Source organism: Melospiza georgiana, chromosome 2, assembly GCF_028018845.1.
Source record: "Melospiza georgiana isolate bMelGeo1 chromosome 2, bMelGeo1.pri, whole genome shotgun sequence".
Classification (NCBI taxonomy): Eukaryota; Metazoa; Chordata; class Aves; order Passeriformes; family Passerellidae; genus Melospiza; species Melospiza georgiana.
The window spans coordinates 38,789,227-38,933,405 of NC_080431.1; positions in this window are offsets into that span (position 1 = coordinate 38,789,227).

The following is a 144,179-nucleotide window of genomic DNA, read 5'->3' on the forward strand; positions in this document are numbered from 1 at the left end:
TTAGTCTTCTGAGATGCCCTAAAAAACAGAACCCCTTAAATTTTCTTTTCTTTTTTTTTCCTGTCCCATTAGCAAATATGTGGATTCTGGATTGCTCAAAGTCCAAATTCGAACAAAATGCCGAAAGAAACCCTCAGACATCTTCCTAGCCTTCCCTTCAGACAGCTTCTTAGCCTTCTGCACACTTTAATTTAAAAGCCAATGAGTTACTCTAAGGTATAACCATAAGTCAGCCTGAAGGAAACCTTATAGCTGTGTAGATGATGGAATGGAACTGTAACGCACAGATGGCTTCACTGTTACAAAAGTAATCAGCCCCTCAAGTCAACTATGGAAAAACCGCACATTTTCCAGACATATATTAATATGCTCAAGTTTTTCTATGTGCATTAAAAATGTGCAGTGAATTTAAATGAGCCCAGTGAAATATGTGCCACAATCACTAATACATACACTTCTAGGGTCAGAAAGCTGACTTTTCTTGAAAAGAACTGATTAAATTCCACATATGATAGCCTATTTCTTATTCAAGGAAGAGAATAAAGATAGAATATTTGAAAAACTGAACTGCATGGTGATAGTTGATAATATCTGATAACTGGAAAGAAAGAGTAAGCTATGTCATCATGTATATTATTAAGGCAGCAATTAGTTTGCATCTTGTTGAACACCTTCTTTTTAATTGTAAAAGCTAGTCTAGTATTTAGTCTCAATATTCACAAGTCTACTAATCTTCGTAATAGGAGATGAGAAAGAAATATTAGTGAAGTGCAGTTACTTAATATAACCTTAAATACAGATTGATTTTAAGAATTAATTTTCTTACTCCAACAAACAGGAAGTGCTACTAAAAAAATTTAGTCAGATTTTATGACTTAAGACAAACATTTCTCTTCAAAAATAAAAAGTTTGTAGGCCTGAGTAATTAATTAGTCTTGTTTTCTTAAAAGTTACTGAAGCTATATGACATTTTTTACTTGAGGAAAAACACACATGGAATGGGCAATGGATTGAATCTATGGATTGAATGAATACTTTAATGTCAGGTATGTTTGTCTTCCACAGGCACGGAATCATAGAATCACAGAATGATTTAGATTGAAATGGACCCTTAAATATCCTCCAGTACAACCCTCTTTCTATGCAAAGCGATGCCATCCACTAGATCAAGTTGTTCAAAGCCTTAGGCAGCCTGACTTGAGCACTTCTGAGGACAGGGCATCCCTGGTATCCCTGGGCTGCCTCTTCCAGTGTCTTGCCATGCTCACAGTAATTTCTTCCTTATGTTCAATCTAAACCTACTCTATTTGAGTTTAAAACCTTTCCCCCTTGTCCTGTCACTACAGCTCCTGGTAAAAAGTCTCTCTCCATCTTTCTTACATGCCCTCCTCAAAGGCTGCAATAATGTCTCCAAGGAGATGTCCAACACTGCAGACCCTTGAGAGACACCACTCACTACTGGTTTCTACTGGGACATTTACTGTAACTATTTGGGAAGGGCCATTCAGGCAACTCTTAATCCTTCAATAGTGCATCCATCAAAACCGCGTATCTCCAATTTAGGGAGAAGAATGTTGGTAATACTGGTAACAGAAAACTAGTTTTGTATCTTGGAAACCTCAGGAAGGACTAAATTTCTTATTATGCGTTAATATGCATTAGACCAGTCCAGTAAAATTAGAACACAGTTTATGCTTTATTACCCCAATCATGTTTATTTGGGTCATGCCTTAGAACATGCTAAGAGTGCAAAATTTCTTCTCTGAAGTACTTTTCAAACAAAAATTAACAGAAAAAGCTTTTCCCCAAATGCAGTGTAAACAGCTAATTGTAAGGACAAAAGACTGGCAAAGGAACAAAACAATAAGGTGTAATAGAGAAGAGTGGACAGTGCAGAAGAATAGGGTGTTTCTAGAATGTAAGAGGGATTTCACTAGCAACATCTGAGTGAGAAGGGTTTTTTGATTTTTTTCCCATTGGCATATAATGAAAGAACCAGTTAGCAAATGAATGTTTATAAATAATATATGCATGCAAATAGTTTTTGATGTTCATAACTGCTTGTCATTGTGGCAAATTTGAGGATTCACAATCTTTTATTTGTTCTACTATGTTTCTCTTTTAAAAGTTTTGTTAAAAATCATGGTGAATAATAGGTCTTTTACCCTGTAGTCATTTTTAAATAGTCCTAGGTAAAGCTCCTTGTAACATCTGAATATATCCAATTATTTATGTCTCAGTCAGGTGCACATAATACACAAAGGGGTAGCCAGACTTCTACCAGTGAAAACCCAGAACTAAGACATTTATGGCTATGACTTATTTGACTCAAAAGGGTTTACTAGCAAATATGTAATTTAGAACTCAAAGTTTTGGTAGCTTTAGAACCATAAAATGTAACAATATGCAACAGAAATCCCAGACAGGATTCTTCCATTGAGAATTACATTATCTGTTTACTTGTGATTCTGCCCAGTGGTACATTTGTATGCATTATATCTGATAATTAAGCCTTTAATTAACATTGGTAATACTAATTGTAAGTAAATAAATATGGTATCAGTCTTTAAATACTGCTTTTTACTAACTTTGTTAGTATCTAATTTACTTGACTGAATTATCTTGCTAAACACTAATATAATGCTTTAGTACACTTTCCATTACAGTCTATTAATAGCAGTTCAATTACTTTTATATTGCTTGTGTAATTTAGAAGAACTAAATAGCAACAACATTTACATTTTATCTTTTTACAGTCTATTAACGTTCTTAAAATATTTAAATGCAAAATACTAATGAATTGTCTTATTTGTGGCGTAATCTGTAAAATACTCATTAATAGACCTTAATAGAAAAAGGAAGAATCTTACAAAGAAACCAACAAAAAATAACAAGAACAACAAAACATATAAGAACAAAAAGCAATAACCAACAACAAAAAGATATAAAAGGATAGTTCAGTGTTCAGTTAAGTTCTGCAAGTTATTTGATAAATTGTTTTTAATCTCTATCAAAACATTAATCAGAAAAATAAGTAATGAAATCTATAATACATAATCAAATGAAATAATGGCTGCGCCAGAATTTTCATGCATACAATACTCTCTTATGCTAGATTAAATCTCATGGCCAGAAACTTTGCTGTGAGAAGTATTTTTCACTTCCTCCATTCACTAAGAGAGAAATGAACTGCAAGAGAAATCCCTTTTGGCTCAGCTACTCGTAAATACAGCTTCTCTAGTGATTCAGAGTTGAATGAGGTCCCCCATAACATGAGACCTATTACAGTCCAACCACTAAAACACTGAAAGCTATTCATGAGGGATAAAGCAAGCAGCCTCTAGTACACAGCACAAAATAGCAAAGTGTGAATATTTGTTGCAGAGCCATTCAGACACCTGAGCTTGTCTAGAGCATGTATTCCCTCTGCAGCTGCTTTTAGTAGTTTTAATTTTCTGGATATCAGTCAGCAGCCTCAAGCAGATGTAGACAAAGATAAAATAACTTCCTGGCTTTTTTTTTCTTACTATGAACTATTTCTCAACTGATTTGTGGATGGAAATTCCATTACTATCCAAGCAAAATGTGCCTCATGATTACAAACAAAATTACTCTGTATTGTTTTTCATTACCATGTTATCAATCATAGACATAAAGCTTGTAATAGTAAGGTATCTGTAGCTATAAGGCACTACCCAAAGTGCAGTAACACTTAGAAAAGAACATTATATTCACCTCTAATACCATGACAAGGTAGCATTCACAGTTCCCACATTCACCCCCTGCCACACCATTTCTGTTTCTGTAACAGAACAGAGATGTAATTCTAGTAGTTCTGATGGGCAAATCTGATTTTTTAAAAATGAATTCTTATTTTCTTAGTTTGTTTAAAAGGAAAAAGAACGTCTGATGAGGGAAATTGGGTTTTAATTATCAGCTAAAAGCTATCATAAGTACCTTTGACCCTGACTTTTTTCTCTTGTAGTACATTTGTTTTGCTGATTTAGATTTTTCCCATGTTTGAGAGAAATTATATCAAAAATCTTAGGAGCGAAAAAGCTATCCTGATATACTATGCCATCATAAAGGCTAGCCTGTGGAATTGCTGGCAGCCCCTTAAAATATGTTGGAGTATACTCATTTGCAGTGTCGAGTAGTACTGCTGAGAAGAGAAAGGATGGTACAGTAACTAAAAGATACCTCTAAGCAAGTACTCAAGGCTTGCTGTGGTAGATATAACAAAAGAGAAAATGTACACATTGATATTTTGGTTTGGTTGGTTTTTGATTTGGGTTCTTCGTTTTTGTTTTTGTTGGTGTTTTGTTGTTGTTGTTGTTGTTGTTGTTGCTGTTTTTGGTTTTCCTCTATTGATCATTTACCTGAACAAAATCTTTACTAGGATGTAGAGAGGATTGTTTGAACACTGATGAGGTATCCTATTGTACAACAGATTCACCAATCCACCCTTAAGGGAACTTCAAAAAGTAGGGGCAAGCATTAAGGTAGTGAAATTATATATATATATATATATTTATTTTAAGTTATTTTAACTACCATTCCCAGGTTATTTCCTTTTATTTGTGTCCAGTGCAAGTCTCTTTATCCTCATGCTAAAGTTCTTTCACAGAGAAAACTGGCTTAAAAATATCCAAAAATGCCCTGTATCACCTGAGTTGGCAATAATCAGATTAGGAATGGAGAGTTTCAGTTTATTATCCCTGAAAAAATTGTATGCACATATAAACACACCCATGGACGCTAACCATGAGTTTTTGCATGAATAACACAATATACTTCTATTGATCACACGAGGGACTGTGTACTACATGAAATTTAAGAGTTCTGTTTGTTTCCTAGAATGGACCCAAATAGATTGAATGAAAAATGGAATATAGAATAATTTATTCAGCTAAAACATATGGCAACTGATTGCCAAACAGAACTTTGATCCACCTAGTCAAGCACTGTGGAGCTTCTGTCAAGCATGAAGCAGAGACTGAGCTTTGTGACTCGTGTGTATACTGATTTATAGGGAAAGAAAAATCAATGCTGTATATATGGAATATTTGCCATATTCACAGTTTTCAGGTGAGCCGTTTGCACTAAAAAATCAGAGCTATATTGTTTTACTTTTTGTCCACTTGCAAACAGTGGAATCAGTGTACTTCATACAAAAATGACATACATTAAGAAAGCAAAAACATAGGATGGGCAGCCACCTATAATGGAAAGGAGGTAACTAGATGTCAGTGTCTCATACTCTCTGACCATGGTCTTCAAGAAATGGCTGATATGGAGGATGTAAAGTTTAATACCAAATTTGCTTACTCAGAGGTAGTTGATGTTACATCAAAATTCTTATTTGACAGAGTAATAAAGATTCCACTGAAACCGTGATGCATGTGTAACAAATTGCACTGCAGTACGTGAAAGGAGGCTGTAGGGAGATGGGGGTCAGTCTCATTTCCCAGATAACAAGCAATAGGACATGAGTTTTCTGTTTTAGGTTTTTGGATTAGACATTAGGAAAAAGATCTCTGAAAGTGTTGTCAAGCCTTGGAAGAGGCTGCTCATGGAATGATCATCACCAACCCTAGGGAGGAGTAGAAGACAGTAGACATGGCACTAAGGGACATCATTTAATGGTGGACTTGGCAGCGCTGGGTTTACAGTTGGGCTTGATGATCTTAAGGTCTTTTCCAACCTAAATATTTCTGTGACTCTATGGCAATGGGCGTCCCAAGGAACTATGAAGGAGGATGTGGGTTGAAGACAACTCAAGCCCCTTGCCCCGTCTGAAAATATTTTCTTGATTGTGTAATATTTTTTCTGTAATTGTGTATTATATGTTGGGTTTAATCACATATTCACACCCCTCTTGGGGTGTGCTGACTTTGGAAGACATGATTGTACCACCAGATAATCCATTCTGCTGTGATATAGTCAATTAATCCATTCAACTATCAAAAGTCTCTGAAGGGATATTCCAAACAGAAAATAGCTTAATATTTTTACATTATCCCATATAGATCAATTTGCACTTAAAAAATCTATTATTTAATTGGCTTTCCTTTCTCATCCTTTAAGATCTTTTGAAATGGTACAGTAATGGTTACAAGTAACCATTTTAATGCTTGTCTCTAAACCTAATTTCCACTTTATTTGTATGGAATATTTACATTTATAAATATGCCATATTTAGCCTTTTTGATTAAAAATATATTTAAGAGTAAGAGCATAACATATTTTAAACATTTTGAGCAAGTTGCAATTTCTCATTAGAGTGATTTTGACACTTAATAAGCTTCAGTGTGCAGCAAGAATTATTTTTCAAGGAAAAAAAAAAGAAATGCTTTAAAGAAAAATATATTAAAGCAATAGATTTAGCGTTTAGCATTAGTAGTTTGTAGGGATATTAAAACAAAAAAAGTTAAATCATAAATGAATAATTTTTGAAGAACAAATAGCTCAGTCTAATAATTTACATAAAATTAATGAAGCGTTATCATTTCTTCTCTAGCATTTGTTTTAATACCTAGTATAAACATTCTAAGCTGTTATCCTTCTTTGGGAAATTACAGTCATTATCTGGGACTAAAGAAAATCTGATAATAGGGTAATTCATAGTTTTGGGATATCACTGGAATTAGATTCAGCACAGAAATTAGTGTTATTATGGGACAACAAAATGCAAGTAAATTCAAAAAAAGGTAAAATACAAATGTTGAGTTTAAGCTTAAGTACTAATATTTTTTAAAAAACAGTAACAATAAAACATTTTAAGGGGGAAAGACTATTCAGTGTCAACCACTGAGAACTGTTGTCTTTGTGTTGTTTTTTTTCTCTATAGGAAGTAATGCATTGTAAAGTGAATGTTCATTCTTGAGCATAATCTCTGATTAGAAATTAAAAATAAAATATGTAGTCTGCAATAATGAATTCTTTTATTTTTATTTTTCAAAATACCTTTTACAGAGCTCATTGACAGGAGAAGAAAGAACAACTGAGCTAAATTTTAAAAAGTCGATTAATATAAGAAATAATATATTTGATAATTGCAGCGGAATAATAATACTGAAGGTGTGATCAAGAATGTAAATTAAAACATAAGAATCTGAAAGTGAAAAATTTGGTCTGCCAGTTCCCAAATACCTTAATGCTGCAGTTTCAAATATACTAAAGGTATATGCATCTTTTCCTGAACAGCCTGAAAGACCTCCAACTGGAAATCCCAAAAGGTAAAAAACTTTGCTATTGTTACTATTCAATTCTAAAGAAAAAAACTTTTATGTTACTTAGTCTAAAATCCTGAAAGACAGTTTTTTCCTGAAATGTTCAAGCAAAAAAATTATATTATGTGGAAAATCTAAAAGAAAATAAATTCACTTTTAAAGAAATTACTTTTCTTGGCTTTATATAGGTTACTCATATCACATACTCATAGCATAAGGGCTAAAATAACAACACTACTCTGTAGAATGATGAAAATAATAATAACTTGAATATTTGCCAGCTGGAGTTAGATTTCATATTGATAGGTACATGATGATAAAAGAGCTGATGACCATGATAATGATGAGGAAACAGATATTAATTTTTCAACTCATCACAAAGCACAAACAATGTATTAAATAAGTGGGAGGTTCTTTTGTGCTGTTGATATAGAAGGTCCCAACACATAGATGTACAGGTATGGTAGCAAGCAAGAAACTGAGAAAAAACTGATTCTGTAACAAAGAGTACACTGCAGACTCAGATTGCATTTAACCCAGCTCAGTAATGATGCAGGTACTGAAGAAGGAAGTTTGAAGACCACAGGACAGCAGGACACAAATGCTTCTGTTTCAGCAACAGCCCTACCACTGGCCAAAGTCAACTCAAACAGCCTCTGTGAAAAATATAGTTAAGGGTAAAAATGCTGAGGAGCTGAGGTAAAAAAAGTCTGAGAAACTCCCACAGCCACTGGGGGCAGGGAAGAAGGAGGAGGAAATGGAAGTGCTCCAGACACCCGAGCAAACCATGTAGAGACTGTAGTGAAGCATGTTGTGTGGAGAGCACCATGACAGAGAAGATATGTGTGCTACAGGATATAATAGAACAAGTGGATATTCCCTGAAGGCAGCTGCAGCCCATGGAGAACTCCTGCTGGAGGAAGAGTACCCTGAATTACTACAGCAATGGGAACAGCTCATATCAAGGGGGAAAAGTGTGAAAAGTAAGGAATAACAGAGAGCAGCTGCTATGAACTGACCTCAGACCTTCATTTCCCCACCCCTGTGCACAGCTTGAGAAGAGTGGAAGGCAGTAGAGGCATTTGAATATGAAGGAGTGAAGTGGAGCCTGTGAAAACAGGGAAGCAGCATAACCTCAATAATCAGGGAGGTAAGATTGAATTAAATATCCAAAAAACAAGTATAACAAACTTGTTTATTTTCTGTAGACATGGTTAATCTTTCCTGTACTTCTTGACAGATAAGTGATTCATGTTTTGAAAGGGACATGGTAAGAGAGAGTAGCTGCTTGCCATCATTGTAGAGATTTTCTTTCTCTACCAGCAGTAAGTGTACCAGAGGAGTTCCCTCCATTGACTTGCCCAGCTGCTAAGAGGCAGTAACATTCCATTGGTGCTCGGCAAAATGTAAGGCAGCATTAATTTATCTAATTTTAGGCATTATGTCCAATTGAGAGCATTATATACCACTAGGAGGCAGGGCACTTTCAACTAGAGGTGGCAGAAGACACTCTTTTCCCCAGGCTTTGTCACCCTGGAAGAAAGAGCACATGATTGTTCACATAAGTTATGCATGAAGCCATCCTTTGAAAAAGACACTGTTTTTCTCTGTTTCTACAGCAAAATCAGAACATACTTGAAACTTCCATTGAAAAATGTTGATCCATTCAACTTAAGCATTTTTGCAGGAAAGAAACAAGTATGCTATTTTTTTTTCCCACTTTGGAGGTTTTGAAAATCATAAAACTAAAAATATTTTGAAGCATGTAAAGCAGAGAAGCATTTGTTTTTCTTTTCTTAGAATGAGCTACTTTCAAGTGACCAGTATTTAACCAGAGGTCTTCCATTAGGCTCTTCCAGGCTGAACACACCAAGCAAGGTAAAGTTGCACAGTTGAACCAAGCCAGAGCACACCCTAAACACAGGTGGCTAAAGCCCAAGGTGGAGCTGGGAATGTAGGAGTACAAAGGAAATGTAGTACATTGTACATTTGTAGTAAAAATGTAGGAGTACAGAGGAGAATGCTCCTAGAAAATTGGAGTCTCTCGGTCTACTTGGGGCCTACAATTAGAAAATTTCAGTCTAGAAGGCTTTAAAGAGCCTGATTAGGCTTCAACTGCAGTTTCATCTGTTTTGCACTCAAATAATCTTTGCAGTTAGTTTTTCTGTTAGTGTCTAACTAAAGCTCTTTTTCTGTTTCCTAATTTGTAAGCTCCTGATAAAGAATTTGAATACCAAATGGCTAAAAAAGTAAATATTTCATCATTTATGAGTTGTCATGTTGCATGAGCAATCAGACTACATTCTTGTATTTAATGAATCATAAATTCGCTGCCAGGAAAAAGTAATCACACATGAAATGAAGGTATTTTCAATTGCACCTGAAATGCATATACAGAGGATAAATAAGACATAATTTTAATATTAAACATAAATACAGCAGCATGTATCATGTCATTGGTTAGTTCTGCCCAGAGGGCATTGATGGTCTATGCATCTAAGGAAAAAGTTGGAACTACCCATTTTCATGTGGTCTGGGTTGGATGGGCAGAGGAGAAAATTTCAAGAGATTTTTAAAATGGAAGATTTCATGTTATAAAAATGTCAGTGTTGCACAGATGATTTTCTTTAAAAGCATAAGTTTGTCTTCAAAGTTATCTCAGCTTTTTTTAAGCAACTTCCTAATTAGAATGATGACTATCAGAGTCTTTTCTAACTATGTTTATAGGCTTAATTTAGCTGCTGCCAATAAATGATAATACAAATTTTGAACTAACTGCAAACAGCCAAGACTTCAGTAGTTTCATGCATAAGGGTTACCATATGGAATCAGAGCAGACCTTTATCATGCTCAGTATTATATTTTATGAATTGTAGTTCCAGTCTATGTAATTTCTTGTCATAAGGAAGACATTAATTTCCTTTATGGTACCAACTTAAGTGGGTTTTATCTGTCATGAAATCACATAGAAAAAATAGTCAGTACTGCTCCTATTTGCTCTGAAACCCTAAACACCTAAGCACTGTGGTTTAGATTTTTTGCTTAAGTCCATCTTCTGCAACAATATTTGGAAAATGGTTTGTTTCTATCCTTTATGCTGCAACATATTTTTCAGTGTCCTGAAGGGTTTATACGAAAGCTATCTTCTACCGAATCTCATATAATAGATTCTGTGTTAATTCCTCTGCTCCCCATCACAGTCTTCAATTTTTTATTTTTTTTTCCCCCCAGCACTAAATGGGACTTTCCAGCATCATAAGAATAACCACTTTTGTGTCTCTAGTACTTGAAAGACAGGTAGTATTTGGCATTTTTGACATATAAAATTGATTGCTTCATAGGTTTCCTGTATCATCTTCCCACATTGCTTCCTGAGGGTGGGAAAAAAAAGAATGCCACCACCTATTTTTCTTTTCACAGTCAGATATAGTTTGTGCTCTTTCAATAATTTGTCACCAGACTAGCAGATTTGTTTCCCGTGCTGCAAAAATATATCCTTCTGTCAGCAAAACATCTTACTGGTTTTTTACTTCCTGTAATTATTTACTCAAAATTAAGTTTATCAACAACTTACAAAAACCAGGTTCTTTTAGTTGTATATAAGGAGTTAAAAATGGTGTACATTCATGTCAAACTTACCATTTGCCATAAAAATATGTTAGAAAAGATATTGATTTAGAGAAGCACAAAGCTAAATACAAAATATACAAAGTAAAATTAATACAAATTTAATATTCAAGTATGAATGTAAAGCTACCTATATTTTGCATACACTGTGTAATATACTGTGATGCTAAATATGGGAGCATTAGTATGGTAGCATATTCCAACCTGTGTATGAAATGCAAATTTTAAAAATCTTATCACAGATGGATTTTTGTATATAAAGGTAAAAGAAAAATAAATCCACATTCTGCATTTTTTCACAAAATAGCCAACCTCTTTGAGCTCTGTTTCACATCTATTTTCTATTCCTGACATCTGGGCTGCTCACGCTGTGCAAATGTGTGAAGAGAAGGCATTTTCTGTTCTCATGCCTCACCACCTGGGACAAATAGTCCATCCTGAACTGAGGGAGAAAGAAGAAGTGTAGGTAATCATCTCCTCATTATGAGATAGCAACATGGAACCAGGAAAACAGGCACAGTAAGTTTCACCCCAAAAGGTATAGTTCATAAATATTTTCTTTTTTCTCCTTTTTTTTTTTTTTTTTTTTTTTTTTTTTTTACATTAGGCTATTTTCTAAGCCTTACAGTGAAACACAGTACAGGAATAAATCTACCAGAAGCATAATATTGGTAAAAACTGAAGTTGAGGAGAGAATCAGGATACTAGTCTGATTTCAAACAAAATAAAAACCCAACCAACCTACCAGAAAAAAAAAAAGGCCAAAAAATACTCAATTTTGGCCAAAGGAGCACTCATATATTGAACAAATTCCACTCCCTCCTTTGTCTACTCTGACCAGCTTCATGACAAAGCCATTTAAAGCACAGAAAGCTTTGTTGCATGAGCAAGTAAACATATGTTTTGAACAAAGGAACATCACCAGCCTTCCATACGTGGCAAATAGCTATTACCACATGCTGAAAGTAATGGCAGCTTGCACATTGCTAAAAGCAGTCCTATAAAACAGTTCAATCACTGTTTCAGACATCATCTCAAATGCTTTTATGTTTGTTTGCAGCTGGTGTATGGTAGCAGTACATCCCATCTTTTCCAGAGAGAACTAATAATTCCCAAGTGAACTTTCAGAAATATGTGAGTGATTTTGAGGATTAATATTTATTTTCAACACTAATACCTTTAAGAAAAATCCAGAAACAGATCCATAACTTAGCTAGAAGACCTTGCCTAAGGACATTCAGCTTGCAGATTGTGATCAGCAGTGATGGTTTTCAACTTTTATCTGGATTTGTAATGCACGTTTACTTGGATGTTACTGATTAAAAATAGTAACTATTCCTAGTTATATCATCCACATAAAGGCTCAAGTTCCCTCTTTGTTTTCATACCTTTTGCAGTTTCTTTTGTCAACAGCTTTCTATAATTTTTTTAAAATATTTTTACTAGATACTGATAGTTTTTGATAGTTTTCTATCAAAACTGATCTCTTTTTATCTCTCTACCTTCAGTCTAGTGCATTAGTTTCTCAAAAGACTTTTGGATGTGTTTTCCTTGTTTGTTTGCTCCCCTTACTATGTGTCCCAGTTTAACCTGGGATAGAGATAATTTATCCTCAGTAGCTGTTACAGGGCTGTGTTTTGGGTTTGGAATGGGAATGGTGCTGATAACACACTGATGTCCTGGGTTTTGCTAAGTCATGTTTCTCCGAAGCCAAGGACTCTTTGTCCTTCATCATCTCTGCTCTGCTAGTGAGGAGCTACACAAAGGAAACTGGGAGGGAGCACAGTAGGGAGAGGTCATCCAAATTGTCCAGAGGGATATTTCACACCACAGGGCATCATCCCTGGTATATAAACTGGGGGGAGTTACCTGGAAGAGGAACTGATCTGGGTTCAGGAAGGGGTGTCTGGAGTCAGTCAGTGTGTGGTGAGCAATTGCATTGTGCATTGCTTGCTTGTTTCTGGTTATTATCAATTTTATTATTATCATTTACTACTATTACTATATTGTACTTCATTTTCAGTTTTCAATTATTAAACAATTTTTATTTTGACATAGAAGTTTTATTCTGATTCTCCTCTGAATTCCACTATAGATGGGGAGGAGAGATTGCTGAGCAAGTGGCTTTGTGGTTTTTCATTTTCAGGTGGACTTAAAACCATGACATGAGTCCTGTTAATTCTAAGGACATTTGTTTCAAGAATACAAGCAGATAGGAAATATGACTAAGCATAGCTCAAACACACTATATGTATATATATATATATATAAAGGAAGATATAACATCAAGGACTTCAAATAATGGTAATGTCACTTGCAAACTAGAAGTGAGCCTTCATCCCTGTCAAGTACATATTTTCTATTTTTTTTATGTAGTTGGTGCATGGCAGATGTTGGGATATTTGTATATCAACAAATGAGATAAGCCTGAAGAGAATTAGAAAAACTTTGGGGCCATTGTTTTAGTCTATGGACTCAACTTCATTTAATAACTCCCACCAATTATTTTTATGAGTTCACAAAAGAATGACAGACCAGTTCCTTAACAACTGCAAATGGCCTAGTTACCTCATAATAGTTTCAAAATAATGTTTCATTCTCTTCAAATGCTCTGTATTCCTATATCAACATTTGATGTAATCTCTAATTTGTTCCTTATGATGTGTGTAGATAACTGACTTTTTCTTTACAGAAATGATATTATAAATATAATAAAGAAGTGAAAAAACTGCTTTTTAATATACCTAAGAGATTAAATATTTGATTCCTCTCCCTGTATCTTTCATATTTCCTCTCACACACTGTTGTTAATAGCTTATGGTGCTGATTTACTTTTTTTTTGTTTGTTTTTCTTTGTTTTCAGATGAATGCTTTATTTTTCCAACAAACTCCAAAATCTTGTTATCCCCTAAAAATAAATACTTATTAATATATTTTTAAAATTTTAAATATGGTATGATTCTACCAATATAGTAACCTGACATAACCTGCCTCTTTCATAATTTTACTGGCTCATTTTAACAAAAATCTGAAGTGTGGTCAGCTAAAAGTACTTTGCTGCACAAATCTCTATTGTTTTTCTGGAAGACATTACATGGAGTTATTTACACATTTCATCTGCTCTAAATGTGAGTGACATCAGTGGAAATATCTTGTGTATCCCTATGAGTTCATGATTTGTTGCCAAACTAAATGATACTAATTGATTTGACTAGGTCAGTCACAGAACATCGAAGCCTGTTTACACTTTAAAACCCTTCAAACACAGCAGGCAGTTCACCTGTTCTGTCTCCTGTTCAGCATGGCAGATTACAGTGTGACTATCAGCAGATTTGACCATGAAGGAGATCCTTAAAGGTAACACAAGACAAGTTTACACACAGGCAAAGGTATATTTAAATGGGTTTTGACTTCTATTGCAGTCACACACACCTATTAATTCAGACAGTACATTTTTTTTGTTTGTTTGCCTATGTTTTACCTTCTGAAAATAATCTGAATATGGAGTCAAGTTATTTTCTATTTCTTGAGTGTATAAGGAAGAAAACCACTATGGAGCATCCAGATGCCATCCCATGTGCCAAGCTTTCTTTAATTCCCTTTTAATTCCATTTATGCATTATACATTCTTCCCTTTAATTTAGGGTTAAACAAGCAAAAGCAGGAAAACAGGTTTGGTTTTTTTTTAATTATACTAAATGAGTTTTAGCTTTTCTTCCAAGAAAAAAATTCAGCAGCACTGTGCCGCTATTTCAGACTTTTCAGTTTTCATCTGGCCACGAGCAGATACTCTCTCTGGAGACATTTACACTACATCAACTCAGTCCACACCCCTAAATTATGAGCTTTAAAAGAGCATGATAACTTTCTCCCTGTAATATAGACATTTGTAACAGATGAGAAGAATTTCTCCCCAGATATGCCTATTTCCTCTCCCTTGAGAATAATGGGAGTCTATGATAATTATTTTAAATATAGGTGTGTGTTTGTGTGACCAACTCCAGAAAAAATTAAGAATTTTAAATCCCATTTTTGTGCATGGCTATGAAATAAAGAAACAAAACTCTTACAAAAAAACAAAACAGTTAGCCAAGAGGATACTGCTTTCTACTTATTCAGTCATTGTGTTTGTACTGTAATTCACTAAACAAAGAAAATAATTACATGATCTATTATTTCAAAACTAAGACATATACAAGTAAAGATAACAACTGTGAAATAGGAGTCTATTTAAGAAGAATGGCTGACATGGAGTTATATGTAAAACATTCCTGACGTTAATTGTACCCAGTAACAACCTTCAAGATCAAGCAGACATTGATATTCACAGAGCACATTCACTGCAGCCACAGAGCCTTCACAGAAGCTCATCTAGTAACAGAAATAGAAATGGAAAATAATGACCTGCCTGAATTAACAAGGGAATGCCTGTGGAATAATTTTCTTTTATACATCAACATATTGACACTGATATTTTAACAGAATGATCCATCTCACTCTCTAAAATGACCTACAGATTTTAGAAAAGTTATAAAGAAACAATCACTATTTTTTGTCTTTGGAGGAGTTCAGATAGGAAGACAGCAGTATCCCCTGTACTAAGGTAGCCAGTGCACATTTCTTTCTTTCAGAAGAGAAAGAAAATATACACGTGCTGTGGGTTGACCTTGTCTGGGCACCAAGAGTCCACCAAGATGCTCTATCACTTCCCAGTGAGACACAGTGAGAGAAATTTTTTTAAGTAGTTGGTGCATGGCAGATGTTGGGAGATTTGTATATATGAGATGGAAAACAACTTGTAGGTTGTGATAAGGCAGTTTATTAAAGAAAAAAATATTGTAAGTTGGCATAAGCAAAGGGAAAAAATCAATCTTTACTTCCCACCAGTGAATGATGTTCAGCCACTTCCCAGGAAGCAGGGCTTCAGCAAACATAGCAGATGTCAGGAAGGAAAATGCTGTAGAATAAAAGAATGCATGTGATTTTTCCTCCCTCCCTCCCTCAGATTTCATATCTGAGTTGATATCACATGGTGTGGAATATCCCTTTGGTTAATTTGGGTCAGCTGCTCTGGTTGTGTCCCCTCCCAGGGTTTTGCCCATACCCAGCCCCTCTATGGGGGCCCTGATGCAGGGCCAGCACTGCTCAGTCTGCTGAAAACACTGTGGTGTTATCAGCACCTTTCCTGCTACCAGTGCAAAATGCAGCACTGGGATGACTGCTAAGGGAAAATGAGCTCCATCCCAGCCAGACCCAATACAATACAATATATTGGTTCACTTGAATACCTTAAATGACTGAGACTGTCTGTGTTTAATGTGTGTTTAAGTTGTAAGTCATTCCAAAAGCTGTAAGTCCATCCAGTGAAAAAAGCTATAATTGCTGATGTAAAATCATCATAGAATCACAGAGAGGCTTGGGTTGAAAGGGACCTTAAAGATGTTGCAAACCCCCTGATGCCCAGGGTCCCAACATATTCCTTTAATTTCAGTTATATATGTTAATAATACAATTTAACATGTTGTCTACAAGACACAATGAAAGCTTGCAGACCTTTTCAGTGTATTTTTAACATTACTACTGAAATTAACCAGGAAGAAGTAATACTTACCCATTAAGGGCTTTAATTGTTGAATATTTTTTAATTTCATATATAGGTAAGAAGATTGAGAATAGAAAGAAAAAATCAACAAGGTAATATACTAGTTCTTGGTCCTGTTAAAATCATATGGTTTTGACCATATTTGATGTCAAGTACCCTTGATATTAAAACAATTTTAAACTCATGGCATACATACTTTATCTTTTGTTCTGAAGTTAAAAAGATAAAGTAATTATTAAAAAAAAAAAATCATTTTCTATGTTAAAACCGAAATTTTTTTCCCAACTAGTCAGGATTGATGTCAAGGCCAGGCTTGATGGGGCCCTGATTTAGTGGGTGGCACTCCTGCCCATGGCAGGGGCCTTTGAAACTAGATCTTTGATCTCCTCTAACCCAAACTATTATTCTATATATATGAAGCTGGAGAAAAAAATATGAAACATTGGCTTTATAAATGAAAGATGTTTAATACGATTTCATTAACAGTTTCAGAAAACTGTTTTTATCTTCAAAGTTATTTATACACTTATATTAGATTAAAATATTCTGAGTTTGAGTCAGAAGCTCAAAGTCTTATTGAGAATAACTGGGAATTCCAAAAGAATTGAATCTACAGTTTTAATCACAGCTTGAGCCAATATAAAATATTCTTAAAATGTATCTGTAAATTTTGTATTTCCTAACATTAAAGGTGAGCCAGGCCACACTGTTCACACTGATTCATAATGTGAAGATGAGAGGCAATGAGCAGAGAATGAAAACACTATTTCACCTTGAAAACAGTCACTCAGTGCAGCAGGCTTTCCCAAGAATGGTGGTAATTTTCAAGATCCAACTGGACAAAACACTGAGCAACTCGGTCTTAATCTCAGACCTGTCCCTGCTTTGAACAGGAAGGTGGACGAGAAACCTCCTGAGATACCTTTGAAATTGAATTAGCCTATGGATTCACAGTGTTCAAGAAATGAGCCTAGTTTAATTTTTTAACCGAAAAGTTGTTTGTCACAGTAATCTTTTGTGGAAAATCCTTTCTTTAGGATTTTTCCCTCTTCCGGGAAGCTGAGGCCCCAGAAAGAGAATGTAAACAATGGTTATCTGCTGCTGTGGAATGCAACAGGTGCACCTGTGATTGGTTCATGTTCCATGTTTACAATTAAGGGCCAATCAAAGGCAAGCTCTCTCTGGGACAGAATCAATCCTTTGTTGATCCATTCCTATTCTATTCTTAGCTTAGCAGCTTCTGAACTTTTCTCTCTATTCTTTTTAGTATAGTCTTAATGTAACTTATATCATAAAATAATAAATCCAGCCTTCTGATCATGGAGTGCAACATTCTCGTCTATTTCTTCAGCCCTGAGGAACCCTTGCAAGCCCGGCAACAGTTGTTAGAGAAGGAAACATTACTGAGGAATTTGCAGCTTGCTTTTTATTGAATAGTAACAACCACTGTATCTGTACAACTAAACAACATATGTAAAAGCAATCAATTTTCAGGGATTTTGTTAATTATAAAAATTCCCAAAAATGTCTTTTGAAGGCTTGATGTGGTAATGGCACTCATGAATTTTCTGTTATTTAAGTATTCATAGAGAATTTTATTCTCTGAATATGTAAGAGTTCCAGAATTCAAAGCATGGATCTGCTCCTCAAAAATAATTCTGGAAAATCCAGTTAGACTTTATTACAGAGAATTCTTCTGAGTCTAAATATGTTTTAGTCTTTTATGTTCATTTGCTTATTTGCTGAACATTTGCTTGTTTTCAGACGTAGTGTGAAAAAATGGTTAGAAATATTGCTTATCTCTTCAAAGCTTGTTTCAGCTGCCTCTTATTTTCTTGTTGCATGTATTTTGTAAGAGTCTGCTATAATTAGATATGGACTAGTGGATGATTCTAAAAAGCTTAACACTCCAGGCAAGGAAAGTGTCTTAAAACAATAAGAAAACATTACTTCATAAAAATCTGCTTTTACCTGTACAAGAGAAAACTGCCATATTCTGAAAAGGTTTTTTTAACTTAAAAATTTCTGTCAACTAAGTGTTCTTTAAAGTTTTAAATAACCTTTTTTATTAGAAGAAAAAAGGTCAATATTCTCAATCATTACAGCAACATTTTAGCTATGTGCAGAAGTTTGATTTTTAAAACAACCTCAGAGGATATCTAAGTTATTTTTCTTCAAATATGGCAATTACCTTGAAGCAAATGAGACTGTTCTTGAAGAAATGCTAGATTTATACTACAGGAAGAGCTGGGATGCTTGCCTCTCATTCTATGGGATTGGAGGGAAAAAGACAAGATAACAGTCATAGTTATTTAGGCAAAATTGCAGTATTGGTTTTTTTTCCTTTTCCTAAGTGTATACACAACATTTCTTTGTTTCCAATATAGGTCTGAATCTCTGTAGGAAGGCTGCAACAAAACTGGTCTACAAGACAGGCTCAGATACCGGCCTAGGTCATGCTCCCTGACATGATTTTGCATGGGCTAACCATAATTTGTCCTGGCAATAGAAAGGCTTGGTCTAGTGGGAGAGCTCACCATCCATCAGCACAGAGAAAGCAGAGCTGTTATTTGTACCTGGACTCTGTATGTGGCTTCGGCTTAATGTTTCTAAGAAAAATACCAAGGAAAGCTTACGCAAGGAGTGCCTTCCAGAAAAGGAATGATGGAGCAGGCGCCCTGTGGGGTCTCATCATCCTGCCAGGCTCCCCAGCACTAAACCAGACAGCTAGACTGCTTCCAGGTGTGTAGATGCAGCTTGAATGTAGAGGGGAAAAAGGTTTTTTCTCTGGAACAGAAGAGTACTAATGTTACTTAAAGCAACAATAATTAATACTATTCAGTAGTGTTACCAGTAGTAATCAACTAAAAAAATCTTTGAAAATAATGAATACAAAAAATATTTCTAAAAATGTCTATTCAAATGGATAAAAAGAATGAGGAAGTCAAAAGTTACATTATTAAAGACTAACTTCCGAGATGTTTAGAGGTGTAAAGATGGCTAATAAGGGAAAGTATTCGAACTATTTATTTTAATAATGCATTCCAAGAATTTTCCTCTTTACATCATAATTCATGTGAATCTATAAGTTATTTTTTATAGAAAAAGATAATTAGCTTCACTGAATTGTTTGAGGGTCTATGACTTTTCCTTAATTGCCTCTTTAACCATAGATCTCCATATAGCAAGTGCAAATCTACTCATGAACTGCAAACTATTCTTCTTTTATCCTAAATGGAATTTTACTGAATTGCATAATATTCTTTAATCTCACTTTTAATGCCTATAATTTCTTGGATGAATTCACTTAGTTATAAGAACCATTAATTTTTTTTTAAAGTTTCTGCAGATAAATAAGAAAGTAGCTGAGGACAACTCCCAGACAATAGGGATAAATGACTTAATATTTTCAATTAGAAGAGCTCTAATATTTTTAAATTTTTTAACTGATTATACAAAGATGATACCTATAATTCCATAAAGACAACAGTATTTTCAAACATCCTTCTTGTTTTTAATGCGAAAAAATAGAAAATAAATGTTTCACTTTTAGTATACAAGTAATTTGCAATTGAGAATAACAAGCTAAAATCAGGTCAGATACTCCATTGACCAACATGTCCACTGTCTTATAATCTTCATTACATCAAAATACAGCTTTACTGCATGTCACTGCTTACAGAACAAATTCTTTCAAGTAATTTTTTAAAAATCTGAAGACAAAGCAACCATATGCAAATTTCAGAATGCAGTAATTCTACTTGACACATTGTGTGACTAAGCTTATATAACACATAGATTATGGGATTGTAAGGATTTTCTGTTGCTCCTTTTAAAATAATATTAATTATAAGGGGTTGTTTTCTAGTTCTTGAGTGTATTATCTTATTTCAAAATATTACATAACAAAGAATCAGAACAAATTTTACCTTTTCTATCAAATACGTGTGCTAGTGTTTCTATCAAAGTTTACAAGTGTTTCTATCAACTATAAGTGTGTGCCAGAGCTTTTTTATTTATAAATACATATAAATTAATGTACATAAATATCTGCTTTTGTATTTAGCAGATACAGCTGATAGATATCTGTATTTTCATTTGATAGTCATTGAGATTACACTTTTTCTGATTATCTGCATGATTACTATTGGATGAAAAGTGCAAAGAAAGTAGAGTGAATCTGTGAAGTTGGGCAGAAGTTTGTAGAACTTATTTCTCCAGTAAAAGTCTGATTGCACTATTATTCTCAAAGTTATACATGTACTCTTGTATTTTTTGTACTTTTTCTGAAGAAAAGGTCTCTGTTGCTTCTCTTAATTTTGGTATGTACTAGAAAAACAAAAGCTCAATTCTATTCAGCCTTTTCTTATGATTATTAAGAGATGCCTCTGCCCAAAATAACGTGAGACCATATGCTGAAGTCAATAACGAAGATTTAATTTAACAGTAAATGAGAGAAGACAGAGAAATAGCAAAGAGGCTGTGGCGGGGGGTGGGGGAAGAGAGAGAGAGAGACAGAGAGAGAGAAAAAGAGAGACAGGAAGATTAAGCAGAAGATAGTCACCACCACTGCATGGATCCGGCAGCGTCCTGCAGATCCTTCCTCACCCTGCTGCTCTTCTCAGCGGTGGGTGTCTCAGAGTCGTTCTTCTGGAGATACTGCCTTTATATAGTCCAAGTTTCGGGTATGCACGGAGCGTAGATGCCACCGCCATAACTTGTGATGGCATGTGTACAAGCAGTTGTTTCCTTTCCCACAGATTTCCACAGTGGGAATATTTGTTTGGATGCATCAACTAGGAGGATATTCAGATCTGTCTCGCCAGGCCTGGAATTAGAGCTTTTCTCTCGCAAATTTCTCCCTTTTGTGCTTATCTCAAGTTACCACTTGGAAAAATAAAATATTTTATTTAAGGATTGCAATTGTAAGATGAAATAGACTAGATAGAGCACATGGATTGTAATAAATTTAGCAAGGTTACAGCTTGGTACAACCACTGGCAGGAGGTCATCAATGCTAACTAACTACTAAAAACGTCTCAGGAATTACTGTGTAATATTATCTAACCTAGGCTACTACTTGAACTGCACCAACTCATCTTAAGGGCAGTAAATATTTCTTTATATAAATATAGTCATAAAATATACTACTAAACCACTTGGCTGAAAATAAAAAATGAAATATCCTTCTCTTATCAAATAAGGAACATATTTTAAAAACTCACAGTTGGGCTGAACAAATCTCCCTACAGTGCAAACAGCATCTCTGTTGTCTTTCAATGTTGCCTTTCATTGTTTCCAAAGTGCATACACTTCTGTTTTCCACCTTAGTTCTAGATGAATATTCCTGTTTAGACAGGACAACCTTCTACATTGCTTACTTTAGTTCTGAAACTTTGAAGTTACACTCTCTCCTTTGTAACTTAGCTTGAATTTAAGGCTGAAGATTGTTGTTCTAGGGTATTATATAGCCTAATATTTGAAGAACTGTTGCAAAATAAAGAGGAATGAATTCATACACCCTCTGATAGAAGGGAACTTTTAGTCCAAATTTTATACATCTGGGAACTGATTTGACAAGCGGGGGAAAAAAATGTATTAGACCTTATTTGCAAATGTTCTGAAATCTAAAACCCTAGCTGACTGTATAATCAGATGTGACTCATAGAACATACTTGCAGTCAGATATTCCCCCAGGCCATTTTTATTTGGTTTCTCACTAAATGTGTACAAGCATTTACACTTTCCACTGAAATGTCTCATTTTCCTATTCAATGACTAGAAAAATCCTCACATTCTAAATTGTCCTCAGGGGGCCATCAGAAGTCCCTAACACTGTGTGCTGCCTATACAATCAATGCACATATTTTGTAGGCACAGGAACATTTAAATTAGGTGACTCCTTTTGTAACCTAGGTGTAAGTTGCACAGTGTGCAAAGCTTTTATTTCAGCATAATGCACAAGATGATATATAAAAGATTAAAATAAGAGAGATTTTTCACTCTAATATTTTAATTAAGAAACACTGAAAGGAATTGTCTGAATGATGTTACTCCCTACCCTGGTGTCCTGGTTTAGGAATGTTATTCTCCAATTAGATACTCCTGCTAAAATCACATCACCACTCACTTCTCCCACTCTAATTGGAAGCACAAAAGGCAAAGATCACAAGTTGAGATAAGAACAATTTTCTGGAAATAGCAATGAGACAAGAAAACAATGAGTAACAACAGTATTAATACAAAAGTGTGTAAGACAAATAAACACTTTACTCAGAAATTAACCCAAAAATAAACAATAAGGGACCAATCCACCCACCAAGTTTCTCCACCACAAGGAACACCCTTATCCTTAGCAGGTGGTATCTTCCCCCAGCCCCAGGAATTGTGTGATGTACTGAACAACATCTGGGGCCTAGGCACAACCCCTCTGTCACTGCCTCTCTCAGCAAAAAATTAACCCTGTCCTGGCCAAAACCAGGACACTTGCATTTTTTGAACGAAAAATTCTTCCATTAGTATATATTTTAGCTTCTGCTGAAAGGCGTAAAATGGTTGGCATCTAGAAGCCTTTTTTATATTATTAGCTGATATTAATAAATCATGAAACTGCCCACTCATTTCTCCTAGAAAATAGGACACATATTCTTGTGTTTCATGACACCATCTAACCTTAAACTAACAGATAAAATTAGATTAATGAGAAATGAAGGTACAAACCATTTCCTAACAGATGTTTGTAATTTCATAGAATAATTTATGTTGTTATTACGTACATAAATGTGAATGAAAATTTACAAGCAATCTGCTCTCAGAATGTTGCCCTCTAAATTAAAAAGAATATGACTTGCTGTGCTCTGCAGGTCAGCCAAGAGGTTCATATGAAGTTAAACTAAGGAAATGTCCAGGATCAAAAAATCACTCCAATTCATAAAATATTGATAATTTGTTAAGCAGGTAGGTTAACACAGATTAACAGGAGAGCCTTTAAAAATTTTGAAAATGAAGTGATGCAAAATACATAGGAAGTAGTTGTAGTAGTAGAAGGATTAAATCTGATACTTCAGGATAATCTTCGGATTTTTTTTTAGATGCATTATATTATCCTTTTTCCCCTGTAATCTAAAAATTCTTAGAGTTTCAAGATAATAGATATTCCTATCAGATTTAGAGACTAAAAGGCTAGTCATCATTTGTGATGTTTTTTAGGACAACTTTAAACACTCAAAATGTCTTGGATACAAACACTCTACCCTTTAAACAAAACTGTCAATCAAACAGGCAGTCAAACTAAAGTTACAGAAGATATATAGAAAGAAGGCAAAATATGTCTAATAGGAATAAACAAGTAACTACATGGAAAAAAGCAGAAGTAATTGGTATAAAATGGGTAGAGATTATTTTAAAGAGCCTCAAACCCCCATATTTCTGTAATATTACCTCTGAAACATAAATATTTTTACTATATTGTAACAATACTGTGATTGTACTGGTAATAATCATCATGCTATAGAATCATAGAAACAATCAGGCTGGAGAAGACCTTTAAGATCATCTAATTCAACCCCTTATCTAACACTGATATGTCCAACAAAGTATCTCTCTAAGTGCAATATCTACATATATTTTAAATACTTCCAGGGAGTGGAGTGTTCTCAACTTCTTCCCTGGGCAGCCTGTTTCAATGCTTGGCAATCCTTTCCATGCAGAAATTTTTCCTAATTTCCTAAATCCCTCTTGCACAACCTGAGACTGTTTCCTCTTGTTCTGTTACTTGTAACCTGGGAGAAGAGATCAATCTTTTTTTTCTCTACAACCCCCTTTCAGGTAATTATAAAGAGAAAAATGTTCTATTTTGAGTCTCTTTTCTGCAGGTGAGGGACCAGCTCCTTTGGCTTCTCCTCATAAGACTTGTACTCCAGACCCTTCACCAGTTCCATCGCTCTTCTCTGGACACCCTCTGGCACCTCAATATCTGTCTGACACTGTGAGGCCCACAGCTGGACACAGGATTCAAGGTGTGGCCTCACCAGTGCCAAGCACAGGGTGGAACTCTCTATCTTAATCCTGCTGGCCAAACTATTTCTGATACAGGCCAGGTTGCCATTGACTTTATTGTCCTCTTCTGGCTCACGATGACTCTGCTGATTCATGTTCAGCCACTGCTGACCAGCACTCTCAGGTCTTTTTCTCCTCAGCACTTTTCCCCCAACCTGTAGTGATGCAGGGAGCTGTTGCAACACAAAGCCAAGGCCTGGCTCTTCACCTTATCTAAACTCATACAGTCGGCCTTGGCTCATACAATTGTCCAGATCCCTCTACTCTCCAACAGATCCATGCTCCTGCCCAGCTTATTTTCATCTACAAAATTACTGAGGGTATACTCTATCCCCTCATCCAGATCATTGATAAAATTATTGAACAGAACTGGCCTCAGTACTGGACCTATGCAATATCACTTGAGGCCATGTGGGGCCAGTCTGTGCCTGCACCTGTAGAATTTCCTTCTTGACTAATATTTAGGCTTTCAATTTCCCTTCCCCTTTAGAACTGTTTCCCGAGGAACCCTTCCAACAAGCCCCCTAAGCCCACCAAAGCCTGCCCACCAGAAGTCAAAGGAAGTTCTGCTGGCAGTTCTTCAAGATTTGAAAACTCTGTAATTTCATGATTGTTGTGCCCAAGGAAGGCCCCAGCCATCACAACACTCACAAGCTCTTCTGTGCTCACAAACAGGCTCAGTAGAGCATCTACCCTAGCTGGTTCAGTCACAGCTGTGTTAGGAAATTATCTCCCATATGCTCCAGGAATCACCCTGACTGTTTTCTCTCCTCTGTATTCTATTTCCAGCAGACATCTTGGAAATTAAAGTCTCCCACGAGAAGGGCAAGTGACAATGAGACTCCTCCCAGCAACTTATTGACAAGGTTACGGCTCAAAACAAGGAATATTAACATAATTTACTGCATTGTAAAACACAATAATAAACTGCTGGTTCTAAGCAGATGACTGGCTGAAGACATTCAGTCATCACATCATTTATCTATAAGGCTAAAAACATTTTAGGAAGTGGGACATGAATCTAGGGCTCCTTATTGTACATGTCTCTTCATTCTGAAGTCATTCTGGTTTGAACTGGCCCTGGTTGAACTCCTCCATCTAGCTCTATCACAGATGTGCAAATTGACTGTCTAAATCCCTGGCTTCCATCTGTTTAGAAGTACAAACTAATCAACATTTGGTTTATCTGTAAAGGTGTCAAATCTAGATTTAAATATCTTCATATAAAATTGAGTCACAGACCTTGCTGGGATACATTTGACAATCTTTGAGATATTTTCCTGTGTTTTACAACTCCTTTGGGCTGTAATCCATTGTATAAGATGCTTAATGAACAAATAAATTAAATGACAATCAGGGTTTAAAATGTGTTTTATAATATGCCTTTTTGATGACCTTTTAATAATGCAACAATGCTGATTTAGGTTCAAAATAATTTAGTATTTATTATTTATGCATTATAAATATTAATAATTTATGAATTACACATTCTTTATAACATGCTGTAAGCTATCTGAAATGAAAATGAAAAGTTTTTGGAAAATGCTTATTTCATTTCATGTAAAGACTTATAGAGATCTCAAAGAATGAAAATCTTAATGTTTAAAAAGATCAAAATTCTCTTCTACATGATGATAGAGTTCTGGCCAAAAAACTACCAAAATATTCATAGGATTCAAATGTTCTGTCCAATTGGAGCATGATTTGAATGTTTAAGCCTGTTCCTAATGTCATTTTAGACAAAATTATAACTTGCCTGCACACCAAGCAGATTGTGAGCCTTCTTAAGCTGCTATGTCTGGCCTGCCAGGATATTGGAGCTATCTCAGATACTTGATGGTTCAAATAGAAGTAGATGTCTAAATTTAGGCACCTAAATTTCTCCCTTGAAACCCTAACTTGGGAGTAGTTCAGCCTGAACTGAAATCCCTTTAAATAACTTTCTTTTGTCACTAGGTCTGTCCATCAGGCGGCCCTAACTCGTGCTGATTGGTCGTACATTCTGCAGGGAAAATGTAGTTTCCATTGCTTAATCTTGAGTAGGTGCATTAAATATAATTTTTTATCTCTTGGGGTAAGTAGTTTTAGTAACAATGCTGTATAGACAGTAACACTTATCAATTTTTAAATAAGAAAACAACTGTTATTCCATTTTGTGAAGATGTAGTATTTGTATGTGCCCTGCATGCTTTGATAGCAGCTTAGGCTCTTGGGAGTATTCAAATGACTTTCAGATTAAATAGAGCATGTCTAGGCAGCTACTGGGGTGTGATGTTTGAATAGTTATATTTTAATTGTCTAGCTTGGAACTAGCCCATTTCAGTTTTAGCTACCAAAGAGTTTTTCTAAATCTGGCTGAAGTTCTCCAGCAAGAAAATATTAAGTAGATGGAAATAATATTTTATTTTGGTTTTCTTTATCAACTGGAAAAATGCTAAAAAAGTTGAAATAATTTCACTTAAATGGTATCAGTTTATTAAAAAAACCCTAAATTTTTAAAGACAGTCCCAAGAAGCAAAACGTTTTAATCTCCACAGAATCTGCATTTAATCCTGCACAATTATGCATTTCAGCAAGTTGGGTATTATAGCAGGCTTATATTAGAATGTCTGTAAAAAATCACCATAATACCCTTTGAGTGATGCATTAAATCAGATTTTTTTACAGAAGATTTAAAATAAGGACACAAATAGCACTATTTCTTTTGTAAATTTTATAGTGACTCACATGAGGCCAGGAAAAAAAAAACCTCTTCTTTTTTCATTTCTTCTTTGTTCCTTATCCCTCCTTCCTTCTAGTTTTCCACCTTATATTACCTTAATACCTTTTCCACTTTATATTGAAGCCTATGGTCTTTGTATTTGTAAATCATGGGCAAACATGTTTTAAATGTCTTTTTTTTAAACTTGTTTTCTCTATGAAATGGACTTAAAACTGTTCTGATAAGAAATACAAGACCTCCATATTGTAAGCATACTGAGCTCTACTGGTAGAAAGATACTATAAAATTGGCAAAAATAAGGCTATTTGTCCTATTTTTTTATGTACTTTCTGGTGGGCATGATCTTTGACTCATCCTGAGAGCATGAAGCTATTGTGAAGAGTGGGGTTATTCAAAAGTACTCTCAGACTCTTCTCACAGACGCATTATTATTTCAGTTGCAGACGTAGAATTCTACTCTATTAAATTGCATATTGTACTGGTTTTGGCTGGGTGAGAGTTAATTTTCTTCACAACAGCTCATATGATGTTTGGTTTATGAGCACAAGTGTTGATACCAGAGGGATGTGTTCCCCATTACTCAGCAGTCACAGAGCCACGGCCTTTTCTGCTTGTCTCACTCATCTGCTCCTCCCCACCAGCAGTGAGGAGGCTGGAGGTGCACAGCAGCAGGGAGAAGACACAGCCAGGACAGGTGCACCCAACTAACCACGGGATATTCCACAAGACACGGTGTCACACTCAGCACATAAAGCTGGAGGAAGAAGAAGGGGAGTTGTTCATGGTGTTTGTCTTCCCAAGTCACTGCTCTGTGTGATGGGGCCCTGCCTTCCTGGAAACGCCTGAGCATTCTGCCACCCATGGGAAGTGGTGAATGAATTGCTTGTTTGCCTTCGCTTGTGTGCACAGCTTTTGCTTTACCTTTTGAGCTGCCCTTAGTCCAACCTAAGAGATTTCTCACTTTTACCTTTCCAGTTGTCTCCCCCATCCCACTGAGGGGAAGCAAGCAGAGCAGCTCTGTGGGTCTTAGATGCCTACCCGGGCTAAACTGCAACAGTGGTTAAACCTAACAAGGTATAAATGACAGCCCTCACTGCATACATGCAAATCCGCAACTGCTGTACCTAAATGCAAAATTTCCCTTAGTAATTCCACAAACTATGCATATGTATGTGTACATAAAATTGTCTTTTACAGCCTTTATAATTTATTCCAAAATTTTAAATTGCGCTGTAGCCTTTTCTCCAAAAAAAAAAAAAAAAAAAAAAACAAACCTATAATAAATGCTTTAATTAAAAAAAAAAAAAAAAAAAAAAAAAAACACTACTTGAGAATGACCAGCCCAATATTTGCCAAGTCAATTTTCACTAAGAGTATCATGTACTTTGGATATACAATTGTTCCAATTTAAATGCAAAATGAATGTAAATCAAGATACTTGAGACTGGTGTTAATTGATTAGAGAAACCATCTACAATATCTGTGAGCCTGCAGTGTCCTGGTGCCTTAGTAGAAAAACAAATCTGAAGACTTTCCCTGAATTAATTAGCAGCCACTCAATCAGGTCACCTAGTGTATAGTCAGCAACTATTTTTTCCCACTTTATTTAACTGAAAATCACATCATCATCCGTCCCTTTGATGGCTGATAAGACTAAGGGTATTAACAATACAGAAAACAAAGGGCTAAACTTAATGAAAGGGCTAAATTAGAGCAATTTTGGAAAAGGTTGGTGCTTAATATCACCTGAACTGATAATATTGGCAGTCAGTAATTAGCCAACAGCAGGTATAAAAGTCAAGTTAAAACATACAGTTTTAACAATTCTACAGGTAACTTTATGCAAGAATTTAAATTGAGAATCTCGCCTACAGGCAACTTTATGCAAGAATTTAAATTGAGAATCTCGCCTTTAGCTAATTGGTTTCCAAGAAATATACACTGACTTTAGCATGAAGTGAGTATTTTGATATCCTATGATACTAATGGATTTGGGTGCAGCTTGATTTAGTTAGGGCTTAGTATGTACCTTAAGAATAATTAAATACCGTGTATTTTGAAATTAATAGCCACAAGATTCCTACACAACTTTTCTAAAGTGCAAAAGATTTTTTGTCCTGTTTTGGCAAAGTTATTCAAAACAGAAGAAAAGTTCTAAAATTTACCCAATATCTTATGCGTTAAAAAAGCAAAATATATTCAGCCATAATGTCCCCAGTGATTAGAACTGTACTATCCAGGGCATTCAGAGGAAAACAGAAGAACATAAAAAAACCAAAGTAAATAATCAGGCTATTTATTCTAAGTTTCTGGGCTTCTCTCAACTACCCCATATAGTTCTTTGTGGTAACACAGCTCCCTGCACTAACTAGCTTAAAAAAATTATTTTAGATTATGACAAGTATGTAAGGGGTCAGTTTCAAGTTTCAATTGCTAAATTAAATGTTATTGTGTTCAAAACCTCCTAAAGATCTCAGTTTTTATTAATGCTTCATCTCCCTTAATAAAATTGTCAAAATCTTCATAGCAAGGAAGAATGGATTTAATAAAATATTTTACAGTAAAAACCCCCCAACAAACAAAACACAACAAAGCAAAACAAAATGGAAAGTGAGAAGGAAATATATTAATAGTAAAAAACAGTAGGGGCCATGATGCATAAAAAACCTCAGCCCTCTAACAATATAAGTCAGTAAAATTATCTAGCTCTGAAAATATATTATCATTAACTTTTTATTTTATTTTTTGAATACAGAACTTCCTTCTGATAAGACCAAATTTAGGCTAGATTGCTCTACCCATATTTTTTCCCATACCATCATTTCATAATTTAAAAATAAGAAAGAAAAACCTTTCACAGAATTTTATATCTGTCAGAGCTCAAATAGTTTCAAAATGCACAAGCTTTCCTAGATGCTTTTGTAAAATATCTTTGTTGTAAAATATCTTTTTTATTTTGTTTTTTTCTTTTTTTAATTATAGTCAAGCATCTACTGTAAGAAGTCAGCTAAATTCCCAAATGTAAATACTCTTGACTTCTGGTCTGCCAGTGAAAAAGTTGGCATTAAAAATTGCAGTTTATTGTAAATTAATATTCACCCATGTGGGGGGGGTCCACTTTTTTACATCATTTTCTGTGCTTCAAACAATTTGCTTTATTCAAAAGCAAAATTTCTTCTATTTTAATATCACATTTGTTGACATTTCAGCTATATCAATACAAATAGGTTTTTTTTTAAGAATAAGTAAGGATTTGTGAGACTTTCTTTTTCATTTATTCTTTCTCTACAATTTAAAAGCATGCCTGGAAAACTCAAGAATATTGTCAACATCTCCATTGACTTCTGGTTTTCTTTAGTCTATAAATAATACTTAAATAATTGGTGCAAACTTTATTTTCTAGCCTTCCCTTCCTGCATAGTTTGGTCATAGGTGAAGACATGAAGTCATAGTGAAAGAGAAATCTTTCCTATAAAGGGCTGTGTCTGCTTTCTCAGCTTGGGAGCAAGCCAGTCTTTAATTGCATCCATCTGTCTGAGTTCTGATTTAATGTAGGTGCCTAACAATTTATTGCACAGATAAACTGTTTCTGCAATCTTCACTTTACACTTCAGCACCTTTACACACAGGGGGATCAAATTAAATATCCACAGGCAGTATTCACTGTGGTATTCCTACTTCTGAGCACTTGAGATTGCAACCTTGGTAATGTTTTTAAATTATTTAGTTTTTGGGATCAATTTAATACTTAAGGAGAAGAGTGTGCAAAATGCAAATAATGGTTCATGTAGGCTCATGCTGATATCCAAATGACTAATGCACATTAAAACGCTTTCCAATCACTGTAACTATCTGTGTTAATAGAATGAGGGGAAAAAAAAAAAAAGCCCAATAATTAAGAGAAAAAGAGTCTAGTAAATGATGAAAGGTTGAGAATGGATTCCTAGATTTCCCAGGCTTCCAGAGGTTATGTGGTAGTTAGTACCCCCCAGGAAACTGCCCTCAGGGACAAGAGAGAACAAAAGAGCCGACAGATCTTTGAAAATATTTTTCATGGAGTGAAAGATCTCTCAATCCACAGGTGTAAGAAACAAATAAACCAAGGCAAAAGATCAGCATAGATGAGTAAAAGCCTGTGGGTCAATTGAAAGGACAAGAAAGAAATACACAGACAGTGAAAGATACAGGGACAGTTATGGTGAAACACAGGTTGCTCAGGGAAGTTGTGAATGTCCTATTATTGGAAGGGTTTAGGGTCAGGTTGGATGAGGCATTGACAAACATGATCAAGTTAAAGATATCCCTGTTTATTGCGGGGGGGTTTGGGCTAGATGGCATTTAACATTTCCTTCCAACCCAAAATCTATTATTCTGTGTATTCTAGTCACCACAAACAGCTGCATTTTGTGTCCCAAGATTCACCAATGTGTCAGGCACAGCTCAAAATTCTGTAACAGATATCTCAGGGAATGAAAAACAATGTTATTACTTTAAAGAAACTGTCTACTTTAGTTTCATAACTGTTTTACTTTAAGCTTCAAATCTTCCAAGATGTCTTTATGTATAACTCCCTGTTGCAGATTGATAGTCTATGTATACATTATTTTTAATGATATACAGATCCACTCCTCACTTTCAGAAAATGCCTGTCCTAAAATCCTCACTTTCTTATGGCTTTCTTTGTCTCCTTCCTATTTTTCAAGGAACACGGCTCTTAAAGCAACTTTGTCAATCATCCATGTTTAATCCTCTGCTATTGTGAGCAACTGCACCTGAAAGACCCCATTTAAGGTCAAACATAAATTTACACATGAACAGTTTATATTGATTTATGACTATTAGTATTTGAAATTGTTGCTTTTATCTTAATATTTTCTCCTTGCATTTGCAAAGAATAATCATGTGCGCTATTAACATCCATTAGGTTAAGCCAAAATCCCCACATACTTTCTTAGAGTTTGGTGCCATGCCAGCTTAAAGCATTCTAATTTGAGATCATCCTTTTTGCCTGTCCCTCTGACTTCAGTCATGTGTGCTGAGAGTAGCAACTGCCTTTCAAGCTGTCAAACACTAAGCCAGCTTAGATAACTAATTCAAAAGCAAACTAAATGTAAATAAGGCAATATTATATGTTATCCAATTCTTGAGGATTTTTTCTGTGTCCTGTGAAGTGTTGTTTTCTTAGTTCTAGTCCTTGGACTGCATCATCAGTGGATGCATGTGTATTTATTTCAGTTCAAGTAAGTCAAAATTTAAGAAATATAGAAGTATGATAAGATACAGAAATATGAGAGAAACAGAAGGTACAGCTTTATAGCATGTGATGTGATCAAAACTGCAAATTCCATAATTGGCACTTTGAGACAATTATTCCTGGAATATAATCCAGTTTAAGTAAGTAAATGTGCTCCAGCCAGACATATGCATAGGTGTATAAGTATAATCACATGCACTGTCAGAATTCTCATGTACTTAAGTAACATTTAAGCATGCAAGAGATCAGTGAATTCAGTAAAAAGATGTTATAGTTTAACCCCAGGCAGTGACTATGAACAACACTGCCATGTGCTCACTCGCCTTCCCAGGAACGGGAAAGAAAAACAGAAAAAGGTAAAACCCATGGGTTAAGACAAGAACAGTTTAATAAGTGAAATAAAGTAAAATATGATGCCTATAATAATTATTCTAGTGAAAAGAGAGAGAAGCAATATCCAAGAGAAAAAAGAATGGTGAAGTACACTACAACTGCTCACCTCTGGCTGACTGATGCCCAACCCAACTCTGAGCAGCAATCAGTCTGTCCTGGCCAGGGCCCTTCAGTTTTTACACTGCATATGAAGTTCTGTGATATGGAATATCCCTTTGGTCAGTTGGGGTCAGCCATCCTGGTTGTGCTTCCTCACAGCTTCTTGTGCATCTGGTCACTGCAGAACAAAGGAACCTAAGAAGTCCTTGATTTAGGGTAAGCACTGCTTAACAACAACTCAAATATCAGTGTGTTATTGGCATTTTTCTCATCCTAAATCCATATTAGCTAGTCAAGAGAAATTTAACTCTATCACAACTAAGCTAGAACAGAAGGATAGATCCAGGGAATTTAAAAACAACAGGAGGTTTAAAATAATTTTGGAAGACTGAATTGAAGCAGCAGAAGGCAATAAGTGTAGCTGGTAAGCAGAGCAGAAAACAGTACTGAACAATGAAGTTTAAATAAAACATATAAAAACTGCAATAAAACATCTCTTAACAGATGTTCAGAAAACCCATGGAGAATGGGAAAGGAAAAAAAAAACAAAATGAAATCCCCAAGTCTCTCTCAATATATTTCAAACACAAATAAACATAGTACTTTTGTATTTTTATTTGCTTGTAACAAGTACCCAATATAGAACTCAACAGTTAATATCTTCATGAAAATTATATCAGCTACAACCATAACGAAGGAAATCTGCAAGAAACTTAAAAATACTACAGAATATATTATGAAGATGATCTTAAACTTTTACCAATTATTCATTTTTTTCCAGTTCTTCCAGATCAAGAAATTTTTTGGGTGTTTTTAGGGCATTTCACTAATGATCAGTGTTTACTGTAATAGTCTAAGGTTACAGAAACATAATCAGATTCCTATTGCTCACACCAAAAAGGCAATTGAGGAGTTTGGATCTTAGACTTATTTGGAAGGTGTTTCACATTATATTTAATTCTGATGTTCATTAAAATAAATCACTGGAGGACTACTAGTAAATTTTCTTCTGTGATGTGGAATTATGTGGTCTATTTACACTGGAATTTTTACATTTTAAAGTGGTATAAAAAGTGCCAGAGACCACCTCCTGAAACAGTGATGAATTTAGAAGCCTTGAATAGGCAAAAGAAGCAGAAAAAAACCCCTAAAAAACTCTGAGAAGTTATTGCCCATTTCTGTTCCACTACTTTTGTGATGGGATGGAAGGAATTTTTTACTCTTCATATCCTATGATGTGGTCTGTTTTCTTTCTACTCAAAGCATGTGATACAAAGGCATGGATACATGCTGATACAACTGCTATAAGTATCTGTATTGGTTTTCATTGGAATAAAGTTAGTTTTCTGCATAGTGATTATTAAGAGGCTGTGTTTTGGATTTGTTCTGGAAACAGTGTCGATAACACAGGGGATGTTCATGTTATTGCTGAACAGGGTTTCCACAGCATCAAGGCCTTTTCTGTCTCTCATTTCACCCCATCAACAAAGAGGCTGGGGGGTGCACAAAAGGGAACACAATCATGGTCATGCAAATGGGAAGTAGTGAATAAATTCCTTGTATTGCTTTGCTTGCATGCATGGTTTTTGCTTTGTGTTTTTCACAACCCATGAGTTTTCCCACTCTGACTCCTCTGTTTCTCTCCCCCATCCTGCTGTGGGGCGAGTGAGCAAGCAGCTGTATTGACCTTAGCTGCAAGCTGGGACTAAACCACTACGATATTATTTTTGACAGTGGATCTGATAAGCTCAATTTACTTAATAATATCACCTTTAAAACACTATTACAAATAATTATGGCCATAAAATACAGTATGAAATAATTTTCCCCAAAAAACTAGTCTTTTAATGTTATTCTCTTGGGTACCAGTACACTACCCATTCTACTGCAAAATCTGAATGGATTGTCTACTTGCAATGGGCTTTAAAAGAGGTAAAGATAAAAAGGAGTTGTGAGAGAGTTGTTATTCTTCCAAAATTTACATTCAAATAAACCCAAAGTTATGAGCATAGCTAACTAATATTTAGCTTCAGGAGTGAAAAAACCCTGAGCATTCTGTTGCCTACAATGTCTCACCCAAGATGCCTGAGTACAAAGAGAGTAACCTTTCACATTGCAATCTTTACAAGCAGTTTGAATTCAAGACATTAAAAAGTTCAAGTCAGCCAGCCTTGTTTTTCAATGTAAACGTGTAATTTTATCTGGAGATAACATAACAGTTTGAACATTATGAATATTTAAATTTTAGTTTCCTATGTCTTTTCTTTCATTTACTCTTTATACTAATTATAACAATTTATGCAACTTTCTAAAGAGTCAGAGATATTCAATAATGTTCTTCATAAATGAATATAAATATTTAAAGTAAAGCCCCACTTGATCTTGACTGTATTTATTCCAGTGAAACAAAATCCAAGTCAAATTATGAGTAATTTCTGATATGTTGGATACAGTTGTTCAGTTATAATATCAAATTTAATGAAGAAAATGAAAGCATAATTGTTTCCTCCAGTGATACAAATTTAATTTAGTCTTCTTAAAACTTTTATCTGAAAAATAATTTTCCTACTAATTTTACTTTTCTGATTAAGTCTTTCATATTAAAATGGGTAAGATTTGATTATCTTAGAATTTAACAGTAAAAGCGAGTGTATGACTTTGTAGCAGGTTGACCCCAACCAACAGTCAAGCACCACAGAGCTGTTCACTCACTTCCCTCTCCCATGGGTCATGGAGAAACTTGGAGGAAACTTCAGGCATTTAGAAGTTAAATAGGTGGGGGGAAAAGCTTTGCATTCAAGCAAAGCTAAATAAGGAAGTAATTCACTACTCCCTATCAGCATGCAAATGGTCAGCCACTTCCAGGAAAACATGAATAATAATTACTTAGGAAGTCAAACATCATAATCTTGGTTATTGCCCTCCCTCCTCCTTTTCATGAGCTTGTATTGCTGAGCACATTTTATGTTATGGAATAATGCTTAGGTCAGTGCTGGTCGGCTATTTCAGCGGTGTCCATCAGCAGCTTCTTGTGTACTTTCAGCAAACCACTGAGGGGAAAGAGTGGGAGCAGAGTGAGTAAGGAAGAACCTTGATGCTGTGCTGTTGCCATTCTTTAGTAACAGCTAAAACCCTGTGTATTATCAATATTGAATCAGTCACCAATCCACACTACTATGAAAAAATTGGCAGCATCCCTGCCAGACTCATCACAAAGTAGGATTTCTCATTTTTTTAAGCATGGTACACTTTAAAAGTAACTAGTAGTTTATCATACCTATTAGTATTAACATGCAAGGGTCTTGAAACTGAGATTCCTGTTAAAGCAAGTATTGTATAAATACTTTCCTATGGGAAAAGGACACACAACACTATGTCCATAGAAATAACTGAGCTACCTTTCCTACAGGCTGGCATTTAACCAGTTAATAACTCATTTGCATGTCTCCTTAGCATTTTATTAAGTAATCCTCACCACAATCATGCAATTAAAAAAAAAAAAAAAATCAGATCTAAGTTGTGTGAAGAATGAGCTTTTGTGAGCAGTTAATCATGTGATAATCTTTTCAACTCCTAAGAATAAAAGCTACAGCAGAATTCCTGGGGGAAAGAAACAAACAAACCCCATAACAGTGCTCTTACTGAGCATTTATATTATCTTTTCCATGACAATTTAAATATTACTTTCCTAATGACAGTTTTAAAGCAGATCTCAGAATAGCAGTCCAGGAACTTTTCTGAGAGCCTGAGAGACAATTTAGATAAATGTAAAAAACAGCCAGTGAAAAAGAGCTTGGGAGAGGATAACATGTAGTGAGTGTGCATGTATCATCATCCACAAATAGAAGGCTGTTGGACAAGTAGAGAGAGTTCTTAATCATCAATAACTTTTAGAGATTTTTGCAAATGACATTTACTACTTTACATGAATGTCCTTTAATTTTCTTTTATTGCCAGAAGCCAAATAACCCAAGGTTATCTCAGTTGAAATGAAGGAATTGCAATTGAAACCACTAAGAAAATGGGAGTTTTACTTTAGGGAAGAAACATGTGAAAGAGCACTGAGTGATATCACGCTTGTAGAGTTAGAGAAGGTCAATATTGCAGTAAACCTACAAAATGATATAACATTTGATTTACAATTTTGGAAAAGATAGGAGATGCAGGGAGATGTTGACTTTTCAACCTCACCAAAGCAAGTGTCAAAATAACGATGAGGACATAGATTATCTAATTTACAGCATTCTGCTCTAGCCATTAAGCTGTTAAACAGCATTATTTCAACTAATGGAAAACCATTAAATTTTTAGGGTGTCATTTTATGTTAGAAGAGCTGATCGCCAAAGAACAATTGCGTTCTACAGCATATTTTTTATGGCACTTAATTAGGGATATGTCCTCAAGTAAACTCATAAAACCTATGTCTCTCCTGCTTAAAATTCCTTAGGTCATAAGCTATTAGAGTGCTAATAAATCTCTGCTAGTTGACATCACCTCCTGACTCTTCAAGTGAAATTTTCTTCACAGGTTATTATATTGCCTTCTTTCTTTCTACATTAGGGGCCATCTTGCTAAATTATACATTATCACTTGTAAATCCATTGACCTTTACAATGTTAAAGTTTATAGGGTTTCCAGTGATCAGCTATACTACAAAATGCACTTTCAAATAATCATTCGAGTGTCACTATCTGGCTAATATAAATAAAAATAACAATAACAAACAAATAGTATAATAATAAATAATACTTCTACAGCTTAATTGAAATTAAATTACTGTGCAGATTTTCAATTTCAATAACTTCACATTAGAAGTACTACTTTAGGGAAATCTTAGGAAGGATTTGGGTTTTCTCCAAAAGAGGAAAAGTATGTAAATTCAGATTTCTCTAGGAAGAATAAACTAATGAATAATATAGCTGAATTGGTGCATAACACAAATTTGTGGAGGGATAGAATGTAAGAAGGCAGTCTCACACCTGAGGAGTTGCAGCTGTGCTAATCACCAAAGATTAGGAACAGGCCTGCCCTTAACAGGCCACAGCTGTGTCCAATAACAAGACGAGTGCTACAAAAAAGGGATTAGCTGGTTGAGGGGACAGTAGAAGTGTGTTGGCTGTACTGTGAAGAGAGCTGGAGTTTGTTGTCTGTAGTGAGATGAAACAGTCAGTGCTGTGAGGAGAGCCCATGAGAAATCACTGAGAAGGCATGGAAACCTTTGAAATAAGATGATAACGCAAATTTGTAGTTGTAATCTTTCAAAGGAAGAGTTTCATACCTCTACTTCATTTGAGTTCATTTATCTCAAGAGTTAGAAACATAATGATAACATTTAAGTAGAACAGAATGAAGAACAGCTTTTTAGGAAAAATAGAGAAGAATTTTTGCATAGATGCGCTCAGTAGATACTCTAAATAGCTTTACATATGTTTAATACATAATCAGAGTTTTAAAAGATAAATTGTATAGACAAAATAAATACACTTAAAAAGAAGAGACATTATCCCTATAAGCATCTTTGACTGAAGTAACTTTCAGGCTATAATCAAATATGTCAGTTTTGTGTTATATAAGTGTCAACAGTAGACATGAATAGGATTGCTTTTCTTGTAAGAAAATCCTCTCAGAGCTCAGAGGAGCAAAATAGCATAGACCTTCTGAAGTGATCTGCATGTTGTGCTGCTTATTGGAGATTTGTTTGCTGATGCAGAAATTAAGGTCCCCAGCATCCAAAGGAAAGTAGCATTGTCTGTGCTATCCCTGCTTTGTTCATATGGTCGGCTCTAGTAAATTAAATTTTCAGAGATATTTTGGTCTAAGTGCCTTTCTTACTGGAATCATAATGAACCAGCACCTCTGGTAGATACTGCATGCCAGAAGATTGGTGTAAGACTAGCATCACAGAGAAGTGCATCATCAGCAATCCACTAATATGATCACATCTCAAGGAAAGTGTCAGGAAGGAATGGGAATTCTGCATGTCCTTTCTACACACTGTGACTTGTGGATGTTCTTAAAAGGAAAAGGAGCGTTTACAACAGAGTTGGATGGAAGGCACATTAGTGGTCTAGTACTAAAGCTAAGGCATTGCAAGCAGAGGGGAGACTGAGCTGCTCAGTTTAACCATTGCCTTCTCACCTTACACTATACTGACCACTGTTCTCGTGGATGATTGAAATAGTCAGCATGGCATGGAGAAGGCAGAGGAGAGGACCATGCTGCATTGAGAGCCGATGAGGATAACCAATTGTTTGGACTATCTGGGTAAAGTGGCCATGCAAGCCTTTGGCACAACAGCAACAACAACACGTTCTAGTGAATAAAGGTGCTTGGTGCACTTTATTTACCCTGTTGAAAGAAAGCCACTAGGTAGTAACCTATTGAAGACAAAATAAAGCTTTTTCTTTGAGCACTTACTTTAATATTCAAAAGTGTGGAAATAGTCTCTTTGGCTTCCTTCTCTCCCTTCTTTGCATCCTTTTATATTCAAAGTTTCTAATCATAGCACATAACAGGAAATTTAACAAGATTTGATTCTCTTAAACAAAAAGGAAAATATTTCAGTTTACACAATCTGAGAAAAAATTTACTGTAGTTATACTCATTTTTCCCAGAATGAGAAAATTGATCCTCTTACAGAAAATATAACAGCAATTCAGAAAGACGAAATCATTAAGTCTATAAAGGTGAATGGCAATGTATCTGTGATATTTAGTCTAATCTGTCAAAAATATTAACTTTTTTCTAGGAAATTTACAGAAATATTTGTTTTCAAGTTATGAAACAAATTAAAATTACAGTTATTTTGTACCCACAATGGCAAATTGTTCTCATTATTCTTTTTAAATGGAATCTGCTTTGAGAGCAAGTTTCCCTGAGGGCTTGCTCAAGTACGTAAAATCTTAAATGGTACCAGAGCCAGATATAAAAAACCCCATTTATAACTTGCACTCTTACTCTTTTGGCCCATTCAAGTACACTGAAACTCTCTTAATCCTTTTCTGAAAAACAAATATGTAATGAAATTTGACATATGACTGGCTTTTACTTGGGAAACTTTTTTTCCCATGGTGTCAACTACAAAGACACTCAATTACCCTTTTCCACTATTTCTCCCCATCCTCAAAATCTTAAAATGAACAGCAAAATATACATTATTTGCAAAACTAATAATTTATTTTTAATGTAATATAAATTTAAACAGTCTAACCAAAGAATTCTTTTTATTGTAAATCTAATTGTTACAGACAAAAAAAAAATACTGAAAAAAACACTTGTAGTAGTTAAAATGGTTACATTAAAATGGTTAAGTTAAAATATTTTCTGTTATGTACAAGCTGTTAGGATCATCTCCTCACTTCATTTTTTCAGTTCATCCTGATTCTGAACCTTTACTTTTCCTGTTGAAGATAGAGGAGCAGTTGCAACAATTCATCAGTGTCTAGAGACTTCATCAGAAGGACTTACAATGATCTTTTCTGAAATATAGATATCTAAGTATGATATATTCTCCTTATATTAAATAGAGATAAACCGATACTTTCAAAACATATTTCTTCGGAGAAAATTCCTGCTTCATCATCCTTCCATCAGGTTATCTTTCCTCTAATATATAGCCATCTGAAGTTGAAAATTTCTCTCAAATTAATGGTGAACCAGAAATGGTTGTATCAGACAAGGATGTCTAAGTTTAAAAACTCCTGTGCCCCCACCTCTTCTCACAGACCAAGTGTTCTGGCCCTAACCAAACTGTTGGCTCTTCCCTAATCTAGCCAATGCCATTTCCAGGTCCAGGGAGAAGGTTTGTGTCTTCATTTCTAAAGTGAGAACTCTGAGTCTGTTATTTCTGCATTTCATGAAGTTCCATCTGGTACATTTCTCCTGACAATCAGGATGGCATTACTCTGAGTGGCATTACTGCCTTCTGGCATATCAACTTGATCCCACCAGTTTGGTGTCATCTGAGAACCTGATGACAGCGAACTGTGTCATCTCCAAGTCATTCATAAAGATCTTAAACAGCAGCAAAAAGAAATCTAGTGAGCATATTCATTCCACATATGCATTTTCAGGAAGTATATATTGAGAAGTCCCTTGTGACTGAGAAAAAAGGGAAAATCACTGTTATTTTTAAAAAGGGGAGAAAGGAAAATCCTGGTGAGCCTCACCTATCTGCCTGTGAACACATGGACGAGACCTCACAGAGGCAATGTTAAGAGATCAACAAGCGAGGTTTCTCGACTAATGGTCAGTCACAGGAACTCAAAACTGTCGCCAGACATTTCCTCAAAGTAGAAAGGTTTGATGCCCAAAATATAACGAAAATGTATCTACACTATTGTGAAATCAAGACTTTCATTATTTCTTGTGAAGCATCCAGCCTCAGTTCTCAGTAAAACAACAGAGCCTAGGATATAATGTGACTACTAGTATCCAGCTCAGAAACCTGAAATTGTAACTGCATAACTGCATTACTGAAAAAAACAAATGCTTCAAATAACCATGGATTCTCTTGCCTTCTCTGTATTTTCATCTATATGTATAAAATGTTAAAATTAACAGTCCCCACACTCAAGTAATTTCAGATTGTTAATGCCAATAAATCATCTTAGAACAAGTGCAATGCTAATTTCAGAAATATGTTCCCATGAGCCAATTTTTAATTGATATGAGATGCCAGGGAAACCTAGGTAACAGCATTTCCTTTAAAAGAAGTTTGGACAAAAAGGAAAATACATCAAACTTCAAAGTTTGAGATTGGAAGGGACCTGTCGAGATCATCCAGACATGTTAGAGAAGTTTGCTACAAAAGAAAAGTGTCGAGTCTGATTTTTGACTATCTCTCCACATGGAGAATCCACAACCCCTGGGCAGCTTCTTCCCATGTATGAGAACACTAATAGCAAAAAAATTCTCTTCAAATTAAATGAATTATTATATTATTTCATTTCTACCATTTTCTTTTATCCTATTGGTGGGCAGCAGTGGGAAAAAATCTGGTTCCCTCATCTCCATTATCTCCCATTTGGTCATATATATTGACAAAATCTGCTGTGTCCCATCCCTGTCATCCCTCAAGTGAAGGACGTTGCAGTCCCTTCATCACCTTTGCTGCAGTCACTCTATATTCTGTGATGTACTAGGGAGCCCAGAACTCAACACATCATTCCAGATTTAGTCAAGTAAATTACCACCTCCTTCAGTCTGATGGAAACAGCTTCTTCCTGATACAGCCCAAATGGAAGATGAGCAGAGAGTAAGATTCAAGAGCTAAGGATAATCCTTAATAAACTTCCCATAATGTTTCAAATGGAGACATTGGCATGCAGGAGACCTCTCTACAGGTCAACAGATGGGGGCTATCATTTTTCACATCGGGGTCTCCAACCATTGTAACTGTAGCCTGTAAAGGTTTTGGCTCTTGAAGCCTCAGAGACAATCTGCACAATCTCTGAGCTCTCTGATGCTGCAGTCTACTGCCTTCCCTCAGGAGTTCCTTTGCTTGCCAGCACGGCTCCTTAAGAACCACACACCTTTTGCAGGCTAGAAGAGGATGGGATCTGCCCCAGCTCAGCAAAAGGCCTGCAGCTTGAGCCTGGCAGAGATGCATCCTCCTTCTGAAGCTCCATAAAGGCCAAAGAATCCAACCACCTAGGGACAATTGTTCCATCAGTACCTGTGGACCATGTCTTTTAGCAGACTCTGCCTGAAAGAGAAAGTTTATCAATCCTTCCTTCACATCCCACTGCCCAAACCACCAGCTCCAGGGGGGGTGAAATTGAGAGGAGACTACCTTTATCTTCCAACAGCAGGAATATTTAGTGGCTAAATTTTAATACTTTAATGCATAACACATACATTTAGAAAAGAAAACCTAGAGAGAGCAGGTAATTTGACAATGAATTAGGTAACATTTTTGCTGAGTAAGATCTATTTTCAGTTCAGTTTTGGATAAGAAATTCAAAATAAAGAAATTATTTCCCTTTCTTAGGGCTTTTTATTGGACATTATTCTAATTATGGCATTGAATAAATAAAAAAACCACAGACACTGTACTTAGTAAAGAAACACAATACTCAGCTACATTTATTTTATTACTTCTGGGACTTTAAAAATACACAACTTACTCTATATCTAGTGCAATTGATGAGCTTTAGCAATATTTCAACTATAAAAACAGAATATGGGACTTATTTAATGTTGTTTTTTACTTATTTATCCATTACCTAACTCCACTTCTCCATTCACAGGACTCTGATGAAGGAACCACTAACCTCATGAAGAATTTTTTACATTGACTTCAATTGGCTAAGCTCTAAACCAAGATTAAATCCAAGAATTATTTCAGTGACAGATCATTATTGGTAAAATTAATGTTTAATCATCATAAACTTTATATAATCCTACCTATATTTTTCTTTTTTTTTTTTTAACATATTTTTCATACCTTCATGCTTGCATAGATACTTATAGGTCATGGTTCATTTAATCTAGATACACGTGAGATGAACCACGGAAGGGAGCCTGGGCCATTCCAAATTTACACATTTCTGCATGAAGAGCTATATTTGTTTAAATAAATCTCATCCGTATGGCATGCCTGGTTTTATTTCATTTTCCATTGGGATCATTTTAGATTACAGTAGCTGTTTAAACAGTTGAAATGTATTGGTTTAATGGGCACTTTGGGGAAAATACTGGAAGCAGATTAATGTGCTAGACAGCAGGAGTTTAAGCATAGATAAGGAAAGGCCTAAACTAGAGAGCAGAGAGCGCTAGAAAATAGAGAGAGAGAGATGGGGATAAGAAATGTAAAACACTGTCATATTGAAGAGCATGCTGTGTTTTCAGATCTCTGGTACTGAATAATAAAGCCAGGACTGCAAAATGATACTTTGTACTTTAAAGTAGGAGACCTCTTCTGGGACAAGAAACCCCTGTAATGTGAATATTATGGATGTCATCATATATAGTCATTCAGTTATGAAGCCCATCTATGTCTAGGCCGCTGTCTTCCTTCAAAAACCCAGTGAGACACTGAAGTTCTATTAATGTAATTGATAGAATTCTGGATTAAATCACACATTTCCAGAGACAAAGTGGTGATAAACTAGTAACTTCACTACTAACATAAAAAGGTAAGACAGAGTCATGTCAGCATCCTGCACATCTCCATTCTTATGGCGCTGAGACCATTTTAGGGGAATAGAAAACTTTAAGCAATCCTGAATAATACCAAATAAGTGAATGATGTAAAATTCCTTCACTTTTTTGCCCCAATTTGCTGTTTGCTTCCAGTTTCTTCTAGTCAGTACTGAATGTGCCTGCTTTATTAAGAAGTGTATCTAATCCATTTTGCTGCCTTTATAAATGGTCTTTGCCACAAGGCCTCAGGGAAAAAATAAAGGAAAAAGGTTTTATATCTGTAGCCATAACCAAATCAAATTTTGATAGGTGGCAACATCTATACCCATGAAAGAGCATTTCCATACACTAGAGGTTAATAAAAGCAAATGCAGTTTGAATGGTATATTGAGGATAACTCTGGTTTCAATATGTGTTTCTGTTTTACCTTATATTCTTGCTACATATCTCCACCTATTTCTTCTGTCACGTAACAGATACAGATTAACCCTGAGAAACATACAGATATTGAGAAAAAAATACCTTTCAATACCTTTCAGTGGTACTTTCTATGGTAGATTAGTTATTTTGAATATCAGGTGTGCAAGAGTTTAAAATCCAAAACTGAGTGAATCCTTTCGGGCTTTCTTCATACCCTTTGTCGCAAAAGAAGCAGTTTTGGAAGCTGGTTCTGATAGCAAATTATCAGAGCAGGGCTAGGTCCTGCAGCTGTTCTGGCCTGAGACCTGTCCTGTGTGGCCAGTGGGCCCAGCTCGCTGCCCAAGTACCTGGTCTGTGCCCAGGCTGAAGGAGGGGCTGCTGCTTTCCTCTTTGAAGGTTAAGAGAGCAGCAAAGCTGAGCACATACCCCAGAGAGACACACAATCACACACAGGACACAGGCACAGCCTGTCACACAGGCAGCCACAGGCTGGGGGTTGCCTTTAACAGCACCACATTTTCATGACTCGCACCAGGCATGCGCTCAGACAGACGTGTCCCTTCCTCTTGGGCTGACAGAAGCAAGAGGTTACCAATGCAGTGCATATGTGAATGCTCCAGTTTCAGAAGCCCTCTGAGCACTGTGATGGCCATTCTTCCTGCCCAGCACCCCTGCCTGGATCCCATTTCCTCTTCCTGACTCACCAGCAGACCAGCAGGTCCAGCTGGCTGCTCACTGCAAATGCACAGCACCAACACACTCGTAGGTCTCCACCAAATACCAGCACAAGTGCTGCCCACCTCCCTATCCCTTCCCAAACCTGGGCACCCTACTTGCTGGCTGGTCCAGCATGGAGTTTTCTAGTGAATGCCACAGCACACCCCACACGCATCTGGCTTGAGGAAGGCACAAACAGTCTCACCATCCAAAACAAGGCATGCAGGCTATGACCTGTAGTCCCACTATAGCCACAGCTGCTGAGCCCATCACTTGCCTCACTCTCCCTGGATCCTCCAGTGTCTTTTCCTGGTTGTGGCTGGGATAAAGTTAATTTTCTCTATTTCACCAGTGTACCAGATGCTAAGAAGAAAATTAATTCTATCCCAGCCAAAACCAGGACAATGGTTTTGGGAACAGACATTGTTCTTCCCACCCCAGTCAACTCCAAGAACCCAACTGGATCCAGTAGCTGACGCCACAGGGGAGGAGCCCAGTCTGACTGCAGGAGCTGGTACCCTGTCCACCCATGCCAGTCCCCTCAGCAGCTGGCACCAAGTCCCTGCAGCATTCACATACACATGGTGTGGATAGTGATAGCATGCAGGCATGGTGTTAAGATTTAATAAGAAAATATGAGAAGACACAACAAACCAGTGATCAAGTGCAGAGAATGGTCAGATAAGTGCACTAGCCAGCTCTGATTAATATTTTTCTTTCTAGTCATCCTTTGTTTTTCCCTTCTCCCCCTTCCTCTTCACATTGCATTTTCATGTGAAGAAGACATCTTTCAACATCCTCAACCCTCAGGTTTGCATCCATCTGAGTCATGAAATGTCAGTTTGCCACAGTTTCTTGGTACTTCATCAACCAGTGTGACTGACTCACCATTTCTGCTTACTGTCTTTATAAACATTAACTGGGCAGGTTTTAAGACCATCTGGTTTCTATGTCCCATTATTTAATCACTCAACTGAAAAAAAAAAAAAAACCAAAAACATTTTCACATCCTTCATACTCTTCAGGCCAGTGTCAAAGTTTGTTCTTTTAAAAAACTTTCTCATAATTTTTTAGTCAGGTCTGTCTTCATATGTTCTGATTTATGACTCCTTTGACCAGGTGCCCTTAGAAAAGAAGACACTCTCCTTCAACACACCTTTACAGATTTATTTGATTTAAGATATTTCACACAGCCAATGAAAAATTGCTCTTTATTCACATCTATTTTTGAGAGGGCTGTGTGAAGTAATAGTTGAGTGCTCTGAGGACAGTAATGGATGTGGAGGGTGCTGCAGCTCTTGCTCAGATCAGTAGGAGCAATGATATAAGAAGTACCTGTGTCCTGTTACAGAGCAGTACATCAATAAAAGAGAATGAAGAACCAGTTCTAACAGTGGAGCCCCATGCTGTTCTACTCTGCTCCAAATCTCCCTAGAGCAAATTTATTACAGAAGGGGGTAGCTGTAAATAGTGTGATTATGAGACAGGCTGTTCTACTTCATGGAGACAGACATCAGTTTTTGTCTCTCATTTAGTACAAGAGATGTAATTACTACGTCCAGGTAAATAATGTTTTTTGCTGGGCTAAAACTGTTTGTGGGAGGAGAAATGTTGAGTGTACAGAGGTCACTGCAGCTGCTTACTGAAAAAGATTCTAAAGAAGGAGGCAGTGGAGAGCTATAAGACGTTAGAGGCTTTGCCTTCCAATATGGCAAGGGTAGGATGACAGGAATTCTCCAGGTTCAGGAGTATCCCAGGACATCAAAATAGTTCTTGAAATAGTTCTGGTAACACTCAGAGATCTGCACCTGAAGCATTTTGTAAAGAAAAAAAAAGTCATAAGACTGTAAGTTGTACAATTTTCAAGAAAATCTGAGCATGATCTTACTGACAGATGTCAGACACCTTCCTCCAATTTCTATGTCTTACTCTCACAGTGACAATAATTACTCTGAATTTAATTAATTTAAAACAAAAGCATTCACAGTATCTGGTGTTAGTGATGGGAAATATTGATGGTTGGAGTAGTGATCCTTGAAAAAAATTATTCTAGGATGTTAATTGAAATACAGATCATCTACTGAGCAGCATAATATTTCCTAGCGTTACTAAACTTTTCCATGTTTTTAGTTCTACACCATAGATGGCACTCCTTTTCATCCATACTGTGATCCATTACTTCACAGGCTTTGTATCACGTCTGAGCAATGAGATGCAGGGAACAAATAAATGTCTTAGGACTTGAAGTCAAATATTGGTGCAGCAGGTATGATCATTGAGTTATTCATGGATTATTGGGTGTAAATTGTTACAAATTATAGAAATTCCACAGCTTAAAAATGTATTACCAGCCAAGAAAGTTTTGCAATCTTTGATTTAGATTGCTTTTCAGAAAATTTTTGTCATGATAATGATCCTGATTAATAGAGAAAAAGAAATCAAGAAAATATCTACTCTATTGGGCTGTTGTGACACTGAAAATCAGTATAACTAAAATTTCCCAACTGCACTGTATGATTTTAAATCAGCAATATATTCAGCCTGGCAAAATTAAAAAACAGTCTTTACAGTGGATATTCAGTTCCACTGCTCATTAAAAGTAAACCAAACCTGGTAAATTATTAATAGAAGGGAAATAGAGAAGAAAACCAGAACCTTTCCACAGCAAACAAATTTCTGAAAAGTTGAGCTTTGCAAGTTGTAAAAATATTCTTTTTTGTTAACATGGTAAAAAAAAACAGTGAACAATTCTTCACCAGTAGGCCCACTGAAAAAGCAGTTCATACACAGGAAGTACAATATGTAATCAATTTTAAGAACTGTCTAAGGAAAAGTTATTTTGTTTTATGAATAATGGTATTGTGCTGTAAACTATTCTCTCATTTCCTCGTGTAGCAGTCTAGAGGTGCAAAAAAGCTTAGCAAGGAGTTCAGACAGGCTGAAAATTAAAGCTGGGCCTTGAAATTCTTTGCAAGCATTTCAAATCTGTAAAACATGCACCTGAGAAGTTTCCAACATTGAGTATATTAGTTCTATTTTTTTTTTCCTTTTTTTAACTAGAATTCACTGTTCCTAAAAAGAGATGGACTGATTTCCACAGAAAGAGAATACTTAAACCTAGTACAGGCAGCAAACCAATTGGTTTTCTTTTTCCTGCAAGATGCAATATAGTCTTCTATTTAATATTTCTTAAAAATATATTCCCAAAATTTGATTTAATTCTACAACACAAAATACTATTAACATTTTATTTATTAACATTATTTCTTGCAAAATGTTGGGCAAGTTAGTGAAATTTTGCTTTATCTAAAAACCAAACCACCATTTTCTTTACAACAAAGAGCTGAAAAAATCTGTTCCTTTACTTGTGGTTATTTTCAAGAGTGTGCATGAATTATCACAATTTGCGCATGAAATTGCTTCATAATATGTAGGTATCTGTCAAGATAAGTGCACATTGAAATAAGGATGATTGAACAAAGTTTATTCTAATAAGAATTCACAAGAATTATACACCAACGAGCACTTTTTTCCCCAGAAATTGTCTGTAAAATAGCTACAAATAAAATAATGAAAAATTACATTGTAATCTCTTTGTTCATACACACATGCTTTAAAATGCATATTATATAGGCTATAGATAGATAAATGGATTTTATCCCTAAAAAATTAATTATGATTCATATATACTTGCATATAGACTGTGACTAGCTTACCTGAAAAAAACAACAGTCTCCCATATAGTTACAGGTCAAATAATACAGACATAGATTAAAATGTTATCTGATTGTTCTGCTGGAAGATATTAAAAGAATTGCAAAATTATTATGCAGTTATAATGACAACAACTTTTTTTTTTTCTTTGTATGTCATGCCAGTCAAAGTCAGTAAAGTTTATGGATAGAAAAAAAAAATTTTATGCCTCACTTGAGGAAAGCAATCAGGTATACTGAAGAATCAGAAATCTGTGGAATACTTTGTAGAAATGTATTAGGCTGAGAATATGTGAAGAAGGGAAATGCATAAGAGGTAAAAATAATTCTCTGTGACCTTTCTCTTTTCCTCCCTTTATTAGAATGACCTCAGCTCTGTAAAGAAGCATATGTCATTTTCTCACATTTGAGAAGTACATATTTTTCTTACCCTCTGCATAATTTTTATTACCCTCAACAGAATCTAAACAAGAAATTCTTGCCCATGTGGTGTACAAGATATGGGTTTAAAAACTAGCATCATTCTATATTTGGTTGAAACCTAAAGTAATGTTTTTAGCTGTGGAATATAAGTATTAATTTTTAGAATATATTTGAAGTAGGCAGGTTTTGGTTTGTTTCTTTGGTGTTTTTTTGTTGGTTTTTTGTTTGTTTGTTTTTTTGGGTTTGTTTTTTTGGGTTTTTTAAGACATGAATTTAGAAGATTTTTTTTTGGCCCATGATGCATTCATGCATCTCTTTGAAAACAGCTTAGAATATACACAGAGCTAGTACTATAATATGCCATATCTCACAGATTCTTCTATTCCTCTTTTTACTTCCACAAAAGGAACAGTAAAGAAAACAAAACTGTTTATTGCTTCTGTCTCTTACAAAGTATCATTTTCTGAGTGCATAGTTTTGTTGTATATTTTTGTTGAGAATGGAATTTAAATTGAATAGAACTGGTCTATCAAATAGCTGGAAATAATTGGCAGGCATGGTTAAACTCAGAATTGAATTCAGTCTTGGATAGCGCTGCAAATGTATTTATCTGAAGAGTTACTTGTGCAGTATATTGCCTTTTTTATGGAAACTGCACGAAGCAAGAAGAAAGAAAATGAAACAACAAAAATCCCTGTAATAGCTTTCAACTTCTTAACGTTCTAAAAATATTTGCTTTTGGAATTCTGTTTGATAGTAAACATTTTAAAAAATTGATTCAAAATTACCTTCTTTTCTGAAACAAAGCGGGAAGCAAAATGAAATAATTTAGAAAGAATTTATATTAAATAATTTTCCCTGTATCTCCCACTTACATTTTTGATCTCCATAATAAATTTAGAAAATAATTTGCATGTGAATTTAATTGAATTTGTATTATAAAAATACATTTTTACGTTTTGCATGCTTACTGTTCTGACCAAAACCCAACCAAAAAACCACAAACCAAATACCCACCAAAATATGACTAAAGGTGGAAAATTCGAGTAAATAGTTATTAAATTTGAAATATGTTGCCATAGAAATAAACCCACAAAACTTTTAGAACATGACATACAAAAGTGCTTTTCATATTTTAGATCTATATGAAATACACATGTATAAATTATATTACCAAAAAATTAATATTGTAAGTGAAAAACTCAAATTTTCTTAGTCCTATCCTCTCTAGAAATAGAATAGGAAAAATCTTCTAGTTAATTCCTGAGTTCCATTAATTGTCTTGCCTACATATTCTTCATTTGGTACAATTAGACTGTGTAACGATAATATAATTAATACTTTTCTCAGGATTTTAGTAATGCCTGTAAGTATGTTTCTATTGGATTTCATTCTTTTGACAAAAGCTTCAAATTTTTAAGAGCCATGTGCTGCAGTGTGGGTGGAATATGGGGACTAAAACATCCTCAGTTCCTGAAATATTTTTTTCTGTATTCTCTAGGGACAAACTGTAACTGATGCAAATGTACAGGGATGTAGAAGAGAGGGAAATGTTGAGGATTTCTAGTTTGTGAGTCTAAAAACTATTGGTGCAGCACATGTATTATAAATTATTAATTCTTAGGCCACATAATAAGAGTATGTGAAAATTAATTACAAAACTTCATCTAAATATTTCCCTTTAAGTTAATATTTTGGTAAAAAATCCACATCAGAGATTTAAAATGTTGCGGTTGCTTAAAAAAAACTTTACACATATTTCTTCAAAATCTATCCCTCCATTTCTAGCCCTGATGTGACCACTGAGAGTCAAAACTGCAAGGAAGCTCCTGACAGCCTGCCTCAGACAAATTTAAGGGAAAATGGTAGTCATGAGGACACACGGACAGAGAAAAGGAAGTAGCAGAGGAAAGAAAGGAAAGGTCATTTTTGTGGACACAGCTAGAGAGACAGTCTTGGCAGAAGGCCCAATATTCAAGAAGATGTGCTTCTGCAGGAAACCCATGCTGGGGCAGGGCAGTCCCAGGAAATACCCTCAGTGGACAACTCAAGGCAGGACAGGGACATTCCTGAGGGACTACAGCCCACAGGTGACCCATGCTGTAACAGAAGAAAATGAGGAAAACAACAGGAGAGAGAAAAGACTTTGCACTGACCTCACAGTTCTGCACTGCCTGTCACCTTGCTGAGGCAACTGGGAGAGACTGCTCGTATCACGCAGCAAAAAACAACAGTACAGTCAACTAGGAGTGTTTGCATGAACTGTCAATAAATTGAATTAAAATGCTTCAAGTTAAGACTATTTTACCAGACAGATAAAAGAACTAAAAGAACAGGTCAAGCAATAGTCACTTGACCACCAGAAATGTTACCACGTTTAAAACATGCTTAGAAACAGCTCGAGACAAAGTTGATACTTGAGGGGGAAAGTAAGGATAGATAAAAAGTATAGATTAAGCACTCTGTCCGCTGATCCAACCTAGACCACAGGGACTGTATTAAAAATTAGTACAACACAGTGAACATCTGACAGAAAATCTGCCAGTCCAGAGGGCAACACATCATTTATTTTGGCTTGGTGAAGGAGAATGATTCCTCTGGCCTAAGTCTAACTTTGTGCTGTGCATTGAATAAGGATTAACCCTTACACCACATTAGATGTACTCTCAGTCATCATCCTTCAATGCAGCTTCATAAAAAATGAATCCAGATTGCAAGCTTCAAGCTTTAACAAGGAAAAATGAATTAAATGTAGAAAACTGTGACTTTCTCTTCTTTCTAAAGGCACCTTCTGATTGAAATAAAACATGCATGTAGATAACCTCTAACAGCCACTGATGAAACTATTGTGCTACAATATGTCTTTGAATCCTTGCATTATCCCGTATAGCTAAAAGCATTTGTTTACTACTATGACGAGAGATTTAATGGTTTAATTATTGCATGAAAAAGCATTTTCATTCTATTCATTTTATAAGCCTGATGTGTCTGAAAACATCATGTTCTGTTAGAAATGTTGAATAACTTTTCTTATTTCCCTTGTTTGACCCTCATGTGATAACACAGATCATTGGTGCTCTCTCTGCATCCCATAATTTTGTTCCAATGTACATTTTACAACTGCAAGGTTTATCATCTACTTCCATTCTATCATTTCAAGCTGTCATATATTTAGCTTATGACTAACTAATCTAATTATAATGTGCATTTGTGGATTGTCCAAATAGAAGTCCTGGAAGGATTAGGGCTGTGGATTTCTCCACTACCACTAGTAGCAAATAAGTGCTGTTTATCAAAGGTTTTTAAACTCTTTTCAAACTCCTCTTCAATATCCAACTTACACTAGTAACATACTTTTTATATTTTCAAGTATATAATCATCCCTTAAATTTGATTTCCCCTCAAGTATTAGTTAAGTATATTTTGTGTCTTTGCTTATATTTTTGTTCTCTTGCTCAGATTCACAGAATGGTTGAGGTTAGGAGGAACGTCTGGAGGACATCTGGTCCAACTACTGTCTGCTCATGAAGGAGCACCTACAGTAAATTGATCAGGAACATGTCCAGAATAATTTTTACCATCTCTGAGGAGGAAGACTACACAACCTGCCTGGGCAACCTGTACCACTGCTTAGTCAACCTCACAGTGGGAAAAAAAAAAAAAAAAGTTTCCTGATATTTAGAGGGAACCCCCTATGTTTCAGATTAGGCCCATTTCTTTTGGCCCTATTCCTGAGCTTTCTCTTATTCACATTTTCTTCCCAATTGGTGAGAAAAAAATATTTGTTGCCAGATAAAAGACAACAACAAATAAAAGCAAGACCAAAACCTGAAACTCCCTCTGTCTCTTCTCCTAGAAGGGAACCCTCCTCTAATAAAACCTTGCCACAAAAAGCCAATACATGTATATGAGAATTCACAATGGCCCAGTGGGAATGCAAGGGTGCGTGTGCCCAACACTGTTTTCATTAGTCTTATGCTAACATTGATAGGAAACCAGAGAGTTTCTTTTCTCCAACTCTTCAATACACCAATTTACATAAGAATAATGCTGCAATTATAAAGACAAGCAGCACAATTAAAAGTCATCATCAAATCTACTTCACAATACTTAATAAATATTCATTGTGAAAATTCTATTTAACATTTTTAGAATGAAACAACATTACTTTTTTCTTTTCAATATGGAAATTTGACTACTAATACTAATGTAGTAATTTAATTATACAGTAAGTATAATGAAACTACTTGGGTTAAAGGAACATAATTTATGGAAAACACTGTGAAGAACTAGTGTTATCTGAGTGAACCACACAGCTGAGATATTTCTGTTCAACAATTTGAATTGCCAATATTATCCTCCAACATGATTCCTCCACAATTAAATCCTTCCTGGCTTATTAAATGGTTCCTAGCCAACATGGATTCTTATGCTGCTCATACAAGAGAGATACTTTTAGTTTTTTGTCTACGTTATAATTCCCTCTCTTCATGCCTGTGATGGACCTATATTATAAAAACAAAATTCAGATGAAAATCTGAATGTTTAGTTAGGAATTTTTCCTTTTACTCCATGGCAATCTCTGCATATTTACATATATCTACATATCGTCTATGTCCAGATATGTGTCTGCATCTAATATATGGATATAAGAGAATTCAGGTCCACTCACACAAAGAAACTTAATGCAACAGTTTACTATTTACTTTTTTTCAATAGTTTTCACAATGGAAATTGTAAATCAAAGATATCAAAAATTTAGAAACTCAACTACAATCCTGAAGACTTTGAGTCTTTTAACTCTGTTTTCACGGGACACACCATCATGCATTTGAATGATACTATATTTTTATATAAACCAATAGATTTTACATTACAGAGTTTGATAAAATCTCATTACTTTTGAAATTGAGGAGTAAGTAAAACATTTTTTATTGTAGAGGACATAATAAAATCTGTAATCTAGAGGCAATTTATGCCATAGAAATATTTTTGTGGATATGGTTTAAGGGTGGTTATGGTGGCGCTAAGTTGATGCTTGCACTAGATGGTCTTAAAGGTATCTTCTAGCCTTGGTTATTCAGTGATTTAGTGATTTTTGTAGTCAAACAAAGTAAATTTGTTAATTTTTTCCTAAAATCTAAATTAATCTTGCATATTAAAAATTACACATCTCAAATTTGAATTATTGTATGTTATGCTAAGTGACCAAAAATTCCTTTAAAAATTGTTTTTTTTAAATTCTGTTCTCTAGCAAATTTTGTTCAGAGGAACCTGAACCTATAGAGTGTAGCTCCATGCTTAATACTGGAAAGAGTTTGCTCTATAGAGATTTGATGCTAAGTGCTGACTTTTATAAATACATGCCTTTTCATCAGATGGAGAGCACAGATTCTGCTCTAAAAATTGGAAAAAGTCTTTGGAAACATCAGGAAAAACAGTAGGAAGCAATCTAGAAGCTCACTTGCTGGCATGTGGAAGTCAGGTGAGTATGCCAGAGACAGCTGTAGGTGTGCTGACATTCATGAGTAGACTTGCTAGCAAAACAAAACTTTCATGAATGCTCAAAGAATCAGAAGATACTACTCAGATGCTTTAGTAACTTAAGAAGTAAGTAGGTAAAGGTAATCCCCAATATCAGCACAAACTGGGTGGTAAATTGATAGAGACAAGAGTTGCAAAACAAGAGTAGGAGATACTGAGAGACAAAAAAAAAATTAAGGGTCAGCAATGAATGGCTGAGAAAACCAATCTGGGCCTAATTTTACAGTTCATCCAGGTTTTACAACCCAGAATTTACAGCTCAGAAAGACAGTCTTAACCTGGGCTACAAAAAAAAAAGATGGTCAGAATTTTGAGCAGGGTGTTCCTCTTTATTCCACTCTCATGAGAAGTGACCTGAAATATAAATCTAGTTCTGGTGTATCCAGTACAAGGAACACGTGGAACTCTTAGAACTGGATTCAAAGGAGAGACATTGAAGTGGTCAGAGGGCTGGACACCCTTTCTGTGACAAAGAAAAAGGCTAAGACACTTGAGGTTTTCTAGTCTAAAAAAAAAAACATCCTTGGGAAAAATTGTAGCAGCCTTCCATCACTAGAGGGGGGCCTACAAGAAAGCTGGAGAGGCGCTTTTTCACAAGAGCAGGACACAGGATAATGGCTTTAAATTGAGAGTATTGGTTTATGTTCAAACTCATCTCCATATGGGCCACCAATTGTTGGTGTCGGTGCTTGGCACCAACTTGACTGCCACCATCAGTTCATCATCTTCCTATAAAACTTTCATACCTTCTCTCTGCGAGTCCCCACAGGCAACTTCTGACTCCTTTTCTCTTCCTTCCACGTGGCCAGCTGACTCAACCATCCCTTGCACAACCACCTTACCCTTACTGCTCCTTCCAGCAGAGCCAACAAACTCCAACTCTCCTCTTCATTTGCTACCCCACTCTTTTATAACAACCATCCTTATTGGACACAGATGTGGCCTATTAAGGGCAGACCTGTTCCTACTCTTTGGTAATTACTACAGCTGCAACTCCTCAAGGGCAAGATTGCCTTCTGCACTATCTCTATTCTCCTACAATCTATTCCCCCACAGGTTTAGACTGGACATAAGGAAGATTTATCTAGGTATCTTTTTTTACTTTGAAGGTAGTGAGACATTAAAACATTTTACCCAGAAAGTTAGCAGATGCCCCATCATTAAAAGTGTGCAAGGCCAGCTTGGACAAGGCATTCAAAACTTGATCTAGTGGAAAGTGTCCCTGCCCATGTCAGGGAGGCTGGAATGAGATGTACTTTAAAAATTCACTCCAGTGCCAACTATTCTGAAATTCTATGAAGTCAATATTTTTCTTCTGTATGTACTTATTTTTGCCTCAAAGTTTGCCCCTAAGTTAGGATATTTGGGAAACATCAATTTCAATGAAGACTGAGGCCAAAAACACCTTTAGTGCCCCATGTTTTCTGTTGCTTTTATGACATAAAAAAAGGTGTAGCAAATTTCATAGAACAGAATTCTATGAAGACATGGTATAATTGTTTGGCTGGCTTTTCCTTCTGCTGTAGAATTCCCTCTTGTTTCCCTTCTCACCCTCAGCCAACATGAACTCTGGATACACTCTACTCTTCCCAGATATTCTTCTGCAGACGCAGGTCATGTACTTACAGCACTTCTTTGTAGCTCGTCCTATTTCCATCTCCTGCATGCCTACTTCTAGTGTTCAAGTTCAATCAAACAGCAAAGCTGAAATTCTCTTGGTGATCATTATGGACTGTTCTGGTGCTTTGAGAAATCTGTCTTTAAAAATTGACCATGTATCCTGGAATCCTTCACACTTTAAGGTAGAGATTTTCTTCAGAAATCTTGCTTCCCACATCCCAGAAATAGCAACAACCTGTTATTCTGAAATCTTTCGTTTATCGCAAGTTATTGTGATAACTAATATCACAATAACGCAAGTTATTGTGATTGTCCTGAGCAAATACATGAGAAAATTTTTTGTAAAGTTTTGGAAAGTGTTAGCAAATAATTTTTTTCTATAGTAGTTTGAATATGACTATTAATATTATTATATATAACTGTTTGATGTATTTTACATAGCTCCTTCAGATTTTGATTAACAAAACTGAGTTTTAGGGGCTCCCATACTCAGTATTCCTTCTTTAAATAGAACAAAAATTTGAATGAAATAAATGTTTTGGAAAGTGATTGTTTCTAAAGGATTGCTGACCTGGTAATAATTTGTAAAAAAATCTGTATTCTGTCCTTCATAATTATGTTGTGAACTCTGTTATTTCACATTTATTTTTGTTTCTGTGGCTGTGCAATCATTGTCAGAATCAAGGAAGTGTAAAATGAAATGACAATACCTTTTGAATTTAGACATAGCTTTAGATAGTTCTGCTGAGATTCAAAATCTGGTAAACTCTTCTCTACCTAGTAAACACCAGCCATTGCATGTCAACATGCATATATTTTATATATATCTGTATGTGTGTATATATATATATAAATATATGGATGTATAGACATTGCAGAGATTTGAGATGGACTTTTTTACTGACTTCAAAAAATGTGTCATTTATCTGAGTGTCTTTCTGATCACAGGATAATGCACATTATAGCATTCAGAGAATTTTTGTCAGCTCCTATTTTAAGATTGGAAAACAATACATGATGTCAGCAGAGAAATCTTAATAGAAGTGTAGCTATTCAAAAAATCTGAACACAATTTCCAAATTCTGTTGAAAAAAGGTATTTAAATACTGCTCATAATGCTGACAACTTGTTAATCAGATGTTCATCTATGAATCTTTCTCACTAAATCTGAAGATGACTAGATTCAGAAGAAGAGATGTTTCAAATAATTACTGATGAAGAAAACAAGCTAAAACAAGAGATGTATCAGTCCTGAATTTTATGAGGTCACAGCTTAAAGCCATGTTGTTACTTGCCCTAGAAATTAAAAAAAACAAATGGATTGTTTAATTTTCAGTGGTTTGGAGAATGTTTTGTCCACCTCAAAAAAATATTTGAACTTTTTTCATCTTATTTGAGGCTCAAGAATGATGATAAATCTTTTCTGACCCATTCCTATTCTGTAAAACAGGTAAAAGGAGATATGGTGGTCTTTAGCCAGAAAATGATTCTCAAGTGTACTAACTTAACCTGCATGAAAAAATCAAACCAAATGTCTACACAGTCCATCAGCATCATATAAAACTATTTGGATAAATGTTAGTACAAAGTCTATAGTAACTTTTGTTACTTGAATCAAAGAAAAAATTTTTTAAGGGTTTTGTGACTATTGATATTAAAGAAAAAAACCATAATTGTAACTGTTATTTCAGAAAGAACTAGTGATTTTAAATATTAAAATATTAATGGGTCAAAATTGAGGAGTTGTCTTACACATCTTTCCTCACATATCAATACTAGAGTTCAGGTATCCTTATAAAAAACTCTACAAAATATTTTATGAAGATAATTTCTATTCTTGCAATATTGAGAGTTCCACAGCTACTCTGATAATCTATAAATTGATAATGAAACTTTAAGTAATTCTTTTAAAATTTACTACTCCACGTGTTCTTTGGGTCAGTCTATTTACAAATATGGAAATTATTTTTTTAATAAGAATGAATATTCCCATATCCCTTGACACTTATTTTCTGACCATAAAAATTAATTGGAGGTATTCAGGTGCAGATTGTTCAGCAAGTAAGGAATTTTTATTTATGCTCTGTGTTCTTAACTGTGAAATAAATTATTTTTTATTTTTTATGGCAGTTAATGTGCACAGAAGAGGTTAGCTGCAAGGGGTAAGCCTTTTTACAAATGGTACTTTAAGAAATGCTGTCATTTATGAGTTTCAGTGCCTTTTCAGACAGGATTTCTGAATTATGAGGTATTTTCTGAGAGCTACAGCAAATAGTTTTCAGTCTAAATGTTCACAAATTGTACACTTGAGCATTTCCACCATTATTTTCTCTCTTTAGAGAGGTATAAATCACAACCACTAATAAAACATAGGAATGACAAAAAGTACTATGAATAACCTACATTTCATTTCATGGTGCATTTTTGGTTAGTTTTTGAGGCTTTTTTGTTGTTATTTTTTAGTTAATTTTACTGCCATCAGCTCTGAAGTTAAAGCAATAGAAGACATACGTTAAATTCTTAAGCTCCAGGGATGAAGAACATTCTCATGATAACTACAAGTCATTTCAGTTTTTTTCAAAATTTTAACATACCTCCTCCAACTTATTAGAATAAAGCTAAATAGCATAGGAATAGAAAAAAAACCAAAAAGTAAGCAGTTTTGAGTGTGACATAGAGGTATTCTCCTAGGATAGGTGCAGGTAACAGGAAAAGCAGTTGGAGCAGAAGGAAAATAAGTGGAATACTCATAGATATATTTACTTCATGGATATGAAAATGATTAAATGCTCACTAGACTATAAGTCAATCTCATTGTTTCAATGGTTTTAAAGCATAATGATTCACAAAGCCTGTTTTTTATTTCTTTTATAATGGTTATTCATTTTAATCATCAGTCTCTAGTAGCAATGAAACAGATGCTTGAATACTTTTTTTCAATAAAGAATAAAGCCTGTATGATTCATTCTTATTCTTGAGCATAATGAAATTTCTAACATCCAGGCTTTATGTTGCTGAATCTATCAATTAATTAGTCAAATTGTCATTAAATAGGAAATTCTGGCTGGAGTTCTTTGTTGTTGCTATGCATGGCAGTGGAAGCGCTAAGTATTCTACTGGAGTGCCTGGTACATTGCTAAGGTTGCACCACAACTATCAAAAACAGCAAGCACCTGAATTAGAAAACCTATTTTTGTGACTTCTAAGTGTTGAAAAGAGGTAATGCTGATAGCAGAATACATCTAATTTAATAGCATAGATTGGATTATACTTCTTGTACTCAATGTAACAAAATTTTAATTTTTTTTTATGATCTTTTAAATTAATCTGTCTTTCTGGGAATTATATCTCTTCTCTTAAGCTCACAGTATTACAAGAGTATGAAAGAAAAGTACTTAATTAAAGGCATATTTGGAAAAAGTAATTAATCTGTAATAAAAATATTATTTTAAAATGCAATTTATTGCATTAGTAATAAATTTACACCTGTATCCTGCACAATGGTAACATTCCTACTCCTTTATTGCATGTATGAATTAAATTCAACCTTTGTTTAGTTGGTTTTAGTAGAAGTACTTCTTTAAAAAAAAATAAAAAGGAAACTGAAGATACTTTCCCCTTTGGACTACTTAAAAGAACAAAGACCAAAAATAAAATCAAAACTTGAGAAATATTTAGCCTAATATCTACAATATTGCATCTATTGAAGATTAAAGGAATAAGAAAATGGAATACCCATCATTATGTTTTCTGATATATCCCAGGAAAAAATATTTTTCCAAATTGAATGAAAAAATCTTTTAGTTGCCTTCTTAAACTGTAACTATGTAGGGAAGAATGCAAGTTTTCTCCTAAGGGAACTAAGGAACTATTTCCAAAAAGGGAAAATTTATGTTCGTGTCTTTTTTCTGATGTTAGTTCATGCATTTTATGTCAAACACCCCTACATCTTTTAATGTGGCCCTCTGTCTGTATTATTACAAGTTTCTATCTTAACAAAAGTTTTTTGGTACATTTTGTCTTTCCCTTAACCCAGTGGGTATTTGATTCTTCATCTAAAGGGGAAAAATTTTAGCATTTAGCATAGAAAAGATTTCTATTTTTTCATACTCATGTCAAAAAATAGTATTTTTTGACATGAGTATGAAAAACTAGAAATCTTTTCTATGCTAATAGTATTTGCTAATAGTATTTCCTCAAGTTTTTTCTTAAAGTTAATTCAGTTTCACAGTCCACTCAGTAAAACATCTCCTAACTCTATCACTGTCATCCTAGAAGCAGGTCTTGGCATGTCTGGTAGCTCATATTTAGGTGTTTATAGAGATTGACTGTGGAGTTGTCCTGTAACCAGAGCAGCTGCATTTTAAAACTTTTCATATTATCTGCAAAATAGGAAGAATGGTTTATTGCTTCAGGACAAAGGGTCAACAGAGCCAAGTTTTTTTTTTTTCTCTAGAAGTTACTACAACAGGAAGAAAACACATTGTTCATAGGTGCTTCTTGGGTGTTTTCATGTCTTTAGCACTGGGAATTTCTGATATGTGAGGTCTACTCAATTGCTCTTAATTGGTCTTTCTTATAAACACTTTATATTGTCCCCTCTTAAAATTGAGCAAAATTTGTCATCCAATTTTGAAACTGGATGGCAACCAAGACATTCCTTGAGCTGTTTCTGTGTAGGTATAGGCTCCTGTTTACTCCAAGTTTTTCTCCTTCTTTTTAAATTTTAGGTTCTTATTCCTGATTTTGTAACAGTGAAGGGTTGATCACTGTGCGTTCTGTTCACGCCACTCACCATTTGAAAGGTGTCTATGATATTCATTTCAACATATCTCTTTTTAAAACTGAAGACCATCAGCCTGCTCAGTTATTCATCATATGGAATGCGTCTTATCACTTTGCAACAGGACAACCTCACAAAAAGAAAACCCAAAAACCAAACCAAAATTAAACTCAAAGTTCAATCAAAAAAGACCAGTACACTCTAAGGTGGAAAAAGCATGGATTTTTCAGGAAAATACTGTTGTGGTTTCTTTTTTTTTAGAATTTAATTTTATTCTTTTGCTTATAATTTTTGGGTTTTTATTTGTTTTTACACTTCTTCCAAAAGGAGACAGTTTCATAAACTATCTGTAATTTACCATTTTGCTGGTTCTATGTGGCAGCCACCAGGTCAATATCCATCATTCTATTTGTGAAATTTTTATTGTTTTTTAGCAGTTATATACTTTTTATCTGCACTGAATTTCTTGGTCATTTTTTTCTTCCTGGTCACTCAGTCTTATAATGTACTTCTACAGTTCTTCCAAAAACATGTTTTTAATTTATTTTTTCACATCTCTTGTCAATGCCTTTAGCATCAAAAGTCATTGCATAGAGCACTCAGAATTCTGTCACTAGTAATGCTCCATGTCAAAAGCTAATAATTTACTCCTGTCATGTTACCTGCCTTTTAATTAATTATTTATCAATTCAAGTACTTGTTCTTTTATCCCATGCTTTCATCCCATGCTGTCTTAACTTCCTTAAATGATCTATGTGATAACCTTGTTAAGAGCCTTTGTAAACCCACATATCTCTTGTCCACATATTATCTTTACATGGATTTTTTTCCCTTTCAAAATAATAACAGTTATGTGTTCAATTCCTTTAATAGGGGAATGCCATTGTGACTCTGGACCCAAAAACTTCCCCATTGCTTTTAAAGTCACTGGTCTTTTAGAATGCACTCTACTAACAAAGAAACTCACTATGTTGGAGATACGTAAAACTGTCAAAAATTTGCGAATATTTAATCAAGGAACTGAATTAAACAGGATTTTTCTCAACAGAATCTCATCTTCATAACTGACAGTTAATACAGATAACCTGTTCCTTGTAAATGCCTCCCTTAGAAGAATCTATCTAACGTCAGACTAGGAACTTAAGGAATTCAAACTGAAGGATTTTGAGTAGGAGTTAATGAAATATTTTTCCTTTTATGTTAAATTACATGTCAGTTAAACACCAGTTTTGTAAGGCAGAGAAACATAGTTTAAACCCATTTGAAAGATGCAGTACCATTTCTGAAAGGATTTCAGGCAACACTCAAGTCTTTGATTGATGCCAAATGAGAGTACATGCCAATCATAAAACAGCAGGAATACTCATCTAGGCTGTCAGGTTTCCAAGACTAACAGGGCTCCCATGCTGCTTGATGAGACTGAGGAAGTTATGTTAAACACATTTGTGATCCTCTTCTCTACAAGAGCAACAAAAAAATTGCTACTACCCTGTGAAATGACAACGTATAGGGTTTTTGTATAACTACACAGCAGAGAAATTCCTCGTATCAAATGCTGGACCTGTGAGTTACTCAAGTCTAGATAGTGGCTCTTTCTATGTGTCTGTGAGGAGAGATAAGTTTCCAAAAGCATATAAAAATAATTGTTAGATATTATCTTTTTTTAACTTTAAATTTGTAGGAAAGTGTTTTTCACTCCCGCATAAAATCAGACAACTGATCTCAACCATAGGGAAAAGAAAAAAAAAACATAATAAAAGTTGCAATGCCAAGAACACAGTCAGCAAAGTGTCTTACCACAAAGATATGATGAAAGAACATTATGACTTCCACTATGAGCAATTCTATGAATCTTTAATTTCCTGCTCTATCTCAGGGCCAGTCTGCAAATGCTTTATCAAGACAAAAGTCCCAGAGTTCAATGAGATTACTCACAAGGGTAAGGCAAAAGACAAATCTGGTACAATTTATAAGATCAAACTACAAATGCTGAAAAGATTCAGCTTTCAAGTTCTTTTGATCATGTATATACTTTTTGCCCTTTCCTTTTCTTTCTGAAAAAAGTTGCAACTAGAAAAAATGCTACTTCTTTGTTAAAAAAAAAAAAAAGAAAAAAGCTACTCAACAAGGAATATTAAAAAAAAAAAATGATTTCTCCAGAAGCTGCAGTGATGAATACAAACTATTTAGTTTCAATCAAGAAATGTTAAGAAAGAAAATAAGCCAGTTATTGTGTTTTAGACATTTAAGAGGTCACTGAGGAAACAATATGGTTTTTTTAATCAATTAGCTAATCAAAGTAACTGCTAAAAAAAGAGAACTCTCAACATGAACTTATTTTTCTATGCAACTTTAAGAAAGACACTAGTAGCTCATCAGATCTTATTTTTTTTTCCAGTAATGGAGGAACCTTAAGTCATATTTCTGCCCTCTATGATATATCAGCCATGAATATATAAGTGTCTGAAAATCATGTTATAATTTAAGAATTTAATTTTACAAATATGACTAAACAATTTTTGCAATTTTTGTTGGATCATAAAATATTTAATGTGGCATTTCTGAAAACTTTAAACTCAATGAAATCATTTTCCTGGTATAAGAAAGTAGTAGTGAACATACACTATTTTGTTAATCTAGCTGTATATGTAACACTCCTTGAGTCATGAATGGCACTGAAAAACACAGTCATTTGAAATGTTATTTAAAATAAATCTTTATTGAAATGCTAATCTGTATGCAACTATAATGCCTCATAATAGAAACATTTTTTTTGTTTCTCTTAGTGACTAGGTTTATTAGCCCATTACATAAACAGACTCATCACTTGCCCAGTCAGTTATAGAAAACAAATTATATTTTTATTCTTCCATCAAGTGTTTGCTATCTCATATAGACTCTAATTTACTTAAATTTATATTACATTCATTGTAGAATAGGGGAAAGAGGGGTTGATGAAATCTACACTGAAGTCAGGAAAAATCTAGTGATTTTGATGCAAGAATTGCAAATGAATCATCATTATAAGTTAATTTGAACATTTCTGACAAGCATGTAAGAAAGTGCAATGGAAACACATGATAATGTAGTACTAAACATATTTATTTATTTATTTTAATTCAGGAAAATAATTTTTTTTTCATAAAGAATTTTAATTGCTGTTATGGACCAAGATATTTTCATTTTTCACTCTATTGTAAAACTTGATGTTAGGAGTGGAAATGGATTGACTCTTTTCTGAAAAAGATACTATTATCCACAAAGCACTTTAGCCCACTCCTTCATGACAAACACCATTTAATACACTGTAACTATTCATTATATTATGTAGCTAAGGAATTTGCCTGAGAATAATTAAAGTCTTAGGTTGATGAGACCCTGTAGGATGTGCAATTAACATACCTGAATCAAGGCTGCTCACATTCAGCATCAGCCTCTTATCTGAAATTTGCTACCCAGTATGGAAACTGATTTCACATCAAAGCAATTTCCAATGAATTAGGATTATGTCACAGGCAGTCAGCTGCTTTTTCCTTCCTGTCTGGACAGTCTATCAACCATTTCTGTTTAGTGCAATTGGAGAGCTGACTGTTGAATACAGACTCGTGTGCAGAGCTTGTTCGCATAAAGATTTCAAACATTCTTCTTTCAGCTATAGTGAGTCAAATCTTATTAAAAAAAAAAAACAACCAAAAAAAACCCAAACAAACTTATAACTAAGAAGGTAGAGACTGTGATCCCAATTTTAGCTAAAGAATTGTCCGCCCTGTCATGATAGGGCTATGTCCTTATTTCACATATTATATATATTCCAGCAGTCTAAGTCACTATTTTTTTGAGGAATCCATCAATACTTCAAGAAAGGAACTCATTCTCATTAGAGAAACAAGATATCTGTTTCAGAATGTTTTAAAACTTGAGGTGTGGTAATTAGGTATCAAATTCCTGTCGATGCAGAATTATTGCAAAATAGCCACCATTCCTCTGCACAAACTGAAAAAGGCAGAAGTGGGTAATTTCTACTATCTAGGCAAGGTTCTAAAGTAGAGACTTGTCTTTTATAAAGACAAACTGAATAAAATATTAGTGTAGAAAACATGGATTTTTATGAAATGTATTGCCTGAAGGAAAAGGAGAAGAGAGGTAACTGCTTTATGGGGAGATGAGCTATTTCAGCTTTAAAAGAATATTGCCTTGGAAGGAAATGAGCATGAATAGACCATAAATGAAATTTAGGTGAGAATAAAGGACTGATATGGAACTGAATTTATTGAACAACCTTGAAAAATTCGTGGAGGCAAAAAGACCTCTTTTAAATACAGCTAAAAAGTAATCATGTGATATCATCATGACAGAAGGAGTCTGGCCATAATGCAAGGCTTGCCTCCAAATCCTGCATTCTGTGTTTCTCTACACAACTATAGAAATTAGATGTGAAAAAAAGATAGTGGATGCATTTTATATATCTCACGGTATATGATGTGTCCCATCTATATTACAGAGACCGTACTTTATGTCACTTGTCAGAGGCAACAGTATCACTCATACATATTTCTAACTCACACACCAAGTCTACCCACTTTGATTATGTTTTATATTTTAATTCATTGAATACTGTTGTTGCATTTCTCCAGATATAAGAGGCTTGCTGAGTTTTTCTTTATTTACTTTATTTTTTCTCTTGTAACAGCTGAAAAATAAAACAACTAAAGGTCAAGAAACTCCCTTGCTACCTCCAGCTTTTTGTTCTTCCACATTTTTCAGGGCATCTCAATGTCAGCGCTTACTTAATTTGTAAATCCATCTTTTGAAGTTCTCATAAATGTACTAGGATGACACTAATTTGCTGGAAGCAAAGTTCTCTTTTTGCTTGTAGGAACCTCTCCGGGAGTATTCCCCAAGAAGTTTATTATGCTGAAAGGCTTCAAGAAAGGCATTTTCATGTCAGGTTTTGGAACACATGGTGACAAATTGCTGTTGTGATGATTTGCTTTGTTCACTGCTATCATCAGTTCTGAAAGAATCTCCTATTGCGGGTTGTTTTTCAGATTGCTTAAATGTCTGCTGACAGTGGTTTTGTTATGCTGTTTTGGTTTATTTAAAGGAAGATGGGTTATCTTTTTCTACTCTAATACTTCTGATCATTATCAGTTAAACACTTGGTTTTCAAGTGTGTTGATTTCTATTCCTTTAAGATGGGCAGTAATGGATAGGCAGTATTTTCCCTAATTTGAATATTGAAGGCAAAGAAAATTACTTTCCAGACAGTTACTATTGATGACTGCTCATGCACTATTTTCCCTTCTTTCCTGCATGGCTCAATGTTTGAATTACTAAATCCCAAGTTTCTGATGGATTTCTTTTTTAGGGGAAATTATGGTCCAAGGACAAAGACAGAGGAGAGAAGGAGCAAAGAGCAGACCACCCAATCACAGCTAACTAAAATTTAAAATTTTACCCAAAAATCTATGTACAATCATAAAAGAAACATGAACCATAAAATAGGAAGTATTAGTGTATATTTATAAAGCACTAAGTACAGCATATCTAGGATAATGTAAGTGCAAAAAGGTTTCTGGACACCGAGTTGAACTCTGGGCCAGGTTCTGTTATTCATGATTGCACTGATCTTCAGCATATTGTAGTTCAAATATTTCCACCTGAATTTAGATTTCTTTAAATATGGATGATATCACCCAAAGACCATTTCTTCCAGCCTAAACGTGTGATTTAAGTGGATTGTGGTGTTTAAAATATTAAAGAGTGACCCTTCTTAACATTTTCCACAAATTACCTAGTTTCTCAAATTCCTCTACAAGAAAGAAGCATTTCAGATTTGATCTCCTGATTATTGGCTGGGTCAGTAATCTTTGACTGCTGCCTACTAGACCTATGACTCCCAAACTGCACATTAGTGAAACTTCAGAAGATAAAGAGGGCTCATTCTCAAGCTGTTGCATAAAAACATCCAGTCCAATGCAGCAATCATTTACAGTGAGATCAGACAGAACCATGCAAAAGTGGCGCTTATCAATCACTTTTTAGCTGAAAGAGGGAAGTAGCTTCTTAAATGGTTTGTGAGATGTGTGGTGCTTAGCTCCTGGCTGGGGTTAAACCATGACAGTACTTTCTGGTGCCTTTTGTGGGACAGTATCTGTGAGCCACAGTCTCCTGAGAGGAACACCACCTGGAATATAAAATTATCCACAGCCACAGAAGCTCTGAGGCGCACCTGTTCCAGCGTGGCCTCCTCCATCAGCCATAACGCCTTGCCTACAGCCACATTCCTTCAGTCTGAGTTTGCAGTGGAGCTCCAGCCTGGTCAGTACAGCAGCCCAGGAGCAGCGCTGATGCCCTGGAAATGTTGTGCTTTAATCCCAGCCAGCAACTATACTCATACAGCTGTTTACTCACTTTTCACCACACTTGAATGGGGGGCAGATTTGGAAAGGTAAAAATGAGGAAACTCAGGAGCTGAGATAAAGACAGCTTAATAGGTAAAGAAAAAGCCACTCACACCAGCAGAGCAAAATGAGTTCATGCATCCCTTCCCATGGGCAGGCAGGTGTTCAGCCATCTCCCGGAGATACTCCAAGCCTCCTCTGTCTCCTTCTTTTCCCCCCAACTTTATATGCTGACAGCGATTCCATACAGTGGAATATCTCTCTGGACACTTGGGGTCTCCTGTTCCAGCAGTGTCCCCTCCCAACTTCTTGGACCCTCCCAACTCCTCACTGGTGGAGGTGGTGTGAGAAGCAGAAAAAACCTTGATGCTGTATAAGCACTGCTCAGCAATGGCTAAAATATCTGCTATCAACAGGATTTTAAGGAAAAAAAATCAAATAACCACCCTATACCAGCTTCTATGAAAAAAATTTTAACTTTCTCCCGAGAAAAACTAAAGCACTAAAAGAGGATTCAGTAATAAAGAAGTAAGTGCAAAATCACTTCTGTCCTCTAGCTAAATCTAGGTACAATAATACTGCAAAAAATATGCCTAAGAAATATTATAAATTTCATCTTCTCTGATATATACACAAAGCCATACAACATTTTTTCCTAGACTTTGCTTGTAATGCTGTGATTTCAAATTAATTTCTTGACATAAAAAAGCCTAACAGATTTTTTCTTTAAAGCTTGTATTCCATTTTTGGCTTCATTTTTATTCAAAAACACCACAATAGAGAACATAGATGCCTATAATCCAAGCATTACTCAAGCAAAGTGTGCTCTAAATGATCACTTTCGTTGACTATTGCTTCCAAGAAGACACAGCTCCTGAAGTTCCACTTTTTTATAATGTCTGTGGCATGGATTTTTTAATTATTGCAAATCTCTACAATAACCTGAATATGCTGTCCAAGTATTTATCAGAATCCTCTTCATACCCAGCAGCAGCATTCTTATTTTTTCTCTGAGGTTTCTTCTCTCTTTCTGATGTTGCATTTAATGACAAGTTCCATTTATTTACAGTGTATCATTTCCCTTCATTATATTTCAAATTTTCTATCTATCTTTTCAAGGTACACCAATTTAGTAAAGTGCATTAACTGCTGTACTTACAAGGAAGAAAAGACCTGATTCACGCAGTGAAATCTAAAAGAGGTTCTGAATATAACCCCCAAACAGGGGATAATGTCCAGCCTCCCCTCAGCGGTATTGCGAATCCCCACTGCTTTCCTGGACAGATTCTCTACTGTGGTTTCAATTCACAGGAACTAGACACTGCCTGCAAACTCAGCAAGATGTCTGGGCACTCGAAGCAAGATTTCAACACACTGAGAAATAGTTTTCTGTTAACAACTGCAAAACTTAAGTCCACTCTCAGCATCTAAATTTCATTCTTTGCTTGGCCTACTGAGTCTCTTTGAATATAAAGAAAGCTGATGATGTCTGATGTTACAGATATTTTCTCAATAAAATTAAAAATCAGCAGGCGGCCATTTCAGTTTCATTGATGTTCTTTTAAAACTGCAGAATAAAATATATATGCATGTCCTCCATCATAGAGAATATATTTTGTGAGCCATTTCTTAAAAAAATTTTAGTGCAGGAATATTGATGTTAGAAGTTTAACACAGCTAACTCCAAATAATTGAAAGTATTTTGGTCACAGTGAAGGCTGTAACCATACATACATTGACTGGGTGTACCACTTGTCATCAAAGGGACATTTGATACGTATAATTTCAAGCTTTCAATTTTTTGAGATATATTGAAATTTAAATAACAATTTAAATTGGTCTGTCTTATTAATAATATGCTAAATAAATTTTTTTTCTTAATTTGCTTTCCTGTACATTGCTTAGTTTGATTTTCATTTTGTGGCACATTTGAAAATCTAAAACATCATATTCTTTCAAGGCCAAGATACTTTCTAGCGCTTCTGTTAATAATTTTTTTTTCTTTACAAGTATTTTCACTTCCTCTTTAACATTTTACAGTGATCTGAAAAAAACCTTGTTTTAGCTTATTTTCTATAATAAAGGGAAAATTAGTAATTGTAGCTTGCTTTGTTTATTTGTTTTTTTTTCTAATAGAGTGACATCAGCAATAAGATTTCCTCTGAAATTTGTATTATAGGATAGAAAATTCATAATTTCTATTCAATTCTGTCTTGATAATCTATAGAAATTCCATCCCAAACAGTAAAATTAGTATTTTCAGCCTACTTGCCATCTAAGGTTTTTTTAAGATCAATTGCATGATTTTTTTCTGTAACTATAACTAATCTATATCTATCTATATGTATCTCTACCTATATTTATCTATATCATCTATATCTATATATATCCATGCATCTTCTCACATTATTAATAAGCCTGTGGCTCACCAAACTTGCAACACTCCCAAAAAAAGCAGTTATTGCATTTGATAACCAGGCATAGTGTTTTCTTGAACATACTTGCACCATGGTATCTAATTATTTATTTATTTAAAGTTTTTTAGTTATGTGGTTTGGGTGGTATTTTTTTGTTGTATTGTTGGTGGTTTTTTGTGGGGGGGGCGTTGTGGTTTTGTTTGTGCATTTGTTTGGTTTTGGGTATTGTTTGTGCATTTGTTTGGTTTTTTTAATCATTACCTAGCCCTCTGAAGTCACCAGCCTACACACTGCTGAGCTAAGTTTTGTTTGGATCTTTAATTGGTGATTTGGCATGAATGTGCTTTGTATTCTAGCTATTCTTCTTCTGTCAGCTCACCAGTTCTTTAATCAGTTTTTTGTTACAAATAGCAGATATTTATCTATTACAGTACACTATTCTTTGTGTCCACATTTTATTTGTACCAGAGTTTCTCTTTAAAGAACACTGTTAGAAAAGGAAATTACATAATATTGCAATTTTACTTGCCAATATTCTTTCAGATATTAATTTTAGTCTCCATGCTTCTTCTTGTCTTTCATTTTGTGCTTATTCTCATATTTGTGTCTTCCTGCTCTATTTCTTTTAATCTTTTTCATATTCAGTTACATTTCTGGTACATAAATCTTACTAGTTTGAAGCATTGCTTTATTTATATTTGTCAGTATTTCTGCTTCTCTTTACTTGTGTGGTGTCTAATCAATATTCTCGTGTGATATAAAACATAGAGTTAAGCAGAGGGTTTTCATTTTTTCTGAGCAGCTGAGCTTATTTAGAAAAGAATGAAAAAGGAAAGCAAAACACTTTTCCTAAGGCTGGTCTTCCTAAAGCAATGTCTGGAGGCCAGTGAGATCAAGATAGTGCTTTGATTGATCAGTGTGCAACAAATCTAATCAGCCCATCCCTGTTGGCTAAATTACTGACTTCTGTTGCTCAAACAGAACATCAATGGAAATTGCAGCCATGTTTCTAGCAGTTGGAAGTTAAAAAATAAGACCATCTTAAAAGAAGAGCTGTTATGCACTCCAGGAGCAAATATTCAAAATACTTCATTTGCTTTATTCTGTACAAAGAATCTGAAATTATGACCAATTATAATTCTGCTTAAACTGAGCTTTTTTGTTGCAGCAAAGGAGGATAGAAATAATGGGCAATTTCTAGAGCAGATAGAGAGTTTTCAAAAAATAATTTATAATAATTTACTTTTCTAAAAGTCATTATTGAGCCCTCTTATTGGAAGATAGGCCTGTAAATACCTATTTTGGCATCTTTCACAGGAAGGAGAAAGAAGGGTGAGGAAATTATGTGTCTAATCTACTTGTTTTCCCACAAAGGTGACTGAGAAATAGATTGAAGAGGACTGCAGAGCTATGTGCTTGTACCAAGGAAGGAAGGAACTAATGTTACGTTACACAAAACCTTTGCCGGGAAGAAAGGAGGGTGGAGAGGAACGTTAAATTTTCTGTGAATGCTCCCCTGCTACTGCCTTGTGCACAGAGCTTATTGATAAAATCAGAGTATATCTTCAAATTGTAGTGTAACTCCTGTGGATGACAAACCTAGCCTCCTGGCCAGCTCAAACAAAAAAACAGCTATCCATAGGCAGGATGGAGCAGCTCCCTGCATGGAAACCCAATTTGATATGAAAATCAGGTGTGGGTGACATGACAATGATGTCCTCTACTGATGGCATCTTCCTGCCATTCACAGACTGAGTTAAGGCTCTGGATGGTCTGATAAAACTCATCAGGACCCTGTGTTAAGGTATTTTTTATTCCTAAACAGGTAACAAATGCCTCTGGCTTATTTGTCAATCACCCTGCAAGTTTAAGCCTTGTTCTACAGCCTTGCATTATCTGTCTGACATCTGCTAGTTTCACTCCTGAAAAATGTTAGGGAAGTCATTACACAGAGAAGATTGTATAGAGGAAAATATTCTTCTGCTTATTATTTTGCTTCCTTTTTATTTTATCAATATTCTTGAGATTACTTCAGTGTAGCTAACAAAATTGACATACATACAGATACACATAGAGAGAAACACCTGATATTTCTCACATGTAAAGCTGAATACTCTCTTCTACTGCCACGACTTTACGCAATGTCATGTTCCTACCACCCAATTAAAGAAACTCTTGCAGGAATATTATCTCTATGCGTCAGAGGTTAGTTTCTGACAAATTGGAAAAACTTGACCTGACAGATTTTAAAACATACAGAGAATACTCTCTACATAGTCGAGCTAAGGAATCACAGAATCATGGAAAGACTTGGATTGGAAGGGACCCTAAACATCATCTAGCTCCAAATACCTCAACCTCGGCAGGGATGCCACCCAACTAGAAGGGGTGTCATGGAAATATTTTATGAAAAATCCTTTTGCTAGGATTTTTCTCCTGAGAAGCTGAGAGGCCTCAGGAACAAAATGTAAACAAAAATTATCTGCTGCTGAGGAATGCAACGGGTGCATCCTTGATTGATCTCATGTGGTTGTTTTTAATTAATGGCCAATCACAGTCCAGCTGTCTTGGACTCTCTGGTCAATTGCAAGATTTTATTATCATTCCTTTCTATTCCTTGCTAGCCTCTGATGAAATCCTTTCCCCATTCTTTTATTATATCATTTTAGTATATCATTTTTTAGTATATTATTTTCTTTTAATAAAATATATATCATAAAATAATAAATCAGCCTTCTGAAACATGGAATCAACATTCTCATCTCTTCCCTCATCCTGGGACCCCTGCGAACACCACTACAAAGGGGTTGCTCAAAGCCACATCCAACCTGGCCTTGAAAACTTCAAGAAATAAAATATTTTTACAGGGGACGCTTAGAGACTTTAGTAACTAAAATTTCAATTATTGTGGTCTACAAGGAGCAGTAAAGAGTAGCAAATAGAATTTGTTCTTACATAGATTTATATTCATTTTTTACAATCTCATGGAAAATTTACACCCCTCTTAAACACTTAGAATGATAGATGTCACCTGAACTATTCATGAAGCCTGGAAGTTTATTTCTACTACTTATTGTAAATGTTTAATTAAAGTTTAGAGACCTCAATGTACCAAAAATCAAACAGACATTTAACATATTTTCCTTCAACAATATATAATTCATATTTGTGACTATTGTTTTGAGAAGGTGTTCTTTTTAAATTATTTTTATTAGGTAAATATTGTGCATATTGTTGAAAATTTTAAATATTGTGAGCTTTATTTCCTGTAACTGTTCAAGGGATAACCAACAGTCACTGTCTAGCAGATGCATGTGGTCACTGAAAGTGGATTTGGGGGAGATAGATAACAACAGCCTAGCCAAAGGTTAATTAGAGCAAAACATCCAGCTAACCACAGTGCTGATCAATGTCCATCTCAAGGCAGGTGTGGGAGAAAGTAACATTTGTAATCAGTATGCAAATATGAGTCAATGATCTTTCTCCATCAATAGTGGACAGCCCAGAGCCCATTGAGCTTGCTTGCACATTCACAGTCTGCATGCCAGGCTCTCCCCTTGAGTCAGGATGCCTCTGAAGATCTGTCCTTGAGGCCAAGAGATTCCTTGCAACAAGAGATCTTAGTGATTAACACGTTAAACTTTGAAAGCTAAGTGAGATAAAGAATTGATTGTGCATATGTACTCCTTTAGGCAGAAACCCTTGATTAAATCTGTGTTCAGCTACACCTAAACTCCCTTCTGAGAAGCTTAAAAAGCAAATTGGGTCCTTTCTAAATCTCTTGAATCAACAAAAAATCTCCTTGACATCTTTATCTAACCCTGTCCTCTATACAGTAAATAATCAAGTGTACATTGACTTTAACCTTGTGAAACCACTGTCACTTGTACTATTAAATTTGTTAAATCTATTTCATATCAATACACACTCTTTCAAGTAAAGAATTTAATTTCTGTGCTTTTACTAAACTCAATTGTGCATTATTTTCCTATGCTATAAGCAATGATAATATCATGTGTCTAATGTAAGCTCTTCAAAATATTTGGAATGTCTCAGTTTCAGGACAGTATCCACTGGTGATTTACTTCAATTAAAAGATTGCAAAAGTTCATGTAATTTACAGCCACTAATTTGGATTCAAGATATACGGCCAAAAATATCCCAAATTATAAAATCAAAAACATTTGTGAGGTGAGCTGATAAGTTTTAGAGTTCTTTGGTAGCTGCCTGTGTGGAGAGCCCTAACTACAAGTGAATCTATAAAACAAGTGACAGCATCTGTTACATTTTTCATAGGGTGCACAGTGACAACTACTACACAAAAGGCATTTGATTGCACATTATAACACACTTTCTAGTAACTTCTTCCTGCCAATGAGCCTTAGGTAAAAGAAATGCAATGAAAATTATTGAATCAAACTGAATAATTAAAAAAAAATAAAGAAAAACATTTGATTGTTTGAATCTATTTTTTGCTTTAGACTTTGATTTTTTAAATTTATTTTTTCACTTTCCACTTCAAGATGGGAACTTTCTTTTTCATTCTTCAGTGACTTAGAATGTTAAGAATATTGTTCTTTTCTGTAATAAATTACAGGTTTTGGTAATTCTCACACTGTTTTATATATGCAACAGTTTTATGTGTTTATCTTTTGGTAAAAGGCTGAGAGCAGCCTTTTACCAGAAGATAAACACATAAAACTGCCTGATTGCTCTGTCTTGGCTGCCACACGTGGCTCCCACAAAACCTTAAGGGAAAGGTTGCTATCCTGTAGAAATAGAGAAAAACATTGGGGAAAAACTACTGGAATTGAATGGAGAAAGAAGAACAATAAAGAAGTAAGCAGTGAAAATGAAAAAGGAAGTTACAAGGCCAGAAAAGAGCAGGGGACTGGAAAGAAAGAAGAATTAGGAGGGACCAGGATTTAAAAGCCCCAGCAGAGCGAGAGAAAAATTCTTTTGGAAGGTACACAAAGGAGACTGAATAGGGTTTGTTGCCAGTTGGAGTCTAAGGATTGTCAGCAAGACTAGGGAGATGGAAAAATTGGACACAGTATCAGGGCAGAATTTCTTTACCGGCCTTGTTTGGTATTATACTTCACCCAAAAGATCTTATGTATTTCTATTTATAAATATTTATTCTTCTAATGTCTGTTTCCCAATATCTAGCTTCAGAGATTAAAACCTCTCTCCAGTGTACTTGAGATGTTTTCTTCCAGGAAGTGGGGCAGACTACTTCACCTCAGAGATGTAGCAGACAATAATTTCCATGCATTATGAACATAATTACAATTCAAGTACTGAAGTTCAGATAATCATGGAACATTTTTTTACCATAATATGAAATGAGAAAATAGACAATATCACTCTTTTTTCATTTGCTTATTTTTAAAAATGTAGATAACTTTATTTTGAGCTGAATAATTCTTTTGGAATATATTAATTAATTTATTTGAATAAAGGTACCATCTCTGAAGTCATCTAGCACTCAATGATCCTTCTTTTGGTTTCTGTTCACAAGGTGGTACTTGATCTAAATTTGGAATTTGTTGTTAATCAGGCTGGTCCACAGTTTTAATGAATGCCGGTTCATAAGACATTTGCATAATAATTTATTCCTTTAAATAAAAATTTATTTAAAGCACCAAGGAGTTGAACATTGCTTCTTTGGAGTCACTAGAGAGCCTTAAATTAGGTTTTTGCTCATCAACAACAAATAATAAAGCTGAGCGGTGGAAATTTGTTACACTGCTTACTTACAAACATTTTAAATATCTAGAAAATAGCCTTTCTCTGAAACTGTTTCTTGCTTTACTGTTCCCTCATTCAGAAACTCAGTAAAATGTGAGAGCATATCTCAAGATGGCTCATTTGTATCACTCACAAGCAGAAAAAAAATTCTTGATTTGCTTTGTGTTTGTTGGACATTTCTATGTAATATAACTATTTTGTCAAAGGATTGAATTCATTCAATATACTTGGGAGAACAAAAATCAACACCCCCTCTCCCACTCCTCCTGAAAAAAATTCAACCAAACAAAAATATGACCTCAAGCCAGCAACAGGTTGATATATCTGGGAGAAAAACACAATAGAAAACCAGGATATGCATTCTTTAGATTACGCATTCTGGTAAATCAGATGTTTGATTAACTAATCACTGTTTGATAAACAGAAAAAATAAGCAGTGAAACTATCCCTAGTGAGCTTCTCACAATGTCATTGTAAACAAAAAGCCCCAACAACACAAAACAACCCCTCACACCACTCATTCAGGCTATGGTATTCCTGGCAGCATAACTTGTGATATGATAAGAAGGTAATAGCACATATTAGGAATCATTTAATCAAAATTTATAATTGTTTACTAATAATTGTTGATTAATAATTGTTACTTTGCACTGTTAAAGATGGGTCTTGTCAGCCATAATGGATAAAATCTGTTTCTGGGCCAGTTTTGACCTAGCTGGAACTGAAACAGATTTTTTTTTTTGCATATTTTGTTACAGTCTCTGCACAGCTGTAAAAAATAGAATAGGCAACAGGCTGCGATTCTCCTAACTTCTGCTGCTTTCTGTGACTGGATAATGGCATGAAGTAAAACATGGCTTGAAATACATTCTGCTAAAGTGAGGGTTACTATGGTTTGCTTCATTGAAACCATCTTGCTCTGCAGGAAGTAAAGCCTTCTGACAGCTGTCTGTTTCTCAGCATCTAATGGCCAAAGCCACTTTCTTGTTTCCAGTTTTTTGCTGAAAGTCATGCAGTTTAGCAGAATAATAAGGCACAGAAGCATATGTCCCTTGACAACTCAGTGTTGTTGATAGCAAACCAAACTGTAAACCATGATTCTCTAGGGAAATCTCAAACACCTGCAAGTGCAAATATCTCCTCAGAAAGATGTGTCTTATGATGAAATCACTCAGTTACAGGACAGTCTGTCAAAGACACACCAAAATTTTTTTTATTTGTCTTAATCTTTTTATAACATTGTGGCTGTCATTTTGGCCTCTAGATTTATCATGAAACTTCTGTATTGTGAGATTTCTTAATTTCTGTGATTTGGTTTATATACCTTTTCATTTCTTAAAGCCACTAATTGAAGAGTACAGCTACCACTCCCTTAGGCAGAGTGTTTTCTTCCATTTTGCACTGAAAATAATTGGTCTTTCTACTTTTTTTTTTCATAGCAGGAAATAAAAGTCTGCAAAGAAGATGGAATTAGAATGCATAGGAAAACAAACAAAACAAAATAAAACCTGACTAAACCTGTTGTTGTTTTATAACCAGTTAATAAAAAAAAAGGTTTTGGTACAAAAGGAAAGTCTAGCCAAAATGCTTAAATACCTTAGTCAAATGGCTTACTTTGGAGAAATAGAAAATCAATTTAAAAATCTTTACTGAAAGTTTCAAAATAAGCCGTAATCCATTCATTTTTTGATCAAGAAAAAAACTGATTTTCATTGCTGATTAAAGAATTTTATGCAACATTTTAAGAAGTATTTTCATTTAATGAATTCAATTTTTTAGAAGAAACTTGTCAAACTAATTTGACAAGATATTTCAACTTGTTGTGAGAGGCTTGTCTATATTTCCCTTTCTGATTATAAAATACTTACTGGATTTAATCTCCTAGAGAACACAGTGGTAGCATATTTTTTTTCTCCATGTGTTACACATGCACACAAGAACCCCCTCCCCCCCAACTTAAATGAGTCTTCCAGAATTGAACTAAATATATTTCTATAGCTGTAAATTGCCACATAGATTGTAAAGCAACTAATTTCACTTGAAACCCCACTGAAATTACTGAATTACGGTGCATTTCATTATTATTGTTTGAAAAAAAAATGCAATGGCAAGCCATTACTTTGGTTTTTTGGTTTGTTGTTGTTTTTTCTTTTCTTTTTTTCTTTTTTTCTTTTTTTCTTTTTTTCTTTTTTTCTGGAACATAAGGAAAGCTGGTTTTATTTTTTCTACCATAAAAACTAAGAACCATTCAGACTATGAACATTTTCAGAATTCTTATCTTTTGTTTTGTCTAAATAACTGTGCTGAACTCCCTCATTAATACTTGAGTTATAATTGAGTTCTGTAACAGTTGTGCTAAACTGAAAATTCTCCAAAGAATCCTCTGGTACAACTCAATTGATTGTCAAGGAAAAGAAAATCCTCTGAAGTATGTCACTCTTTTAAAGCTTGAACTGAGACTGGGAAACATACGCTGCCTACTAACCAACAATTCTTTTTGTTTTTTACCCAGGCTCCTCTTGTTGCTGAAGATCCTTTTAGAAGAGTTTTAGTAGTGTTATGGCAAGATTGCAAGAAATTCACTTATATAAGGATTTCGAGCAGTAAAATCATGCAAAAAAAGATCAAAACAAACATTATAAATACAAATGCATAATTACATGCGTATTAATCTATACTTTGAATAGCCTGATATTTTCAGTGAGTATGGATACACACTGAAAAAAACCAGGATTCACGTGAGAGGTAGCACAAGCAAGGAGTTAATTGGAACACAGTGGAGCTGATGATTACTCTCTGACCTGAAGGAAATAATCAGTTTCCTAGTGCATAAATATAATCAATCCACTGGCAAAGAAGAGTGGGATGAAAACCAATGCTGCCAAGGAAGTGACAAGTGGCAAGAAGAAGATGAAGTGGAGGGTATATTCTACATGGAGGGGAAATTATTCTTCTGGCACATCAAACTGTTATATCAGTTTGACAAAAGTGCAAAGTAATTGATTTTAATGATACTGAATGATTTAAAAGGAGGTTACATGCTTAGACTTAAAAGCTGCACAGCACTGCCACTTTTTAATTTTTCTAAGACTGGTTTATAACCATTTATATTCCAATGAATTTTGCCACAACTTTGCCTACAACAGTTTCATGATCCTTACTAAGGAACATAGAGTGAACTGTCAAGGAGACTTTACAAAATAAGCACTGTGACATTAATTAAGCAGAATCAATTTTAAGAAGTAGAACAATTTATCAAAATTATTTTTCCCTTAATCAATGAGGGCATTATTATCAATATTATAAAGATATAGAGGAATTGTAGCTTCTGATTTTTAATTTGACAGATTTTCTTTTGTTTATGCACTTTCAGAAAGGAATAAATTTTAAGAGAGTGAAACATTTAAATTGGGCATGCAGGGAAAGCATTATCTTTGTGATAGGACTTCACTGGAAATAAATATTTCTCAGAATTACCAGAACAGTAAAAAGCTACAAAAGAACTGTCAAATTTAGGTGCTGTTAAGAATTCTCTTTTCTCAAAAAAATACTAAATAGAAGTTTGACTTTTCTTACACAGTGTTTCCTTTTCTGTAAAAGTCTTAAAATACTTTTAATTTGCATGATCTGATATCTTAACATTTGGAGTTAGGCCTATCTTAAAAGAAATATTCAGAAAAAGTAGAAAGTTAAATTCAAAGTCTATCTTTATAAAGTAAATCCAGAAGATGGTTCTGTTTCATACAACTTATTATGATAGATTCCTTCCATTTTTAAAGATTGCATAACCATGTAATGTGCCAATATCCTTGAAGCCTTAGGAACAGGCACTGCTATTGATGTTGTTGTTGTTGTTATATTACAAAACATAGATTATTCAGTATATAAAAATGGAGATGGATCACTAAATTCAAACTAGGACAGATAAGGAAGGAAATATTCAAACTTTCTTCATTTTAGAAGGCTCAAGGAGGCTGGAAGGGAGATACTCCTGCTGTCTAATAACTGCAGTGAATTTTAATATTTTGAGACATAAGCAAAGAAAATCAGTGATTAGCCAAACGTAATTCTTCACTGCCAAATTATCTCAGGATTAATTTCTTATTTTTTAAATCTACTTTGTAATGGTTTGTTCTCAAAAAGCACTACATAAAACATAATTTTATTTATCATTAGACAGTGAGAACTTGACAGTACAGGAACACTTTAGAAAATTGAGATGAAACATTAGAATAGTAAAGCTAAAGCGCATTACGCCATTCTGTGGGTGCTGCCATTCAAGCAATGTTTTCATGGTTCAACACAGGTTTATTTCTTTAGAGGAAGCATTGAGTTATAGGAAACTGAGCTCACTTTATTTCTGAATGACAATATCCAAACAGGGGCACTAATGTACTTATCTTCTCTACTTAAGCCAAATGGTCTTAACTTTTCCAAAAGTTTCCGTTTAGAGCCACCTTATAGGATTTACAGAAAAGTCTTAAGAAATATTGTGAGCATCACAGAACTATGGAAAACAGTTCAGGTGCTTGTTTTCGGGGGTTCTGGTGGGTTTCTTTGGTGGTTTGTTTGTTTGGGGGGGTGGGTTTTTGTTTTTGTTTATTTATTGGTTGTTTGATTTTTATTTAAAAATTTGCTTGAGAAATTGCAATGTCAGTTTGCAGTAATTACAAATAGGCTGTGAGTACTCTTAAAATGTATAGATAAATTCGCTTTGTCATTACTAGGTAATTAATATACAACTTTGTTAACTTTCCCAGCAAATGTATCCAACATTGGCACTTAATCCCAGAATTTAAGAATCAAAGAACAGTCTGGGTTGGAAGGAGACCTCAAGGGTCATATAGTCCAACTTTTTATGGCAAAAGCACTAGAAAGGATGGCCCAACACCCTCTCCAGCTGAATCTGTAAAGTGTCCAATTCTGGGGAATGATCACTTCCCAGGGGAGATTATTCCAATTTACCTTTTGAAGAACTGTCCTCTTGTGTCTAATCAGAATCCACCCAGGAGTAATTTGTACCCATTGTTCCTCATCTTTTCCATGTGACTCCTTGTAAAAAAGGGAGTTTTCTTCCCCTTTGCAGCCACCCTATATTAGAAGACCATGACAAGGTCTTACTTTAGCCTTCTTTTATCAGGGTGGAAAATAACCCAAGTCCCTCAGCCTTTCTTATGCCAGGCTTCCAAGTTCTTAAATGGTCTTTGTGGCTCTTCTCTGATCCTTGCCAGCCTCCCTATATCTTTATGGAAGGTACCATGGGACCATGGAATCATAAAACGTTTTTGGTAGGAAGGGATCTTACAGATATTTAGTTCTACCTCCCCGCACTATGGGCTGGAACATGTGCCAATAGACCAGGTTAACATGGTGTTAAACTACTTCAAGGATGGAACACCCATTACTTCTCTGGGCAACCTGTTCCAGGGCCTCATCACCCTCTCAGAAAAGAACTTCTCCCTAGCATTCAATTTAGACTGACTGTTTTTCAGTTAAAAGCCATCCCTTTCTGGTCCTGTCACTGCATGTCCTTATAAAAAGTCCTTGTACAGCTCTCTTGTACCTTTAGTTTCCAATAATTTACAGTTTCCATAAAATCCTTGATTAATTCGTATAAATTGTTGTTTTTATAAAAAGCTGGCAGGTTCTGTCTAAATCACAACAGAAATATTGATCTTGCTTTCATGGTTTTATAGCTGAAGAAAAGTTGCAACAAAGGAAGGAAAAAGTGAGGTGTTTGATCAAGTTTGCATCTTGAATGAATTATCTTTTAATAGTGAGAATTGAATTCACACACAAAAACTAATGAGAGAGCATGTTCTGTTTAATTCTAGAGTGAGTGTCAGTGAGTATATGAGTACCAATCATAATGCAATAATTTGTTAGGTTTTTATTACTTCCATTGGCAAATTATCTTAAACTTTCACTCTCTTGAAGATCAGGAATAGAGTGGTGGCAGAAAAGATTTTATATAGGAAAATTTATTATCAAATAGTGCATTAACAATAAACTTATGTCAGTTATATTTTTCTGGGTTTCATTTTTACATAAAATGGTATTAAATTAGACTACTATTAGCTAAATAAATAAAATTCATACTGTAAAATAAAATGTAACAGTATGTATGAATTCAAAATTTTCAAGTACTCGTCCTTAAAATTTCTAGTGTAGTTTTTTTGCAGTGCTGTGGTTTAATCCCAGCTTACAACTAAGCACCATGAACCACTTATTTACTCTGCCATTCCCTGCCCTGCATGATGGGAGCGGGAGGAGAATGAGAAAAAGGTAAAATGTGTGGATTGAGATAAGAGCAGTTTAGCAACTGACATGAAGTCATCTACTACTATTGCTAGTACCACTACAAATGGCAAGTAAATGGAGAAAAATAAAACCCAAGGGAAAAAAACAAACCAAACCATTATATACTCTACAGTTACTAACTACCCACTAATGCCAAGCCTGTCCCTGACAGTGATCAGCCTCTTCTGGGCAATTCCACCAGTTTGTGGACTGAACATGCCCTTCTGTGGTATGGAATATCCCTTTGGCCAGTTTGACTTGGCTGTCCTGTCCCCCCTGGGCTCCCTCTTCTACCAGAGCACTGGCAGAACATGGGAAACTGAAAAGTCCTTGACTCAGTAGCTTAGCAAAAACTACATCAGTGTTTAAGCAACACTACTTTCATCCTCAATCCAAAACAAAACGCTGTTTGTACCAGTTAATAGAACGAAAATTAACTCTATCCCAAGCTCTATCTATCCAGCCAAAACCAGGACATATGGTTTTTGTGGTTTTAATCCAATAATTTAGAGAAAAAAACTTCAAAGAAATAATGCATATATAAAGAAATAACATATATGCCAATTTACTTCCCATTATTTCTATTGATTTAGATGCAGACACATTTATAAAAATTATTTGTAATTCACATTTATTAATAACTTGGAGAGCAAGTCACACCTTGCATGATGGATAAAATTAAATGTCTACATATCTGTATTTTTTTCCTAGCTGAATGAAATTTACCATAGTAATCTGGTGTAGCTGGAATAGCAAAAAATGCAACAAGAGTCTGATAGCTGGGAAAGAAGATAATGGTTTAAATAAGCAAACTCTACACCTTTTAATTTGTTTTCCTCTTTTGATCCAGGTAGTCTTCTGTATCTGGCTCTTCCCACAGTTAATGACTGCTTTCAGAACTAAAGTTTTCTGGTTCACTCAAACGGAGCCATCTTCCTCAGCTTCCATAATATTTATCCTGGGTTATCCTTCTTCTTAAAGAACTGTTTTTCCCCTTCTAACAGGATTCACATAATACTTCTTTCTACAGATTCTGCTTGACAGATCGAGGAATCAGCAATTAAAAAAAAAAAAAAAAAAAAAAAAAGACACAAACCAAACCAAAACCAAAACAAGACTACAAAAATAAAATTATTTAAGTTCTGTCAGGTCTAATATATTTCACATTGAATGGGTTAGTCATCATTGATTTATCTGGGACAAACAGCTTCATTTGTTCAAAATACTTGATGTCACTTTGTTGCTTCAGTTATGAACAGCCCACAAAGTGTGTCCAGATTTTTCTTTTTTCTTGCAGTGGTCAATTCAAACCTGATTTTTGTGAATGCTTTGTCAGTCTGAAATCACAGTCAAGATAAGTCTAAATTCTCATACACATTAATTGTATATTAATGTAGGGTTACACACACACAGTGGGATCTGAGAGGTTTTTACTCATCCTGCCCATTTTTCTCTGAATTTGCAGGTAACAATGCAGGAGTCAAGATCATTTTTTCTCTTCAGCCTTAAGCACACTGCCAAATCAACCAACAGAGTGACCAACCCCTTATTTATCTACCTTCATTATAGAAGCATGGGAAAGATTTGGATTTTTGTTTTCCTAATATATTATTCATGATACATCGTAACATTTTTTCCCCTTCAATATCATGATTTATTCTATTCCATTAAGATACAGTCATGGAGATTTTTTGTTCCTATTATTATTCTGTTTTTCTAAGCTTGAAACACTGCCATTTAGGTTTAGGTGATTGACAGGCAATTAGTTGCTCCCGGGTCATTCACATTGTTTTTAACTTCTCAGTCTATGAAAGAAAGGAGAAAAAAATATATTTTCAAGATCATTTGTATCTGAAGATAAGGTCCAAAGATGAGGGTAATTTCTTTTGAAAAATGTTATAGGAAGAAAATTATTGTCTTTTCATTTCAACGTCAACAGATTGTTGAATTGACAAATTATAGCCAGGTAGTAAGATTATTTTAAATGAAATGCAGTTCTGTAAGTGTATTGTGTTTTTACACCTGCATTGCCTGATTCATTCAGCTTTTACTGTATACTTGAGGACAGAAGGTTAAACTGTTGCAGCAAGATCAGTAAAAAAGATGTTTATTTCAAAAAGCTGCAGATGAACCTTTCTGAATGATTAGCTGACCCCATAAAACAAAAGGAAAAACTCCAAAACAAGATAAAATTGGAGGTTTTCATTTGCTAAGGAAGTTGGAATAAAATAGTAACAAAAATATTGCAAAATATTTTATGACATAATTAAAATTTATTTTCCATATGCTGTAGGCTTCTCCTATAGCAAAAGCTTTTCAGTTTTCAGACTACAAAAAAGTAATGTCATTTTGTACAGAAATGCTCTTTTACACTGATGTATAGTAAAACTGATAGAATATGGTATTTAAATTATAGTCAGTTAGAAATTAGCATATTCAGATGTAAAATATTTTTCCTTTAAGGAAAAGGTGTATCTCTTAAATGTTAAGAAAGACACTTTATGGCTTTGGCTATGCATACCTTGTGCTGATGCTTTACAGAGTAGTAGTCAATACTTGTTTGTTTTCTATTTCAGAAGGCAAGAGGCTGGAAATATACCAAAACTTGTGATTTTCTTCCTTAAAGGATAACTGAAGACATTCTTTGTTCCTGGGCAATTAAAGAGATAAAGGGAGAAGAAAATATTAAATTAATAATAGTAATAAAAAAGCAGAAAGATTTTTTTGCTAAACAGTTTTTTTGACATTCTGTTTTCGACCCATATCATTACCTAGGCAATGTGTAGAAAGTAATGTATTCCAATTGATTACAGTGAGGCATTAAGGAGAGATAATGCTTTAGTATTAGAGAAGCAAGAACTTCAAAATTCTGAGAGAAAGTATAAACAATTTAGGATATGGTTCAGTTTCAGGACAGTTCTGGAAATACACTTCAAAAGAAGTGTATTTAAAATATTCAGGGAGGAAGACTGGACATGTAAGAGCTTTGGGAAGACTCCAGCATGAGTTTATGTGCTCCTATAACCAAAGATAGACTTCAACTCTGTCTTTGACCAGAGTACCAGAGGAAAATCCCACTTCAAGCAGAAGTGAAGTATGATCACATTAAGTGAACTTGAGGCCGTGCAGAATTTGGATAAACTCTGGGAGTGGAGTTCTGTGTAATTACATTGTTCATGCTTGCTTACAGCTACACCCAAGGATGTCAGTGATCAAGTGAAGAAGTAGGAAATAAATAGTTTGTTATTTAAATATGTTCATATGTGTTTATGCATGCAAATGCTTGGACTAAGCTAAAGATATATATGTTTTCTCTCTTTCTTCAACATCTGGTTAAATATTATTATTCTGTAAAGTAATGTCCTTAATCTTCACCTTCGCATCAAATAAATATATAGAAGATTTTTTTCACTAGCATTTTATTCTTGCTTTTTTAAAATCCCCTGGCTGTAACCTTTAAGCAAGGGTGTTTAAAACAACTCAGCAGATTGCTTCATGCTGCATGGCTTTTAACCTGTTTGTTTTAAACATGAATTATCTATAGTTTTAATATTCCTGGCACATTTCCTTGTCTCTCTGCATGAAGTTCATTATCCTATGCAAGACAAATTAGCATAAAGACAGCCAATTTTAACTGAGCATCAGCCTGAAAAAATGGAGGGACTGAACTATCAGTTTCACACATGGGTCTGTGTCATGGCATGAGTCAGATAAGCTTTAGATGAGGATCAGCAGACCAGCACTGATATTGTTCTTAGCAGTTCAGCAGCCAGGTTCAGTGACTTTTAAAAGATTGGGTCCTCACAAACAGCTCTTCAGTGTAGCATCTTGCAAGAAATCTGGCCAGAGCTCCTCGCTTTATTTTGCCCTAGCTTACATCTTGTTTCTCTCTCAAATCTAACGGGTATATGAAAGAAAAAAACATAATGAGAATTTTAATAATGAAAGTTAAAACACTGATTTTATTTAATTGAATTTAATTCCTTCTCAACACCAAATGAATACAGTAGACAAGAAATTATTCTGCTTAGTTAAAGGCTTGAATATGACAGAAATATATTTTCTGGGGGAAAAAAACAGACTTCAAGATATCTGAAAGTTTGCGTATGAAACCATACAAATTGTAGGGTTATAATAACTGTGCAAAAGCATGCATTCTTTGTCTCCATGGAAATTCTTCCTATCTTCATCTGAGAGGGAAGGAACAGCTGGCAAAATCAAAGCCAGCATTATCCCTTCAAAATCAAGAACAATACACTGTGCACAATCAACTTTCCTGGAAAGAAAAATGCTTGTTTGCTCAAAAGCTAATGAAGTGCACATGCCTCAAAATAACAACTGGGAAGTCAGAAAGTGCCCCAAGCTCTGCCAGCTCTGCCCGTGTCATAACAGGGCTCTCCCTAGACAGTAACTGTGAATACTAGATGGACTGAACTATTAAAATCAAAAATTATTGATGCTTATTCAGAATCCTCACAAAAGGCTGCCCTTGACACGGACAGCTTAAGGTATTCAGCTAATAAACTCTCAGTGTGTTAGTTTAGCAAAGTGAGAGCCAGAAGATGATCCCCAAGTACCTCTAAAAGTTATAATTGAACTTTGGCAAGACATTTACTTCAAGTAAATAATCTCCCACTGGTCTACCCACAGTGTTATCTGAAGGTACCTTGTGTATTGACAGCTGTCCAGCAATCTGGAATTACTGAAAGTTTGGCAAAAGATGTGTTCAAGCTTATATGGTGCATAAGCAAATTAGAGGGATTGAGCCAATAGCTTCTCCACAGTTTGACTCCTGTTGGGTGCTAGCATAATAAAAACATAGTTTTGTTTTCACTATATCCTTTGGAAACTGGGATCATGTCTTACGTTTTTCTTTTCTATTTCAAGTACAAACTGCTAGAATGATACACATGGAAAAAAATTGAAAAGCTCTAGAAAGTGGTGCAGAAGCAGAATTTCTAATAGTCTAACTGTCCAATTTATCCTTCTGTGCACAGGCTTCCATAGCTGCAGAACTGCTTGCCTGGAAAGATAATGTATCTAGAACTGAGAAGTAGGTTTCAGTTTGCCCCTTAAAATGTTAGGTCTGGGAAAATCCCTGACATTGAGTTCTACATCTTGGCACTATTTTATGAGGGAATGTTCAAGTCCTCCCTTACAGAGAGAATGGTAAGTGAAAGGGCTTGGAGTAAGTGAGTAGAGTTTCAAAACATATACTCCTTCAAATTCTCACCACAGGCACTATGAAACTGAGGGATTAATGGACTGATAGAATTGTAGGGCTCTGGAACCACAGAACTGGTCAGGTGGAAAGGGACTTCAGGAAGTTTATACTCCAAGATCCTGATCAAGCAGGAGCAGCTCTGAGGTCAGAAGCCCTTGCTCAGATTTACATTGAGCCTGGTTTTCAAGATATCCAAGAACAGTTAGAAAAATTTCTACGGGCAACCTGCTCCAAATGTAGTTTTCATGTAAATGATGATGAAGGACTGGAGGAAGAGGTGAGCAACAGAAAATGTAAATGTTAAAGAAAGATAATTCATTGTTTATTTTGGCAATTTCCATGATTGTCTGTTTTTTACATCTTGACTGATTAAGGGGTTTGGTTTTTTGGGGTTTTTTTTGTTCTTCATTGAATTGTTTGGGGTTGATTCTGTAACAAAGATGCCATTCATTCTGTAATAGTGTAGACAAAAGGCTCTTTGCCATAATAAATAAAAATTCTATTGATATAAACTTAGGATAAGAAACAAAGATATCTTTATAAGGACACTGTTAGCTTGCAGTTCATTGCAAGAAAAAAAAAGCATTTTAATTTAAGCGTTCATAAATTGTACCTATTAAAGAACTTCATTTTTATGTGATATAATAAAAACTGTATTGCCATAAACACTGTGTTGCCACAACAATACCATCTGAGAAACTTAAATCTGTAAATCTTGACTGTTTCGTGTTGTCTGGCATGTCTATAAACATTTTGTGCACTTTAACTTTTACAGGCTGTATTCAACAGATTATTGAAATCAAAACAAGTTTGTATGGAGGCAGCTGAGAACCTTATGTGTATTTTTGCAGATTTTTTTGAGTTAAATATGCAGTACAAATCAATGCAATGTAAGAAAACATTATGCATTGTTGAAAACAGCTGAATAGGTGAATTAAATGCCTCAGGTTCCATGCTTTTATTCTATAGAATATAAATTGAATATGGGACTATAGCACTGATACAAAGTGTTAAACTCTTGAGTTAATTGGGTCAAATGGTAGACCTTAAAACAGACCAGAAAATTCCAGTTTTCATGCAGTTTATGACATACAGCTTTTTGTATTTCGAAGACTTCATTAAGGACCAGAGTTGAATGAATTATCTATAGTTGAATGTGTCTGCAAGCCTCTCTTGCTGGTTTTAGCCTATTACTCTATGATGTGGTCAGCCAAAATTGTGACACTGTGTTTTCCATCCTTTGTGCTGTTTGTGTATACAATTTCATTGTTTAAGAAACCTTACTGAAGCCATGCTTTCATTGGTTGTGAGCTTTTTGAGGACTCACATTTTATGATTTTTCTGTCCATATGTGAAGGTATCATATAAAAAATAGAGGTCTGTGAAAGAATTACCAGTGACTTACACATCTCATGTGCTGCAGTCCCACATCAGTCTCCAATGTCCAAAGAATTTCTTTGTTTGCAACCTAATTTAAAAGTTGAGAAAATGTTGAACAGAAAATAGACTTTACTATCTATTCAATGTAAAATTATCATGATATAAAGGGGGCGAAATAATTATTTTTGCAGTATTGAAATGATGGGCAGAGAGGCCTGCTTGAAAGATTTTTACATCAGCAGCTAAAGTGTGTCTAAAATGGACAGCATAGCAATGGTTCTATAAAATGAGGGAGAGTTCAAAGTGAAAGTGTCAAAAAGATACTATAAATTGAGGGGAGAATGAAAAGAGATAAGGAAGAAGCAGAAGAAGTTTAAGGCTTTTCAAAATGATATGGTCTAGTTCATTCATCAGCTGTCTCCGAAATAGACACCTAAATAAAGTATGCTGGTAACCTATCCTCTTTCAGAATATAATGGACAATTGCTTAGAAGGCAGTTTTGCAAGTAAAGACATTTTTTCCCCAGGAAAAAAGAATTGCTTCTACATGAAATGCAGTTTGTATAAATAAAAATGTATCATATTATCCATATAAATACACCATAAATATATTTAAAGTATATTAACACAAAAAAATACTATTTCTTTTATTAAGCTATCAAAAATTTCTGTACATATCTCCTTTTTAAGAATTGATGTGACTAAACTAGTATGTGTATTAGATCCTAGGTTGTGACTACACTGTCTTCTAGCTTCCCTAGATGGTGTAAAAATATTTTCCATCTCTACTCCACTTATTATAAACACTAATACTTTAGAATTATAGGAGATTTAGTCTCTTACATGCTTTCATATTCCAATCTATAAGCAGTTGCTGTATGAAAGTAAATAGATAAATTAAAAATTATCCCCAAGTAGGGTAAAAAATTAATTTAAAATACTATCTAGTAGTTCAGTAATTGGATATTTCTTAGGGAAGCAGAAGAAAATGTGTCTCTTACTGCAGATTCTTCTGATACTTGGAATATATTTGGTGGATTAAATAGTTGTCTGTGATATTGTGCCAATGATGTCTGAAGACAGATACGTTTTGCTTTCTCATTGCACGCCATAATGAAATTCAAACCTAATATTGCCCTTAGTTTAATAATCTACCACAATTTATTAATTCAGATATCCTACGCTCTTTGCACAGGCACATTTTTTTTTTTGAGATTATTGCCAGTAACTGAATTTGATAAGGGTAAATAAAACTACTTTTTCTGACAGGCTTATTGTCTTTAAAAATGAACTAACATTAAAACATTATGGTGAGATTCTGTCTAGGACAAAGTGTTCTCCTCATGCAATAATTTAAAAGCGAAACTTCTTCCATCTGGTAAATGGAATTCATAGTCTTTGGATTCAAATGGTTTTAATGAAAGAGCAATTGTCTTGGCAAACTCACTCATAAAAAGTTCCATTTTCACTGAAAGCAGGCTAGTTGAGATTTTGCAGTTCAACAGAATCCTGTTATCTGAAATTAGCTCAGTTATTTGCATACATACAGGCCACAGATGGAAAGAAGGTTCAAAAATAAAAACACCATCTGCATTTGTCTTTAATGACATGTTATATGGAAGTCTGAGATTCTCATTTTCAATAACTACACTGCAAATTTGTTCACAAGATCTTCACAGTCCTCTTCTGGTTTGATCCTGCAAAAAATTACTATAAAACCTATGTATGTTTAAGATAATCAGAAGTACTTATATATCGCTTGTTATTAGGGATGCAACAAAATTTTTGTCCATAAACCATTTGGAATACACTAGCATATCAACTACATAATGTATCTATTGGAATATGTTTTTTGTCAGTGATTGTACTCCTAAATATGAAAGACATAAAATTTTCTGTAATTGCAGTCAATGACTGTGATGATCAGTTACATGGGTCCATAACCTTGTCAGGGACAAAATATAAGAGACAATAGTAATATTTGTTTTGCAACACAATCACTGTAAACTGAGGGGACTGTAAGGCCCCAAAACCACTAGTCAAGACTCTTAGAAGGGCTTACAGTTTTCATGTACTTAGAGTCAGACACACAGGAGAAATATTGACAAGATATTCTCAAGTAGTCAAAAGATTAAAAACTTTACTGTCAATCTCAGAAAAATGAAAGACCTTTGGGAAAAGGTCTAGAGCAACATTCAATCTACACCAAGCAATTCTCAAAGCATTAACTTCAGCTCATTCAACTTAGCAAAATCTAAGCCTGTCTGATTTTAAGTTACTAGAAATATTTTTCAAAACTCAGAAGGGTGAAATAGAAGAAGAAATACAGAAAAAATATAGAAAAGAACAAATATAACTACCATTCCTGTTTCCAGTGGTGTACAGCTGATAGAAATTCTAGGAGGACATAGGGTCCTTCCTTCTTCTTGACAGATTTTCTAATATTAAAATAATATTCTCTTTTCATATAGCCAATTATAGATCTCTGTTTGATCTGGATCATAAACAGCAAGCTGAAGAATTATGGTTGCTGTCAGGTCAGTATGACACAGTGTGCTGATAATTTTTCTCATTAAAACAACTGCATTATCTCTGCATCGTGCAGTTTTATATGGATATGATGTGTCTTCGTACTGGTGGTGAATATTCACATTAAATAAAAGAGGAAGTTGAAAATCAATGGCATGAAGGGTTGTTGCAAGTGGTGGCATACTTAAAAATGGCAGATAGTTTTGGCTCTCCTTTTTAAAATTCTATTTTATGTTTTTTCTGTTGTGTGAGGAGAGAGAACTTTGTTCCCCTACTAATATTTAACTCTTTGGCTGACGGGGGCTGTAGGAATTAATTCTGATGTAACACAGTGTTTTTCTATAATTCATTCATGCTACTGCCATCTTCTCTTTCCTGTTTCAGTCACCTGATCTCAGACAATAGTTTTTAGTGCCAAGGGAACTTTAAAAACTCTTTAAGAAATCTGACTATCTATCGTGAGTTAACCCTGACTAAGCCACTCGCTCACTGACTGTCATGGAGGGAAGAATCTGAAGGGTAAAAGTGAGGAAAGCTGTGCATTGAGATAAAGACAGTTTATTAAGTAAGGCAAAAGCTGTGAACACAAGCAAATCAAAACCAGAAATTGATTCAACACTTCCCATTAGCAGGCAGGGGTTCAGCCATTTCCAGAAAAGCACTATTGAAGATTAGGGTGAAGAAGAACCAGCAGAAATTAATCACTGGTGTAAAAATTGGAATTTATTTCGACAAGACAAAATGTTGGCGTATCTGACATGTATCTCCTGTGCTCCATTCAGCACAGCACACAGGAAAGGCTTCAAAGATGTTTTCCTGCATTCATTGAAGATAGATTATTATTGCTGAAGAATCTATAAAAAGAAGAACGAAAACTGTGTTCAGGAAGTACCAATCTGACACCTACAGTATTTACTGTCCTTTTGGACCAGAGAGACAGACTGTAACTATAATTTTTGTGAGGCGTGTAAAGTCAGCTGATACTGATTTACTATTGATGGCCCACATTGGTCCAAATCCATTAATGCTATCTGAAAATATGGCCTTAAAGGTTTCAAGGGAGGAGCCTGCAACAGAAAAAGACAGCAACAAAGCCAAAAGAAAGCTATGCTTTCGTCTTATAGAACCTTTATATTTATTTTCAAAGTGACAAAATAAAACAAGCACAAAGATTTGGGTTAGAAATAAATTACAGATTATTTTTTAAGCATAAATGTACATTAGCAGATGAAAGAAAAAAACTTTATTTACATGGAGCATGTGTCTCCACAAATAAATGAACTTGTGTGAGCAGAAACTTTAGAAAATAAATTGTTCTTCGCAAGTGCACATATCATTCTGAATTACCAGCACATTTTTAATCAGCATGAAGATTATTGTAAACAGTACAATATGATTATAAGCAGACAAAGGAGAGCAATCATTTCAGAAGAGGCCCTAATGATCAAATCCATCTTAACATGGGCATGTTCAACTCAATTAGAAGATGTGAACACATGCTGGATACAGAGGAAGAATTATGACCCTGAACCTTCTGGCTAAAGTCTTGACAATACAGCCCAGCCTTACAAAGGCATAAACAGAAAGTCTCTGCCAATTACACTCTTATAAACATCCTTAAAAAGGGTTGAAAGAGCTTCACAGGTATGCCACATAATAATTATACCTACTAATGATATATTTGGGATGCAATTTTAATTTATGTCTCATTAATACACATTCAAAAAGTATGATTAATGCTGCAATTAACTGGTATAACATTAACTTTTAGTTAATAAATTTAGAACCTCTTTTCTAGGACAAGTAACCTGTCTCCAAACCAAGGCCTCCAGAGAGACCAACAGCTGAGTGTTATGAGGAAATTTTGTGCCTAATGGTTCACAGGATCAAAATGTAAAGCAAAATCTCCAAAATGTACACAATTTTAATTAAAAATTCACAACTTTTCTGTAATCAATAACATCTGTAATCAATAAAACTGATTAACTGAAATATTATCAGATTTGGACAGCCAGGTCCTTTGTTAATTTCTATAATAAACCTAGGAAGGATGAATTTTCAGTGAAAACTTCCCTTACAGCATTGCCTCGGTAGCTTAACTTGGCAGAAAATGCATGAAATCAGCAAAAGCAAAAAGAACATTGCAGCATTTGGGAATGTAGAAAATGCTGCTTAACCAGCATCATTGCTGTGGCTGCCTGCAGGCCAGTTTAATTAGGCTACAATTCATATGCAAGAAAGTAGTTTTGCAATTGCTGTCAAATGACCAAATCAATGTATAAAACCTTAGGAGGATTATGCATCCCCAGTAATGAACCATACTGAAGTTGACTGGGATTTGTTAGCTAAGACACCTACTTATCAAAAATTCACTGTAAAATGTGTAAGAAAATAAATACATTTTTGTTCAGATATTGCACCATTTTAAAGAATGCACCTCAGTTTGCTGGATTTAACTATGAATTTTTTATTAGATGCGTATACCGATTTTTACCAGACATATTTGTATGGATGAGAAAGCACAGTTACCAATTTCCATTTTAAAAACCATATGCTTTTTTAGCAGAAAAATTATCAGAACTTTAATATTAAGGATTGAGCATAAAGCTGCCAGAATTAAAGATGCAATTTTGTGTATCTGCTTTGGTAGCAATATTAGATATTTTTAAGACACTCAAATTGATTTTCTTTTTGATTGACTGTAATCTTTAAAAAACAGAGTTTGTTTAAGATGATACATATCTATGTAACAAGAACTATACTTCAAACTATAATTTAAACTTTACTTTAAACCATAATTAAGGTAACTATACTTTAGATCAGACTCTTACAAAAATAATTTCATTAAATTAACAAAGAAAGACCAGAGGATATAGTTATTTATCTGAATGCAGCTTATCGCCACAGAGTCTGCATTTGAAATATTTGCCTAATATTTCTGATTAACGTATATTTAATTTATCAAAAAAAAAAAAGTCAAACACTAAAAAGCATGGATTATAAATAAAATTCAATTCCATAAGAAGTGTTCCACTGGGTGTATTAAAGAAGAAAATGAATCCTACTTCCTCTTTAAAAACATAGCATGAAGTGGTTGGTCTGAAGAACATGACAATGAAGCCCTGAAGAGGGCATCTGGTTTTCCCTAAAGAAACTATATTTCTTGATCTCTAGGCTTGTTTTCACTAAGCATGTTTTTTTCTGTGTCCCTGTTCTGAGACATCTGACTTGCAAATAATGAGATACATGCTCAGCGTTTCACTTAGAATCTATTCTATTTATGGCTACATTAATATGGAGAATTTGCCAGAGATTTCTGTGGTATGGTAAGGAAGAACAGGAATTTGGAAAAACACTTAAAACACTTCTATTTAGTTCAAAAGAAAGTTATTTCAAGTTAGTTCAAATAGATGTTATTCCATTCTGTGAGATCTAAGAGCACATTTATTAAATCCAAGTAGTGTATATAAACAGATAGAATAATCTAACACATGCACATATCCATGCATACTTATCCTTTCATACTTAGAAAACTAAACATTCCCAATACAAAGCTTAAGATGCTGAAAACCTCAATATACAGGATTTAATTTGATCATCTTTTAATTGATGATATGTGTGTTCAGCTTCTGTTACAATGTGACAGTCACATTTATTCTCTTTGTCTAACAACGCTGAGAAGTTTGGGTTTTTTCTTTTGGTTGATTGGTGGGGAGGTTTTGTTTGTTTAGTTGAGTTTTTTCCCAATTGATTATATATGGTACAGTTGTCAATTTTCATTCCTCATCTTCTACTCAGACAGGAAAGACACTTAAAACACACAAAAATACATATAATATATTGAAATTTGATGTTCAGTAAATGCAGAGGGAAAGAAGACAGAAAGAAAAACTGATTATATAATTTGAAGGCTTCTGAGAGAAATCAAAATATTTCCTAATTAGTTAAAATAAAGTTTTCAAAAAATTTTGTCACAAAATGAAATTCCAAGGTGAATCATCTAACTTTTAATCTATTAATAATGTTTGCATGTTCCATTTACTACTGAAAGTTAAATTATATCCTAATTTTCATCAAACTTTAATTCTCATAAATTTCTAAGCTGCTTCTCAAGCTAGTTATATTACAAAGAAGTGTGCTTCTTCAGTGAAATTAAATAGATCACCATGCTCTGAACATGATATATGGTTTAGAATGTTTTGAAGAGTGTAAACCATAGTTGCTGTTCTTAGCTAGGGAGAAAACAGAGAGGTTTTCACTCCTTTCAGGATTGGGAGCTATGTGGAAAACGACACTTAGCATCCCACTTTCCTGCTCTTCAGCCTGAGGACAGTGGTGAAACAAAATGTTTTGGCAAGCAAGTCTGCTTGCTAGTCAGGTTTTTCAACCACAAACTTCTCAGGTCTTTACAATAACAGTTTCTTCATTGTTATGGATAAATTACTGACAGATAGCCTGAAGTGTCCCCACCCATGAAGTATATTTTAACAGTGCAAAGTTATTCCCATTACTATGATGCATTTTCTTCTGATTTGTACCAATAAATTTAGCTTTGCTATTTAAAATAGTATTATGGCAACCTTCCCAAAGCAGATGTCTTTCAGCAGGAGAAAAATCTACATTGGAAATCCTGAAGACAAAAAAAAAAGGAAAAAGAAAAAGAAACAGAGCTAGCAAAAGCCAATTAAGAGCTGTCTATGACTATTGTGGAGAAAAAAATTTCTTGCATTTACTTAAACTTATTTATACCATTCCATATCCTATAATCCTTCAGAAAATCTATCATAGGATTTGAAATGCTGTTTTCTCTCATGTGAACATTTTTTGAGTACATTTGAAAAACACAGCTGTATTATTGAAATACTTTGAAAAATGTTCACATTTTTATAAGCTTTTTTTCTAGAGTTTCTATTACCACAGCATAAAGTTATTTTCCTAAGCAGTGGTTTTTTACTTCTATTCTAATCTCATTTCTTTAATTAAGAACCATGCAGAGATGTTTTATGCCCTTTAATTGATTATTATGAAAGTAGAATGAGGAAAAAAAATTAATTTCAAATATTTGATGAAGAAACATGCTTCTGAGGTTATATATACACCCATGAACCTTGAAAGCATGCACAAAAAAAATAAAAAATCAGTAACAACATACTCCAGATAATTTCCCCAGATTCTTAATTCCAGTGGAACAACCATATTAAATACAAAAAGCAACCAAACAAACAAACAACTCCCTGTCACATTTGAAATTGTATAAAACATTACATTAGACGGCAATCTGAGAGAAAACTAATTACATTAAAACATATTGCTAGTCTGAAATGAAAATGTTTCCTCAGAAGATAATTTATAACATGTACTTCTGTCCTGGTTTAACCCCAGCTGGCAACTAAGTTTGATATAGATGCTTGCTTATAATCCCACCCATTCCAGGGGATGGGGAGAAGAATAGGAAAAAAGGTTATCCATGGACTTATATAAAAGCAGCTTAAAATATGAAGCAAAATATAATAGCAACAAAAACAATAAAAATAACAACAAGAACAACAAGAATAGTAATTGTAATGAAAAGGGAAAAGAGAAAGATGAATAAAGCCCAATGAAAGTAAGCAATGCAAAATGCAATTTTTCACCGCTTTCTGACTGATGCCCAGCCCTACCCAGTGATGATAATCCAGTGATGATCATCCAGTAGTGATGGATGATCCAGCTTATATACACAGAACATGATAGTCTATATTATGGAATATCCTTTTGGGAAATTCAGGTCAGCTGCTATGGCTGTGCTCCCTCCCACCTTGTGCACCCGCTCACTGACTCATCATGAGAAATCGAAAAGTTGTTGTCTTTTGGTAAAGCCTACTCAGCAACAACTAGAACATCACAGAATCACAAAATATGCTGACTTGGAAGGGATCCACAAGGATCATCAAGTCTAATTCCTGGTCCTGCACAGGATCATCCCCAAGAGTCACATCATGTGCTTGAAAGAATTGTCCAAACACTTCTTGACATCTGTCAGCTTGATGCTGTGACCATTTCCCTGGTGAGTCTGTTCCAGTGTCCAACAATGCTCTGGGTAAAGAATCTCTTTCTAGTATCCAACCTAAACCTCCCCTGACACAGCTTCAGGTCACTTCCTCAGGTCCTGTCACTGGGCACCACAGAGAAAAGATCAGTTTCTGTCCCTCTACTTCCTGTCACAAGGAAGTTGTGACTGCAATGAAGTCTCTCTTCAGTCTCCACTTTCCCAAGTGAACAGACCAAGTGACCCCAGCTGTTTCTCATATGCCTTCTCCTCAAGGCCCTTTGTCATCTTTTTTGCCCTCTAGTGGTTTAATGTCTTTCTTATATTTTGGTACCCAAAACCGCACACAGGACTTGAGGTGAGGCTGCCCCAGTGCAGAGCAGAGGGGACAGTCCCCTCCCTTGCCTGGCTGGTGATGCTGTGCCTGATGCACCTCAGGACATGGTTGGCCCTCCTGGCTACCAGGGCACTGCTGACTCACATTCAATTTTTCGCGCACCAGAACCAAAGGGTGTCTTTCCATGGCACTGCTTTCCAGCACCTCATTCCCCAGTCTATCTGTACACCCAGGGCTGCCCCATCTCAAGTGTAGAATCCAGCATTTTTCCTTGTTGAACTTCATGTGCGTGGTGATTGCCCAATCCACTATTTTATTTAGGGCCAGACAGTATCAAAACCCTTATTGAAATCCATAAACAACAGTAAGTTATCAACATTATTCTTATCCTCAATTCAAGCCACAGGGCTGTACCAACTACTAGGAAGAAAATGAACTCTATCCCCTGTTGAAATCAGGACTGTACCCACTCTTTATTCCATATCATTTACACCACGTCCATGTCCCCTTGCTTTCTGCCTTTTGAGAAATACACACAGTTATCATTCCCTTAAGTCCTGTATGGGCCATCTCTATGCAATGTCTGTTGAGTTTGTTTAGTCCGGAATTTGGACTCCATCTGTCATAACTATCTTTCAGAATAGAAAAGATGGTGTGAGGTGTTGGATTACTGCCTGTTGAAGTCAGTTCTAATTCCATCACTTCTTCGCTTGTCTGGCTACATCAAAGTTCATTCTTCATTAATCTGGAAGATTTTTACAAAAGGGAATCAGTTTCAGATTCCCAAATATGAAGAGGTGGAGACAGGTGTCACCAGGTGTCACAAGGTGTTCAGTGCAATGATGGGCATAAAGAAGTGATAATACAGAGTTTTATAGTAATTTATATCATTGGAAATTCAATTCATTGGCTATTCTCACCCCAAATCCCTTGAGATACACACCAGACTTCCCCATCCTCCAGCATTACTCAGAGTGCACACAGATCCTTGAGGAGAAACAATCACAAGAATGAATTTTTCTTTTTTTAAGGCAAGAATAACCTAGACTGTTTTCCACAGCAGGTTTTTAATGTGTATTACAGGAACTTTATCCCATTATACAGTACACAAAAGCTTTTATTGTACAGGATCAGTCTGATCAGCAGGTTGTCTCTTGCTCACTAACCACACAACTTTTACTAAATTATTATGCCAATGATTGAAGGTACCCCTGTTGCTCTCAGTGTAGTCTTTAACAGAACATTGTATCGTACAATTTTTCTGGAGGTTGGTGCTCAATAAGGAATGCGGTATTCCTACCCAATGCCACGTTCTTTGGCCCACATGTCTGTGAGATTGCTTTGGAAATGAGTTTCATTTTCTGATTGGAAATCAGTTTCATTTTCTGATTCAGTTCTTTCTGGAGTACCATGTCATTAGAAGACTTGCTTTTCAGGGCCCAGGACAGTGCTCTGGGTGGTGGCAACAGACACAGCATATGTTTCCAGCCTTCCAATAATTTCTGTCACTGCTGTTCATGACACTTGGAACTTGCAGGTTTGTAGAGTGCAATAGTCAATCTGCCAGACCTACCCATATTTGTATTTCAGCTGTTGCCCTCTGTACCTGAGGAGCTTTAACACTTGGTTAATTGCAGCACGTTTCACATTCGCATATAACATGGGATTGTGTCCATGGTCACGTCCACCCTTCAATAACAAGGCCACCATTGTATTACATCTCTCTCTTGATGGCCTGAGGTGTCATGGGCCAACTGATCTAGAAATAATTCACCATTATATTTCCAGTCCAGATCCACCTAAGATACTTGAATCTTAGCAGCCTGACCACCTGTGATTTGTTCAGGTGATCTCCAGTGGCCAGAGTCAGGTACATGAATGTCCTCATGGTGCACTTTTACAGCCAGGTTCTCCACCCAGGAGAATGGCTTGGCTCCCCTGAGCAATGCCTTGTCACAGATGGGTTTGTACCTGCCCTGCCAGTCGGCCTGATTCTATTGCTGCAGCCACTCCCACTTTTGCCACCATCCTTGGATCAGTGTAAAGTATTGGCCACTTTTCTTGCTGTGCAATGTTTAAAGCCAGCTGGAGAGCTTTACTGTGAAATTGCTATGTGAGTACATAAAAACCTCCCATCTATCACTGCTTTAAAGCAGAGTAAAATTTTAAATGTGTTCTCTGAGCCTTGATACGTTTTGTACACTCTGTCTCTGAGTGATTAGCATCACGAGCTGTGCTTTGTGACAGCACAGTTATTTCTGTTCTAGTCCAGATGATGGGCCCTTACCGGCTATTACTCGGGCTAGTCTGTGAAATTACTGTTTCTAAAAGATTGATACAAATTCAATCCCATCATTGCAGGACATTGTGGGGAAAAGTACTGGAGAACAACTTTTTTTTTTTTTCCTTCCCAAATATAAGAAAAAAATCATGCAGAGATTGCATTCTTCTCAAAATACATCAGGATGATGGTTTTTAAGGCCTATGTTTGGGTCTAGTTTAAGTTGTAATATTTTATGTATTAGTCTCCCTAAAACCGAATCCAGAAACATGCTTAGTTTAAAAGGTTGAGTGGGATTACATAGATTTGTGCTGAAAAAAATAAATAAAGTAGCAGCTTTCTGATTGAGGTACATACAGGCTACTTGACAAGTAGTTAGTCTCCTAGAGTTCTCTCCTCATCTATTCCTGTAGATTTCAATCTCAAAGAAAGAAGGTTTTTTCCAGGACTCCTGATAAGGGTCTGTGAATTGAGTGGATGGGAGGATAAGATACTTTTCTTGGACCACTAAATGAGTTCAACAATTTTTGTCTTTCATAATCTTTTTATTATCTCACATTTTGTTTCATCTCTTCTGCTGTTTTTCTCACAGACGTGAATCTCAATTCCACCTTTAAAATCTTCATGTCAACCTCTTGACCTTTTTTTTTCCAAAATGCATGAAAGACTTGTTTCCTGTTGTAAATTCCCTTTCCTCTTTTAAAGGGATCTAGTTAGGAGAGACACCAATTACAACAGCTCTGTGCTAGAACAGCTTTTAATTAAGCTGTTGTTATTAAGAGCAGATAATTGTCTGTACAATACATTCACATGCTCCTTCCCATTAGCACACAGCACTCACAGATGCATAATCACAGTTATTAATTGCTACCTGTTTTGAGCAACAGCTGACAGGCCAGCCATAGCTGTTAACAGAAGCAGTCGCAGTGTGGCTGCTAGATTGTTTTTCTCAAAGGCCTTTGAGAAGGTTCTTCTTTCATCAAGTGCTTACATAATCCTGAAGTGCTTGTCTGAATAAAATCCCTGCCACCTTCATGGATGTTCTCTGAGCTGCACAATCCCATTATTCATGTTGGTTTACTCTTGGCCTTGGGTATAGGCAGCAAACTAAGGACCTTCTGAATTCACCCACACTTGTGGACCCAGCAGGGCTGTGAGTCTCCAGAGCTCATCAGGTTTTAGACACATTTACAAGATACCTCTCAGCATGTATTTTTCACTCTTCAGCCTGCTGTTTTTCAACATATATTTTTCCAGCTGTGTCTACTGGCATCTGTAGAACAGGTTCACCAAAACTCATACAGAAGGAAACGTTAGGATGCCCACAGCCAGGCCACTGCTACTAGTGTTTTCGAGAAGGTTTCAGTTGTTAAACACAAGTGTTTCCATTACACTGAATGTTGCCATATGGGAAATAGCTCCGTTCTACCCTGTAGCACTACATAAGCTCCATTCTTAATAGTACTGTCTGAGTTCACCTCACCATCAGCCTTTATCTATCACTCTTTTAATGGTCTCTTCCCTTTAGCATTGTTTTCATAAAGTTATGGATTTCATATTTTTTTGTTTTTGCAGCTCCTATTATAAAAAACAAACAAAAAAACCAACAAAAAACCCCCAACAACAAAAAACCCCAACCAAACAAAAAAAAAAAAACCAAATATTCAACTTTTTTTCCTGCTTTGAGCAAAAGCTATGAATAGCTGCGGCTTTCCTTGTCAGGGAAGGCAGAAAAAGGGGAAAAGCCTTATTTTGCAACCAAACATTTTTACTCCATTATCGTTTGACTACAGCACTGGTAAAAACCATATCCATATTAGTTATGAAAATTATTGAGCATATGGCAATATTCCAAGCACCAGTGATGAACTTTGCTTACTGAATAGGACAGTAGTTCCTAACCAAGAGTCATGAACTGTCAGTAGTTTTGGCTTCTGTGTCAGCATTTAAAATACCAGCCTATCATTGGGAAAACATGTTTTGGAGGTTGCATAATAAATACAGGTTTCCTAGGGATCATGTAAGCATGAAATACCTGGAGAGAGTCTTGAAGATATGCAGTTATATATACTTATTTCTTGCCATATATTCATAGTGGAAAGTATCTCTTATCTGTGTTTTTACCCATAGTTTACTCACATCCCCAGTCACTATGTATAAAGCAGGATCCCCAGATACAACTCATTGTCCACTGTACACTGAAGTATTTTCACTCCCTTAATTTGCTAACAATATCAATGAACAAAAAAGACTGTCCACGAACTGACTAAATGCCATCATACATCTAGGACAGCATTATCATGGACACAATACACTGCATCAGAAACTGAAGGTTTGCTTTAAGGGTAAGTCTCCCTGCCAGCTTACTAAGTCCTCTGAATGATGCAAAAAATTATTCCTCAGGGAGGTATCCAGTTTATTAAAGGGATTTTTCATTAGTTTTTCATCTTGATTCTGATTTTGATAAAAAACAATAATAAGTAAAAAGAAAAAAAGATCCCAGAATTTTGCCAGGATTATATGAACCACTTCACCTTCCACTTGAAAACTGAATGCATAATTTTCCTTTGCTTGGAATACTATAAATATGTTGAGGACAAAGACAGACACCCTTATGCTTTTATAGGTCTGCATCAGAAAGATATTTGTCTTGATTTTTTTCATATTCAGTTAATAATCTAAGTGCAATGAAAAAATACAAATATGAAATGCACTATTTGTTCTAAAAATGCACATTTTATGTCTCTAGTATCACTTACATGCTGCAAATCTTTCATTTCTATTATTACATGGCTACAGAGGAGGTAAAATTTTTACATACACAGATTTTAGCTGTCTCCAAGACTGATCTTTTTCCTAGATAAATTCAGTTTTACTTCAGTCATCAGCATTATTTATCTCTGAAATAGACAACTTTCTTAATTCAGCACTCAGCAGTACTGTGGAAATATTGATCTGCAATCAACAGCTGACACAGTTATCTTTGCTTAAGCTGCATGTTTACTGAACTGCAAACACAGCAGTATTACAGGCATATATAAGAATTATTTCTACCACAAAGGAAAAAAAAATCATAGAAAGTACTTCATCTAAATGGCCTTGTCTGTGTTTTATTCTAACACTTATTTTTACCAAAGGTACTTTCAGGGCAAACCATTCATATTTTCTTTTTTTCTCCCATATTTTTTGTTTGGGATATATATTTGTTGGTATATATATCAACTGGCTGGTTTTGGGAGTTTCTTTAATTTTTAGTATTGAATATAAGGCCAGGAGAAATTTTCTTCCACTTATCTCATTTTAATTTTTCTATAAGCAAAGAAAGCTGGTCAATGAAACTGAAATTACTCTGAAGAGATATTTCCATTGTCTTCAGAGGCGCTCTTTTGGCAGGGAATGCCAACGTGCAGGACTTTTAAAATACTTCTGGCGATTCAGGTTTGAGTAAACAGCCAAGTCCTTTGTCATCAATACAGTCTGCTTGATTTTCACACATTGCACTATTAAAGACCATATTTATATTTAATACATACAGCTCCATAGAGAATTAGTGGAAGGTATTCCTGTTTATGCCACAGATTAAATAAATTTGATCACAAGTGGAGTTGCATAGAATGGGGAAAATTCTCTGTAATTTAAAAGAGATTCAAACAAAAACGGGTCTGTTGAAATGGTACCAAAGTCTTTTTAGACTGTAGTCTTTACAGTCCCATTATATGAACATAGAAATACAAAGTGCAAATTCTGGAATAACGTTTAGTGTCAGTGGCAGTAAATGTTAAATACATTTCAAAGTTTTTCATCAAAGCAGATAACCTTATTTTATAATTTAGCTGAGAATAAAAATTTGAATAGCCAAACATACAATAAAAAGGCTGACTTTAAAAGATGGAACTTATAATTGAATATCTTAATCCTCAAAGTCAACTTTTCAAATTAAAATTGCAATTAACTGGGAAGGGTTTAATATATATATATATATATATATATATATATATATATGTGCCTGTGTATTTGCAAAGAATATTAGACATTGTAATGACTACAACTGACTTTGAAATTATGAATATTGCAGAAAACTTATTAAGAAATATTTATATTCACTTTCTAGGATATTAATACATACTGAACGTCATAAATACATGGTTATTCAATAATTCAGTGTAGCATTTCTAATTTTACTTGTCATCTTAGTTAAATTTTCATTAGTATAACAAAAGTAACAGTAGTCAGTAATACCAGCCCAATAAGTGGAAAATAAAAGCAACATTTCAAAACCACAAACAGCACCCACCCCCAAAAAAATCTACAAATCCTTGCTGCATAAAGTACAGTTTAACTGGAATTTTAGCACCTAAATACAAGATTGTGATTCCAGAAAATGACTGCTAAGAAATGTAAGGAGTTGTAGATAATTTTATTTAACTTCATACTCTAGATTTTATAGTTTTTCAGAGCCATGTATAGCACCCAGCTGACAGATCTAAGCTTTCAAGCCCTTTTAGAAACCTCAGGCTGTTTGGACATTTTCAAATCAGGCAGGCACTGTACTGACAGGCTCAAGCTGATCTGATTTTTCAAAGACATCTGACATGCACGTATCATCCATACAAGAAAAACACAGCAACCCCACGGCCATTGTCATGCAGAATGACAGCCAGAGAGAGAGGTGGTTCACATTAAATAACAGCCTAATGCCTGCAGTAGAGTGGAAACTGAGCATCAGTTCTAACCTTGGCCAGAAAAGTTTGAATTTGACATCTTCTGAGGGGACACTCAAGCCCTCAGGTTGGAGTACAAAAGCTACACAGCCAAGGAAAAAACATGGAAACAAAGAAGAGAGAACATAAATTACAATGTGAGAATATAAATGTGCATTTTCCAAGTTTTAAGCTTTTACCCACCAGGTGGAATCACAGTCCAAGGTAATTAGATATCACCAATCTAATGCTTGATGAACAGCGAAAACCCATCATAATAATGTATTTCTATCTGGGAAATCACTTAAAATTCAATATATTTCTGTTTCTATACAGAACAGTCTCATTAGGACTAATTTTAAACAAAACAAAACAAAAAAAAAAATAGCCAAAAAAAGTCCCCAACAAAACAGAATCAATCACATTCCCAAAAAAGGAAAGAACTCATCTTGCTTTGATGCCAAGACTCTTTGTTTTACCTAGATAAATCCCTGAAAAAACTATATTGAATTCTCTCATAAAGTTGCAGTGCAAACATAACTTATTTGTTTTAAAGTAAAAGACAAAAAAATGACAAATCTTGGAATGTGGGCGATCTGATTAATACTAACTTAGTCAGGCTGTATAAGGCTGACAGTATTCTTGATTTTGTCCCTGGAACAGGAAAAAAAATGCCTCTGAAGATGCACATAAATAATGTATATCAGTATTATGACTAGGCATGCATAAAATGAACAGCAGATATATAACTGTACCTAAATCATCCACTTATCTTCAGATTCAAACTCTTTCTTTTCATCATAATGTGAATTAAATTAGGCATAGTAAATCTCAAGATGGTATAAAATAGTGTTGATATATGAGGCCAGCTTTCCAATAGCTTGTCTATACCACCATTATGTCACTTCCAACATGAAATAACATATATTGGATTAAATGAAACTAAGGGATACCCACACAAAAAATCAAATCCAGGTAGTTCCTTTAACAAATTTTTGGATAAAAATAAGTGATACAGGCGTCCTTCTTCAACTGCTAATAAAATTCTTGCAACCTTATGATCTGTATGCCCTTGCACTTTACTCCAGTCTAGATTATACGAATCTAGAAGTATAAAAAGCACAAAATATATAGGAACACAATATGTCTCTTTAGGAAAATAAGAGCTTAATTTAAATCTTGACATAAATCATTATTTGCTTGAAAAATGCCAATTTAACCCCACCCCAAAAATTCTATAACTTTTCAAAAAATGTAACTTGCAAGCTGTTTCAGACTGCCATTTCAGATATCCACAGTACTGTGAGATTTGTCCTGAAGATATTTTCTGGGCAATAACTCATTTCCACAGGATAGGTCATTATTTATTTATTTATTAATCTCCTGACTTGAAAGAGAATAATATTTACCTTACAAAGGAAAAATAATCTATAAACATTCTAAACACCTCCAGTGAGGCCCAATACTACTTGTTTCTGTAGCAGCTGAGATTTTTTTGCATTTTCTTCTGTCTAACAGAATTATTCAATATCAAATTAGGAAAAAGAAAGTGTCTTGCTATTTTTGGGACTGTAACTAATTAGTGCAAATCATAAGTTACACAAAAAGATCAAATGTTTACTATGAACTTGTTTTTTACTTTGGGAGAATTATTTAGAAAAATGAAAATATATCAAAAATATATTTAAATTTTAACATTTGTCTTTGACCTTCTGACAATTCCTAATTTAATACATACTTGCTCATATACTCCATTTACACTCCTGACCAATGGAACTAGATATGACGTCCATAAATTTACCTGTGCTTAAGCAATTATGTCATCACACCACAAAGCAGATGTAATACAGAAAATATATTTTATGTTCTGAATTTCTAGCTTGGGTATGATTTATTATTTTTTGATGATTCACCTGTTTTAGGCAGTAATCAAAATCACTTCTTTTAGCGCATCTGAGCCTTTTTCTATCAACACAGTGCTAATGAAGCCAGAATAATCTGTCCAGGTTAAAATTACTTCCATTCTAGGATTTTTTTCTCAATATTGTGATATACAGGACACACTGCTGTATCTGCCTTTTAAAGTCTTTTTTAGTATTCTAAACACATAGAAGTGGTCATGATCTTTTCAGGTATGTGAAGGCAAATAGCAACATAATTTATCAAAGCATAGTAACTTTGACACAGAAACAAACAGAGAAACCTGCTGCTAAGAAAGTCCCATTTATTCATTTATGTAAAGAACTTCTGAAGCCAAATAAGGACTCAAACAGCAGCCATGTCCATCAATCATTAAAAACCCAAAGCAATACACAAAGATCTGTGTATAACCACTCCAGGGAACTTTCCACCAGATTTTAACTGCTTGGCTGACCTCACTCTTTTCCAGACTGTAGGATGTCTTGTGAGGAAATAGGCAGGTTTATACTGACATGTTAGTCTAAGCCAGCATTGATTACCTTTTTTTTTTTTTGTCAATCTTCCTGGCAATATAGAATCTTTTTTGTTACATGAGGCAGGCTACTATGCTATCCTACAGAGAAGATTCACCTCCATTACATGGATTATAAAACGACACTGATACTAATTTTTTATTTCCAGAGGGGGTTATTATTTTATTCATCCATATTTTCAATTTCCTTCTGAAATAGCAGCATGGAGTGCCAAAAGGGCAGTAAAATAATTAGCTGAAAATATTCTAGTAAACTTGACTTTGAATTTATTTTGCATTCTGGAGAGAATCATTAAAACCTATGCTGGAGGGCAACAGCTCATAGACTAATAGCAGAGGTGACATAAAAGGTGTCAAATTATTGCCTTAAAGAGAAACAAAGACAACAAGACATTCAAGGGGTGAATACTCCTGCCTTAGTATAAAGGGGGAAGCTTTATTTCCAGTTGTTGAGCCATCCTGGACCCATAGTAAAGAGATTGTGCAGAGCTGACATGCTGTCCTGGTTACTCTGGGGTCTTCATACCCTTCAGTGAACCAGATATCTTCTTAAAAAATAAACATATATGGTTTTGGCTTGTATTTGAATTCTGCAGTTTAGAGTTGCCTCTTTGAAAGTCTTGAATTTAATTTGAACAAAGGTTACCCAAATAAAATATGTTAAAGATTTGTCATGAATCACAGCAAGATAATTTCATCTCAGCTCCACAATCAATCCAAGAAACCTGATCATGAAGATTAGAAATGCAAATTTTAAATGGATTAAAAGTTCTGGAGATATTTGCTGTCAAGACAAGGACAAATAAACTTAACTTTCAGAACAGTTGAAATTATTAAGCATTCTTCAAGATAAAATAGTGCCAGGATTTCAAATAGTGATCTTTACAAATGAACAGAACTTTAGATAGCTGAGAACCACTGACTGGTAAGAACAACATTCTAAAAGGAAAACAGAACAAATGCAAAGAAGTCAAATTTAATCTGAAAAGTAAAATATCTTCAATTAGGAGCAAGAAAGAGTACTAAATTTGAAAACACTCAGTGATAATGAAATGGCCACCAACACACACACATTTGAGCGCTGTTACCCAGAAGAAAAGTGTCATTATCAAGACAAGAAGATACCAGAGCTTGATCATAATATAGACAAATGTAGACAAGATAATGTCTCTAATATATGTAACTTTCAACAGTTTGATGCTCAATGCTCCCAGCTTGCTCTAGGAATATCTAACACATTGTAGATTTTTTTAGGAAGCTACAAATCTTGGATTGATAGTTTAAATTCAAGAGAATACAAATATTTCCTGATACCTTCATCTTCAAAACTGGTTTTATGTTGTTATCTTATTGCAAAACTTCTATATCTTCTTGGTGATTGCTCATGGGCAACTCCTTGCAGCACTGACTCTTTCCTCTTCACAGCACAGCTAACACCTCCAGCTCTCTTCTCAGCAGCTAACCCGCTGTTTTAGAGCTCTCATCTTTATTGGACATATCTGTGGCCTATTAGGGGCAGACCTGTTCTTAATCCTTGGTAATTAGTACAGCCACAACTCCTCGGGGGTGAAATTGCCTTCTGCACTGTCTCTAATCTCTTACATTCCATCCCCCCATGGTTTTGCAGTGAAAAATTTTGATTCTGTTGCGTGCTTCTATGCACCAAATGTAAGCCCCTATAAACCTTCCTTTGGTCCTATTTGCATCAAGTCTTCCTTCTTCATCAAAAAATTTCAACAGTGATTTAGAAGAAATCTTCTGTGGTGGCTACCCATTTTCATATATTTAATGGAAGAATAGAAAAAAAATGCATAGTAAGTTCTGGTCACAGAAGCCCAAGGACAGTATCTATTCTTTCCCTAGATATGTGAGGCTTATAAGCAAGCCTTGCTCAGTTTGCTACTGGATTTCAAGCTGGTCAGGAGACAAAATTTATAGCTGTCTAAGGGTAAAAATTAATTCATAACAAAATGATGTATTTTTAACTAACTTGCCCAATCCTGGGTATTGTTCTCTGTTACAGAAAAAGCTAGGATCTACAGGACTACAGTGAACTGTTTCATAGTGCAGGGACCAGGTGACTTAAAATGACCTTTATCCACACTATTCAACTCTCCTGCCTTTCCAAAACTGGTTTTCATCAAAAAAACTCATTGAAAATGGCCATTGCCTTATGCTAGCTTCTAAATTTTGCTTAATTATTTCACAGCTGTTGTTTGACCTGGGGCAAAATGTACAACCATTTTTCTAATGGTATAAAAATACAGATATCTGAGATTAGGGGCTTTAGGAATTAAAATTTGGCACACTTGTCTGTTCTACTGCCACAAAGTTTCTGGTCCCTGCTACAGATAACAGAGGAGTGTTCATATTCACATGCATACTTTTGAAGACTTAGCTACAACACTACTTTTTTTATGCCCTTAAGATAGTGGTGCAAAAAACATATCTTAAAAATCCCTTCATTTCTGAAAGCAGAATACTAAAGTACTTGTCAAGGCATTTATTTGAGGACCTGTCACTCTGAAAATTACACTTGGAGAAAACCTGTTATAGGACAAAAATAAGACTTGTTTTTTCTACAGAGACCAAGTGAAAAGACAATGAAAAACTATTCAGAAAACAGTATGCAAAAAACTATTCAGGAAACAGTATGCAAAATTGAAAATAGAATCAGCCATTCATGCATCTACACACACATACAAGAAAATTTGTGCATTTAGAGTAGTAGGTTTCTTATACTATTTCATTCAGTTCTGAAACTGTCAAAATCTCATCTAAACACAGGGCAGAAGATACAGGGTTTTTGACATCACTTTCACATTTCAGAATGTTAATTTTGGTGTATTTTTCCACTTGTACAACATGAAAAAGTTTCCTGTATTTCTCTTCATATGAAGTTTTGAAAAGGTTACTTTGGGAAGGATCATTCTGAAATTTAATGGATTATTAAAACATGTCATATCTAATGCCTCTTTGTACTCATATATCAAATTTTATTTAAAGATTTCTCATTAAATAAATTCAATATTATTTTATCTATCTATCTAGAGTGCCTACATGGAAGGTAGTTATAGAAAAGCCAGCTATACAGAGATATAAGAAAAAATCACTGCATGTAGTATTTTCTACATCTTGATTGAACTAAAATTTACTCAGCATGGTAAGTAACAAACAGAAATATATTAATCTTCATTAAAAAAATTCAAAAATTACTTTCATTTCTGTTTGCCACTTCTGATAAAATAAGAGTGAAATGTCAGAAAAATTGCAATTGGGAAGTAACAAACTCCAAAGTCCTACTCAGAACATGGGCACTGAATTCAGGCCATCTTTCTCGTGACATTTGTTCATTTAACGTTTGGCATGTAATTATCCTAATGGTGGTTTCCCCCTGCCACCCCTTCTATCAAGCCCCAGATTACCTCATATTTTTAAAAAATAATTTTATTCACACAGCATTCTAAGATACTTTTCAGTTTGAGTACACTGGATATATATAAGGAGTATGTAAAATTCTAGAGTCTAATGCTATCATAAAAACCAAACAGTGAAACAATATTAGTCCATTTTTCCCTTAGGCAATATTTTACTTATTTATGTACTTATAAAAAACCCCCTAGAACATACTTGCATGGGTCAAACATATCAGGCAATAAAAATTCATCCCCAGAATTTCCTCCCACACATTCCTTACAAATATTTTCACTCTGAGCAAAGTCATCACATAAGGAACTAATCATTTTAGGTATGAAGTAACACATCGAGTAAGACTGAATGAGATTTTTAAGTCATCAAGTTTTGATCTTATGCATATCAGCTTCTGAGAATTAATTCTTGTTTCAAATACACCAATGCATTGCATCTTACTAAAGCTGTTATAGATGGGAATTTTCATACAAGGTAACATGTTTCTGTGTTTTAAGCTATCTGAAATTGTTGCACAGGATTTTGTGTGTTAAACGACACAAATGTCTTTTTAGACCCTTTTTAGCCCTTTACCTGTCATATTTTGCAAAAATACTCTTCAAGCAATTTTTTTATTTTCTGAAAAGTAATTCTATTTATCTATTGTCTTTTCACTAAAATGATTGAACTTCTAAACTTTTTCATAAATCTGTAATATTTCTGAACTTTTAAATCATTACATTTTCCCATCATTATTTTCTTGTGAAATATAGAAGTGGAATCAGAGATAGGATAAATGTATAAGTTAAAGAACCTGCAAGTTATTTCTCATATGTTTATTTCTTTGTAGGTTTCTTTTTTTTTTCTGTGCATTCAAAAATCACATTGTCTCTCCATTCCTTTATTTTTAGCAGAACTCATATTATTCTATTATTTATCACAATCTCTTAGCCAACTTCATTCTTGAGTGCAACTTTATTGTGATACATTGCCATTTAGAATGGAAAACTTCAAAACTTCCCAGATTACTCTTTCTCCCAGATTCTCTCAGAATTACTAATTTCTCTAATCCATGTATAATACTTTGTCTACTTGTGTATTTGCTTACTGTAACACTCTCTTATCATTCTGCAAATAAAACTTAATAAAATAAGCTATCGTTAAATATGGAATTTGCTTAAACATCTAGAAATTTCATTATGTCAATAATGTGTAGGCCTCTGCTTAAGATAATGTATCATCTAAAAGATAAGTTTAAAACACCCTGATTAACTTAATGAGTAGTAAGAGAGAAATTATACACTACATTTTACATACCTGAATTGAATAATGTCAAGGGCTTTTTGCATGCAACTCTGGGGTCTGTTTACTCCTCACTATTCAGAAAGTTGCTATGGCTGTTTTCCAGTATATGGCAGTATTTTTTTCTTTATTATGTTCACACATTGGTGCCTTCATGCAGCTTTTTTTCACTGACTTGAACCCACGAGCCACAGTATTTTTTTTAGCGATAGTTTCTGATGGAAAGTGATTGTCACCAGCATGAGTATCAACTCTGCTCTCTTTCTGCCCTTTGGTTGTAGATATTTGTCAATATTAGAGGATCCAGTAGCAAAATTTTAAGCAGGAATAACTATAGCAAGTATGGGCATATTCTGATAAAATCAATATGGTAGCTACTATGTGAAATATGTTGCACAGGAACAACTTCTCCACTGGAGAGAATATCCAGTAGGAGATAACTTGCCTGGGAAGTGATATTGGCTTGGTAAAAGGGGAATGCCCTCTTTTTCTCTTTCCTCTCTCTGTCCTCATTGATTTTTCCACACAAGTAACTTTCACCATTAGAGTGGACACGTGCCATCAGCTGCAGACTCTGTAAATCCCTGTGTATGTGAACTGGTCTTAACAGCCACTGTGCAAAAGGAAAACTTTCCAAAATGAAGAACAAGCAAATAATCCTAGCAGAACAGAAGCTACAGCAAATATGATGGAACTAAATTAATGTCTCACATTTGTTCCCATTCAAATAAGCATGAAAAGAAATTGATGAAATTGAAAAAAAAAAAAGTGAGAAAATTGGGTGAAATTTTTTATTGTGCTGAGATACCAAAGATCAGAGAATGATGAGTAGTGATGCCGTTCATCTTCTCATCTTCTGTGCAAAGGAAATGCATTTTTACATTCAAATACAAATATGATTCCTACAGTGAGGACATCACCAATCTCAAGAGCATGAGATTATGGGTTTTCTTGCGCCCACACTGCTAGTCAAAAACTAACACATGGAGTGCTTGACCTTGTTTCTCCTTTAAGATTACATATTTCTCTATGGTTGCTAAGACAAAAAATACTGTTTTCAATAACTATTTCATTAGATAGTGAAGAAACAAATGAAAACAAGTAAAAGAGTATTTTATAATGCAACCAGGTGTCATGCTTTTATCATAATGCTGATGGCATATAAAGCAGGTCCTGAAGTGTGACAACATAGTGTTTTTTTCAAGATTTCAATGGTTTTCTGGCAACAGTCAGTTAAAGTATAGCTCAGTTTCATTCATGCAACATTTTGGTAGTAGTTCATGAAATAAGATATTCCCTGGACTCTGCATACAAGATCATAGAAACACCTGTTTGCACCAGTCTATGCAGAATGAGGCAGGAAAGCTAATAACAAAAGATAGGCAAAATCATACTTTAATATCAGAGCTCTTTCCACGACAAAAGGTTTTTTTAACAGTACAGGAAAGCTCATTAATTCTAATCTAGAAAGTCATGGAAAAGTAGATAGCACAAAACAAATGGGAAAGAAATATGCTGACAACAGATGTGTTCTTTCAGATATAAAAGAGAAGATGATGGAAACAAAGGTAAGGAAGCAGTAATGTGTCAGAAGTTGGCAAGAGCTCTGTAAATTCACATTCCATGACAAGAGGAGAGAGCACTGCTATTGTCAATCCAAAAGAGAGAAAACTCCTATGCCATCTTGGAGTATCTTTGCTGTCTTTGGTGTCTTGCTGAAGACATTTTGAGGACTTAGTGATTTTGAGCAAGGCCTGAAACTCATTTTAGCCCAGTGCTAGGGCCTGAAACAGCCATTGGCCCCAGATATAAAAACAACAATAACAGCAAACAAAAAAAAATCCCAAAAACCCACCAAAAACCCAACCAAAAACCCGAGAGTTTTGCAAAGGGCAAGAAGGATGATTCAGGATGGGATATGCACAGCATGCAGTAGATGTCCACCAAAAGAACTAAGGTTTTTTTCAGAAGACAAATGATAACAGAAGACTGAATGAATTGGTAAATAAAACAATGAAGTTACTAGATTACTTTCTTGTTTGCTTTGGTTTGATTTGCATCTTTGTAAAACAAACAAACAAAAAACACAACTGCAAATCTGGAATACATTCCAAATAAAATATTTCATTGTGCATTGCAACCTCTAGCTTCTTAAAAGAAAGATAAACTATATGGTAGCTTGTTTGCTCTAGGAAGTTTAAAATTATTACTATAGGCAAAGTTCTCTGCATTTATCATTCATACATGTAAAACTTAAATTTAATTCCTTCTATAATGGACTTCATATTCTGTTGAAAGAATTTCAGAGTGTCATAATAACACCCTGAAGATATAACAATTTTTTCCTTGTTAGTACAGAAAAGCTCAGTGAATACTTTATGGTTTGCTATATTCATTGTTGCCCGAGGTACAGTTGGATTTTTTTTTCCTCTAATACTATAAAATAGCCCTTTCATTTTCTTTAAAAGCAAGACACTAGGAAATTTTCCTTTTGGAAAACACTTTCCTGCAATATAGCAGCCTTCATCAGTCAGCATCACTAGGGAATGCTACTGCAGCCTACCTTTTAAATTGCAAGTACTTGATGAGATTTCAAAAATATAGCTATTAAAATGCAATATCTATTTTAACATAAAGCTTAGTAATGTAAATTTTGAAAACAGTTTTGGGTTTTTTCTGAAGTAAAGGTAGTAATTCTTTATTATTGTTAGTATTATTGAGGAAAAGTGTGTGGTTTGGGGAGTTTTTGCTGGTTTTTTTTAGGTTTGGGGTTCTTTCCCCACCAAAATCAAGAATACTTTTAAAGTATATTGACTTAAAAATTACTTTGAACAGAAAATTTTAAGCAACAATTGAGAAAGAGCCTAAACCCTTGATTTTTTCATAACCCCTATGGCATATATCTTGAGACACATGGTTTCCAATCAAGACTGCTTATTGTTGTTTGTTTATTACAGTTCAGCAGATATGATGTCTTCTGTCAACCTAAAATGTCATTTAGTTAAGATCTTAGATTCTCTTAATACTTCCATGTTTCACTACGTCAAGAGTAAAGCTGAAATTTTAGCAAATGTTAAAGGACAATAAATGAACACAACAACATATCAGAAGGTAGAGAGCTGTAAGGTCTCCCCTGAGCCTCTTTCTCCAAGCAAACAACTCCCCCAGCTCCCTCTGCAGCTCCACATGAGATGTGTGCTCCAGCCCCTTCATCAGCTTTGCTGCCCTTCCCTGGACTCACACCAGCAATGCTTCAATGTCTTTCTCGCAGTAGCAGGGCTCATCATGGTCTAGGCTTCCTTGCAAGGGGAATAATAATGGGCAGGCACTGATCCATTCTCTCTGGTGACTACTGATAGGACCTGTGGGAGCGGCATGAAACTGTGTCAGGGAACATTTATGTTCAGTATAAGAAGTAGGTTCCTCCCCCAGAGGGTGGCTGAGCACTGGAACCCAGGGAAGTCATCACATCACCAAGCCTGCCAGAGTTCAAGAAGCATTTGGACAATGCTCTCGGGCACAATGTGTTATTATTCCATGCAGGTTTGGCATCAGTGATCCTTGTGAGTCCTTTCAAGATGTTTTGTGGTTCTCTGATCCATTTCCTAGGGATACAGTCCTTTAGAAACAGATTGTGCTAGTGTGAATCTCCCATGGGCTCACAAGTCCTATCAGGATATCTGCTCCTGCATGGGCTCCTCTCTCCATATGTTCACAGGTCCTGCAGGAAGCCTTCTCAGTCACCCTGAGAGTAAACAAGTGTTTCACGTTGTTCAGAAGGATCTTGCGGCATCTCAGGTTGTGCTCATCCACTGGGGAAAAAAAAGGAAAAAATTATGTCTTTATTTTCTTTTCACACTCCCCTCAGGTATTTATCAACATTGGTCATATTCCCCCTGAGCCTTTATTTCTACAGACTGAACAGTCACTGCTCTCTCACCATTTTCTTAGAAGAAAAAAGGTCCTTGTTATTTGCTACTTTACATCAGTAAAGTAACAAATAACAAGAAGGGTAGCTTACTGACAAGGAATTGCATAATTAGAAAATGGTTATTCAGTGAAACATATATTATACAGTCAAGTGAAAGTTCTGTCCAAGAAGAACATGTCAACTATCCTTTATAAAAAAAGGGGAACCTAAAATTTGATGGTAGCCGTAGGTTAACTCCTCAAGAAAACACATGAGTTATGATTACTATATCTAAGGTTGCACCTATAAACTGAATAGATAAAATAGACATGATAGGAAGAACTTATAGAAATATTGTACCTTTATATATAGTATTTATGTAAACCACTATTTGTTAAGTAGGGATTTTCCATTTTAATCCCTATTTTTCTGCATACAAGCAATGCATTTTCAATCAACTCTATTTTCAACTGACTGTAATTCAACAATTGATTTACTAATTACATGTTCTACCTGTCCCTTAAACAGCTAAATTTGCAATTGCAAGACTATGACGAAGTGGCCAAGAGAAGAGGTTATCTTCTTAGTAAAAAGAAATCACAGAATCAATTATCTGGAAAAGATCTCTGAGACCATCAGATCCAGCTATGGCTGAACACCCTCATTCCAACCACACCATGACACTGAGTGCTGCATCTAGTCTTTCCTTAAATGCCACTGGGGACAGACACCACCTCTCTGGGTAGCTCATTCCAATCACACTTTCTGTGAACAATTTCTTCCTAATGTCCAACCTAAGCCTCCTCTGGCAAAGATTAAGACTGTGTCCTCTAGTTCTATCACGTTACCTGGAAGAAGAGGCCAACCCCTGCTGGCTACACTCCCCTTTCAGGTAATTGCAGCGACTGATAAGGTCTTCCCTGAGCCTATTTTTCTTCAGGCTAAACAACCTCAGCTCCCTCAGCCTCTCCTCGTGGGATTTGTGCTCCAGATCGTACACTAGCTTTGTTGCTCTTCTCTGGATTAACTTCAGCACCTCAATGTCCTTCTTGAACTGAGGGGTCCAAAACTGAGCACAGTACTCAGGTGTGGCTAACCAGTGCTGAGCACAGGGCAAAAAGGTCTTTGCAGATCTTGTGGTCACATATTCTTGATACTAGCCAGGATACCATTGAATGTCTTGGCCATCTGGACACATTCCTATCTCATGTCCAGCTGGCTATCCACCAGCATCCCCAGGTCCGTTTCTGCTGGGCCACTTTCCAGCCTCTCTGTCCCCAACCCATGGCACTGCCTAAGGTTATTGTGGTCAAAATGTAGGACACGGCACTTGATCTTGTTGAATCTCATGCTGTTTTATCTTGGCCAATTGATCCTGCCTTTCCAAGTCTCTCTTCAGGGCATTCCTACCTGCAGATTAACACCCTGACCCAACTTAATGCTATCCATGAATTTGCTAATGGTGACTCTATCTCCTCATTCAGATCATCAGTAATGATATTGAGCAGGGCTGGGCCCAACACTGATCCCTGGGGGTACCACAGGTGACTGGCCCCAGCTGGATGCAGCACCATTCACCACCACTCTCTGGGCCGGCCATGCAGCCAGTTCCTAACCCAGCACAGAGTGCTCCTGTCCCAGCCGTGGGCTGCCAGCTTTTCCAGAACAGTGCTGCGGGAGACGGTGACAAAGGTTTGCTGAAGTCCACACAGACAAAATCCATGGCCTTTCCCTTCTCTACTAGGCAGGTCACCTGGTCACAAAGGGAGGTAAGGTTGGTCAGGCATGACCAGCCCTTACTAAACCTTTGCTAGCTGGGCCTGATCCCTTGGTTGTCCTTTATGGTCTCTGTGATCATGATCAAGGTGGTCTGTTCCATAATCTTAACAGGCACACTGGCTATGCTGGCCAGCCTGTGGTTCCCCAGATCCTCCTTCTGATCCTTCTCATGGGTAGGTGTCACACAGGACAACCCAGTCCAGTCAGTCACCTGGAACCTCCCCAGTTAGGCAGGACTGATGATAAATGATGGAGAGTGGCTTAACAAGCTCATCAACTAACTTCCCCATCACTCTAGGATGAATCACATCTGGTCTTACACACTTGTGAGAATTAAAGTGGCTGAGCACGTCACTTACTGCTTCCTCCTGGATTGCAGGGGATCCATTCTGCTCCCCACCCCTGTCCACCAGCTCAGGAAAGTAGCTGTCCTGAGGATAACCAGTCCTACTGTTGAAGACTGAGACAAAGAAGGTGCTAAGTACCTCAGCCTTTCCCTCCTCTTACATGACTATAATTATTCTTTACAGAAGTGGCCAGATTAAGTTATAATTGAGCTTTCATCTCTCTAATTTTCTTTCTGCGTGACCTAATGACATCCTTAAATACTGGTCCTTTTTTCAGAAGTGATATAATCTCTCTTTTCCCCTGAGGTCCTATGAAAATTCCGTGATCAGCCAGGTCCATTTTTTAGCACACCAGGATGGCCTGCTCCTGTGCCTCCAAGATTTCTTTCTTAAAGTATATCCAGCCTTCCTGGGCCTCTTTGTTTTTAAAGGCTGCTTCCCAAGGGACTTTCTGAGTCAATGTCCTGAATAGGCCAAAGTCTGTCCTCTGAAAGCCCAGGGTAGAGGTTTTGTTAATGCCTCTCCTTACTTCCCTGAGTACTGAAAACAGTCATTTCAAGGTTGCTGTACCCAAGAAATACAGTTTGTAGGAGCAAATCATCTTGGGGTTTATTTTGTCACAATGTTTAACTGGATTGGGTTGACAAATCAGATATATTTTGCCTCTCTCGACAAAATAACATTTTAAGAATCTGATTGCAACTTACAGATTTCAAATCAAATAATGTCTAGCAGCAGATGCAGTTGATAAATTTGCCAGACCAAAAAAAGTCTTTTGGCCTAGAAATCAAACTGCTGTTGGAAGACAAGGATGAACCAACAGAAATTCACTTCTCTCTTTTACACTCATACTTTGCCCTCATCAAGAATATCAACAAGGGGAGACCAACCATCAAGGTGTCTCCTTGATCCTGGTAGTGGTTCTGAGTGGAAGAATATTGTATTTTAGGAAGTAGTGATTCCCAGCAGAGTAAACCTGAGCAGGCCCAAGCCTGTGATGTGCTGAGCTGAACAATCTGGGTTCCAATTCTATGTTGTACAGCAGAAATCACGTTTCCACACATAAACTCAGCCAGCTAACAGAGCAACCAACAGGCAGCTCCCTCTTGTTACTGGTGATTGTGCCACCTGCATGGTCTTATCTTCATCTAAGTGTGAAGAAAGAGAACAAAATTTATGATATATATAACATAATATATAAGTATATATAATTAATATAATATATATAATATATTATATATAAAAAATATATAATTTATAACTTTTGAGAACATAATTTCTCTTTTAACTGTAGAGAGGACAAAGGAGTTTTTTCCTTGCAAGAAAATCCTGTGGCAACTGGAATGACTGAAAAGGGAGTAGCTCTGTTACGGAAGGGGTAGGCATGATGTACTGCACAGGGAGTCCTGTTTGATGCTGCACTGCCTGGGGCTTTCATCATCTAAAGGGACACAAGACTTTCTGTATTACTGCAGAGCATTAGCTCTAACAAATGGCATTATAAATGATAACTTAAGAAGTTAAAATGGCTTTCTACTGGGATCATGATGAATAATGCCCTTTTTCTAAGACAGTATTTAACATAACTTGTATTACAGAAGCAGTAACTTGTATTACAGACCTGCAGTGCAGGTCTGACATTTTCCTATGAACCTGGAAATCCACAGATGTAAAACTAAGTTCATGTAACAGCACAGGTACTAGGTCTTAGCCCACAGGAAACATCAGATAATTAAAGTTTGTTTACACATCTTCCTTAGAAAATTTTCTTTTGTTCCTGCCTGTGTGCTGCTCTCAACTTCCCTTTTATCTTTTCCTCTGAACCATCTAATTATTCTTAATTTAGTCCTACCTATGTAGATATCAACCTTAGGCGTTTTTCATAAATTTGCTGCACAGGGAGATTACTTGTTTATAATGATGCTTAAGCTAGTTTATGTCTGATCCTATTTCTGAAAAGGCAGATTGGAGCCATACAATCCTCTCATTTTGAAACTACTGTGCTTGTGAGTATCTTGTATTCTCTGACAAGAAGAATGTTTATGTGTGATGAAATTGTTCGGCCAGAGCAGCCCTCGAACCAAGGAGAAGAAGGTGAACAACCTGAAAGCCTAGTAAGGACAAAGACATCAAAATTGGACTAGTGAGAAAAAAAGAAGTTCAGGGTTCCAAACTTTGTATTTAGCTACTGAGCACATCTGTGTAGTGCAATAATAGAGTAAATGTGGTGGGTACGCACACAGGAAGTGTTAAAGACACACTTGAAGGTGCTGTAAGGGCAGCATTCTACCACCTAGAACACTTTGTGTCACATGCCATTCAGATGTAATAAAAACAATACAATGCTTTCAGTGTTTTCCCCCTTCACTGTGCTTTTCTTGGAACTTCTGATGACTTAAAAGTAATGGGGAAAATGTGATTTGGGAGGTTAATTTCAAATCCCAACTTTTGTAATTTCTTATTCTGTCAATAGAATTTATATCCTCAGTGTCGGGAGTTTAGTTCAAGCATGGCTTAAAGAAAAAGGCCGTGAAGCCATGCAATTGAGAGAAAAGTAAAAGGTAGTTGCGAAGCAGTTCCAAAAGCAGTTCCCAGCCTGATTTCTATAAAGAATTAGACTCTCAGGCATCACTTTATAAACAATAAGGTTCTCAGGCAGTCTTCCCATAACAAGCGAAACACCTTCTCTGGGAAAAGATGGCACCCTGGGAACAGATGTGGAAGTTTTGGGAACCTTTCATATCACAGTGGGAACACTGGTTTTATTTTGTGTAAACAATCAACGGTATTGTAAAACAAAAGGAGTGGTTAGAGTTTTCTCTGTTAGCCTATCATAAACCTGGATTTTGGAATATGCATGAAGTTCGTTAACACTATTATTTAAACTGGCTGATCGATCAATAAACCTGAGTTTGATGCATCACAGGATGGTCGTTCTCCCCTCACTTCAACACCTCAGATCTGAAAATTTTTGTTTTACTAGGATTTATTTTATTTCCTTTCCTTCATATATTTAATTCAAAGTTTTTTGCTTTACCAAAATCACACAGAACATATCTGGATAAATAAAAATAAAAGAGAGAGAGGGAGAAATATGGAAAATGTTTCTCTTTCTCTCTCTTTTAATACTTTTTAATATCTAAAGAATATCTGAATATGTTTAGATACTAAAGCTAAACTGAAGGAATTATGATTTTGGGGGAAAAAATCCCCAAAAAACAAAAAACATCTGAGTTTGTAAATCCTGAATTCCTATAATTTTTTTTTCATTAATTTGTATACGTCATATGGAATGCTGGTCTCATTTTCACCCTGAGTCTGTCTTCTGCCCTAGAGTTCAAACCAAGGCAAGTCCCTTCAAGTGAAACAAATTTATATCCTACAAGGTTTTCTTGGCTTTTTTGGGTTTTTTTCTCCCAAAAAAATATTTTAAAAAAGAACAGACATCTTTAAGTTCTATAATTTTTCTCCCTCTGCATTTACTTGGGAAATTTATAGCTGCTAGGTTTTCAAGAGCATGTCAGGATGTTTTTCTATCATGTAAAGAAAAATACGGCTAAAAGAATCAAAAATGTCTTTGTAATTTTTTTTGTTGTTTTTGCTTCCCTCTTATGATTATAACACATTGGTTTATAATGGGTTAATAGAAGATTTCTCTTTTCACTATGTCCCACATAAAATATTAAACACCTATGTCAGAAAAGCCTGAGAGATGCACTCAAAGTCAAAGGAATGCATTTGGAGTTTGAAGAACAGTGGTTTTATCAAATTCTGTGCCTCTGGACCAGCACATTGTTTTCCTCCCCTCTATGTTTCCACAGCTGATCAGGCAATCTGTTTGTACATTTTTCCTCAAGGCTTCTTTCTTCTCAAGCAAGAAAAAAACCCCACAATGCTGAGAAGAAGGCATATATGTCCATAAGATGAATTTCAAAGTGACAAATGTACAGTCCAGTGCAGAATTTACCAAAATTTCTTCTAGACTATGTTATTTGCTCACTAATAATAATAATTTTGTTTTATGTGTATTTACACAGTTATTTTCGGTTTGGTTCAGAAATCTGTGAAACTTATGTGTTTAGAAAAATTAAAAGTATTTAATTTTATTTAGTTTTAATTGTTTGGTTGGTTTCTTTTTAATCCTTTAAAATTATTTTTATTTTTAATTTTTAAGTTTGTCTGTCTGACAAATGCCAGCATTTCTTAAAAGCCATCCTTACAAAAAAGACTGAAGGACCAGCAGTATATTTTCTTTTTTCCATTTCAGTTCACTCATCAGTGTTGAGCCCAAAACTTTTACCTGAGCTCCAAGAGACACTGGCAGCCACAATTTTGACATTTTTCAGTCAGACTTTGCTCTGCCCAGGCACTCGCAGCAGGAGATGAGGGGCCTCTCCAAGCAGTGGCCAGGGCTGCCCTCTGCCAGACATGGACGGGTTCAGCTGGCTCCAAACAACACAGTAGGGGACAAGGCTCAGACCAGCGGCCAAAGTGGTGGTGTATGTGTTTAATAAAGAGGAAAAATAAAGTCAGATAGACAGTAGAAGAAGGGACATCAAAAAACAAATTAAAAAAAAGAAAAAAAAAAACAAAAAAAAAAAAACCAAAACAAAAAAAAAAAAAAAAAAAAAAAAAAAACCCCAAAAACCAAACCAAATCAACAAACAAATCAAAACAAAATAAAAGCGAACAAACAAAAAACAGAGGAAAAAAAAAAAAAACAGAAGAAAAAGTGTGGTATTGGGGGGGAAACAGTGGAGCAAGCACCATGGTCTGAAGAAAAGATGCAGCTCCACAGTGGAGCAGGTATCCACAACAGAGCTCATGGAGGACTCCATGCCTGAGCAGGTAGATATTCCCCAAAGCACTTCAGCGTGAAAAAAGTCTGTGCTGGAACAGGTGATGAGAATGAAAGGAGCAGACAAGAAAAACTGCTATGTACTAACCATACTCTCCCCAAAACAAACAGAGAGACATTGTGCCAAGAGCTGCCTCACTAAAGGGACTGAGTGCAACCTGTGGAAATAACAAAGCAGTGGGGAAGAAAGGAGTAGGCAGCGGTAGAGCAAAGATGGCCACAAGCCCTGATTCTCATGAAGAACTTTTTCACCACAGCATTTCCTGGAAAGAAATATAAGCAATCCTGAAGATTTCTATAAGATGTTAAAGACAATAATTGGATACTGTTGAGTAACAAGTTGATTAAATCAATAAGAAATATAATATTGGATTATATTATATTATCAACAAAAAGAGAACCAGAAAAATTGTGACTTGCTATGAATTAATCATATTCAGTTGAAAGAAGAATTTGAAACTCCTTTTTGATTGTTAGATCTGCACTTAAACATTTGAAAAAGTTAAGACAAAGATAATATTCTATAAATTCAAATATTCATACTTTCTGAGGAGCCTTGGGATAGATTAATGGTTTATTATATGATTTACAGAATTGGAAATATTATTCAGAGGGTGATTTATGTTTTTTAATTTGTTGATATACTGCCTTGTCTGCAACTCTGTTAATTTATACTTTTGTTACCTGTAAATATTGATTAAATATATAAATCCCAAAGCTATTAGTCAGACTGAAGCATTTAAAAGAAATAAATTTTAAAAACTCTTGATACATTTATTTTGAGAATTTGATTTTTGATATAAACCTTGAGATTAATTTTATAATTCTATTTCCTTCAACCTTACAAACTAGGTCTTCTACCATCAAATTTTTTTTCTTTGGACTTTAAATTTTTAAATACTTTCCAAAAAGAATCACTATCACTAAAGAAAGTTTTAGTGCCAACCATCATTATAATTATGGATGTAAATTGAATCAGTCTTTATTGAATTATTTCTCAAATAACATGTACTCTTTCCAAAGAAGATAATGAAGTATTTCAATCTCTCACTTTATGTTGTGAAATCATTTCCAGTTCATTCAAATTACATTAATTTGCTTCACTCATGAACTAAGACTCTTCTGTATTGCTTTTTCCTCATTTTCTCTCTCTTTCCCTCATTTTTTTCCTACTTGCAATACATCTATTGTTTTAGGCTTGTTCTTACATTTAGTTTTTCCTAGCGACAAGAATAGCATCTGTAGAGGTAAATTGTCTGCATCTGTCCTAAGGCGTCTTTTTATTTGAAACATAACAGTCAAGAATGTCTTCCAAGAATGCAACATGTTATTTCTCCTCATCCCACAATTCATCAGGCTATTTCTCTTCATCCCCAATTGATTTGGAGAATTTTCTTAGACTACTGTCAATATAGCCTTGAAAGGTCTTCACAGGGAAAGTTTTTATCTTGAAACTGCAAGGTGCTGTTTTGTTGTCTTCTAAAGTGTGTTTCTATCTCCTGTAATAGCTGTAATTTGAGTGCTACCAAAAGAGGCTTAAGACTTTGTTCCTTATACTGTATTTCTCCACTTCAGGGTATCTTCTGACGTGTTCTTCTTATGTTGTTTGCCATTTTCTTTCTTTTTACTGACAGGAAGCTATTTCACAAATAATCTCATAAAGGGAAAATGCGTAGCTACAGCTGGATAAGTGTAAACAAGCAATTTTGTACTACTCCAAAGTCCTTTTACTGGTGAAAACTGATAAACAGATCCAAAAGAAAGCAATCTCTCCTACACAGAGTACAAGTGTTATAACAATATTAAAAAGACAGCCAGGAAAATGAGGGAAAATAGACTAATAAAAGTTTAAAACATCAAGTATGGTAACACTGCATATTGGTCTCCAACATTATTGGCTCTTAAAAGACAGAGCTTCTGTAAAGAACTAATAAAGAATTAACACACACCGCAAAATGCTTTGGTGCCTTTTTCAATGCCTTTTCTCTCAAACTAGGTTTTCCACCTACATGCAGAGAGAACTACAAGGTTTGTAAAATTAAATAGTGAAAATGCAGCCCTAACCATTTTATGATGCAATCTGTTTAACTGAAATGGAATGAAAAAATCCAAATCCTTTGGTAGAGAAAGGGAAGGTCTCTCCTGAAACAAATATTCCAAGTTTCTGAAGTTTGAACTTCACTTTTTTTCAGCATTGCTGCAATAGAAAATATGTATAAATATTTAGATGTAGTTGTATGCACACACAAAAATACCCCATGTATAAATTAGGGATTTAGAGATCATCGTCATGGGAGAGTTCAGACTACTGGTAAATGGGCATAATCTCTATGTTCACCCTCAGTATCTAACTTTTCAACTATCCAAAACCTGTATGAAGAATCCCTTTTATTTTCTGCTGCCCAGAATTTATCCCTGTTTGCCTCTTGCCTACATAAAGTTCTTACAAGAAAAATGACAACATTTCTTTTTATTTTTCCAGCCCTTGTCCCTTTTTTTAATCTTTGCCTTTTCAGATGAAATCTTCAGCTGAATTCTTATGCTTGCTTGCCTGTAAATTCTTTCTCTGCTTTTACAGAAGACACTTGGAAAAGCTGGCTGCAACCTGTTTTGTCAAACAGGTCTTCAGTCCTGCTCCAGCAGTCTCTGAAGCTCATGCCTCGCAACTAAGACTGGGTTTATTTTGGTTTTATTTTCGTTGGGAGTTTTCATCATAATACCAAAGAATAGTAATAATGAGATATAAGAAGGGTGTGAAATAGAGTTATGAAGTGTTCTACATTACAACAAAATCATTTCATGTTACCTGATAGATATTTTTTTTTTTATAGAACTGAAACATCTAAGCAGAGATAAGACGTAACCTTGGAAAAGGAGTTTGTATGCTCCCAGCTATAAGTGCAGAACCATTATATCACAGTGCTGCTTCAGTGAGCAATATGACTGAAGCATTAAAAGAAACCAGCTAATTTAACCTAATTTTCAAGTCATTACCATAGAAAGTACTTGCCCACAGAACAGAATAAAACAAACAAAAGAAAAAAGCCAAACAAAAAAGAAACACACACACAAGACAAAACACAAAAATACCCCAAACCAAACAAGCAAAAAAAACCCAAAACCTTTGCAAACTGTATAATTTATAATGGTGTCATCAAATTTATATGCAAATACTGCATAAAACTGCAGAATGCTCATTTATTATCTGGCATATTGTTATAGCACTACACACAAATGAGTGAAGTAAACCACAGATGGATAAGTGTAAGGAAATGAAGACTTCTGTCAAAGGTCTGATGAGATAAAGGACAGTTCTGATCAGATTAATAACTCTTGCCTTGGGTTGAAATGGGAATCATGACATTCAGGTAACTTCTCCTGCCACTCTTACTACTCTGGCAATATGGAATACCGGAGAATTGTGTCCTATAAGATGTCTTATTTTGACATTATTTCAGAAAAGGAAACTCTATTTTTATGCATCTTGCATATGGATCTTCACTGACAAGATGTATACATCAAGTTCCACTAAAATAGAATATTTACATTTAATATATATACACCTACCCCTATATTAATTAAGAATAGCCTTAAAAATGTTCTAAAGAATGGCTTTACACAGCTTGTGTTCTCGTCCTGTGTGGTTTGTAACATCTAATTGGAATAAATAAAGAATCATATCAAAACTTATCCTTTTCTGTGATTACATCTGTTCAAAGGAACATAATGTAGCTGGTTTTTTTGTGAATAATTTCTTTTAGTTAACTTTATTAGTTGGTTTCACTTTTTGATTGTGAGACAAAAGAACAGGCTAGCTAAGAGGAAATATAGTGATAATCTTTGGGCTAAAAAAGGACTTTGAACCCAAAATTTTGCTAATTTTTCCCATCTATATTTTGAAAAATTATCAATAATAAGTTGTTTCATTGAATCCTGCCCCCTTTGAATTCAATGAATAAAAAAACTTAGCATTTTATTGAGTAAAAAAATGTGAATTTCTCAAGCTTTGGATAAAATCACTCAGATTTTGCCTGAGGATTTGTCTTCTAAAACAGTAGTAAATACAAAATATACAAAAAAAATCCTCATCTATGCAAGTTATTGAACATGAGGAAATGAGATATTTTTTTTGTCTTGGTTCAGTACAAAATATATCTAACTTTGGAAAACAGTTCAGGCAAGGTAGTCCACATTCTGACTAGACAAATGGACATAGGGAGCACCTCCTCAGTATTTATAGTGCTCACCTCAAGGTACAGAATTTCTTTGCTCTTAGTAGTTTCAAGAGAAATGTTTTAGTGGTAGGTTATTGAATGTCTGAATTCACTTTCACCAGAATTTACCCTTTTCTTAGCAGAATTTACTCTTTCCCCCTTTCCCCTCTGGTATTAGTAGAGGATGCTGTTTGGATCATTGTGAAATATAAGAAAAAAACAAACAATTAGGTTTTTTTTCTATTTTTTAAACTTTTATTGTTGTTTGCATACAAAGTTCATAATCAGCTAAAGTGATATAAAGCCCATATCAGTTTGTAAACCTCAATTTTATATGCTGTGACACTAATTTCTTCTTGGCAGGAACGACTGATGGAAGAGAAGATGTGCACTACTCTGGTTTTCTCTTGGTTTTTGAGCAAGTGACTGAGGAACACTGACCCAGGAGAGACCTAAAAGTCATCTCCCAGGAATTCTATATAAATGCTTATTTTTATAGGAATTAAAAATTACTTTTAGAGAAGCTCTCATAGAAGTTTCATAGAATGTCAAGATATTTCTGTCAACAAATCAGTAACACAAGTTGATGGGTAATTGCCTGCATGCTCACTAAGCTGTATATATATTGTGTTAGAAATCACAGCTTTTGTACCAGGGTACAAAACCAAAACAAAGCAGAAAAAAACCCCAAAGCGAGCAAGTAAACAAACAAAAATAGAAAAGACCAAGGGGGAATTTTGACAGAGGAGCTGAATAAATAGTACCATCAGTCCAAGTCTGTCATTTAGCAGAAAATCATTAGCTATGGCTACAGTTTTGAAGCCATGGATTGCAGCCCAGACATTTAGCTTCCTGTAAGTAATAAAAAAATACATTAGCTAGCAGTTTATTTTTTAATAAAGCTAACTTTGGTCCGTGGAATTTTAATACTATTACAGTATAGGGCACTTGAAAGTTAAGCATGTTTCCATCTCTTTTGTTACGGTAGTGTGCTTAAAGTGGTCATAAGTTGTGTTAAGTTTACTTGCATTTGCAGAATGTTTTTCTGTACAGGGCTGAATGAGCACTTCATCTAGGTCTGCAGTGAAGAAAGAGTGGTGAGATCACTATGCTGACTGTACCCGAAGTCCAAGAACAAAGCTGTCAGCATTCAGTGTTTTTTAATTGAAAAAATACATAATTTAAAAAATTACACACAAGCACAAATAAACATGCTAGGGATTAGAAAAGTTCTCAGAGCTTCCCTATGCAAGTGGAGTGAGTGGGTCTATAATATGAATGTTATAACAATGCAGGCAGTTAGCAAATATGCTCAGGTACAATATGGAATTGTTTTTGAGCTGAATGTGATATGTACAGTTAAATAAGCTCACGTAGGCTCAATATGAAAAACTATATGGAATGTTAAGATCTGTAGAGGGCTTTTCATTTTTTGTAACACTTCAAAGGAAAGCCCATTAAAAATTGCATCAGATTTTTATGTGTATTTAAGGGTACTTGTCAAACACAGGACGCAACATAAGCTTAACAATGCTTAAAGCAGTTCATAGCAGCAAATAGGTATCAAAATTAGCTCAGTTTTCCAAAATGCTTAGAAACTGAGAAAAAAGGGCACTTTGAGTGTAAAGGGGTAGCAAATACAAAAAATAGTGACCTCATATAATATGTCTTCCTTTTGCTGTTTTCTTCTCCTTTACAGAAATGGAGACTTTGAAAGACCAGGATGAATTCTCTGTGCTGCAAAAAATAATTCCCTGCTCAGGGAATGGAAGTGTCAGGGTTTGCATCACTGTAAAAATGAACTCAAGATCTCATATTAATGAAGCTAAACACAATCCTACTGACACAGCAGACTTGCATATAGACCTTTTACATGTTTGCAGCTACGTGAGCACTCTGATGACTATTTCAAGAAATAATGACAGTAATGATGATAAAGTAGGAGCTGTCCTTTAAAAAACATACTACTCACCTATGTTGCAACTGGTCTTGGGAGTCCCTTTTAGTCCCCTGTTATTTGTTGTCTCACAGGTGTTCCACATAAAAATTTGGTTTCATCGTGACTAAAAAGGCCTTCATAAAAAAAATATTTTTAAGATTTAATTTATATATTTTCTGGTGTGTGTTTCTTCTTCTGTCTTGTGTTTGCAAAATATAGTATTGCTCTCAGAAGATAGCCATATGAAAATTTAAATTATGAAATGCATAGCATAACTTAAACTATATTTACCCTTTTCTTCAAAATTTTCCAGCAAGAATATGCTTTGAATTTCTGTGGGGGGGACAGAATGTAAGAAAAAAAAGATAGTGCAAAAGGTAAACTCACCCCTGAGGAGTTGCAGCTGTACTAATAACCAAAAATTAGGAACAAGCCTGCCCTTAACAGGCCACAGCTGTGTCCAATGAGGATGAGTGCCCCAAAAGAGTGGTGCAGCTGGAGTTTATTGGCTGTACTGTGAAGGAGTCAGTGCTGTGAGGAGCTGTCTATGAGAAAGCACCAAGAAGGTATGGAACTTTTGTAATAAGATGATAACAAATTTCCAGTAATTCTGGCAAAATACAAGCTCAATATATATGCCAGTTATATACTGATTTTGTAATCAAAAAGAGGAAGATTGTAATTCCAATAGAATGGATTTATTAGAATACTGGTACTTTTGCTTATTGGAAGTGATTTTTTTTTTTTTGAGGACATTTAAATTTCTTCAGATTTGGGGTTTTTTTGTTGTTATTGAATGTGTCCCTTATTCTGAAGCATGCTTGTGATTCTCTGTTCTATCAGATCTCATAAAGAACTCAAAAGTCTCACAGAATTTTTGAGTGAAGAATGCTATGTGGATGAGAAACTCTGGCAGAGAAGAGCAATTATAACAGAAATTCTTGATAAGCACCTTGGTTTAGCCACAAAAAATCCTCTTGAAAAACACAATAATATTTTCTGAATATACGCTGCTTAGTGTGACTAATGCTGTGTCTGATTCCCACCAGGACAGGGTTGGCCCTCCTGGCTGCCAGGGCACTGCTGACGCATGTTCTGCTTTCTGTCGACCAGGAGCCCCAGATCCCTTTCCATGTCACTGCTTTCCCTCCTCTTATTCCCTGGTTTATAGACCAAGGTTACCCCATCCCAGGTGTGGAATCTGCCACTTCTGGTTAAATTTCACATGGTTTGTGAACGCCCTTTTTATTAATTTGCCAAAGTCTCTCTGCAGGATCCCTCAGCCCTCAAGGGAATTGACATTTCTTCTAAGTGAAACTGCTTTGATTGGACCTAATACATGTATTCTTCCCCTTTTAGCTCTAGTCAAAAAAAAGGGAAGTTTTAAGCCTTTCCATCTTTACTTGGAAATGCTTAATACTTAGATGTCAATACTATGGATCAGCTAACTAATAGCAAGAAAGACAATCAGAAACATCAGATTTACAACCTTAAATTATGACTTTGTGCCAATGCATTTTTGTTTTAAGCATTATTTACCATTTTAAATTTTTTTAAGTTTAGACTGTAGAGCTAAAGTATGTCTACTGTTTGCTCTTTTAATACAAAGCCAAATCAAAGAGTAACGCTGTGTTTTCTATTGAATTTTTTTCATCATTGTAAGCACAGGCAGAGAAGAATAGGGAAAAAAAGAAAAAACATGCCATTACTCACCTCTTAACATTTAAACAAATGTTATATGGCTAAAGCTACAATACACGCATCCTAAAGTGTTAAAATCTTCAGACCATCCCCAAAAGCCGTAAGCTCTTCTACCATTGATACCAAAGTATTTAACCTTATCTCCTTCTCTTCAGCCTCTTATTCTAATAATGGTTCTTCCAGAGACACGACTGCAAAAACTCTCTGCACTTCTTTCTGCACACAAATTAGGATGTGAAAATCAATGGGTCTGTCCTCAAGGAGCTGCATTCTGGCCTTCTGACCTCACATAGTTTCCAGCTAGCTACCCAGCCTACTGGCCTAACTTGTTATCTTAGCACACTCCACATTGACATCCAATTTTTTTCAGGTGCATTTCAGTCCTGCATTTGAAGGTTTTTCAGGTTGTAATTTTCTACCTATTATTTAACTGCTTAACTCTTGATTTTCCACTATGTTGAAGCATAAATTTGCTCCAAGCATTTATCCTCTTATAAAGAGATATTGCACAAAGAGAAATATTATTTGTGTGCCCTTTGAAAGTTGCTTTGTCCTAAGCTTTCAGTTTTCATGTACACAGTTAAGTCTCAGTGAAGCATTTTATCTTCTGAGGAGAAAAATATTATATTCTAAACCAGAAGCCTGTACCACGTAGTAATGAATGGAATCAAGCTTGGAATATCCTGGGAGGGTTTTTCTTTAGTATTACTGTGTGAATTTATCCTCAGTAGAAGGAAAAGTAAAATAAAAAAAAAAAAAACTTTGGAAATGCAAGGATGAATGAATCTGTACTGGAAGATTCCTACAAATGAATGAGAAATATAGAAGTAAAATTGTCCAGCCACAGATTCAGTAGGTAATATAGCCATTCTAAAACTGCAAAATAATAGTATGCAAATTGTTTTCAGAAAGTTCTTGAAAACAAATCCAGTAATCTAGCATAGAAACTTTATTTGAATCAAATAACATTTATTCAGTGGCTGCAAGCAACTTCTAGGCAGAGGAATTGGCTTATAATACATAATAGAAGGAATACAAGTTTCAGATCTCTGAAGAGATCCACAGTGGAACACAACAGCAGCAAAGATCAGAGTACCTGGTTTCTGTTTGTGGTGGCAAGTGAAAGTGTGTCATTAGGAGTGCTACAAACCAATGGTAGCACAGGTAGTGACAGCCAAAGCAGCATGTGTTGGGATCAAAGCTTGGCAAAGGATTTCAGAGTCCATTCAGACTTCAAACTTTTTTAACCCTCTCCCACACCTACTCTTCAATATGTTGAAAGCTTGAAATGCATTCTTCTCTGTAATATTTGTATCAGAAGTGAAGGAAAAGAGACTTAGAATACACTGATCCACCTGCCAGCCATTGATCACTCATTAGTTTTTCAATAAAATGAAGAAAAAATGAAAAAAAACCCATGATAATTGCACACAAAATGGTGTAAAGTTTATAAAACATCTCTCCAGAAAGGTTACATTAAACTTTTTCTTGTTTTTGTTTACTAAATGCCTTAGAATGAATGTTCTGCTGAGTTTATACTTTCAAAGGCTCGAGACTAAAATGCACTGAATATTTTGAAGAGAGAATAGGTAACAGTTACTTGTATAAAATGTAGTACAAGTCTTTCATCTTCTTTCCTCACAGCATGCAGTAAAAGCTGGCATCAAAATACAACTACTCCCAAAATAAATTGAGAGCAAATGTATACACATGGCTGCGTTCTCATTAAAATTTCTTTAAAGTATCTGTGACTACAGAAAAGAGCTGCCTTTTTCCTAAAGGCAAAATAGTTTCTGCATTTTTCTGACTTTGCCCCTTTCTTTCAGCTTCATTTGTAAATGCATTCATCTGCAATATGAAAGGAAAAGAAATTATCATAATCTGAGTTAGAAAAAAGATAGCTAAAACAGATGAAAAAGTTTTGTAAGTAGATTTTCAAATAATTAGTGATTAATTTCTACTTCAATAATGAAAATAAATCATTACTATTAATTATTGATATACAAAATAAAAACATTATATTACTGAACAGGTCTCTGGATCCACAGTGAAGAGCAACCTCATGGTGGAAAAAGAAAGGCTCCTGTACCTGTTGCACCACACTGAAGGACCATGCATTTGTAATTTGGAATCCTACTGTTCATTCATTTGGCACCTCCTGAGCTCTCATCTTCCCATCCAAAGGCTGCTGTACATGACACTGCCCTGGTGTCCTGAACACTCCTACCCTGATGGCCCAGCCTCGGCAGAGTGTGAATTGTTATCAGGCTGGACTTCTTACAGGAAATGATGGATGCCCCAAGAAGGAGACTCCTCTGCACTGCCCATTGCTCCTCATGGCAGGCCACTGGCCACAAAGTTTCTATTGCTTTCTCTTCCCTTTATTTATGCTTTTATTTCCGTGTTTGTTTGGGGGGGTTTTGCTCAGTGTTGGGTATTTGAAATTGGTGAATTCTATTAGCTGCAGGCCCCGCAAAGGAATTTCTGCACTTGTATGCATAGCACAGGTTTTGACTGCACAGAATACGTAACTGAATTGTTTTGAGATGGGTTGGGGTGGCTTTTTTTGTTTGGTTGGTTTTTTGGTTGTTGGGTTTTTGGGTTTTTTCCCGTTGTTGCTCGGTTGGTTGGTTTTGGGTTTTTTTGTGTAAAGATACATAGAGAATAAAATAAGAAAAGTGATATAATAATTCTCTACAAATCATTTGCAATTAAAAGTTTTTTAACCCTGACTGCAATCAGGAGTGAGAGGATGAGTAAAGAAATAAGGTTTTAGTTGAAGATTAATTTAGAAAATAAGCATAAGTATTTCTTTTTCTTGCAGTTCTGGTTTGAGTAAAAAAGAGGCCTTTACATTTTATGCTAAAAAAAGTGGACATAGATTCAGTTTGAGTTTCTAGAAGAATTTTAACAAATTAAAAAACCCCAAACACCCTCAAAAACACTCAGTCCACAATTTAATCTTTCAGGATATTTGAGTCACTCTTTTAATCAAGAGCCACGTTAATAATATATGCTTTTTGTAAGAATACCTATGGGAAATAAAACTGCAGCTAAAAGCAGAAAACATTTAATAATGGAAATAATTATATTTTGAAAAAAATGAAGAACTCAATATGATGAACAGGTAAAAAGTCCACAGAGTAATAGTATTAAGAAATCTCATATCACAATGTAACAAGGATATTTCTTGATTGCAGTAAAAATGAGTTTGCATAATACCATATAGAGGTACTAACTAATCAAAAATGTGGTCTACAGGCATGTATTTTACCAATGAAGTAAAAAACTGGGGGTGTTCTTCACCCTCAATCATAGAAGAAAAGTTGACTGGGAAATGATAGGACTAATACAAGAACCTAGCAGTGTCCATAACTATTTAATTGTAAGAAACAAAGTTTTCAGCCGTACCTAACAGTCAATTCTGGATGTGGAGTAAAAAATAATAACTTGTAAAATAAAGATTCTTTTTCCCAGTAAGGGAAATTAAGCAAGGTACAAATCCAACAATCCTTAAATAAAAATTCTTAATACTAGATTCCTTGTTTATTGCAATGATCTCTTTCATGTGCCAACACTACTGTTACTGGTTGGGTTGGATTTATTTCTTGTTATGCTCTCCCACTGTTAGAACTAGCCAATGAGGAATACCAACTCTTTTGTCATGTAAAAATAGAAATGTCATGCCACTTCAAGGCCTGCCATGAATCATGTTTGCCTCCAGTCCAGATGAGGCTGAAGGTGACTTAATGCAGAAAATAAGAACGGTGTTCCATGATTCAGTGTTAGCTCAATTTTTTTCCCATTATTAATTCTCATCAAATAAAGTATTTAGCTACTAATAAATGAAACTAATACTGTCAATTATTTCAATTTATCAGGGTACTAATACTCCCAATTATTTCAATTTTTCGGGGTATAATTAAGTGGTATAGCCAACGTTTTACACAGATAGTAGTTGCAAGTAAGTAGTTATTGTAAGTGGATTGAAATATATATGACCTGTCATAAATATATAATGTAGAGGAAGGCTGTTTCTCAAAGCAGGTATACCAAATACAGCCATAATATAATAAGAACAATAGCACATGCTATACAGGAGACCTCAGGCTATAGAAAAAAATTACCAAATATCAATTACTGATGTTAAAAGAAATTCAGGCTGGCAGTTCATGTAAGTCACTGAACACGTGACAAATTCAGATGTGAGAAGAACCTCAGAAGACAAAAGCAAGGCATGCATTTTACTAACAAAAAAAGTAAAGACAAACATGTCCTGCAATAAGGAGAAAGAAAACATAAATGTAAATTACATACTCATTTCTTGGCAAAGAAGAGACTGCAATCATCAATACTACATTTCTATTAGCAAAGAACTTGGGACAGAAATAACATGCCCTGAATCCCCTCCCAAATTGAATCTAAAGACCTCTGGCCATGAAAGACGTAGTATAACATCAAAGAAATTGAGAGATAGTAGAAAGCTTGTATCAGTTTAACCTGTATATAATTTAAACAATTGTTACTATTGCTATAATTAAACTAATAATATGTCTTTGGCTAGAATGTTAAGGTTTACTTCTAATTAATATTTTAATTATAATTTTACTTCTAAATTAGATTAGCAGTACATTCCTGATTTGGAAAATAAGGTGAGTCCTCATGGCCCACAGCAAAATTTTTAAGTACAGCGGCTGACAGATATGACACAGGATTTATGGAATGTCCTGTTCCTTGAGCACCTGGTATTGCCCCACATTGTACTAAGCATTACGCATAAGTAATTGGATACTTAGTTATTCATAAATCCTTTTGTTGTCAACCATTACTCATCAGATCCACAATTACCAGGAGCCATTTATTTCATTTGAATTTTCAAATTAATTCCTTCAGTGTTAATTGAATTTATAATTGTCATTTGCCATTGTACTCTTCTGGCTTTATTTATTGTTTATTCTCAAAGTAAAGTGGCTCCATATCACAGCAATATTCTTGTAAGCAAACTTTTTCTTTGCCGTTTCCCACTTTAAAGATGTTATGTGCCTTTGAAGGTTCTATGAAACTACTGTTTGCACAGAAAAATTACCATGTGATGCTGCCTAACTTTAAACATCTAAAATACAACTAATTCAAAGTTACCTGTATAACTAGGAAAGAGAATAACTATATTAGGTGATAATTCAGTGGGTTACCTGGGTGTAAAATATTTATATTAGGATGAGATGGAGTTTTCTAGAAGTCCCTGTTTCTACCTTTATAGGCAGCATAGATGGCTTGTTGATGTCTCCTTTAGTCAAACACATTACACACTTAACTGCTATCCCTAGGTTTGAGTGTAATCTTAGTGTGTTTTCACTGATTTTGTACAAGAACAGCATAATGTCCATAGTTTTCATTTGTTGGGGGTTTTCTCTTTTTTTTTTTTGTTAGCAGAAATGATGCAGAATAAAATCAATTCTGTCACCAGGACAGTAGCTGCAGGACATGGAAAGATGATATTTAAAGATAGTGGCTCACAACTTCTAGGTATTATTTTTGTTTTTAGGAGGCAATAATGCAAAGCAAGTACATTAGCACCAGACTGCAACCTTATCGACCAAGCTTCTGTACAGCTCTGAATGAGAATCAAAATTAGAAAAAAATGCATGTGAAAATTAATGGACAACAAAATTCTCAGAGACTGGAGGAGCAAACTCCAGTAGTGTTCTGGAATCAGAAAGCTATTTGCTTCTGCATTTTTAAATACATGTTCATAACTCATACAATCATGCTTAACCTTTATTGTTCATTTCTCTTCAGTTTTAAAAGGATCTATAAGAGAGTGAAGTACATTTCAGACAAGGCCAACTTAAGAACTAATTTGTTCTCAGCTCATTTCTATTGGGATAAAGTGTGTAAGCAGAAATGTCTCATTTGATTTTACATTTATATATATATATATATATATATATATAAAATTTTTGTCCCATAATGCAATATGAATAGAAAGGGCTTTTTCTTGCTTAGATTATCCACCATTTCTCTCAAAAGAGTACATGCAAATAATCATTGTCTTTGTTTCTACCAATAAACATAATTGCTTGTTCAACAACAAAGTGTTTTTGTCTTTTCCCAGCTTACTGTTTCTGTCACAAAGAGATACATCTTCATTCACAAATGGTTTCATGAGAACTTGTTTTGGCCAAATCTTTGCTTGGTACTTACCTGAGGACCTTATACAGTGGAAAATGTTTCCCTTTTCCCCCCATTTTGAAATTCATGAAAATACTCCTTTATTGATCCCCAAATCTGCCATTAAATGGCTCATTTACTTGATCAACTCATTTGACTTATGGTATTCATTGACACTCTCCATTAGGCATTCCATTTAATCTGATCATAATGAAGTGCAAAGGACAACATTTAGACAAAATATTTAAACAAAATACATGGAGAAAACTGTACATGTCAGTGAATAGATGTATAATTTGTTTTTTCTTATTAGCAGCTGATTTTCTTTTCTACCTCACTTAAGCTCTAAGAAGTAATTCAAAACCCCTGAAATAAGATGGTCTGTCTTGTGGACATATCTTTACTTCATCAATGATCAAAGTGCCTTCTGCTGCCTTTCCTGTCACTGCTCTATGCATATATACCAACAAAATCTTTGTCAACTAACCTTACACAGATCTCCAGGAAAAATATCCCTGAATTTTCTGTGTTATGCTTATCCTCTGGAGCACATTCTAAACTTTTTTGCTATTTCATTCTGTATTTAGAGCGCCTCTACCAACGATCTTTTCAGAACTGACAATTTTCATAATGTCTGAAGGTCTCAGCAGCTATGTAAAAAAACACTTTCTAAGTTCTCCAGGAAGCAGTTTTGTTAACCCAGTATTTGGCAATTTATTCTGAATCAATAGTCAAATATTTCTTAGTGTGGTACTTTAGCTTTTTAACATTGTAATTATTTAAAGTGTCAAGTAAAAATAAGCTGCAGAGAAGTAATAGCCACTAATTTTCCAATAAATTTTTTTGCTATGACTTAGTCTTTTTGACTTAATAGATATAAATTAAATTACTTTGGTTGCTTGTCTTGATTTGCATTTTTTTGCTCAACAGTTCTGTATAGCTTCAAGAAGAAAAATTTACTTTCAGTTCTAAATTGTTGGGACTGACTGTTTTGAAAAGAATGTTAACAACATATTTAAGCAACTAGTCATTTGCTTTCTAATTGACGGGGTGTATGCCTTTAGCTTGCTAAAAAACTACTCTTACTACAATACTTGAAAGATGAACTGTAGAGAGCTGTGAAATCACACCTAGAAAGCTGTTTCAAAATTCTGAAATCCAATATATATTTATGGCAGCCATTATCAAGGCCAGATTGGATGAGGTTTGAGCAACCTTGTCTAGGGAAAGATGTCCCTGGCCATGACAGGGGGGCTGGAACAAAATTATTTTAAAGCTCCTTTAAACCGAAACCCTGCTATGATTTTGTGATTCTATTTGTATATAGTGATAATCCTTTCCCTACTCAAATAGGCAAATAGAGTCTCTGTTCACAAGCATTTGTACTCATTTTCCAAAATAACGTGGCCAGATGCACAGAAAATGTTATTCTGTTTCAAGCCCCGTTGTCATAGCCAATGAGTTTAGTACAGCACAACATATACGAGTCACATATTTGCATGCATATTGCATGAAGCTATGCACAAGCAATAAAAAATATTTCTGGGAGGTATATAAAGTTTTCTAGAGATGAAAAGTCACGTTGAATTAGTTTACCTTCATATACCATAACTGGAAGAAGATATCACATAGTGTTAACTCCTTTTGAGACCAGCCAAAGGTATGACTATATCTATCTGTAAAACTAGAAAGTATAAGGGACCAGAACATCTTTTAACAATGACATTTATTACCCATGTTTTGAATTACCTGTCCTGCAATCATGTTTCCTCAGTTGCGTTCTGATCCTAGCTCCAAGGTCAATTCCCTCAGAACATGCTTGTCATAGACAACAAACATACACTTGTATTTTACTGATTTCAAGGATATTTATAAATGGAGCACCCACTAAAACAGCTATTGAACAATTTTTGAAGACACTATAAATCAAGGTGAAAGAACAGTGACAAATGCAGAGATGTTTAGTCCGATCAAATCAAGATCAATTTTTTTTCTTATTTTTCCATATACTTTCAAGGTATCATATCTGCTTTTGGTATATTACTTCTGAAGTTGCTATTTCAGAAATTTCCATTTATTTATTCAGACATAATTCTTAGACTGTGGTTCTTGCAATGTCAAAAAATAAAATATTTCTAGCTTGTTTTCTCCACAGAGTTTAAAACCAAACTGATATTAAATAGTAAGATATTTTAAAAAATCCAACTGAACCTCATTGGCTTTTCATTTCTGCAATCAAAGGGGTAATTCCTTGAAAGCAGCTCTCTCCAATTTTACTGTAAACCTCAAATCACACTGCAGTATTGTTGTTTACATTTGGCACAGAGCAATTTGAAAGATATGAGGGACATGGCATGGGATACTTCAAAAATAAAAGGAAAAAATCTTTCCCAAAGTCAAAGCCATCAAAAGGCATGGCATGCCATCAGGTGCAGGGACATGCACCAAAGATTCCTCTCTTGGTCCCCACTGAAATCGCAAGATTCCTTTTCCCTTCCCGAGAGGAATTGAAATTTCCTTTCAGGAAGGGAAACGGAGTCTTGCAAACCCGAAAAGAAAGGCTTACAAACACTCTGGAAAGGAGATAGGATCAAATGAAATGCAATTGAAAAAACCCCAAAAAATCCAGAAAATTGGGAGATTTAGTGTCTTCAAAAAATAGGCTGTGAGGAAATGAGCTGCATTGCAAAGGACCAAAAGAGACGAAAACTAAGCTCACAGATGTTGCAAAAGCAGGGGAAAAAGTCAAGGAGGAAGACACAACTTGGAGGAGAAGATATGAGGGACATGCCATGAATATTTTTAAAAAAAGAAAAGAAAAAATCTTGCCCAAAGTCAAAGCCATCAAAAGGCAGGCCATATGCCATCAAGTGCAGGCACATGCAGCAAAGCTTGCCAAAATTGATGCTGGCTGAAGGCCAAAACAGAAAAGAAGGACTTAAAAACGCTCTGGAATGGAGATACCATCAAAGGAATTGCAATTGGAGGAGAAAAAAAAGAAATTTGGGAAATTTAGTGACTATAAGAAAATAGATCGGGATTATATCAGGTGCAGTGTAAAGGACCAAAACTAAGCTCAAAGATGTTGCAAAGTCAGAGGAAAAAGTCAAGGAAGAAGACACAACTTGGAGGGGAAGATATGAGGGACATGGCATGGAGCATTAAAAAAAAAAAAAAAAACAAAAAAAAAAAAACAAACTTGCCCAAATCAAAGTTATCAAAAGGCAGGCCATATGCAATTTGAAAGACTCATCTTTTAAAATATTACATGGTGACAGGAAGGACCAGCAGAAGACTGATAGCCTTAGGAACAAACTCCAAAAGTAAATCCATCTTCTCTGTATCCCTTTCTTTCTTTGTTTAAGTGTTAGCAGCATTCTTATCAAATTTGCATATCTCTAATTATTCTTTGTTTCCAAGAATGAAAATATGTAAAATAAGTCAGAGATTTTGTCCCCACTCAGCATGAGCAATAAGGTTTAAATATCTGTGAGATTTGACTGCCCCAATTTCTTGTTACTTATAGTTTATTAATGGAAAATCAGACAATATTAAGAAAGAGAAAATGTTGTCATTTTAGTGCAAGAGTTCTGTTGTCATTACATTGCAAGGGTTCCATATTGCTAGAGTTTCATACTTCCTTGATGTTTCTTGTAGGCTTCTCCTCTAGGCACTAACTTTTCCTTGTCCTCACAGAAGATAATTGACTCCAGTTCCCTCAACCAACCAATCCACTCTTTTGTAACACTCTTCTGATTGGCTACAGCTGTGGCCTGTTAACATCAGGTCTACTCCTAATCCTTAATAAGTGGCTCTGCAGCAAATCTTTAGAGGCAAGATTACTTGCTATACTACCTGTATTTACTTATGTTCTATCCCCCTACAAGAAAAGGTACTATTTTCAAGTAAAGAAAGCCAGACACAAGTGCATCTAAAGGATTGCGGTCCCGCGTGGCTGATTTAAGGAAAAAGGTGAAAGCGAAAACAATTCAGCCTAATTTTTTATCCACTATCAAATGGATGCATCTGCTGAAGCCACATGTACAATAATATCATTGCTGATTAAAATGAAAAAAACTATAGCTGGTAACTATTTTCAGAATAAATTCCAGACTGGAATAGTTTTAAAGAAGAATTTGCAATACAGAATTAAGATTAGAACAGCACTATGCTGTAATTCTGGATTTTATACTCTGGGTAATCACTTAATATTTAGTAAAACATCAGCATTCCTACAGGCTGTGCAGCCCAGTTTTACATCTGTCTAATCCCTGCATGTATTCATGATCTCTTTAATATTAGTGAGCTAAGAAAATGTTAATTTTGGAAGCAATATTTTCTGTAGGGCAGAAGGAGAACTAGCAGAGCACATTTTGGAAATTAGTCCAGTATTAGAAGTCCAAGACCTCTTACCATCAGTATGGCAGGAGAAAACAAACAAACAAACAAAAAAACCTACAGCTAAAATGGAAGAAAAAATTAGAGGTGCAAAAATTGGAGTACAAAAATTGTATAAAGTGTTAGATGAAGTTCCCCTTGAACTCAAGATTAAAGGACTAAATGGAACTTGAATTTCAGGGATAGTTTGAAAGCATACTTCTAGCTTCTCTCATTATGTGATCATTACATTTTATTATTTCTTAAAATTTTATTTACATGCAATAGCCAATGGAAGCAGTAGAACTTAAGGTGATATGCATTTTTATGCATTGAGTGTTGGTTTCTTATGCCTGACAATTTTCTTTTCTTCATATTTACAAGTAGAATAAATTAAAACCACAAAACAAAACTTCCCCCACCAAAACTCTCAGGTATTTCCTGCACAGACTGAGAGAAATCCTCTATGATACTTGCTCAGTTTAGAATTCAAGAGGTTTTGTGTTGGAATCCATAAAGTTAGAGGGGTTTTAGGAAATGGTTTAAAAAGTATAGGCCTCAGTTTTGTTAGCATTGCAAATACAGCAGAAAAGTTTCCCAAGCAGTAGAGCATACGTGACAAATAACAATAGGCCTCCATAGAATTGGCTTAAAGATGGCAACAAGGTTATTTAATGTATATCTTTAGAAGGTTAGCATGAATTGAGCTCTGTTCTTTGTCTCTTATGAACCAGTCTTTGTTTTAATTACCATTACGTGTGTTTTATAAGATTGGATGGAATGTTTGTCAATATGTGTTGTTCTATGTATGATTGGCTGAAATCTAGGCTGAGATGGTTTTATACTCTTCTGTATTACCCCACCTTCTCTGACATTCCCTGTGGACCAGCAAGGTGTTGACATCCTGTCTCCATTGTCTAACAACGTCCTGAGACTGATGTGCTGAAAAAATAAAAATAAGCTCTTCACTGGTCTGGTTTGTCCAGTGTTGTCCATATCTGGACGTAGTTGTCGCGGCAAGTGGGTTCCTTTTTTAAAACATGGGTTCCTGACACAATTGGATATATATTTCCCATATATACCTGAACCCCGCATTTTGCAGTAGTGAAGTCTGGGTACCAGGGCAGGGACTGCAATGGTGATTGGGGTCAGCTGAATACTCAGCAATCACCAGGTAAATACATAGGAGACCTGAAGACTAGGTGGGAATTCAAATCATCACATCATTCACAGCATAGCAGTGCTGAGATCAGCAGGAAATAAGGCCCAAATACAGCACACCTCTGATGTAGCTCAGGCAAGGACCAAGCCTAAATGCAATATGTAGATCAATCAACAGAATTTGCACGTACAGGGGCCCAGGTGAAGAATTTGATGGCTCTTTGGCAGTATATGACTTTCTACTTTTCACTTCTCTTTCTGGAAATTTTTCTGTATTTATAGATGTCTGGTACAAGGTCACATAACTGCACTATGTCATAGTAGGCTTTTGAAACAAGCTGCTCAGCCTTGGGGAAAAATTGCAAAGAATTGGGGAAAAACACAATTATAGGCTGATCAGGTCAGCTAAAGCCTCTTGATGCATTCAGGACTCTGACGGAAAAATTCTTTTTCCGTCAAAAAAACAGAGGGTTTTGTATTTTTTCACATTGCTTCAAGTGGCTCCTTAGTCAAATATGAGAAAAATCTACTGGTGTTTTTATTTAATGAGTTACTTCAGAAACCTTTAGCCTCAGAAAATTAATTCAAATTTGATTCTAGGATTCCTCATTTACCTAGTTTCTTTAGAGTTGCCATTGTTTTGGTAGGTGAACATTCAGCATTGGTATATTTCTCCAGGAAGAAGTCTTTTCATATCTTTCATCAAATCGGGTTGCCTCATTATTCCCATTTTAATCTCTATGTCTCTTCATCTCTGTGATGTCAGCATCATTACCAAGGCTCAGAAGTACACTCTCTTCTGCCTTGTCTATCATTCACTGCACAACCAATACACAATGTGCTTACACTAGAAAATTTAACTCCTGAATTATTGAGGCAGTCTCACTTAGCCTTCAGCAGAAGACTTGTGGAGAAGTCCTTTTCAGTCCTTTACAGAAAATTGTATGCAAGTCTTGTCTAACATCAGGATTAGTCACATATTTGTTTTCTAAACTAAAATACTGTCAATGCCAAAAAATTGTTTAATGCCAGTGATCAAAACTGTTCAACACACAGGAAACAAGCAGTTTCTATTTTAATGTAACCAAACAATTTCTGTTAACAGAATATCTTGAACAATTAACTATGCAAATTCCATAGCATTAAGTATCAAAGACTAGTACTGTTTTCATGTGTATAACTTGTGTTTGAAAACAAATGATAGATTTGTAAGATTTCCACCACAATTACATGCAGTTGGGCTCTGCATGCATCTGAAAGATAAGGATGAAAGTCATGATTGGTGTGGAGTGTCCAGAGATCCAAGATGGCTCTAAGACTCATGTCCCTGGAGAAACCAGGCCAAGTTGGACTAACAGTCAAGCTGCTTGTTGTGTTGCTTAGCCTTAGAGGGTTACATAATTTTACTCTGTAACTATTAACAATAATTCACTGAAAACTATTTTCAATAAAACGGTTCATTTGTCTGCTCCAGAGCTTCTCAAAGACCTTGACCAACACGTTGTTAACTATGAATAAAAGGAGTTATAACCCTTCTCCAGAATTCCCTCTCAGAGAAAATATAAGATTCAAAACATGGTTGGATACATATGCCATTAATTTTAGAAGGAAAAAGGTTAATTTGAATGGAAACTTTATATTCATGTCTAAGTATATGACTATTTTGTTATGAAAACACCCAGAAAAAAAAATATTAATCCTAAAATGTAATGTTTTCATTCCCAGCTTTAATAGAGCATTTGAAGGCATGGTACAGGTATTAAAAAGATTTAAAAACATATAATGAAGAAGGCAGGGTACCCCTGCCTTCAGTGTTTATCTCTCAGTGAAACACATAGGTCATTCATCAACCACTAC